At 53.6% G+C, this 113,385-nt stretch overlaps 1 protein-coding gene across 9 annotated transcripts; it reads left to right on the top strand.

The window, feature by feature from the left end:
- The first annotated feature begins 40,790 nt into the window (after positions 1–40,790).
- Positions 40,791–110,888, top strand: SFSWAP (splicing factor SWAP). Of its 9 annotated transcripts, XM_064578183.1 has the most exons (19): positions 41,031–41,168; positions 43,093–43,229; positions 43,641–43,763; positions 44,393–44,524; positions 48,682–48,767; positions 54,474–54,699; positions 55,810–55,916; positions 56,313–56,445; positions 73,057–73,270; positions 74,514–74,645; positions 75,340–75,433; positions 76,284–76,452; positions 82,763–82,993; positions 83,999–84,189; positions 93,252–93,517; positions 99,753–99,878; positions 109,108–109,272; positions 110,273–110,345; positions 110,556–110,888. In XM_064578183.1, the coding sequence occupies exons 3-19, from the start codon at positions 43,742–43,744 to the stop codon at positions 110,619–110,621; spliced, it is 2,433 nt and encodes an 810-aa protein (XP_064434253.1). In that variant the 5' UTR covers positions 41,031–41,168; positions 43,093–43,229; positions 43,641–43,741; the 3' UTR covers positions 110,622–110,888. The 9 variants fall into 9 exon arrangements, 7 of the variants coding, with proteins under 7 accessions (XP_064434251.1, XP_045743815.2, XP_054366558.2 ...); XM_045887859.3 differs by lacking the exon at positions 43,093–43,229 and having other exon boundaries at positions 40,793–41,168; positions 43,641–43,810; XM_054510583.2 differs by lacking the exon at positions 43,093–43,229 and having other exon boundaries at positions 41,027–41,168.
- Positions 110,889–113,385: the final 2,497 nt, after the last annotated feature.

Genomic DNA, 113,385 nt, shown 5'->3' with positions numbered 1-113,385 from the left:
CCCAAGGTCACTCTCCGTCCTCCGCGGGGCTCATCCCACAGGCACCTTCCTCGAGCAGGAGTGCTCGGAGCCCTGCCCCGGGCTTCAGACACGCGGGGCCCCGAGGTCCCCGCCAGGGTGATGGGAGCCCGAAGCCTCCGCAGACCTGCTTCCCCTCCCACGGCCTTCCCGCGGTGGGGCCTCATCCCTCCCGGGGCCGGGGGCGGGGGGCGGGGGCGAGGAAACCTGTATAGACAGCAGCCGCATCACCCGAATGCCTGATGGAAATTTGCCTGATGGAAATTCGGAATTCCAGGCCCCGCCCAGAGCTACACACCCAAATCTGTGTTGTAAGAAAACCCGGAGGGCTGACGCATCCAGAGCATGAGGCTGGCGCATGCCTGGTCCCTCCACGGCCCATGCGGGGCTTTAGATGCCCCTTCGCGCCCCTAAACCTGTGAGGGAGGATCCTGCAGCCCAGGAGGGTGGATCTCTCCCTCGGCAGCAGCCCCGGGACAGACAGCTGGGGGCTGAGGATCCTGCTGGGTCCATGTCACAGTTGTGTGCCCGTACAGATGGCGTCACGGGCAGGCAGAGGAGATGAACACAACTGGGGCTTCCTGGGCCAGCCCCCCAGGAAGCCCGTCCCGGTGGGAGATGCTCACCTCTGCCTCCGGGAAATCAGGATGCCTCAGCACCACTTCCATTAGGCAAGAGCTCAGGACAGCCTGATTTTACCAGAATCCAGGCCCTTCTGACCCCCTCTTATTGGGCACAGCTGGTCTTCCTGCTAATTGTGTTCTGAGAAATTCTCAGGAAGGAATGAGGCCATCCCACTGAGGTTCCCAGATACCTAATCCCATTGGTGAGGACATGAGGGCGGGTGTGTGGCTGCAGAAATGATCCTTCATTTGTCTTTCAAGTTAACTCCTGAGCCCCTTACTGAAGGTGATTTCAGGCAGCATCACATTGCTCTGTCTTTTCCAGCTCAATGAATCTACATCAACCAGCAGTTCAGCCTTTCTAGAATCTTCCCTGACTTTCCCATTTAAGGATTTTCATAACTGGCTCCTACCCTGCCTCTCTGTTTTTTGTTTTCCTCCCCCTCCTCTGGATTTCTTTTGGGAGAAATGGCCATTCTCCCTGGACACAGCCCAGAGGTACTTTTCTTCATGTTCTCACTCCAAGCCAGGAGGTGGGCAGGTGGCTCAGGCTGTCACTCAGTCACATTACAGTTCATGAAATGTTAATTTTTAGCATGGATAACTTCAAGCCATTTTCAAATCAACCTTTCCTGGCAATGAATAAATGTGATTTGCTCCCACAAAGACACCCACAGACTCTAAATCTGGTGTCTTCGACACTGAGTGGTGACAGATTTGGCAGAAAAGATATATTTAATCATAAATACCTCTGTGGCTTCGTTTTTTTAAACTGATGGACTGAGCTGCCTCCCTTCTTCCCTCTCCCATACACTCACAAACTGAACTACCTGCTGAACATTGACCCCCTCCGCGCATGCCCACCACACAGCAGACCGTCCCACGCCGCAGAGGAAAACAGCTTGATCCAGAGGAGGAACCTCTGCTCACAGGCCAACCGGGGTCATGGTCACTGTCACACAAGGACATGATGCTACCTGCGTGTTTGGGAGGTAAATGACATCAGACATGAGGGACCCAGAACATTCTGCAGTCACCAGCACTCCAGATGGGTAGCAGGAATGTTCCAGAATAACAGCTGCAGAACCTGAGCTGCCACTCAGTCTCCAGACACCGTGTTGGTGCTGAGCCATCACCTGCACCCAGACCCTGGGCTGGCACTTCTTAGATGCTTCCCTCTCACAAGGGACATGATAGAGGAGCCTCAGACCTTTTTCTAGAGTGAGGCCCCGGGGACTGGGCTCAGTCAGGTCACTACCCGAGCGGCCCCCTATGTGGACCTACCTGAGCCTTCCCAGGCCTGGTTCCACCCCTCCCCCCATAGCCTGGGAGGCCGCACCAGTCACAGCAACTCAAAAACATCTTTCTGATGGAAGGATCTGGTTGGAGCCTGGGCAGCAGCTCCCCACAAGCCTGGAGAAGACATCATGCAGAGGGACTCCTCACGGGGACACGGAGGCAGAACATGTGTGGGGGGAGAGCTGAGCCCTGGAGAAGTGGAGGACAAGACCGCCACCCCGCCAGGGGCCCATTCTATCCTGTGTCCTGACCTGACAGGCCAGTGAGGAAGCAGCCATGGACTACAGGAGGAGCCCTGGACACCCCAGGAATGCTCAGCACAAGTGGGAGGCGAATACTGTTCCATGTGATCCCCTGCATGCCTCTCCACACAGCCCACAAGGGCCCCAGGACCCCACGTTCACTGGGTTACCCTTTTCCAAGGAAATCCACGAGCAGCCCTCCCCTGCGGCGCCGGAAGGGTGGCACCCTGGGTCGTGCTTGAAGCGCCTTTGCTCATGAATTCCTCCAGCTGCACTCTGGGGGTCTCCCCGTGGCCACCTCCATGCTTAGACAGGGAGCCAGCTGAAAACAACTATTAGCCTCTGAAACCGTGGCAGGGTGTGTGTGTGTGTGTGTGTGTGTGTGTGTGTGTGTGTGAGTCAGAGACCGTCATCTGGCCTCTTCCCTCTCCATGAAGCCCCCCAGACTGGGTGGACAGCAGGGACATTAGGAGGGAGACCGGGAGGCATTCTTCCAGCACAGCCAGGGAGGAATGAAGACGCAGCTCCATCACTCGCCGCCCTCTCCTTCCTTCCCTTGTGGAGTGCCCATGGAGGACAGCCTCCAGGACGAGCCCCTGTTTCCAACACAAATGGGCCCTTGAAGGGAGCACACCCTGGACACTCGTCTCAGCCCTCGAGTCCTGCATACGCTGGGCAGACCATCCCCGCTCAGGGGCTCGGATGTCAAGTGGTGGGACAAGAAAACCCCATGTCTGACCCGCTAAATGAGCATCATAGCTCTAAAACAGGAAACCCAGAGATTCCCCAAGATTGAACAGAGTCACATGTGTGCCATATGTGAGTGGTGGACAGGTGGGCAGCGTGGGGAAACTGAGGACACGCCTGCGTGCTGCGCTCACCATTCACCCCAGGCTGCGTCGGGACCAGAGGTGCCCTCCTTCAAGGTGTCAATCAGATCATCCGAGGACACCCCCAAGGCCTGATGCAGGCCCTCCACCCGCCTCCCCTGTCCAAATGCTGCCGGAACCCCCTCCTGCCCGGGCCCTTCCAGGCTCATGAGGCCCCTTTGAGCTGGACGTGGCTGGACTCTGGTCTGTCCCTTCGAGGGACACGTCCTGACCACACGATGTAGACGCCCATGTGATGCCGGCATGAGCTTGTTTTTATCTTCAGGTGACAGCCCAACCCCTCCACCCCACACCTGCCTCTTCCCTGCACCTGCAGCTGAGCGTGGCCGGAGGTCAGCACGCGCCACGGCCACCCCGGGACCAGGGTCAGAGATGCCCGCGGGAACGTGGGGCTCGCACAACTCTGAAAACGAGCTTCCCCGACCTTCCACTGCCCGTGTGGATTCTGGGACCCTCCAGAGGGAGCTGCATTCACAACTGCGTCCATCCCACATCCTCTGTCCTGAGGACTTGGGACCCTCCGCTGGAGCTCCCGGTCCGCACGTGAGCCGGCGCCGTGGGGGAGGACACTGCTGGGACGTCACACGGGGGCTGCCATCAGAACAGCCCGCCTCTACCTGCAGCCGAGAGCGTTTTCAAGTCCTCCCCCGCGTGGCACCGAGTCCTGAAGTTCTCGGCGGAAAAGGCGCCAACAGGGCCCGACGGGACCCCTCGTGCAGCGCGGACCTAACCCCAGGAGGCGGAGGAAGGCAGGGCGTGGAGGTGAGGGCGGCTGCGAGCTCACTCTTGTCTTGGGGCATGACCGCCCCGGGGACATCCGCATCCCTGGAGGTGCTGTAAATCTTTCATGGCGACCTCTGCTGCTGCTCCCCGTCCCCAAAATAAACCCCCGGACCATCCTGAAGGTATGCGACCTGTCATTTCACGCACAGGTAGCCGCTCCACCTCCTGCTCCCGGTGGTGCTGGGGTCACTGGGATGGGGCCAGGGGACACCGTGAGGGGACCTGCCAGCCGGAGAGAAGCCCTTGGTGTTCTCCACAGGGACAGACGGGGAGACCTTACCCACCCTCACCCGGCCCCGCCCCCTCTTAGGTGGCCCACCCCCTCATTTGGCCCCGCCTCCTTTCCTGGTGACCCCTGCCCCACCTCAAGTCACAGGGCCCGTCCACTCCAGTTTCTGCTTCTCCCGATGGTGCCGCCCAGCGACCTGCGTGTCCCTGCCCTGTCCACAGTCCCCTGCTCAGGCCCACCCCACTGTGACCCCAGAGCTCTTCTCCACCCCTCCTACACCAGAGCCTAAATCCCCAGGAAGTCCCCGTCCCAACTCACCATCACCCATGTGGATTTCCAGGTAAATTTTAGAATCAGCTTATCTATTTCTGCAGAAAGGCAGCTGGAAGTTTGATAGGCATTGCATTGAATTCGTAGATTGCTTTGGGGATTGTTGCCATCTTAACAATAGTAGGTTCCAGAACAAGGCAGCCTTCTCTCTCTGGATACTAATAGCAGAAGGAATGTTCCGGCAGCAGTGATACGGCCCTCTTACAATAAAGAATGGGCCTTTTGGGAGGCCCAGGGATTCATTTCCAGGAGAGAGTCCTTTGTGCAGATGGCTAGGCATCTGGCTCTGAAGAATCTATAAATTAAGGGAAACTTTGGGATTTAAAATAAACACAGACCTGATCCACCCTCCTCATATTCCCCAATCGCTCCTGCACTTTTCTCCATACAGACAATCCGGTCGACAGGGTACTTACGGGTGCAGAATCCTTGACCAGAAACTAATAACCAGGAGGGAATGGAGTGCAGAGAGGTGATGGGGGTGGGTTTCCACACTAATGGGATGGCTTGAATAGGGATAGTATCCAATGGGGCGGAGGCCCATCAGAATGGAGCAAGGCCACTCAGGTCATCTCTCAAGAACTCAACACAGACAGGACAGTATGTCCAGCTGAGCTGTCCTTGTACCACAATCCTGTTGGTCCCTCCACCCCAAGAAGGTGGGTCAGGAGACACAGGTACCCGGAGGGTACCTTGAGAAGTCAAGACCAGCCCCACTTCTGCCTGCAGGACTGGACACCCTCTCTGAGCCAGGGTTGCCTCCTGGGACAGGCGCCCATGGGTAGGAGCCTCAGAGACCACAGGCAGCCTCAAGGCTTCAAAGTCAGCGTCTGTCCTCCTCTGACTGGGGTTTACTCTAGGACTAGCTGATACTTACAGCCCCAGAGAGTGATGTAGCTGTGTCTGAAAGACCTGACCGTGTAAGTTGGGGGGGCGGTAATATTTAATAGCCAATGGATGCTTATTGTAAAAGATAATTAGTTCTCACTGTTCATTATGTGTCTCATCCTTGAGATTTGGGGAAGATCATCATTTTAGTTACATATAGTATGGGTTTCCTGAAGACCTTAAGGCTCTGTTTTGAAGGTTAGCGTCTGGGGACAACTTCACAGCGTTGCTTGCTGGGCCCTGGATGTACTGGGCTCCTTGTCTGGCTCTGGGTAAAGAACAGAACGGGAAGGGACCCTGGGGAGCGTCCCTCGCGCCCTGAGCTGCTCCCAGGCTGATGTGGGGCTCAGGCCCCGATGCATGCCCCTTCTGGAGGGGGCGTATTCAGCCATTCGTCAGGAGCAAGCGCCTCTAGCCGGTCTCAGACCACGTGGGTGGGGACCTCCCCATCCACGGGCAGATCACATGACCAGGCCCCAGCCAATCAGCGCCCTGCCCCCCGCAGGTGACTGGCTCAGACACAGGGGTGTGATTCCCTCAGGGCCAATCAGCTGCGGAGACACTTCGCCACAGGGTTCCTGATTCTTCCGCTCCCTCTGCCTCTCCAGCCTCATCCCTGCTCCCCATCCTTTCCTCCTGCTCCCTCGACCCTCATCTTGGTGAGGCCGCCACCGCCCCCACAGCATCGGAGCCCCCAGCCCCTCCCCACACGCACTTCAGCACAGCGACCATCCAGTTCGGGGAGCACAGCCCCCAGCCTGATGACCCACGCGCGGCCATGCCCTCCCCTCCTACCGAGCTCTGTTGTGCGGAAGACAAGAAATGCGCTGCCCAGGCCTTGCCACAAGCCAAGATCTCAGCTGGGTGCTGTTGGCAGTGCGGAGTGTGTGGAACGTGTTGTGAGGCCCTGGAGACTGAGCCGCCTCTGGGGAGAGAGGAGGGGACCGTGGGAACAGTCCCTCCATAGCTCACAACCCATTGGTCAGAGCGGGTCACGTGGCACAGCCATCTGCTGGAGCCCGAAGCCCGTGGTCCTGGCGTGAGGACTGGCACCTCGGGCCCAGTGGTTTGCTATGGTCAGTGTCCAGCCACCCCCGGCCTCCTGGACCTTCCTGTAGAGGGGCGAGGTTGGAACAGGACACCAGCCGCATCCCCCAGCCCCCCACTGCTGCAGCCTGGCTCCTGGTCCTGCACCCCCTACCCGTCATGGCTCTCGGGTTCCCTTTGAATTTCCATCCCAGCAGTTAGAGCCCGGGGCCATGACCTTCTGCTTTCTCCTAAGTGGCAGATGAAATTCCCTGATGACCCTGCAAGTGTACATTGCAATCTATCTGCCCTCGCAGAGGGAATTCCAGGCTATGCTCACCTGGGCCTCCATCAGCTCTCCCAGCTCCAGTCAGGCTCTGAACACCTGGGAGATTATGGGAGGGCAGGGAGGGGTAGGCTCTGCTGGGGCCCAGGAGTAGGAGGCAGGAAAGGAGCGGGGAGAGCCCTGGAAGACCTCGCAGATTCTCTGAGATGGTGGGGGGGAGCCCTGGGAGGCCACCTGAGGGGGGAGTGATCCCCTACTCTCCTCAGGAGATGTGAGTTCATGCCCCAGCATCCACAGCACTCTCATTCCGCAAGTAAGGAAACTGAGGCACGGAAGTTAAATATCCTTCCTGTGGGCCCCCAGCAAATGGGCAGAGTCAGGATTTGAGCCAGGGACAGCTGCTTCAGGGGTTCCTACCCTCCCACTCCCCATGTGCGCTCACAGACTAAACGGGGGGCCACTCAGAATGGAATGCAGAGGAGGGGGTGGTAGGGAGATTCTCTGCAGGAGGGGGTGGGGGGAGGAGCGACAGAGCTGCCACCTTGCAGGTTGTCTGTCCTCATCTGGGTGGCTGCACAACTCCCTTCCTTGTGTGTAAGGAAGCCTCGCTCTTCAGACATTCCCTGTGAGGGTGCGGGAGGGTCACATGGAGACGCTGAAATTACGTACAGGGAATGCTCCTCAGTAGCACATGTGCCCATGGCTGCATTTTGGACAGCACATTATGCAGAGTAGGTGGAGGCTCTGGGGAGTCTGAGCGGGGAGGGCTCGGGGTGACAGATGCCGGGAAGGGACCCCAGGCTGCGCCAGGGCGAGGGGGGCGGCTGCTGCAGGCGTCTGTGTAGAAGCAGGAGCCCGTGGACCTCCGGCAGGATCCCAGGTAGGGCATGAGAGAACTCCACGGTAAGATTATGATTATCTTAATTGGGTGAGTGATCAAATTTAATTTCTTATTTTAATGATGTATTAACTTCTGAATCATCTAGGACAGTAAGTAGACCTCCCTGATGGAGACTTCCCTAATGATCGATAGCCGCCTGTGACTGAGGAGCCAGCAGCAAGGATGGGAGGGACGTCGTGAGAGGCATCATTTCATCTCATCTCCGTGTAAATAATTCAGGGCCGGGGCGGGGTTTGCCCAATGGCGTGCCTATCTCTGTCTCTGCGGGAGACAGAGATGAAGCAGAAAAGCAGGGGCCAGGAGGAGACGAGCAGGAACCATAAGGTCCTACTCTCCAAGCTGGGTGCAGACCGAGCCACGCCCCTCTGACCATCCTGGCAGGACTGGGTGATCTCTGTAAATAGTCGGGCCCGCATAGATCTGGGAATGCGTTCACCCCACCTCCCCCTTGCTGAGCTGGGTGGATGCATTTAAGGCATTTCACTGTTTGTGCTATTATACAAATCTTGGCAGACTCATTAGCTATGGGGGATTCTAGGTGGTTTTGTTTTCAAAAGGAGTCAAACAAAATAAGTATATATTATGCTTGGCCCATGGCTAACTTTCTAATTAAAATAGACTGCAGTGGTATCATCAAACAAAAGCAAATAAATAGATCAATAAATATGCATGTGCACATGTGTTCAGAGAGGGAAAGTGGGAGCTGAGATGAGACCCAACAGAGTGATTGCCAGCCAGGAAATGAGCACGGGGCTGAGGGTACAGGTCCCAGTGGCTGTGAGGATGCAGGAAGTGGAGCTAGGCTAATATTCCTGCCATGGTCCCCAGAAGGGCAGTGAACAGGGAAAGACGTCTTGAGTCTTGTAAGGAGGCAGGTGTGTGTTTGTCTCAGGAATTCTCTGCCCCACGTTGGGAGGTAATGTTTCCTCCTCCTCTGTCCTTTTCAGGTCACAATGGCTCCATGCACATTTAGGTCCATGTGCTGGGCCCTGTAGCCTGCCTAGGAGGTGACCAGCAAGGGAGGGGGCAGCGACCCTGCAGAAATCTGCCCACATGACCTCAGCCAAGGTGTGCCTGGGGTAATCGGGGACGAGCCACACAGAGTGTATGGTACATGAGGTTCGGCCGCTCCTTCCTCCCCCAGAAGCCTCTCTATCCTCCCAGCTCTCTCAAAAGTTCCTGTCAGGGGCGCCTGGGTGGCTCAGTCGTTAAGCATCTGCCTTCGGCTCAGGTCATGATCCCAGAGTCCTGAGATCGAGCCCCGCATCTGGCTCCCTGCTCCGCGGGAAGCCTGCTTCTCCCTCTCCCACTCCCCCTGCTTGTGTTCCCTCTCTCACTATGTCTCTATCTTTCAAATGAATAAATAAAATCTTTAAAAAAAAAAAAGTTCCTGTCAGTCACCTGCAGATTTCATTCCTGTGTCCCTGTCATGTCCCCAGATGAAATCTTCCTCAGCAGCTCCCTCCAAGATGGAGTAGCTTCCTGGGCCATGTTGGGGGCATTTGGTCTTGTCCAGGGTGCTGAAAGCCACTGGGAGACCAGGGTGACCCACGGGGAACACATGTTGGGGACACAGTGGCAGAACCAGATGTCATTTTAGGGATTCCTCCATGCCCTAAATCCAACAGGAAAGAGCTTGAAAGTATGCAATGGAGGGGCACCTGGGTGGCTCAGGTCATGGTCCTGGGGTCCTGGAATCAAGTCCCATGTCGGGCTCCCTGTTCCATGGGGAGCCTGCTTCTCCCTCTGCCTGTCGCTCTCCCTGCTTGTGCGTGCTCGCCGTCCCTCCCTCTACCTCTCTCTGACAAATAAATAAATAAATAAAATCTTTTTTTAAATCTTAAAAAAATAAGTATGTGACATAGAGATTTTCTGACTAAAAAGATGCTTCTGAGCTGAAGCCTGGGGACATAATGCCTTTATCCTGAATGTCCTCAGAGACAGTACATATTTGGAGACACAGAGCGTTTCCAGATTTGCTCACAGGTCTGCAGATTGTAAGATCGATGGTAGGGGAAGTAACTTTAATGCGATTATCAATTGCATTATGATCCTCATCATTACACTGTGCTAGGCATCAGGGGCTGGTAAAGACAGGTAAGGTGAGGTGTTTGAATCTGGAGGGTTATAGATAATAAGGAGTCAACCTTCAATATAGGATATGAAAGATGAGGTAACATGTATTTCAATGCTGTCACCATCTAGCTGGTAAATTTAAGAAGTAACTGGTCTTGTCAGGAACTGGCTTTCTGAGGCTCACCTGTCTAGGCAGAATTTGGGGTTAACAAGTGTTAGCAGGACACCTTCATGTTAGGCATAGTTTCCTATGACTATCCCACTTCTCCACGAAGTTGACTCTAAGACTTACTTCTGTTACTGGGGCTTTGGAGGAGGGTCATCCGTGAGCAGTATAAACCTCAAGGAAATGAGGAAACTGTGTTAGTACTCAGTAGCAACCATGTTTCTCTGTGTGTGTCTCTGTCTCTGACTGTCTGTTTGTCTCTGTCTCTGTCCCTCTCTTGGTCTGTCTGTCACACGCATGCAATCTTCTCTTTCTTTCTGTGTGTAAATTTTGATATCCTCTACCTCACATCGGCTCTTCCCCATGGACCCCAGCCACTGACTTCTGTAGAGACTCATTCTTCCAACATAATGCCTGGATATGTAATAGGTAACATCCTTCCCTCTGATTGGAGTTCAGAGCTCTCCATGTGACCCAGTGGGTGTCAGCAGCCCCGCTCTAGGCAATTACCATGGTGAGGAAAAGGAGTCTATTGAGAAGGTTGAAATACCATGGGTAGGAGAAGCATCTTCCAGAATGAAGTGATGTGGAGTCTTACTGTTCCAGGGACGCTGGACGATAAACAGGAGCTGCGTGAGTGAGGCATTACTGAGCGCCCGCACGGGCCCCTGTCCCAGCACTTCTGTGTGAGATGCTGCTTTGTTCTTAAAACACCATTGCAAAGTGCCTCAGTTTTACAAGTGATTCATATTCAGAGAGAGAAAGTTAATTTTCCATGCTGATTCACCTGCTAGGCGGTGGGACTAAGATTCCCATCCAGCTCTTATTTTTAGTGCCGTCTGCCTGCCGAGCTGCCAGTGACAACAAGCACGGTTATTAAACTTCTGCTTTTAATGGTCTTCCTGGGACACTTGCAAGTTGTTCTTCTCCATGATGGCATTTCCTGATTGCACTCAAAGGTCTCCCTTAACATTTTTCATCTGCTTTTGCATGTGCATTGATGGCTTGCTTGAAATCCTTTCCATGTTTTCACGGGCTGCAGAGGAGTAAACAGTGTCAACCGCCTTTAACGAACAGTGTATGTTTCTGTCACCAGGAGATGCACAGCGTGGGACTCCTGACCTTTGGGAGGAAAGATGAGCGCACACACACACACACACACACATGCGCACACATGTGTGCACATGCACACTCAGACATGCATGCCTGTGCACACGCATACTTACACACATGTATGGACACATGCACAACCACCCACACATGCACACCCATGCACACATGTGCGCTCACATGCATACTCACACAATACACGCCCATACATACACAGCACAAACTCGTGCATGCCTGCCCATACACACATGTGCACACACATGCACTCTCACCATCAACTTGGAGGAGGCACCTCAGTACCTGGTTCCCCTTCCTTCTGAACATACATCTTCCGTCCCCATGTCCCGTGCCGCCTGGGCTCGGGCACTATTTCTTCCCGGAGGAAAGGAGCTGGTACACTCCTACACACGGAGCTGGACATGCCGCCTGCTTCATTAAGGAGCCCGAACAAGTCAGTGCTTAGCTCAAGGAAATGGCGCTCTAATAGCCGAAGGCTACTAGATATATGAAAACAAGGTAATATTGGTCAGGAACCAGGTCTTCCTCTGCCCAGTACCACCTACACTGGGAATGCTGGTGTGCCCTATCTAGGGTTGGTCCTGCGTCCCTGATGATCTTAAAAGCAGCATGACATCCATGTGCATCATGTGAATGAGGAGGAAATCCAAGTCCTGCTAGCCCCCAGCTTTCCAGGACCGGGGGAGGCCACTGCTGAGTTGAGTGAGGGCTGCGGCACCATCCATCCATCCGTCCGTCCATCCATCCATCCTTCCATCATATTAATCAAGCCCCCACTATGTGCATGGAAATGCTCCGTCCTGGTGTGCAAACGAGGAAAAGAAGTGGAGATGTGATGGTCAGAAGAGGCCAGACTGCTGCAGGAACAACAGATGTTTGATTTATTCATCGCTCCTGTGACACGTCTGCCGGTCAACGCACGGGGGGCAGCCACCACGTCGAATGCTGCCAGCCGCCATGCCAGAAGGAAGGAGAGTCCTGGGAGTCCTGCACCAGCACTTAAATGCTTTGATTAGATATGACATGTGTCTTTCCATTCGAAACTCAGTGACCCCAACCAGTCACTGTCCCCACCCAGCCCCAGGAGAACTGCAGGTGCAGTCCTTCCGTGTTTACAGGAGGTGAGCCCCAGGCATAGCTGGCAAACGTCACCACTACGCCATCGGGGGGAAGTGGGCTCCTTCATCGTGGTGTCTCCCCTGTGCTTTCCGAGGCTTGCACCTCCCTGAGACCTGGAGCTTGGAGTTCCTTTTTCTGCCCATAGTTTGGTCCTCAGGCCCTCTCCATGGAGAATGGGACCTGCATTGCTACTTCCTTGTATGCACAGTCCTGTAAGGACCAGACACGAGTCCTTATTGATGATCTATACCTATGGGCCGCTCAGTGTGATGAAGGCTTTGGCAACGCCCGCCCCACGGTCGTGCGCTGTACAACTTGCCGAGATGCCCGTGAGTGACGTTCTTCCCCGGGGACGCAGGTGGTACCAGGTGAGTAGGATGAATGTACGGAAACGTCTTCCAATAACTGCGGACTTGCCTGAGGCAGGGAGCTCATCTGCAGTGAGAGACTTGAATGTGTAAACCTGAAGATTTTACAGGAATTACCTTAATTCAAGTCCGAATGCTTGGTTTCTTGTTTCTCTGGAACACTAGGTTGAAATGTGTCCCTCATGATTTCACAAAAGAGGAGGAAGGCTTGTGATTGAATATCATGGGACCACCCTTCTGTCCTAATTCTCTCCACTGTTTTGGTGGAGGTCTTTGGTCCTCAGGTTCAGCGTGGGGTCTCCTCCTGGGGGGGGACGGCAAAGGAGCTACTAAGCCATTACCTCTAGAAGATGTACTTTTCCTCTTGGCCACACAGTGGCCTCAGTCAATCTTGTACAGGATTAGGTATGTGAAAAGCACGAGCCACCTGAGTGAATTCTGTTTAGGGTTAATTATTTAATTTTATTCATAATGCCTAGTTACTTTCCATAAATGCCATCCGTGGTTCACACACCTCACTTCCTTCCACACTGTGCTGGCAAGAACCATGCTCCTGACAGGTGTATGCCCCATCTCCAAATCTCACTGGCCATGAGTCTTGGCCAAACCGTCTCACACCTCTTGAGACTCAGGGACCTCCTCTGTTCAGTGACATCATAACACTTGGCTTTCGGGGCTGAAACGAGGGTTAGAGAGGGTGTCAGCTGATCAGTGTTGGGCGGATTTCCATTTGTCTTCCCCGTGGCTCTGGCCTGAGAGTTATGGGGGCTGTAGAGGCTCAAAGGTAATCCAGGGCTTCTCTTTACTTAGTTTCCCCCAGAGATAAGCTGTTCTTTACCTTCTTTACTTTCCCAGAGTTAGGAACGTAGGTGGGATGCTTGGGCAGCAGCTCTGGTTGACTTTATTCCAACATCCTTTTAATCTGTTTAGGAATTGGATATATCATTTTTAAAACCTTTAGAGACACTGACCAAGAATACTAACCAGGGTCTTATAAACATGCAACATTCAGACAACTTGTAGAAACTCATTTTTTGTCATATTCATGAGAAGGATCAGAAGTGTCCCACTGGGGGCACCTGGGTGACTCAGTTGGTTAAGCGTCCAACTCTTGGTTTCGGCTCAGGTCATGATCTCAGGGTCATAAGATTGAGCCCTGCATCGGGCTCCAAGTTCAGCACAGAGTCTGCTCAAGATTCTCTTCCTTTCCTCCCTTCCTCCCCCTCTGCCCCTCTCCCCTCACGCTCTCTCTGTCTCTCTGTCTCTCTCTCTGAAATAAACAGATAGATAGATAAATAAAATACTTTTTTAAAAAAAGAAGAAGCTGGGTCCCACTGAAGTCAAGAACCTAGTAAAGATGCCTGATATCACTGTCATGAACAATATCGGATGGAGATTGTGGATAACACGAGACATGAAAAAAAATGTGTAAATATTGAAAAAAAGAGATATGATCATCCATATTTACAGAATGTATGATTATGTACACAGAAAACCCAATTAATCAACATCACAAATCCTTAGGACTTAAAGGAAAAATCAAAATACAAAAATAAAAGCTGTCTTCGTGACCAGCAGTAACTAGAAGATTCAACAGAAAAAGTAAGTTTCCCTTTACAATAGCAGCAAGACCTTTAAGGTACATGAGTAAGCCCGGCGAACATGTGAGATTTTACGAAGGTGCCTATAAAACAGCCCTGACAAAAGGAAGCTGACATTTGCTGTTTCTAAACAGAAAGATTCAAAATTTTATCGCTGACCATCCTTCCCGTTTTAATGCGCGTCTCCAGTGCAATGCCAATCAAAACCTCAACGCAAAGTTTCAGGGACGTTGACAAATGTATTCTAAAATTCATCTTGAAGAAAAAGTGCAAGAATAGTAAAGACAAGAACGGAAGACGAGAAGGAGAAAATGGTGATTCAAAACAAAGGCATTGTGTATAAAACAAGAGTGGACATCAGCAGAGCAGATAGATCAATAGAATATAAAGAAAAGTCCAGAAACAGAGACATTAGCATAAGTGAGGTTAATAGACAAGAAAGGAGGTATTTCGAATCCACAGGGGACTGATGGCAATAAATGGTGTGGAGATAGTAGTCTATTATTGTGGGAAAATAAAATAAAATTAATCTTCAACCTCACATCATTTCCAAAAGTAATTTAAAATAGATTTAAGACCTAAATATAAAACAAAACTATAAAAAAATTGGACAAAAATATAAGAAAATGTAACCTGGAGAGGCAAAAGACCTTGAACAAGAAAAAAAAAATGCAGAAAGTGACTCAACTTTAGGAAACACTGAGGCTTGCTGGAGGGGAGGTGGGCAGGGGACTGGGGTCACTGGGGGATGGGCATGAAGGAGGGCGCGTGATGGAATGAGCGCTGGGTGTTCTATGCAACTGATGAATCGCTGACCTCTACCTCTGAAACTAATAATACACTATATGTTAATTGAATTTTAAAAAAGTTTTAAATTCAGAAAGGTAAAATAAAGAACACATAAGCTTGACTACACCAAAATTTCACATTTCTGTATAACTGAAGATACAGCTAGGAGATTACCCACACACTAGGAGAAAACATTCACACAACACGTAAGGAGGGGTTCACATGTACAATGTGTAATCGCCTTCATATGGTAATCTGAGAAAGATAAGCAGCCCGGCAGAAACTCAGGAAAGGATATCAGCACACAATTCACGGGAAAGAAATTACAGACGGCCAACAAACATTTAAAATGGTTGACTCGGTGCAAATGTGGAAACAGGGCTCTTGTATTCTGTTGGTGAGAACTTCAAGGTTGAATAGCCCTTTGTGGAGAGCAACGTGTCTATTAGAACAGAAACCACAGATGCCCGGTGGTTCACCACTTCCTGTTCTCAGAATCGACCCTGGAGAAATGTTCACATGTGGGCGGGCAGAGGAGGTGGGATTTAGGGTATCCACAACAATGTTGACAGAACTAATGATAGCCTGGAGGGAAAAAACAGAATTAAGTGTCTTCCAGGGGTTAACTGCAAGATTCGGTTACATGATGACCCGTCCGGGTTGTTCTGGTTCACCCTATGGGATTGGATGGTCCTAATGGCTGTGGGTTGACCCCACTGTTTGTGGAATAGTGTGATCATAGGAGGATGGGCACGGGGGAAGCTGCCCCACCTCACTGTGATGGCCGGAGGCTGGATCCAGCTCAGTGAGTCCTTCCAAGTGGTTACAGCCGAGTGTGGACAGTTGAATCCCAGGACAGTATTGCGTGTCCTCCCCCGACTCAGCCAGAGCGGGGCAGCGGGCAGCCACCCGACACCCTTGTGTTTGCAGAGCACTGAGTCCTGTGGAATTAGCACTGAGGGTGCTCTGTCCCACTTCACTGGGGATTGGCCAACATTTGTGGGGATGAGTGGAGAAAGGTGAGGCATCCTGTTCAATGTGGCCCCGTCCTTCCCCGTATGGTCTGCATGCAGAAGGCATACAGTTCTCTGCCCAGAATGCCACAGGGGTCCTCTGCCCTCATGCTGGGGCTCAGCATTTTCATGTGCCCATGCTGGGACTCAGTTTCATGCCTCTCTGAAGTTTGAGGCAAAATTTGGAGAGGATTATAGGTTCCCCTCTCTGAGAACATTTGAAATTGTAACGAGCAGGCTTGGTGATGCACTGCATGTGTTTGATATCAACAGGAGAAATTGCCCCTTTTCTAAGCCAGCTCTTCGCTTTCATAACACATATCAGATCAATGTCTGGAAAACAGTCACCAGGCGACTCGGCAACCATCCTGGGTTGGGGGGTGTGCACCACAGGAAATGCTACACTACTTAGCTGATGGAACTGTACAGGTTTGTCCTCAGGGGTCAACCAGAAGGCTCTGCAGAGTGGCCCCTGGGTACTGATGAGTCATAGGACCAAATGGGAACCTCCCACGGGCCTCAGCAGGTGTCCCAGGGAAAGAACGCAGGGATATCTAGCGCCTAAAGTTTTGCTACTAAGACTGGGGTCTGTGGACCAGCAGCATCAGCTCACCAGGAACTTAGAAACACAGGCTCCATCCTCTTCCCTCCACATCTGCCCCTTCTGGGGATTAGAACCCCACTGGGATCAGGGCACATGGTTGACCAGAACAAAGACTCCATTTCCCAGCCTTCATTGCTGGTGACCATGTGACCAGTCCTGGACAATGTACTGTCAGCAGAGGTCATGGGAGTAACTTCCAGGTCATGCCCTGAAAGGATGGGGGTGAACCCTCCCTCCCATTCCTCCCCTCCACTGGCCACAAGAGGCTGGGTCAGCTTAGGGTCACCACTGCTCATTTTGGCCCAGGAAAACCAAAGGGCAAGGGGGATTTTGTGAGCTTTTGGAGCAATTTCATTGCTTTATCATGTGGTGATCACTGAGCTCCCTGTGGCTAGGCTTCTTCAGCTGTGAAATAGGGATGATGATGATAATGGTGGTGGTGATGGTGATGATGATGGTGATGGTGATGATGGTGATGGTGGTGATGATGGTGATGATGGTGATAGTGATGGTGGTGGTGGTGATGATGATGGTGATGGTGGTGATGGTGATGATGGTGATGGTGGTGATGGTGGTGGTGATGGTGGTGATGGTGGTGATGGTGGTGGTAATGGTGGTGATGGTGATGATGGTGATGATGGTGATGGTGGTGATGATGGTGATGGTGATGGTGGTGATGATGGTGATGGTGATGGTGGTGATGGTGGTGATGATGGTGATGGTGGTGACGATCATGGTGATGATGGTGGTGATGGTGATGGTGATGGTGGTGATGATGGTGATGACGGTGGTGGTGATGGTGGTGGTGATGGTGGTGACAATCATGGTGATGATGGTGATGATGGTGATGGTGGTGGTGGTGATGATGGTGATGGTGGTGATGATGATGGTGATGGTGATGGTGGTGATGATGGTGATGACGATGGTGATGATGGTGGTGATGATGGTGGTGGTGATGATGGTGATGATGATGATGGTGATGATGGTGATGTGATGATGATGATGGTGATGGTGGTGGTGATGGTGGTGGTGATGATGATGATGGTGATGGTGGTGATGATGGTGATGATGGTGATGATGGTGATGATGGTGATGCGGATGGTGGTGATGATGGTGGTGATGATGACGATGGTGATGATGGTGGTGGTGATGGTGGTGGTGATGGTGATGGGGATGATGGGATCTCTTGACAAGGACAGGAGGAGTTGTGATGGAGTCATGAGAGGGCATGGAGGATAAGGTGTGCCTACTATTACTACCATCATTATTATCATCTTACATGCTTGGTGACATGGAGCTTTCCCTCACCCAGCAGCTGTCCTTCTTGTCCTGGACACCTCTATATAAGACAGGAGCTGAGCCCCACCTCTTTTCCCAGCTTCTCCTCAACAGGAGTCCACCACAGGGGGCATGAACATCCCCTGGGCGAGGAGGAGACACTGGTGGATCCCTTGACCCAGAACCGAGGGCCCAACTGGCCCAGCATCCTGAGAAGACTCATTAATCTGCAATCTCTCTTTCCTGCACTAGGACCATGATCAGTGGCACTCGCATTGTACTTGGCTAAGGGCAGTCAGGAATTGACATCAGAAGACAGGCGATGGATCACTTTGTTAATGAGCCACTGATGTGCCACCTGCTAGGGCATTTCTGCGGGGGTCACAGGAGCTGCCACTGCAAGGGAAGTGGGGCTGGTGTCCGAGGCTCACGTCTACACTCCAACTACACCAGTGTGGATTGGGAGGGCAGAAAGGTCAGAGCCTGCTGATTATCAGGAAGGTGGGGCATCCTTTCTTGTGTTCAGTTGGACTTGGTGATCTTTTTCCACGAATGCCTGTTCCTGACGCCTGGGCACTTTTCCGTCAGGTGCTCGCTCTGCGTGGGGCTGGGCGTGGGGGCCCCGCAGACAGTGCACGCACCTCACCTTTGTCTGTTAAACACCAGACAGGCCTCCTCCTCGCCTGCCCTTTGTCTTTTCACTTCTCTGTGCCGATTCCGTGCAGTCTCCAGTTACCCCAAGGCTCTGAAATTAGCTTTCTCTCTGGACCTCCACTCTGCTCTCTCCAGCAACCAGTGGACGTTTCTCTGCCAAATTGAGTTCAGGACAAGGCTTTGTAAAACCAGACACCCAGCAGCAGAAAGAAAGTCTAAATGAAGTAATTTTCCTGGCAGAGGTTCCAATTTAACCCATTGCCCAGGAGATGGAGTCGAGCCGGAGGCACTTGCGAGCAGGCTGATTTTTGCCCAGAGGTCAGGGTGGGGTGCCCCATCACTGCCGGGGCCACAGGAGCTCTTTCCAGTGTGCGGGAGGGGCCGGAGGGGCGGAGCTTGGGGAAGTCTGAAGAATCCCCCGGGCACAGTGGGGGTGCTCTGCTCTGCAGCCAGAGATGCGGCATTCAGAGGGGGCCGCACAGAGGGTGCTGCTCTCCAGCGGGTGCCTCCGCCCCGAGCTGCCCTCCGCTGAGCCCCTGCGGTCGGGTCAGCGTCTGGGTCTGCAGGGACGCCATGCACACGGGGGGATCTTCCCTCCCCAGCCTGGGCCACCGTCTTGGTCAGAGGATGGCACATTCCTCCAGAGCCAGTGGTGACTAGTGAAGGCAGAGCATCAGTCCCGACCAGTGAGGGGACATCTGCTCCCCACTTGCCCAACAGCAAGCCCTTGACTGAGCAGCGGGGAACTGGGCTCCTGTCCCTGGCGACCCCATTCTTCAGAGGCCAGCTCTGCTGGCTGTGGTGGGGGTTCCTCCAGGTCGTTAGGGGAAAGCTCTGCAACTTGGGGCTGATTTGACCCCCAGGGAGGTGAAGGGGCCTGAGGATGGGGTCACTGGGGGCTCTTGGGACATGGGGTGGGAACATCTGGGGCCCTTCCAGGACCCACTCCTTGTGCCGAGGCTTTTGTGGGGCCCCAGGACTGCAGGCTGCAGACAGGGTTCCTGCAGGAGTTGGGGGAAGCTCTAGGGGTCCTCTGACCAGGCTGTCCCTCCCTCTGCCAATGACACCCCCCTCCCTGACAACTCTTTGAGCCAAGGGCAGTGCTGACCCCAGGTCTGTGGACGCAGGTGAGCAGAGCAGCTGGGAGGCTCTCAGTCCAGGATGGCACCTTCTTGCCCCACCCTCCGTCCTGGCTCTCCTGTCCCCACAATGGCATCTCAAGGACAAATAGGAATCATCACCAAGGTTATTCTCAGGAGGGGGCACCTTCCTCCACTTTCGTGCTAATCACACACTTTTCTGAAAACATTCATGAATTAAAACACTTTGACAAGCTGGAGTAATGCCCATGGTGCCCAGCGAATTAAAAAAGAAACAGGAAAAATGTATGCCTTATTTCATTCTGTGTCATAAAAATGAATGTGTTGCTCAGGTTCATAAATTTTGGGAAGGAATTTTTGTGAAAATATTGCGAGCTTCAGAAACGTTCTCTGCCCACACAGCTGGACACAAAATCACAGCCCTAGTCAGACCCGGAGAAAGCCCACTCGGCCCCTGGACACAGGGACCTGCACCCTGTGAACTGCGTGTCCTGATGGTCCCGGTGCTGGGACGCATGGAATCTGAGACGTTTCCCAGAACCCTGTAATGCCGGGAGGAGCTCATCCCTTCTGGGAGGAGCCAGAGCACAAACGGCAAGAAGGACTTGGGGTGTTGATGGATGACAAGAGGTATCACGCTCCAGAGGAGCCATCCAGAGGGGGACAGAGGTGGGGGGCTGCACAGTCTTCCCTGTGAGTCCTTCCCACCCCAGGCACATTCCAGGCCGGCCCCTGATTGCATGAGGCCCACCCATTAGGGAGGGCTACCTGCTTTACTGATTTCCACTGACATCACAGCCAGCCTCATCCAGAAACGCCCTCACAGAAACACTGACCACGTACCTGGGACCCGCAGCCCAGCTGGGCTGACACAAGAATTACCCACCAGGACCCTTGCTGGGGTTTGCATGGGCCACCATGTCCCATCTCTCTGCTGGGGAGCCCGTACCTGATGTGAAGCACGGACCGGGAGCCCAGAGGGATGCAGGGGGCAGGGCAGTGCCTGGCTCAGGGCGTGGGCAAAGCAACGTCCTGGCAGAGCCATGTTCTTGGGGGTCCGTGGGAGGTGCAGAGGTGAAACCACGCCCCCGAGACCTCTGCCCAGTGTAGACACGGGATGGAGCTCTCGGTGGGGAGCCATGTGGACATCTTCCCCTCTGGCAGCCCAGCAAGGGGCCCCTGTCCCGGTGCTGTTCTCTGGGCCCTGCTCTCAGCTCAGGGTGGGCTTTGGTCCGCGTCCATGCAAGCCCATGGGGCTCAGGTGTGAGCAGTGGGGGACTCATCCTCCCGCCACGAGGACGGCTCCTGGCCTGGGCAGGTGGCCCATCGGAGCCCATCGGACTCAGGCAACCTCCACACTGGACCTGGGGCCCCAGGCCAGCTCTCGTCCCTGCACACGAACCTGGGAGGCTGTGGGCATCGCTGCCCCCCACCGCCTCATCACCTCCAGGATTTTCTAAACTCATGACATTAGGACAAGTTAATTCTGTTTTCTTTTATGATGACAAAAATATGAGCTCGTTAAAGCCCATTACCAGGTTGGAATAGAGACAATGCCCCGTTGTGGGGGGAAAAGAGACAGTTTAGCATTTTCTATAATAAGCAAGCATACAAGCAAACATCACTGTAATTTAAGCATCACAACGTACCGACAGCATTTCCCACTGTTACTGTTCACAGAACAGGGAAAACATCCCCGAAACCGGCTGCGGATGGGACCCCTGCAGACTCTGCCTAAGAATTTACAACGTCATTATCACGATGGCTAACCCACACCATGGGGTACACGACGTGAGCACGACAGGCTTTATGCCCCACTCATTCCCATGCGATGTGCCCATGAAATAGAACCGGCCCCGTCTGCATAGCTTAATGATGTTGAAGTAGGTGTAATTAGTGAAGAAATGAGAAAGCCCTGCTTCCCGCCCCTCCCAGCCCATATCACCCCCACAGCAGCAATGATCTTAACAATTAAATCAGTAGCTCCGGAATACACTGAGAATAAAATCCAAACCCCTCCCCGTGACCTGTGAGTCAGGACACACCTCCTCTCCCACCTCCTGACATCCTCCTCCTCTACCCCCTCCTGCCACACTGGCCACTTGTGTCCCTGAGACACCTGTCTCTCTGCCTCGGGGCCTTTGCACGAGCGGTCCCCTCCCCCTGGAGTGCTCTTCCTGTCTGGGCACTGAGGACATTTGAGTTCGTGGCCCATCCTGAGTCTGCTGGAGGCCCAGACGTGCGGTGGCCCTGCTTAGGAGCTGTCTGAGGGGGGCAGAGCTGCCTGGAAGTGACATACCTGACTCTGTGTCATCCTGACAGGACCCCGCCCCCCCCACCCCCCCCCACTCCTCCCACGGCTGTGAGCCCAGGACGTGGCTCTGGGCAAATTACAAGTAGGCCCTTCCTCAGATATGTTACTGCCGTCTGCTGGGAAACCGTCCCTGTGAGGGCATAGCTCTAGGGTGACTGCTGGGAACTGTACTGCCAGACTTGGGCAGTGCACAACCTGGCCAACCGCACCTGGCAGCCCTGCCTCCTCCACCTCCTCTGCACTCCCTGAGTCTTCATTCTGACCCAGAACTCCAGCCGCCAGTTGACACTGGGTGTTTTATGAAGTAAATGTCTGTCTGGTCCCTGGAATAGAACCTCCAGGAGGGCTGGGGTTTGGTGGTTTAAGCGAAGGTCGAGCTTCCAGGGCATGAAACCATGGCTGGCACCAGGTAGGGATTGGACCAACATGGGTTGAAGAACCGAGGGAATGCTTTCTCCTTCCCCCCTTCCCCCGTGCCCCGTCGGAGGGTGGGGTCCCTGGTGCGTGAGCCGCCCCCGCCGGACCCAAGGCCCCCGGGCGCGGTCCGGGGAGACGCTGGGCAGGCTCTCGGTTTGGGGGCTCTGCGTCCGGGCGGTGCTCCCAGGTGCTCAGGGACACTCAAGCGCAGCCCGAGGAAAAGGAGCCGGATTCTCTCACCACGAACTGTTTGGACAACCGCACAGCCCCGAGGAGCTGCCCGTGGAAGTTCAAGCTCAGAAGACAGTCGCCGGCTTCCGCAGAGTCGAGTGTCCGCGGGGCCCGCTGGGTTTCCGAGCAGGCGTGGCCGGTTCTCCAGGAGCCGCAGGAGCGCGGATCGCACGTGCTGGGAGCAGGGCCTGAGCTGAATCCGCACCGGGGGCCCCGGGAGACTCGGAGCCTCTCGTCCTGCTAAGGTGCCCACAACCGCCAGGCAGGCGGGAGCCACGGAGGAGCGAACGCAGGGACCGAGGCCCCAGGAGCGCGCGGTCACGAGACTGGCAGGTGCAGGGCGGGAGGGGTGCCGCCTCGCGTGTGCGGGCCCGCGGGGTCCCCGTGTCACATCCTCTCTCTCCCTCCCGGTGCAAATGCCCCCTCCCGGCCCAGGACGCCCCTGCCCTCCCCGCCCACCTTCCCACGTCCCAGATCCTGGAACCCCATCTGCCGGGCCCACTTGGGTGGGTCCCCAGCCCCAGCCCCTCCTGTGACCAGGACACAGAGCACAGCGACTGCGCAGGCCTGGGGTCCCCTCGGATCCTGGCTGCAGGCGGGGGGGTGCAGAGTCTACCCCCTCCCACAGGCCCTGAGAGTCAGGTGGATGGGGCTTCTTCCAGGGACGGGGTGGGGGACAGGGAAGGGGGGGTCTCAGCAAATCAGGGGACGCCAGCTGACCCCCAGCTCCCAGGCCAGCAAACAGGTCTCTGAATGGGGACTGAGCTGCTCTGGGCCCCATGGCTGGCAGGAAGCCCAGCGGGTCCTCAGCGGGGCTGGCTGTCTGCCTGTCTGCCTGTCTGCCTGTCTGTCTGTCTGCCTGCCTGTTTGTCTGTCTGCCTCTCTGTCTGTCTGCCTGCCTGTCTGTCTTTCTGCCTGCCAGTCTGTCTGCCTGTCTGCCCGTCTGCCTGTCTGTCTGTCTGCCTGTCTGTCTGTCTGCCTGTCTGTCTCCCTGTTTGCCTGCCTCTCTGTCTGCCTGCCTGCCTGTCTGTGCCCATCTGCCCATCTGTCTGTCTGCCTGCCTGTCTGTCTGCCTGTCTGTCTGTCTGTCTGCCTGTCTTTCTGTCTGCCTGTCTGCCTGCCTCTCTGTCTGCCTGCCTCTCTGTCTGTCTGCCTGTCTTTCTGTCTGCCTGTCTGCCTGTCTGTCTGCCTGTCTGCCTGGCTGCCTGCCTGCCTGCCTGTCTGCCTATCTTTCTGTCTGCCTGTCTGCCTGTCTTTCTGTCTGCCTGTCTGCCTGCCTGCCTGTCTGCCTGTCTTTCTGTCTGCCTGTCTGCCTGTCTGCCTCTCTGCCTGCCTCTCTGCCTGCCTGCCTGCCTGCCTGTCTGTCTGTCTGCCCATCTGCCCATCTGTCTGTCTGCCTGCCTGTCTTCCTGTCTGTCTGCAGGGCCCCTGTCCTCACACCCTGGCTTCGTTGGGAGCAGCTGCTTCCCGCAGAGGTATCCGGGTCCTGGCCCCATCCTCTGTCCCAGCTGGGCCCCCACCCCGTTCTCTGGGGAGCAAGGCTGCGAGGGGACAGGGTCGGGTGGTCGGGCAGGAAAGGGTCCCAGTGGTGAAGGGGTTAGGAAGCCAGACCAGCAGGGAGCCCTGGGTGCCTGGGGGACGAGGCGCAGCCTGAGGACAGGGTAGGAAGGTGCATGCACGGAGGAGTTTCGGACCCTACAGCCCCCAGAGCAGCAGCTACATCAGTACTCACAGGGACTATGCCATCCGTCACCGAGGAGCGCGCCCATGTGTCCGCACCACCTCCCCGGCTCCACCCAGGTCGTCAGCCCGCCAGAGGACCGTGTCCACGGCGCAGGGGGGTAAACTGAGAGCCCAGCGGTGGCCTCATTGCCCCAGGTCCCAGGGCCGCCGACCTCGGAGCCTGGCCCTTCCGCTCCTCCTGCCCCAGAGCCGGGGTCCTGCCGCCTCTCCCGGAGCCCCCGGCCTGTGGGGGCCACGGGGCCACGGGCTCCAGCAGGGGTCCCGGCTTTCCCTCCCCCTGCCCCGAGGGCACAGGCGCAGACCCCGGGCCGCGGCTGGTGACGTGTCAGGGAATGTCAGGGAGCGCCTGTCCGCTCGCTGTCTGCAGGCTCGGGGTCACGCGGGAGCCAGCTGCAGCCTGATCCCCAGGCAGCAAATGACAGCAGGCTCAGGGCAGCAAAGCCAGGGCCTGCTGCGTCTGCCGCCCCAGGGATCTGGGCCCCGAGTGAGGGGACGGACAGAAGCTCCATCAGGAGTCTGCGTCCGCAGCCGCCACTCGGCCCCCGGTCCTCCTGCACCGAAAGCCTTCCTGTGTCCCTGGGGTCCCACAGAGACCAGACTCTCCACCTTCTCCCAGGGCGTGCGCTTGATGGATGCTGTTCCCGCGCTCGCTAGACAGACTCTCTCCTGGGCCAGTGGGAGTCTGAGGAGCCCAGAGAGGTCGTGCGGGGAGGGGGCGCAGCCGTGGACCCCGAGCGCCAGATGGTCTTCAGTGAAGGTCACTCTCCACAGTTGGCAGCCGAGATTTTCCTTTCCAGCACTCCCGTCCCTTCTGGTGATGGCCTTCCGTTTGGGGGCTGACCCCTCCCTGCTGTCAGTCCCTCTGGTCTGTGTAGGGCCCTTGCCTTTTCCTACATGTGAATTGTGTGACCTGGGTCACATAATAATGCACAGCATCCCTGGCCACTGCATATTTGGGGTTTGGGCATGCGACCTAATGTGGACCAATCAGAGTCCTACTGGGATGGTTGCAGGTGCTATTGGAGGAGTCAGTGGTCTTCCTTGAGCACCTGCGAGTTAGGAGGTCCTCCAGAGCTGGTGAGGTCATGGCGGGAGGGGACCCCGTGTGGGGCCTGAGCCTGAGGCCCATACAGAGGTGGGCGGAGCTAAGAGGGAGGGAGAGAAAGCTTCCTGATGGCACAGGGAGGGCGGGCCGGAACCCTAGATTCCTTCCTTCTGTGCAGCAAATGCCCTTCACACGCCCCAGGGAGCCGGCAGCGGACGCGCCGCCCGCCAAGTGCAGGCCATTACCCTCAGGATGGTGGCACTGCTCAGTCCGGCTGTGTTTCCGGCCCCGCGGCGGGAACGGGGTCACTGAGCGCGACTCCCCCAGCAGGTGTCATGTGTCAAAAACCATAGTTCCCAAACTTTCACACTTGGCGATTCGGAAATAATTGCCTGTGGACCCCACGATGGGTCAGAGCAGCGGGCGGAGCGCGGTCCGTGGGGGCGCGGCTCTGCAGACGCGCGGCCCCTTCCCGGCGGCCCACCTGTTGGCGGCCCACCTGTTGGAGGCAGCACTGCCCCTGCCCCTCCCCCCCCCCCCCCCCCCCGGGAAGGGCGGGCTCGCCGCGGGCCCAGCTCGGGGCAGGGCTGTAAGTGGCACGTCCTTCCCCGGGGGGGGGGGGGGGGGGTGTCTTCCCCGGGAGGATCCTGTACCACCTCCTCTGTCGCGCTGGTGATGACAAGAATGTAACCTGGAGCTCCCTGGGGGGAGGGGCGGGGACGACATCACAACCCGCAGCGGGGAGGGGACTGCGGTCCGTGCCCTCCCTGTAAGCTGATGCACCCCTGCTCTAGCTGGCCCGCGCCCGGTTCCGGCGCTTCCCAGCGAGCAGCCTGGACCGGCGCATCTGGGTTTGGTCACCTGCTGGGTTTCTGCGCGGAAACCGGAGACCGACGCGGGGACAGCTGGGTGAGAACACGAACAGGGGCAGTTAAGTCCTCTGCTTTAATGAAACACGGCGAGCCACAGCCCTTGACCGGGGTCATCTGGAAGGGGGTCTCCTCCCGCCCTGGAAAGGGGAGCACGGGAGACCCCGCCCACGGGTCCTCGCCGCCTGGTGAGCAAGGTTCACCTCCAGCGCACTTTAAATAGAGCTTGAAATGTGCCCAATTGGGGAAATATTTACACATGATCAAGGAAATGTCACAGAAAAATCTGTTCAATTGCAGAAAATGGCCCGGTCCTTGGCACTGACCCCAGAAGGCAGGAGGAGGGCCGGCCCAGAAGCTGTTAGAATCTCCATCCTGCTCCCAGGACAGGCTCTTCCTCCCCTGCCTCTCAAGTCCTGTCCTGGGGACGTGCTTCCTCCCATCTGCAGGGAGTCCCTGCCAAGTGAAGGCAGAGAGACGCGGTTTTGGAAGCCAGGGCCGCGACGCTGCACAGAGCACAGACAAGGTGGTGTTCCCAGGAAGGACCTGCCAGGTGAGGGCGGAGGAATGATCTGGGGACAGGCAGGGTATTTGGGGACAGGGAAGAGACACACCTCTAGGAGGAAGCCTTTCCCTCTACCTGTGCCCAGAGATGGGGCTGCTCAGGAAAAGGCTCTATGTTCTTCCCAAGACAGCTCCTCTCTGGGCATGCCGGTGACACCCAGGGCCAGCTTTGTGCCTGTGGAATTGTCCACAGCTCATGGTGAGCTAGCCAACCCCAACGCCCTGTGTCCGGAGACCATGAGGCAGCTTTCGCTGGGAGGCCCCTGTGGTTGGAGTGGGGAAGTTCCCTATCAACCCATTATTTTTGCATATTAGGTTATGTTTGGTTACTTCCTGCCCAAGTGCGGATCTCCCAGGACCCCAGGGTGGCCCCGGGGGCTGACATGACCAGAGGGCACAAGAGGAGAGGTGGGAGGTGGAGCCCAGAGCCCAGGAGGGAAGACAAGCCAGCTCTGCAGGGAGCTCCTGGGAGGGAGAGGGAGAGGTCCCAGTCCCAAATTCAGAGTGTGAGATCCAAGGCACATTTGATCTTCCATAAACTGACTTAACTTCCATTTTAGCCCCGTGCAGCCGTGGTATTCATGGGCCAGGGTCCTCTGTGCCCCATCCTCCCCCTGCATTGTCATGTGGCCTCACACAAACCCACTCACAGGGGACAGAGGAGGGCTTGGCCTCTGTCTCTCTGACCCTAACGTCACTGATGTGCCACTTCCCTCGAGGGACAGGAAGGAGGGACTGGGCATGCGTATCCATTGGTCCAGGAGGACAAGCAGCCGGGGCTCCTGGAGGAAGAGCTGATTCCAGGGCTGGGGTGGGAAACTCAGGTGAGTGGGGCGTATCTGGCAGAGCCAGAGAGGGCACGTCCCCAAGCCATCAAGATGCGCTCACCCCATTATTTTTGCATATTAGGTTATGTTTGGTTACTTCCTGCCCAAATTAAGTCTCATGGTTAAAAAGAGTACCAGGGGGACCCAGCGCAGGGACTTGGGCCAGAGTGTTCTGCTGGCCTCAGCAGAGCGTGTCTGAACACAAACACGCTTACACGCCTCCATGTGTACCTCCAAGTCCTTTTCTACAGATGGTAGCACACTTCTGGACATTTCATAAACATCTCGAGGGTCCTTCCACGTCGTGAGGCTGCAGCGCCCTCGCTGTGGGGAGACAGCAGAGGCCCGATGCACAGACGCCCCGCAATTCAGGTGGTTCCCTATCAACAGACGTTTATTTCAGCCTTTTGTTACAACAAATAAGCCTACAGTGAATGTCCTTGTGCAGACGTCCTTGTGCACATTAGAGCATCATTTGTAGTGCATGCTGGAATGCTCTGAGAATATTGTACAATAATTTACTTAATGGAGCGCTATTTTTAAACATTTAGATTGTCTCCAATTTTTCCACCATTATAAACAACACCGCTATGATCATAAATCTTGGCACACACCCCTGATTACTTCTCTGGGATGAACTTCTAGAAGGAAGGGCTGGAGCGCTTTCAACCTTCAAGCTGCCTCAAGCCCATTTTGCAAGGGCTGAGTCAGGGCCGCCCAGGCTGGTGGTGCGGGTTGTGCACTGCTCAGGATGCCCAGGAGGGGGCAGGAGGGGGCTGAGGAGGAGCCTGTGGTGCACTGGCCAGGTAGCTAGGTGTCCCCGGGAGCAGGTGACTTTCCCTAGTCTGCACAGAGGAGCTGTTGATGCTAGCAGGGCCCTGGCTGAGTTGTCGGAGGCAGAGTCTGAGGTCACAGAGGGCCCGACTGAGGCCACCCACCTCGGGCACCAGACAGACAGGGGCGGGGTCAGCTCCAAGGACTGTCCAGTCTCCTTCCGGTGACTCCGTGCATCGTCCAGGGTGAGAGGCAGTGTCATCGCTCCGGTCACTGTCCCCTGGACTGTCCACCACCAGCAGGAACGGAGTCCCCCACCGGTCACCAGCTGACCGACGCCCGTCTGGTCCTCAGTGGATGCTGTCCCCTCAGTGCTCTGGTCCCCGGGCTCAGGAGCAGCCCTGTCCCCTGGGGGCCAGGCCCGAGCTTGGGAGAGAGGCCCCCCCACCCCGGCTGACCCCGCGGCTCCGGCACCTCTGCCCCGGGGGCGGGCGAGCCATGGTCCGGGATCCCCCCGCTGACGCTTCACCGCGAAGCCGGGCCCACGGTAGTGATGGTGGTCACCGCGGAGCAGGGCCTGGCGGTGGAGACGGGCTTTGGGCAGGGTCTCTTCGCGGATGATGCTCCAGACCCAGGGGCTGCTCCACAGAGACAGAGAGAGAGACAGACAGAGAGAAACGTAGAGAGACCAAGGGATAGAGAGACAGAGACAGAGGGAGGGAGAGACAGAGAGACAGGGAGAGAGAGGGATAGAGACAGAGAGACAGAGAGAGAGAGACACACAGAGACAGAGACAGACAGGGAGAGAGAGACAGAGACACAGATGGAGAGACAGAAATTGAGAGACAAACACAGAGAGACAGAGACACGGATTGAGAAGGCAGAGACAGAGAAAGAGAAACAGAGACACAGAGACAGAAAGAAAGAGAGACACAGAAATAGAGAGTGGGAGAGAGAGAAAGAGACACAGAGACAGACAGACAGACAGACAGAGATGGGGAGAGAAACAGAGACAGATGGGGCGTCTGGGTGGCTCAGTCGTTAAGCATCTGCCTTCGGCTCAGGTCAGGATCCCAGGGTCCTGGGATCGAGTCCCACATCGGGCTCCCTGCTCAGCGGGAAGCCTGCTTCTCCCTCTGCCACTCCCCCTGCTTGTGTTCCCTCTCTCACTGTGTCTCTCTCTGTCAAATAAATAAATAAAATCTTAAAAAAAAAAAAAAAACAGAGACAGAGGAACACAGATGGAGAGACAGAGACCAAGAGACACAGATAGAGAGACACAGACACAGAGACACAAAGACAGACACAGAGATAGGGACAGAGAAAGAGACAGAGACACAGACTGAGCTGGAGAAGCGAGAGACAGAGAAAGAGACACAGAGACAAATGGAGAGACAGAGACACAGATGGAGAGACAGAGAGACACAGATGGAGAGACAGAGACTGAGAGAGACAGAGATGCAGATGGAGAGGCGGCAGACAGACAAGACAGAGCAGACGGCATCAGGACTGTCTTCAGGAGGCTCGGGGTGGACCTGGCAGGACCCCTGCCCTCTGGTCCCAGGAGGTGGGGTCTGGGCAGGCAGATGATCCTGTGTTTTTGAATTTCCCTCCTCTGCACGGAGACAGGGAACCACAGCCGGAGAGCAGGGAGGAGCAGGGAGGGAGGGGAAGCAGCTCTGGTGACACGAAGGCCTTGGACCAAGTGAGGGCATCCGACCCTCTGAGAGGCCAGAGTGAGCAGAGCTGGGGGGCAGGTGCTTGGGATGCAGTCCCCTGCCCCCCACCAACCCCCAGCCCTCACTCCCCGCGCAGTGTCCCAGGGGCTTTGAGCTGTCACAGTGGTTGGAGCGCATGAAGACCTGCCATGTGCCTCCAGCAGGTGGTAAACAGGCACTGCCCCAGGCCCCAGAAGTCCCTGCAGCTGACCTCTCCTAGGCTCCCCCACAGACCCCTTAGGACCAGTGCTAAGGGGTAAGGCCCAGCAATGCTGGGGGGCGGGGGGCAAGTAGAACTGTGTCCATGGGGACAGCTGCCCCTCAGCCCAGAACAGTGTCTCCAGGCCAGAGCCGTGGCCCAAAGGTCTAGGTAATCCTATTTAAGATAAGTTTCCAAATATTTAAATACTGCTTCCGATTAAAAAAAAAAAATCCTCTATGGACTTTGATCCATCCCCGACTGAATACAAAATTCAGAGAGAGAATTTACAGATAGACATCTTTCCTCCAAAATCCACCTATGTCCATGCCCACAAAATCCTGCAGACCTACCTCAGGCTTGTCAGGTCCCTGAATGCACTAATTTTCACTTATTTACACGTAGGGTACCGGCGGATTCTGGGTGGGCTAGGTGGAGCCTGGGCATTCAGGGACATTGGCCAGGGAGTGCTCAGGTGGGTTTTGTCCCAGTAAAACCCCACTTGCTCAGACGACCCTAATGACCCTAACGCAGGACTTGCTCACAGGGAGGCGGGCAGAGCAGGGGCCAGCCGTCATTTCTATGCTAATCAGCTTCCTGCAGCTTGATGGTCTTGGCCCTGCCAGGCCCGCCCCCCCCTCCAGCACTGGACCCCTGCACGCCCTCGGCAGTCAGATTTCCTGATTCAGCCCACCCCCACTGCCTCTGCCTGCGCCCTGGCTGAGTGCCATCACACATGTGCCTCACCGTCTCTCAGGCAGGAGGACAATGGTCCTCAGTGCCATCGGCCCGCGGTGGGGGGTAGGACACCCCTCTTCCCGTGGAGTGCATCCCTGTGAGGGTGCCTTTCTCGGTGCACGCCCAGGGACAGGGAGAGGGGCTGGTGCTCGGGCTTTCCCTGGGGTCTCTCTGCCAGAGCCCCAGGTTTGAAATGCTGTTCTGAGGGTTCAGCCCCTTTGAAGAGCATTCAGAGCAGAGACTGCAAAGTACTGGCCTGAGGGAAAGGTGCTTTGGGGTCTGCTTTTTCCAACTTAAAAAAAAGGTGGGGGGGGAGTCACATAAAAACCAGACTTTCAGCTTCCCCGCCCCCAGCCCCTGGGCGTGGGGACAAGGGTCCTCTTCGAGAGGAAGGCACCCTCCAGTCCCAAACCCCCATTCCAGCACTGAGTGACCTCATGTGCATCACACGCCTGGCCCCTGTAAGCACCTGAGTTTAATACCCTTGATTTAGAGGAAAAGATAATTTTCAGGACTCTTAAATCAGGTTGTTTGAGGAAGATGTAAGGACATTGAGCTAGTCGACAGCTGGGTTGCCAAAACCTTACCTGCTCCTGGTGGAAGGAAATCATTCGAGTGTTGGGCTCGGTGTTTCGGAGAAAGAAAACATTTCACTGCTTTATTTCTGTCCCTGATTTGGAGAAGAGTTTTGGGCGCAGTGCAGGCTCGTTTGAGGATGCCCCTGAACAAGGGCACCTTGAGCCCACCCTTTCCACTTGGTCCTTTCCAGGCTCATTTGACAGACAGCAAAGGTAACCTGGCCCAGTGGAAACTCCTCGGTGCTATCACACCTGTCTACAAATTACCACTGAGTCCTCACACAGGGACACGGTCCCATGTGCCGCCAGAGTAAATTCCCCAGCCACACCTGAGGCCAGATGCTTTCTGCAACAGTGCTGAGCAGAGTCAGCACCAAGCAGATGTTCGCCGGGGCATCTCTACACCAACTGTCCGTCTCACCCCATCCCCGGTCCCGGTTTCCAACCTCCACCCTCGCCTGTGTTGCCACAGCTCGAAGACCGTGTCGGCCGCCCTGATCAGCAACAGGGTCACCTCAGTGCAGCTCCCAACATGTCGCTGGGAAATGCCCGATGACAGAACAGCCTGGTCCAGAACACCCATGCATTCCCCGCACAGGCAAATACCAGTGTAATCTGCGCACCGAAAGGCAGGCGTAAGCCTGGTCATAGCAGCGCTATCTGTAAAACCCCCAAAATGAAAACCACTCAGATGCCCATACACAGTATATCCGACTGAGAAATGATGCTATTATCACAATCAGGTGTTATTCAGCAGGGAGAATGAATAAACTGGAAAAGAACCTGATACGGATGACTCGCAAATATAATATTATAACGAACAAGACACCGGATACTATATAATTCCATTTATCTAACATATGAAACAGGCAAAATTTATCTACCGTGATAAAAATCAGGGGGGTAGTTAACTTTAAGAAGGAAACCAATCAGTATATCCTGATATATGGAAAATACCATAATTTTTAAAAGATTTTAGTAGATACTTCACCAGAGAATATACCTGAATGGCTAATAAGCCCATGAAAAGATGCTCAGGGGGCACCTGGGTGGCTCAGTCAGTTAAGCGTCTGCCTTCGGCTCAGGTCATGATCCCGGGGTCCTGGGATCGAGCCCCGCATCGGGCTCCCTGCTCGGCGGGAAGCCTGCTTCTCCCTCTGCCCCTCCCCCCACTCACTCTCTCTCCTGCTCGCTCTCTCTCGTAAATACATGAAATTAAAAAAAAAAAAAAGATGCTCAGCATCATTAGTCACTAGGGAAATACAAATCCAAACCACAGTGGGATACACACCCACTAAAATGGCTCAAACCAACAGGACCGACCACCCCGTGTGCTGTAGGAACACATGATGGTACAGCCATTTGCAAAACAGTTCAGCAGTTCCTCAAAAAGTTAAATATGGGGTCACCACCACCTGCATTAATTTCCTGAGGCTGCTGTAACGAATGACCACTAACTCAGTGGCTTAAGGCAACACAAATGTATCATCTTGTCGTCCTGGAGACCGGAAGTCTGAAATGAGTCTTCAAGGGGCTGCAGTCTGGGTGTGGGCAGGGCTGGTTCCATGGGAGCCCTGGGGGCGGGGGGAGAATGCTTTTCGCCACTCACCTTCTAGAGGTCCTGCTTGCATATTCCCGTGGTCTGCTCCCCTGACGTGGCCACTCCCGCCTCCCGCTTATAAAGACCCTTGTGATCACATTGAGCCCCCCTGGATAATCCAGGCTCCCCATCTCTGGGCCCTCAACTTCATCACATCTGCAAAGCCCCCTCGGCCGTCTGAGGCCGCGTCCACAGTGCACGTGTGTGTGCTGATACACTCCACGTCTAACGGGAAAGATGCGGCCAGAGTTCAAGACAACAGAAGACACAGGGCAGCGCGGTCGGACGTCGACTGACCGCACAAAGGTAGCCACGCTCCAGCTTCTGAAGTCCCATGGGCACCCTAGGCCCAGGTAACGTCTGACCCCAAATTCGTCATAACGGCTCAACTGAAACGCTGGTTCACAAATGGTGCCCCAGAGTTCACCCCGAATACAACAGCAACTGGTGAGTGAAAGGATGACCGGGAACAATTTGGTGAGGAGTGAAATGCGTAGGCTCCTATCTTTAGACGGCGAATCCGTGCGGTCAGTAAATGCAGGCGACCAAAGCCTCGGGCATGACATGGCTGAGCCGCACAAGGCCCAAGAGCCACCTGCCCGTCATGCACCTGAGCCAAGCGCCCGCCCGAGCGGGAAAGAAGATGCTTCCCAAAATGCTTCCCCACAACAGCCCAGAGGCTCTCGCTCTGGAAGCAGAGATCCAAGACGAAGGGACAGATTGGGGATGACCCAGGCCAGAGCAGGGGGACATGACAGACTGTCTTGCTTACTTGGGGTTTTACTTTTGCGGCTGTATTAGCAAACAGTACTGGTGGAACAGAAACGGGAAAGGAGAGCTGTGTGTTTGGAGGTCGGGTGTTGTTACTGTTCTCGTTTTGGAAGAGTGCTTTCCTTCCTGAGCTCAAACTTCTGGAAATGACCCGGTGGGAAGACGGAGAGCCGGCCGTCAGGGGCAGAGCGTGTGATCTGTCCTTTGTCTTTACCACAAAACCTCACCAGGTGACGCACACGCTATGGTCTTCGGCACAACCCTTCGGACTCGGCCACAGTACTGGCTTGAAGGAGGCGAGCCTGGGTCACACCACGACCGGGACGCCTGTCGCGGACATGACGGCAGAGGCGGGTAGACAGACGGATGGAAAACGTCCTCCTAAGAAAGCCCTCCCTCAGCTGTGTTCCACCTGCTCCAAGCCTCCCAGAGACGGGGACCACGAGCTCCTCACCGCCAGCACCGAGCACGGCAGCCTCGGCCACAGGCAGGACGGCCACCGCCGCCATGGCCAGGAGCACAGGCTCAGGGGAGGCCCCCGCCATCTGCGGCCTCGGGCGGGCTCAGCGGCCACACACAGCACCTTCTTCAGGAAGAGGCTGCTCGAAAACAAAGTTCAACTCGCCAAATCGTCAAGGTCTTCCCGGCTTTATTCTGCGCTTCATGACTCAGGCAGCGTCCACCCAGCAGATAGGCAGGAGCTCGGAGGAGCGGCACGGAGGACCTTCACAGGCAGAGGGAGCAGGAACAAGGCCGTTACACCACACATTACACCACACCACTCGGGGCGCCTGGCGCGCTCGGTCGGCTGAGCGTCCGGCCTGGTCTCGGCTCGGGTCACGATCCCGGGGTCGTGGGATCGAGCCCCACGTTGGGCTCTGTGCTCCGTGCTGAGTCTGCCTCTGTCCTACCCGCTCATCCTCTCACTCCCTCTAAAATAAATAAATAAAGTTAAAAACAATAAAAATAAAAAGTGGGTTGGTTGTTGCGACGTTACTTCCCTCCAGGGGAAGGCAGGGGTCTGGCAGACAGATGACCCGACCAGTGCTGACCAGGGAGGTCCTGACTGACCGGCTGAAGATTCCCTTTCTGGGAGATCCGAAACTGCCATTGTCTTGGTTTGGTTTCATGAGGCGTAGCACACGTGACTCCACCCGAGGCCGTTGCCTTCTTTGTAACAGGGCCTCATAAGGACTAAGTGGGTGACACACGTGCTCCAGGGGGGCGGGGGGGCTACCCGTCCTCACATCGTTGCTGCCCTGGGCTCAGTGTCACAGAGGGCTCAGCCCCCCGCTTCTGCCTGCTCCAGCCAGTGGGGTCACCACGCGGCCGTCGGAGGGCGGGAGGAGGGGACAGGCCGCTGTATTTCTCTGCTCGGTGTTGGAAGCACATCCCGCATCAGGGGCAGCTTCTGGTCCCAGTCTCCAGCTCCAGGAGGGGCCCCATCCTGGCTCTGCTGTCCCCACTGCCGACCTGTTTCTCCCGTGGCTCATGGCGGGGGCTCTGGCCTGCCCAGCCACCTAGCTATTTGCAGCTCTCCCCCTAGGACTTCATCATTTGCTCAGGTTACTAACTTCCCTCTGTTTTCCAGATCGAAACCTGACTGACAAAGTGCTCAATAATAGGAGCTACTATTTGTAAACTAAGCACTTTCAGATTCACAGTATTTGATGCCCATTTGCAGTAATTGTATGTTTACATGGCTCCCCCTCCCACTTGATTACACATTGAGTGGGAATAATGTTTATAAAACGCAGTTGTCTCGGCTGGTCGGGCCTCCCAATACCCGTTCTTTTTTAGTAAGAGAATCTTCCCTTTATTCAAGGAGACAACGTATCTCACTAAAAACACAGTGCTCCACTCGGTCTGGCTCGTGGAGGCTGCCCTGTCATTTGCCACTGAACAAAATTCCCAACGGACAAGGAGTCATTTTTGTTGCCCTTGGGATACAAACCTGTTTTCTACCACCCAGGGGTTCAGTCCTGCAAGACGTACTCAAGTGCCTGACACACAGTAGGTGCTCAGGCAAGAGGCGATGACTGATTCGCTTTTCATCACCCTGAACCCAAACTGGGACCCAATGCCCATCACCCTGACTTATTGCATTATTCATAGGAACTCTTACAAGTGTATAAAGATCAGATCCCATTTAGTTGAAAAGAACACAAATGCAAGAAAATGGGCTGACCTGGAAATCTAGACATATGGACCCATTTCCTGTGACTATTTCCTTCCAGGCCTCTGCCCACTGTGGGTGATGTTAGGACAGAGGCATTTCCTCTCTGGCCTCCCCAAAACTGGCTGAGACTAGTTAGCATGCGGGGCGGACTCCACCTCCAATGAGTAACCGGAGATCTAGAGCTCTAGCTTGACTGGGCGGAGCCAACGCCCTCCTGTCACCTCATCACCTCGGCCTAAACCCCGCCCTCCCTGTGAGAGGCCCGCTGAGGCCCCAGCCACACTACTATGTGGGAACAAAGCTGGCGTGGGCCAGCAACCACGTCCAGTCACAGAGTAGAAAGGCGTCTTCCAGAGGACACCAAGCAGCTTCCAAATGTTTACCATGAGCCACCATAAGAAATATGGTTGTGTGTGGGTGCAGCTGAACTTAAAATATCAGAAAGTAGTAACAACTTACAGCTGAGATGTCCTTTTTACTTTTTAAAGCCATTAGAGAAAAAGGCACTTGACAGTTTTGATCACCCACGTAGCAACGCGCCCCCCTCCAGCTCGGCAAAGCAAATGCAGTGTCCTGGGGTGACCCTCTGCCTCCCCCCCTCCCAGGTCATCCATTAACACTGCTTTGCTTCTTTTTAATCTTACCACCCACACATGCACCCCTACACACTACAGGTGAATTTCACCTGTTTGCATTTTATGAGTGGAATCATGAGAGCAACTCAAACACTGCACGTTTCTATCCTGCTTCCTTTGCTCAAAATTGTTTGCGAGATGCTTCGCTGCTCTTGCTTACAGCTGTGGCCCGTTTCCTTGTATTATACCCCATCACGTATTATCAACATACTGCAGTTGACTTATCCATTCTATTACTGATGGACACGGGTTCTTTCTAGCGTGGGGCCGCTCGACTAACGACGCCATGAACATTTGTGTCCAGGTCTCCTGCCGCGCTCGGGCCCGCATCAGGGTGTCGCGGACAAGTGGAATTGCTGGTGACGGGATATACTGAACTTCACTAGATATTCTACTGACAAACAGCTTTCCAGTGGTTGTAGCAATAAACAAACTAAAGAAACAAATAAACAGAATAAAAATTAAACCAAACAGTGGTTTTACCAATTTACACTCGGCTAGCAGCTTATGAAGGTGTACATTGCCCCCCATCCTTACCCACTCTTACTCATGTTGGGACTTACATCTCTGGGGTCCAAATGGTATCCCATTTGTATTTCCCTTATAGAGATTAAACTCCTTTCCACATGTTTATTGTCATTTACATTTCCTTTTTTATAAAAAGTCTGTTAATCTTTCACCATTATTTTTTTTTAAGAGAACGCACGCACCAGTGGGTGGGGGGCAGAGGGAGAGAGAGAATCTCAAGCAGACACCCCGCTGAGCACAGAGCCTGACATGGGGCTACATCCCACGACCCTGAGATCATGACATGAGCCCAAACCAAGACTCAGACACTTAACAGACAGAGTCACCCAGGTGCTCCTCACCCATTTTTTAATTAATTTTTCTTATTGATTCGTACAAGCTCCTTACATATTCTGCACTTCTGTCAACTGTATGTCTTCTCCCACTCCCAACAACAAAAAGTCCCAAACAAAATGTTAGCAAATCAAACCCAGCAATGTATATATGGAATAAAATATCATGACCAAGTTGAGATGATCTGAAACATTCAAGGTTACTTTAACACTAGAAAATCAGTGTAATCCACTTATTAGATTAAAAGAGAAAAATCAAATAATCATCTCAGTGCAAAAAGGGCATTTGATAAAATTCTACTTCCTTTCATTAAAACACACACACACGCACAAACCTAACAAACTAGGAATACAAGGGAACGTTCTTCTGATAAAGGGTAGTCTCCAAGAACCTCCACCCTGAGCCACACTCAACAGTGGAGGTGGGAAAACCTTCACGCTGAGACCGGGAACAGGTGAGGGTGCGCAGGACGCCCGTGTGTCCTCCGTCAGAGCAGAGGCGCTCAGGCTATGAGGCGAGAGAATGGAAGAACGACTGGACAGAATGAGGGTAGGCCTGGGAAGAAGCAAAGCGGCATCACTCACAGACCATATGATTGTCCAGGTCAGAAATTCAAACCAATCTACAGATAAAGAACAAGAAATAATGAAGCTGAGCAAGGCAGCCGAACACAAAATCAGTGTTTAAAGACTGTCTTCCCAGCAACAAACAACTTGCAAGTGGGACTTAAAAGGGATCATGATGGCATCAAAAAGTGAAATATCTAGGAATATATCTAACATGCTTAAGATCCTATGGAGAAAACTAGTAAACGTTGAGAGACTTTTTAATCGATGTATGCCTAGCAGATTGGAGGAGTAAACATTGAGAAGGTGCCAACTCTCCCCAGGCAATCCCAGCACCCACGTTTGAAGGTTTCTGGGAAGAACTGGACGAGCTAATTCTAAGATTCACTTGGAAATACAGAGAACCAATCGAGAGACTTTTTCCTCGTGTTTTCATGCTGGTTATGAGCCTCTACACTGACTTCATCGGCAGGGGTGGACTGCAGCCCTCAGTTCAAACACCACCGAGCCAGTTCAACACCTGACCCCCCTCCCCCCCACACACACGCTTCAGGGCTTTTGTTTGAAAACACACTCAGGGCGGAATGGACATCCTTGTGTATCAGCTCTAAGATCTCCAGCAGCTTTCTGAGGGACCGAGTCCTGTCCTGTCCCTACTTTACAGGGAAGAGAGGCTCAGAAAGGACAGAACTCAAAGTTCCAGTGGAACTGAAGTCAGGGTTAGGAGTGCAACCCAGGTCTTCAAAAATCCCATGCCAGGCTGAAAAAGCCACCTGCACAGGGTCTGAAGGCTTCCGGATTCCCCTTGGAGTCAAAGGAGCAGAGGAGTTTGGCTGGGAGCGTTGGGCCTTACCCAGCTCCCTGAACTCCAGGAGAAGCTCGAAGGGACCCAGCATCCCAACAGACCTGCAGGTGCCTGGAGCATCAGGTGGGACTTACGGAGCAACTGAGAGCGCTACAGTACGCCCCCTCGGTGGGAGCAAGGCAGGCTTGTAGAGCCAGATCGGACAATGGCTCGGTCATGTTCATTCTATAGACAGAAATCCATACTTGGCGGACTGTGTGCTAGGCGCTAGCCCAGGCACTGGGGATGCTCAGGTGAACCCACAAAAACCCCGCTCTCCTGAAGCGAACACTGGGGAGAGCTATATACAGATGTGACGTGAGGTGGTAGTGAGTACTCCAAAGGCAGATCGGCCCCAGGAAGGGCGGACCAGTGCGGGAAATTCGACCTGGTGTGCACACCTTCAGCCAGGCTGAGAAGGGGCCAGAGTTGAGACCTGGATGCGGAGCCTGGCCCAGAAAAAGCCAGAAGAGTGGCACAGCCAAAGAAATCACAGAGCAAAGTCCCTGAGGTAGAAACTGCTCGTGGCTTAATTTTTAAAACCCTACTACCCTTCATATACATTACCTTATCTCAACCTTACAGCAGAAAGAGCTGTACTTTATGGACAAGGGATGGGCTGGAGGGAAGAACATCTACTTCACGGGCAGTTCGGGCCCAGCGCCAAGAGAGCTCTGGGCCCCAAGGCAGTGCTTCTGCACTCCAGCCGCTGGGCGGTCTGGCCGGAAACTCTAGACTGGACCACAAGGTGCCCTCTCCTACAGAAAACACAGGTGGGAAAACCGAGGCCCCGGGGGAACCTACTCGAGCAGCAGTCACCCCACATCCAGGTGGCTGGTCTCCCAGAACCGGGCCCCCTACATCAACCTCGACTACTTTATTCCCACACGAGTCCCAGGAACCTGAAGCCTGGTTATGGCGAGGGGCTTCACAACTTACTGAGCCCTTCGGTTTCTGCTATGGAAACCTTCCCAGGTAGACGGGATGAGGGTCACGATCCCCAGGACCCAGAAGTTACCAGGGCCTCAGAAACCTGAAGCGACTGCCCTGGAAAGGGCAGGGCCTGACCCCCAAACCCCTAGCCCCCCAGCCCCCAGCCTCTAGGCTCAGAGCTCCCCGGCCCCCCGGCCCCCAGCCTCAAAGCTCCCCCGCCCCCCAGCCCCCAGCCTCAGGGCCCCCCGGCCCCCAGCCTCTAGGCTCAGAGCTCCCCCGGCCCCCCGGCCCCCAGCCTCTAGGCTCAGAGCTCCCCCGGCCCCTCGGCCCCCAGGCTCTGAGCTCCCCCGGCCCCCAGCCTCAGGGCCCCCCGGCCCCCAGCCTCTAGGCTCAGAGCTCCCCGGCTCCCCGGCCCCCAGCCTCAGAGCTCCCCCGGCCTCCCGGCCCCCAGCCTCAGGGCCCCCCGGCCCCCAGGCTCAGAGCCCCCCCAGCCCCCAGCCTCAGGGCCCCCCGGTCCCCCGGCCCCCAGCCTCTAGGCTCAGAGCTCCCCCGCCCCTCGGCCCCTCGGGGCCCCAGACCTCCGCCCCAAGAGCTCCCCAGCCCCAGAACCCCCTGGCCCACCAGGCCCCAGCCCCCGACCCCGACCCCCCAGTCCTCGGCCCGGACCCCGGCCGGGGCAGCGAAGACCGGGAGACCTCGCACGGGCGCGGGGAGGAGCCGCCCCAGCGAGCCGCGCACTCGGCCGGCCCGATGCAGGTAGCGCGCAATCCGGCGCCGCGCTTTCGCCACTGCTCTGGACAACCGTCCGAGAAAGCGAAGCTACACACGCCCTGTCCTCTGATTACGTCAGCTCCTCCCGGGCGAGGCCTCCGAACGCAGAAGGCTAGAGCCAAAACACTTCGGGGCGCCTCGAGCGGCCCAAAGAGTAGCGAATCTGCCGCCTCCGCTCGCCGGAAGTAGGGCCGCCCCTCGCCGGAAGTTGCGCTTCCGCCATTTTGTTGCCCGCCATGGCGGCCGTGTCGAGTTTGGGGCCGGGACGCGGCGCTTTTGACTGAGGGGGTAGGCCGGGCGGAGGCGTCGGGGACACCCGCGCGGCGCAGAAGAGGACCGGCCTGGACGCCGGGGACGCTGTCATGTACGGCGCGAGCGGAGGCCGTGCCAAAGCCGAGAGGAAAAGCGGCGCCAAAGAGGAGGCCGGGCCCGGCGGTGCCGGCGGTGGGGGAAACCGAGCGGAGCTGCTGGTCTTCGGCTATGCGTGCAAGCTGTTCCGGGACGACGAGCGGGCTCTGGCCCAGGAGCAGGGACAGCACCTCATCCCCTGGATGGGGGACCACAAGATCCTCATCGACAGGTCGGTTCCTCCCCCACCCGCCGGGCCTCCCTTCCCTCGCCCGCCTGATCTCGTCTCGTGTTGACTTGATGGCCAGGACTAGGAGGGGTTTTGTGGGGCCAGCGGGATCGGGGGCCCCTGCTCTGCCCTTACGCCCCCCGGCCCTGGAGGGAGGGGGACGGTGAAACCTGCCCTGAGGCGCCGGCTGGGGCTGGGGCCGCCGCGTCGCCGGAGGGATCGTCGCTGCCCCCGCGGCCCCTCGCGACCCCTCACGCCGGTCGCTGGCTCCAGGTGGCCGGTCCGCCTCTCCCGACCGGCGTTCCCGGGGGGTCGCGCGCTGCCCCCCTGCCCGCGGCGGTCCCGCAGCTCGGCGTGCTGGGCGGGCACCCCGAGACATCGCACGCTGAGGCCGCGCTCTTAGAAAACCTTTGGACCCCGAGAGTTAGCCCTGGAAGCCGTGTGCCCCGCGCCCTCCTGGTGGAGCGCCCCCACTTTGCGGCTGACATTTTGACCCCGGCAGAATCCGATTCAGACCCAGGCTGAATTTGCCCGTCAGTCGGAAGCCGGTTGGCCTGGGCAGACGCTGGCTCTGCTCCTAGAGGCGGTGCTCTTAGGGCTGGTTTCACGGTCCCCCGAAACCTAAGGGTGGAACTGGGATGCAGATGTGTTTCTTTTCAAGTCAAACCCGCTTTGGGTAATCGCCCTGGGGGTGTTCAGCCGCTTTGGGCAGAGGGGTCCGGGGGGCGGATTTCTAAAGGTGTTCGGTTTGAAAAGGACAGCATTACATGCTGTAGGTTGTTTGCTCCCGTGCCCTCCCGTATCTTCAGGCCCCTTTCCTTCTCCTTGGGGTCCTTGTTTGTTGCTCTGGTTTGTTTTTTTTTTGCCGGTTTGGCAACTCTGCTTCTGGGGCCCGGACTGAAAAGCTAACGATGACCAGCCATTTAACTGTGGAATAGTGTCTCCGAGTGAAGGAAGCCCGTCGTTTGATTAAAGCTGGATTCTGCAAAGCCCTGGGACATGACTGTAGGGATGACCTGTGAGCTGGCCAGAATGGACACATTCATGACCAAATAGGCCTTTTCCATCCCTGACGTTGCCGTTTGGAGTTAGAGCTAGAGAACAGTGACTCTGGAAGGGAGGGTTGCCAGAGCAGGTCTGGACCTGACGCTCCATGCTCTGCTCAAACGTGCTGTGCCTTTAAACCGTAGTTTCTATCAATCGATGTTGCCTGAGTTGTCAGGCAGCTTGCTTCTCCAAAGTGTTCCTTGTGATATTTATTATTAAAGTTCGGTAAGCGATGAAGTCTGAGCTCTTTACGCAGTTTTCCATATCATTCTGTACATGATTGGAGTGAGGTCTTCCAAAACTAATGGGGAGCAAACGCTACGCATGTACATGTATAATATTTTCAAATAATGATCTACATTTGTAAGTTAAGGAGGTTTACATCAAAAATAATTTTGAAATTTAATAAAGTGCAATAACTTGGCTCCTCTGGAATTTTGGCCTTTTTTCTTGTAAATGTCTTTTTTATTTAAGTAATTTTTGGTCCTCATTACAAAAGTCAGCATTAAAAAGTCAGGCAGACTTTTGTTTGTCTCTCTTTGTCTTTGCAAGCCTAAATCTGAGTGTTTCTAAATCACTCATTTATTATTTGATATTGCACATCGACAGCAGCTTCACTGAATCTTTATGTTAAAAGTATAGCAAAAAGTGCCTTTATTTCTAATTTGGCTAAAGTGCCTATTGGTCCATGCACGTAAACATGGATGTGTCTTAACGTATGTGATTTCCTGGGGGTATAAAGTTTAGAAGAAGATATTTATACTGCACCTGCTAATAGTTTTGCTCTGTTTCCAGTGAACCTCCTTAAACTGCACGTATATGTCACTGTTCCTATGTATGTGTGTCTCTCTATCACATAACCCAGCACTTATTTCCTCAGCCAAGTGGCTAGGGGGCGAGCCTAGCCAAGATTTTACCTCCAATGGACGCAAGTTTCTTTGGTGAAGATCTCTCCTGAGAGTTCGGGACTAGCAGAAAGAAGCGAGGAAATTTCGACCGTTGGGTTCTTACGGATAGGTATTTATGTATTCGGTTTGTGTGAATGTAAGCTATATTTGACTTTTCAGAAAAAAAATTTTTTTATTTTTATTTTTTTTTGCAAATGGCATTGAATGGTTGAGCAAACCATAAACGGTAAGCACTGCTAGTGAAGTGAGCACCATTTATGCTATTAAAGGGTTGTTTACCTTTAATTACAACTTTTGTCATATTATACAAAGGAATTTAGACTTTGTTACAGTAACTTGAGTTTTTAAAAGTAGGTGAGCTATGACTAGCCAAATTAAATATAAATCTGAGAAGATTTTTTATGTTTGTTTTAATATTTTTATTTCTTTGTTTTAATCGGTAAGTATGTATATAAAACATCACACACAAACCAACCTAGACATTAACTTCTTTCCATTGACCAGAGTGTTCATATTACAGATATGATGGGCGCGGTCACCTGCATGACCTTTCTGAGTACGATGCTGAGTATTCCACATGGAACCGAGATTACCAGCTCTCTGAAGAGGAGGCACGAATAGATGCCCTGTGTGATGAAGAGAGGTATTTAGCCTTGCATACGGACTTGCTTGAGGAGGAGGCAAGGCAAGGTACTGCTCAAGAAAAACTTACTTAAGCAACAAACTTTTTAAAATTTTTTAAGTATTTAAAATTTACTCCCATTCATTTTTTTATACTCACTCTTTCTGATATTATCTTGACAGTACCCAGTGGATTGGAAAAACAGGAGTCTTTGCGTTCTGAGAGGACCTCAGGATAGTTTATATATAGAGCCACAAAGAATTTTCCCAGCTTTTGAGGGCAGACTGGGATTTGAAAAAACAAAAACCAAACTCTTTAACTGTTCTTCTTTAACAGTATCGTATAAACTAAAATTGATGTTCTTGTCTTTGCCTTAACAATCTTTAATACAGTTCTTAATCCCCAAATTTCTCAGCAGGAAGAAATTTTCCACAAAAGACGTGTGTTCTGCTAACTGTGGTAAACATGTACTGGCAAGAGAGTCCATGTTATTAGATGTGAGGTGTGAATTTGTAAAAACACGTTTGCCTCAAAAAGAGGTTGAAAAAAGTGTGTTGTATGCTTTACTGATAGCTACAACTTTAGAAATATGTAAGATTTTTCTCAGTAAGTTTCCATTTTTGTTAATAAAATTCTCATTTTTATTCAAGAGGAAGAATACAAGCGATTGAGTGAAGCGCTGGCGGAGGATGGGAGCTATAACGCGGTGGGATTCACTTACGGCAGTGACTATTACGACCCGTCGGAGCCGACAGAGGAGGAGGAGCCCTCCAAACAGAGAGGTGAGGGGGGGCTGCCAGCGTGACACGCGGCTGGCGGCATCCCGCACACGTAGCAGCACGGCCTTCACGGTAGGGGCGTGGACGCTGAGTAACGGGAACCTCACCGTGACACAGACAGCGTTAGCGGAACTCCGTCTTAGGGTAGAACAAACTAGGAACGAGAAAATGGAGCGTTCCTGGAGGTGGAAACTGAATGCAGGCCCTTGTCTGCATTGGATCTAGATGCCTTCCACGTATTTCTCTTTGACTCGGGTAACTGGAATTACTCACTCTGGATCTTTGTTTCTTAAGTGATGGTACATGAGTTGATACACGTGGTGATTTGTTCTCACGGGCGAGTGTCACCTTACAGGATAGGCGTTAACTACCCTCGTGTGAACCTCCTGCTTCACATCTCCCCACAGCTAAAATAATGACAAGGCTCAGCAGGACGCCTGTGAAGTCACTTGCTGATCAACAGAGACGAGCCTGAGACCTCCCAGTTAGACTTGGTAGGACCCACAACACACACACCCGTGCGGTGTTGTGCAGTAATGTTTATATAAAATGGGAGATTTTAAGATCATACTCTTCTGGTTTAACTCTAGGAATTTTCAATATAAAAAAGTAGTGCCCCCAAAATATCTGGACTCGCGAGTGCAGGAACAGATATCCTCAGTCACTTTGGTAAGCCCTAGAGCACAGTTATTACAGCCTTGCATAGTAATCAGATGTTAACTATCAATAACGATAACACGAACTGGAAACTTCAAGGCTAGATCAGTATGTTCAGGACATTCTGTTTAAGGGGACGGAGAACTGTATGGGGCACCCGGCTGGCTCAGTCGTAGAGTATGTGACTCTCAGTCTCGGGGTCGTGAGTGCTAGCTCCACGTTGGGTGTGGAGCTTACTTTAAATAAATAAATAAAAATATTAAAGGGAAGGAGAACTCTAACTTTAGAAACTACACGAATGTTTAATGAAGTAGAATCACATCAGATAGGGATTTCGTTTCAGAGCTGACAGTTATTTGGGACTTAATTGGTTTCTCCTTCAGTTACAAACCTCCTGACAAGTCTGTAGTGGTTATGTCAGCTTGATGTTACAACGTGGTCCGCCCGGCCTGGTGCGGCCGCGTGGGGATCTCCTGCCCCCTTCATGGGCGGGGGTCGCCTTGACGGGATGTAGGGTGTCTTGCACAGGTGCTTCCTTGTTGCCCTTCCCCTCATCCTGCTCTTTACCTCGTGGGCAGCAGTCACTGTTGTCCAGCTGTGTCCTAGGGGCTTGCGAAGACTTTCTGCGAAGACTGTTCCGCTAAAGCCTCGTTACGGCGTTTCACGCCTTCAGAAGTTAGGACTAGTGGAGATGTTCTTGCAGGTCCAAGAAGTAAGCACTCATTCCTTTATCCACAGTGAGTTACTTCTGTTAGGGTTCTGGATAGTTGAGATTCTGTTGGTTTGTCCCCGAACTGCGTACATTATGTCTGCTTTAAATACGTCGTATTTTTGATCAGAAGGAAGGAGTACATACTATATAACTTCATACATGAGAATGGAAGTTTGTAAAGGCCCAATGTCTTTTGCAAGATCAAGAGGGACAACTTTGGAAAAATCCATAATATGAATTTCTTAACATTCTCGATTAGGGATCAGCCTCCTGCCACCACCGGCCCAACCACAGGTTGGTCTGAAGTTTCATGGGCGCTCAGCCACCCAGGCTTGTGGCAGCCTTTGTGGCTCAGTGGCAGAGTCGAGCAGTTGGCCCGCAGGCCGCGTGTGGCCAGAAATGCTTACCATCGGGCAACGTCCAGAAAGTTGCCGACCCCTGTTACGCGTGTCGGATATTGTCTCTGTGTAATTAAACTCCTTTACAATTACTGAATTTTAAGAATTTCAATGTGATTTAGTTTCTCTTCGAAGTTTTAGTGTGCTTTCTCTTTAAGTTCTCTTTTACTATTTTATAAATTTTTTTTATTTCTGTAATCACATTCTCAGGACTTTGCCTTATATGCTGATTACGTTTTTTTAAGATACGTTTATTTGAGAGAGAGTGCTAGAGCACGCACGTCCGGGAGGGGCCTAGGGACAGGAAGAATCTGCAGCAGACTCCTCGCTGAGCGTGGAGCCCAGTGCGGGGCCAGATCCCAGGACCTGAGGTCTGACCTGAGCTGAAATGAAGAGCCAGCGCTCAACCGACTAAGCCACACAGGCGCCCTGCGGATTAATTTTTTTAATGAAAGTCGGGCCCATGTGAAACTTACATCTTGGCTTTTTGTGCTTCGCTGATGCTAATGTAGGTAAAATGCCACTTGGTAGAATTCAGGTTGGTACCCAGTGCCACTGACAGGGAGGTTTTACTTCAGTGTTGCATTACTTAAAAAAAAAAAAAAAAAAAGGCTTTTTTGGTTTTCCAGTGCCATCAACGGGTTTAAATAATCCTTGATTTTCAAAGTTGCCATATTGTCCTGGCCTTTTGGAGCATTTTAAGCTTCATGCTGTGAGCGTCTTTGCGTCTTTGTGTCTGTGCGTCACCCCCTGTTCCTTCCACATGGAAGATTCTCATGATTTTCCTGTGGGTTTTTTTTTATCATTATTAAAGATCTTTTTTATGAAAAAAGAGGATTTGAATTTATTTGAATCTGAGTATTGTGATGGTTGTATTTTGTTCTGTGCTACTAAAGCTATTTTTCTGCAAATTAAGATGTGTGTAAGGACAGAGCAGCTCTGTGTAACCTCCGTGTTCCAAACAGCTCTTGATTTGGGCTCCTTTACTTCATGAGCAGTGGCACACGACGGCAAGGCTGTTTAAGAGAAAAATTTCCATCATTTTGTCATGTTAGGGAGACAGAGTAAACGTTGTACTTTGATAAGCACACCTTTGGCACCGTGCCCAAGGAGACTGTGAGATTTGAAGGTGCTACTTGACCTGTTGCAGACCAGGGTGTCCGGTGTCCTCCAGCCGCGCTGGGCCGTTTGGTCCCTGCTGCTGGGCAGGGGAGCTGCTGATCACAGGAAGCTGTCAGGCCCGAGTGAGTCTCTGGTTCTTGGGGGAGAATAAGGGTACGTAAGTAGAAACAGGCGGGACGGTGTTAAATAATTCTTACTTAGGAATTTGTAATCCACCTGGATCTCCTCAGACTAGAATACCCAGGTTTTTAGGTACGATGAAACCTGCTTACAGTTCCTCCTCGGCTTTGTAGAAGAATTAGGTTTGATAGAAAACATTCAAAATTGTTCATATCATCAGGAAACCACATGTGGTGGAAACATTGGCTTTGATGAAGATTTCATGTTTACTTAATGTTATTTTTTTGGACAGAAAACCTAGTAGGTATTAAAATCCTTTGTAATGTTAGCTTTGATAAGTTTTCTGTTAGGTTTTTGTACATTTCACTATGTCCTTTTTTTAAAAAGATTTTTATTTATTTGAGAGAGAGAGAGCATGAGGGGGGAGGGCTAGAGGGAGAAGCAGACGCCCCACTGAGCAGGGAGCCCAATGCGGGACTCAGTCCTGAGACTTAAGGATCATGACCCGAGCCAAAGGCAGTTGCCCAACCAACTGAGCCACCCAGGTGCCCTCACTGTGTTCTTTTAAGTAGGTGATCACCTGAGTGATTGCAAGGTACGCAGGTACCTTCTGATTCAGGAAATTTGTGACACTCAGTGGACAGAGCTGTTTGTAGATGGAAATGGGAAAGTCAGGGAGGTCATTTGCGTGGGTGGAGAAGTCTTGGCAGTTACACTTTAGGGCTTTACGACTCGGTGGTGAAATCATCCCGCCGTCTGGGCATTGAATACCTGTGTTGTGCCTGCCTCCCTGGGGTTCCTGCAGAAAGAGCTCGGACGGGGTCCTAGTGCCAGTTAAACACACACACACATCACAGAGCTGGGAGCGGTCTGAGTGCCCGCTAAGCAGGGCGCGTTATGGGGAGACGCCCACTGCCAGGTCTCCAGGAGAGGTCAGTGCCCAGCAGCCTCCTCTGGGGGGTTGGTAACATAACCCGACTGGTGCATGCTGGAGCGGAAGAGGAGACGGGAAGGTGTTTCTAGAGGTGGTGATGGGAAGGTGAAGAACCAGGGAACGCCACTCGCGGCGGTCCCCCCACTGTTGCTTACTGTTGGTGGCCGCCTTCCTTCCTGGTCATTGTTCTGAAGTTTTATATTTTCTTTTTATACAGAAAAAAATGAGGCTGAAAACATAGAGGAAAACGAGGAGCCTTTCATTGCCCCTCTGGGGCTGAACGTGCCGCCTGACGTGGAGCTGGTACGTGTGCTTCGTGTTCACGATACTGCCCATTGTTATCAGCGTGGGTTGGGAGCACCGGGTAGCCTGGCGTAGCCATGACGGCCCTGTAAGTTCGTAATACTTTCTACTCATCTGTGAGTTCATGGAGCCAAAACCACACCCCACCTGTTCTCCTCCAAAGAAAAAGGGAGGAATTCCAGCAGAATCCCTAGACCAGAGCATCAGAGATTTGAGGAGCTGGCTCTCGGAGGTCACAGAGTTGAGCCCCCACGTTTACCAGCATGGAGAAACCGAGTCAGTGAGCGGTGAGGGAGCTGCTGGTACCCTGTTAGCCACGTTTAGACATAAGAACAGTCTCAATCGTGGCAGCGTGGCTTGCAGGGAAGTGGCTTTGTCCTGGCTTTGGCGGGCACTTAAGGGAAATGTCTTTACCTTACCTTGCTGCTCTTGCACCCGGGCTTCCTGTCCCTTGTGATGAAGGCCCGGTGGCATCTCCAGGCCGCCTGGCACTCAGGAGGAAAACCTGGGTGGGACTCCTCTTGGCCTGAGTGCTCTGCAGCTCGAGCCTGGCAGAGCTGAGTGGTTCACCCTCCCTTCACGCCGCTATTCCAGCTGCATCTTGTGAGGTTCAGGCTGAGCTGCAGTGGGTGTCCCTGGGGGCCTCCTGCGCTCCCAGCGCTGTCCTGGAATGCCGACAGCCCCGTACACCAGCTTCTGTGCCCGTCCTCCTTCCACAGGAGGAGAAGACCGTGGCCGTGCGGGTGGTGGGCCGGAGCGGTTGGAGCGTTGCATGTGCACGCTCGGCGGGGAGGGGTGGAAATTGGTGCTCGGTGTGGTTTTTCCTGACTGGATTTCTAGCGCCGTGGACACAGGTGTCCTAGGTTCTTCTTGTGCCCTGGGTTCTGAGCCTCTGGGTGCACAGGGGGCCAAACTGTTCGTGGAAGGTTCTGGCCCCTGTTTTCATGTGTCGATGGCAGGCGGCAGAGCCTCCACCCCGTCCCTTACTGCATTTACACACTCACACCCTCTCCTTCCTTCGCTTTCTCAGTGTTTGTGCAAGTAGGAGTAAAAATGTGGATTTTGCTGAGTGGAATTACTGCTTATGTTTGCTTCCCCGTTTCCAGCATTCATTTAAAGCTGAAAGTGTCATTTGAACGTTTGATGTTCTAAGACTTGTGTTAATATGCTTTCTGTGTATTGTTCTGGATTATCTTCGTACTTGTTCTGGAACGTGCTATTTATTCTACGTGAAAGACCCATTAAAAATGGGTTGCTCCCGGGACGCCTGGGTGGCTCAGTCGATTAAGCGTCTCCCTTCAGCTCAGGTCATGATCCCAGAGTCCTGGGATCGAGTCCCACATCGGGCTCCCTGCTCTGCGGGGAGCCTGCTTCTCCCTCTGACTCTGCCTCTCTCTCTCTCTCTATCTTTCATGAATAAATAAATAAAATCTTTAAAAAAAAAAACGGGTTGCTCCCTTACCTATGTTTAATGCTGAAAGCTTTTATTTAAGGTTGACTATGTGGAATTTTATTTATTTTCATGTGAAAAATTATTTTTAAACTATTATGCAAATATAAACGTGGAAGTATAATAGATTTTATTGTGTTGTTTACTTTTTTTAAAAATATTTAATGGCTGTGTATTCTCAGCCAGAGTAAGCATCACTAAGCTATTTAATGGTCTGCCGGAGCTAAAAATAGTCGATAACCGTTGGAGAGCAGAATAGTAATTTGCTTTCTTTTTTTTTTTTTTAAAGATTTTATTTATTTATTCATGAGAGACAGAGAGAGAGAGAGAGAGAGAAGCAGAGGGAGAAGCAGGCTCCCAAGGAGCAGGGAGCCCGATGCGGGACTCGATCCCAGGACACTGGGATCGTGACCTGAGCCGAAGGCAGACGCTTAACTGTCTGAGCCACACAGGCGCCCTAGTAATTTGCTTTCTTAATGTTAAAGAGTTTCTTGTGATATTGTAGAGCGGCCTCTTGAGTAGGAAATGGTTTGATTCTGTGGAAACCGTGTCTGAATGCTGTCGGGGCGCTGCCGGACAGGGTTCCCTGCGTCCTGGTGTCAGGAGTTGGGGGCAGCAGTTCGTGGTCTGCAACTCGCACTGCAATGTCCCTGGGGGGTGGGGTGTGAAACGGGGTGCTTGCAGCGGGACTTGCGGTCTGTAGGTTGGGGGGGCATGCTGCCTCCATGCGGCAGGGCTGCCCCCACTCGGTAAAGAAAGCAGGCACTCAAGGGCGCCTGGGTGGCTCAGCCGTTAAGCGTCTGCCTTCGGCTCAGGTCATGGTCCCAGGGTCCTGGGATGGAGCCCCACGTCGCTTCTCCCTCTCCACTCCCCCTGCTTGTGTTCCCTCTCTCGCTGTGTCTCTGTCAAATAAATAAAATCTTGAAAAAAAAAAGAAAGGCACTCAAGGGTTCTTGAGTGTAAACTGGGCTTTTGGATTAGAGTCTAATGATTATAGGGTCTGTGGGGTTTGTGTGAAGAGTAAGGAGTAGTTAGAAGTCGTGGCCCTCGGGGAGGCAGATGTTGGCAGGTAGTCGAGACGGGCCGAGGCTGGTGCTGTCCTTGACAACGCCACGGTGGCCCTCCTGGCTCCATAGCCCACGGGCCCCCTAAAGTGACCTCACAGTTTTGTTTTAGCTTTTCATAGTGATTCTGTGTGTTTTCTTGTGTTTCTCCCTGGATATGTGGCCTGGTGCCATTTGTCCCAACGTTGTGTTTTCAGCCACCTGTCCCCTTCTCGGGGACCTGGCTGCCCGTCTTGGTCACCTCCTGAGCTCTGCACGCGCCCGGTCCCGGTTCTGGGTGTGCCCTGCTCTGTGCCTGCTTGTGTGGGGTCGTGTTGGTGCCCCACGCCTGGCACACACCTGGAGCACGGCTGGGAAAGTGGAGGGCGCATCCCTGGGGTCAGCCCCAGGGACTGGGAGTGCCGCTGCCCCACAGACCCCAGTAGAAGTTATTGCTAAGGGAAGCACGATCCTTTGAACACACTTTATGAACCAGAGGACGAGCAGGGAAGGGTTCAGTGTGGGATCGCCATGGTGCGCGGCATTTCTGTCCCTTGGAGTAGGAACACCGCGGTGACGTGTGCCGACCGCGTGCTGTGTACCAGGCACCACACGCCGTGAGTGGCTCCCGTCCCCAGGCCTCACAGCACCAGGGCGTGGGGAGCAGATGCCCTTGTCAGCCCGAGTGCGCAGGGCACCTGGAGGTCTAGGGAGGCCAGAGCAGCTGCCGCAAGGGAGGCACGTGAGGGTCAGGCCTGCAGCCCCGGGCCCGGCTCCAGAGCTCTGCGCCTCGGACTGAGGCCCCACTGATTGTTCGGATTAGAGTGTTATTGTCATCATAATTCAGGGGTTCTGTTGCCATGGGATGGGGATGGGAAGCATCCTGTGGCGTTCTTGCCTTTTCTTTGGGATTTTAAGCACCGTTCACGTGTGGCGAGCGTGCCCCATGTGGGCCGTGCATGCGTGTTCTCCAGGTACCTTGTCTCCCAACCTCTCTTTCCTTGCAGAATGTAGATCGCACGTATCACTAGATCCCATTGTAGCACCAGGATTTTGAATTTTATTTTGAAGTCCCTTCCCACCCCCTAAGATTTTAAAAATATTATCCTGTTTCCTACCGTTGCATTTATAGTTTTTTGGATTTTTTTTACAGTTGAATTGTGACTTGATGTGATATTTATTTTGGGCTGTGAGTGAAGTGGGCATTTAATTTTTCCTCCCCTGATCGTAGCAGAGGAGAGGGCCAGCCCAGCTGCTACGGGGGCTCCTCACTTTTCACTCTGCCTTCCATTCCCGTGCCACCCCGTCCTGGTCCCCCTGCTTCGGGTCTGAGCTCCAGCATTTTCCAGAGCTCTTAGGAGACCTGACACTGGCGTGAGCTTTCTCACCTCATATACTATTCTACCATTTCCCACTGTCTACCGTGCAGTTTTTAGAGCTGTGTCAGTGTAATCTGGGAGGACTGAGGAAGCGTGAGCCTGCCTTCTTGGGCTCAGTCACTTTCTTAAACCAAAGGTTTCCCCACGTGAGACAAGTATTTCCCCTTTTATCATCAGTTTTTGTAACACCTCATATATGTATATATGTCCTTGAAATCCCACTATATAGTAGGGATACTCGTGGTATTAAATAGAAAAAGATCGATGTAAAAATAGTGTGATAAAGAGAGCAAAGATTTTCCACACCAGGTGTTGGTATGTTATCCACTTGCTCTGGGAGCAGGTCCAGAAGTATGCTCACCACGTGCTCTGTTTCTCACCACGCTTTGTGGCCACTGTCTTTTTACCATGATGTCGCATCATAAATAGGCCTCCTTTTAGGAGATTTTAAAACAGCAGGTTAGTTTGGTCAGCAGAAAATGCCTCTCCATGGAGGCGATTGTAGCTTCCTTTCAAGGTCACTGTTCTGAATTCACTGTTGATGATCGACATGTGCGTGGAACACAAAGATTAATCATGCTGTTCACCCAAGCCATTGAAAATCTGCCTCAGGATCCATACTCCAGGCACAGTAGACCTTTGACATGGAATCTAGTTTATTTTGGAATCAATAAATAACTTCAATTGTAGGTACTTATCCTGTTTAAGTGTGAAGGACTTCAAAGTATTAGTTCAGGAATTAAATTTAAGAGTTAAGGCATTTATGTTTTATGAAGGATGTGGTTCTGGAATTACAGAAAGCATCTTGAATAGTTAACTGCCCATTTTTAATGAATAATTTCCCACATTATTTGCATGTAATTTCCAAGTGTTAATCTCTTCGTTATTATTAAAAGTATTTTTGGAGTATGGCTTTCAGCATCTGGTCTGACGAGCTCCATTTGTGGGTGGGAAATGCCAAGCGTGTCATGTAGTAGAAGTAACAGCAGCGCTGGCAGGGTCTGGTTCCTAGTAGTAACCTCCTCACTTGGAGGCAGCAAGATGGTGCACTCTGTCCCTGTGGGTAAGACCCTCCCTGTTCTGGCCAGACCACACCCACGTGCTGTGGAGACGAGTTAGGTACAGGAGCAGGAGAGAGCATGGGGCTTTCCTCACATCTCCAAAAAGGCTGTTTCCCAAGCTATGAAATCTAGCCCCAGCTAAGAAGGAAAGAAGAGTGATGTGTAGACACTTGAGAAACTTGGTGAACGTGTACCCCCTCCCTAGAAACGTGCATATGTACATAACTTGCATACAGCTTCTGAGGGTTCACAGCCTCCAGCCCCATCACAGAACCTGGTTACTGTGGAGGTACAGTGACTTGGTGTAAAAAAGATTGCCTCGAGTCAGTTCTGCCCAAAGCTGGAGTGGCCTGCCTCGGTCCGTGAGTTTTCTCCCCGTGAAATACTGCAGAATCCAGAAATAGACCAAAGTGTCTTGGAACCAGGGCTGTTCAAACTGGGCTCTTCCGACTGAAGTGTCTCTCTCTCTTTTTTTTTTTTTTAAGATTTTATTAGAGAGAGAGAAAGCTCAAGTCAGGAGGAACAGAGGGAGAGGGACAGACTCCCCGCTGAGCACAGAGCCCAACATGGGGCTCAGTCTCATGACCCTGAGATCATAACCTGAGCCAAAATCAGGAGTCGGCCACTTAACTGAGCCATCCAGGTGCCCCTTGAAATGTCTCTTATTTCATATAATTGACAGTAAAACCAGTTTTTTTGTGTGTGTTTTAAGTCATGTGGCCAGTGAAAAAAGAGGAAAAATTGATCACGTGAATATGTATGTTTTTTCATAGCCACCAACAGCTAAAATGCATGCTATCATTGAGCGCACAGCCAATTTCGTGTGCAAACAGGGAGCACAGTTTGAAATAATGCTGAAAGCCAAGCAGGCCCGAAACTCTCAATTCGACTTTCTACGCTTTGATCACTACCTCAACCCCTACTACAAATTCATCCAGAAAGCCATGAAAGAAGGACGCTATACGGTGCTGGCGGAAAACAGAAACGAAGAGAAAAAGAGTATGTGAGACTGTGTGGACGCGGGGTCTGTGCTGGGCGGCCTCTGGGAGGGGATAAGCCTGCACGGCAGTATTTCCGGAATGTTTATGCTGTCACTAAGGCATGCTGATTAGATGGGGTAAAGCGCTTCTTGAGTAGATCTTGGAAATACACTAGATTCTTTTTTTTTTTCTTTTTTTTTTAAAGATTTTATTTATTTATTTGACAGAGAGAGAGACAACAAGAGAAAGAACACAAGCAGGGGGAGTGGGAGAGGGAGAAGCAGGCTTCCCGCCGAGCAGGGAGCCTAACGCGGGACTTGAGCCCAGGGATCATGACCTGAGCCGAAGGCAGACGCTCAACGACTGAGCCCCCCAGGCGCCCCAGAAATATACTAGATTCTTAATTAGTATTTACATAGATAGTGAAATGTAATTAAATATTGATTCTATCAGAACATAATCATCTGGTTTGGAAATTTTTCCTCTCGTTTTGGCTGTTTCACGTTTCCTGGAGAAAAGAGCAAATCTGCTTCCTGGGGTGGTCCCAGCCGTGCGCACAGAAATGGAGCGGTCAGCTTTACTCCCTTTTTTTATTCATCTCTACCATGATCTGTTGTTTTTATTAAATACCTAAATTGGGAATTCTTTCCACAAAGCCCAGTTAACTCTTTTGAAAAATGTGCAGGGACAGCAGTCTGTACATGTCTGCCATTGAATTTTTTCTCTTGAGCTGAAACACGATTTTCAGAATCATTTGTACAAACCTTGCTTACAGATCTCATTTTCTCCACAGTTTTTTAAAGTATCGGTTGCCGTTGTTCTACCTTTCATCAGTCAGGATTTTTGCCTTTTTTCTAGAAAATTAAAACGCGGTGGCTCCAGCCTAGTGAGCTCTGGACGGCCGTGCTGGCTGGGCCCGCGGCGCTCGCCTATCTCTGTCCCCTGCTTTCCACTGAGCAGTTGGGCAGTGGCGCTCCAGGGGCTGTTCCCCAGAGGCGCTCTCCAGCAGATAACTGCCGCTCGGTTACCAGCAGCCCTGTCTCCGTCTGCTGCTGCGTGCTCCCATCACGTACCTGTGCCCTGCCTCTCTGCACACACCCGAATCTTGAAACACGCTCTTGCCTTCCAGAGTCGGGGGTCAGCTCTGATGATGACGACGACGAAGGAGATGGGAGTTACCTGCACCCGTCTCTCTTTGCTTCCAAGAAGTGTGACCGCCTGGAGGAGCTGATGAAGGTTCTGATCTTCTGTATTTTTTATACTATAACAAAACTGCTGCTAGTCTAGTTTTGGGAAATCATGAAGCAGCCATTTCTTTTGTATCTTATCATCATCAAAGTCTGTTTTGCATTTTCATTGTTTGATTGGTGGCTCACTCTTATCGGTGGCAGTACAGTCCTGCCCACCCCTCCTTCCTTTCCCAAGTGGTTACTAGAGGATGGAAGCCATCTGTCCCCTCGCTTCCTCTGGGGCTCACGCATGGCCACAGTCAGGCCCTCTGTGTGTGCATGCCGAGGGTTTCCTGAAGCACGTCCGCCGAGCCCTTAAGTTGAGCCTTCTTTGGCCACAAAAGAGTCCTCCATGACTCAGGGTCCGGGAAATGGTGTGATCATGCATCCTCTCTGTCTGCAGCCTCTGAAGGTGGTGGACCCGGATCACCCCCTTGCCGTGCTGGTCCGTAAAGCCCAGGCCGACAGCCCCGCCCCCACCCCCCCCGCAGCAGATGGCACCGTGCAGCCCTCCCAGGTCGAGTACACCGCTGACTGTGAGTACCTCACTGTGCGCCTCCCGGCCTGCAGCCCACGTCTGGTGGAGGTGCTGGGAGGACTCAGTCACTCGGGTCTTAATGGTTAGCCATCCTCGGCACGTGGCCTCATCCTGTTGTGTGTCACCTAATGTTGACGAATGGCTGCTCCGTGTCCAGCATCAGCTCTGCCTTCCAGGAAGGATGAACAGAAGGGTAGGGGAGGAAAGCAGGTGCTCGGGGACTTTGCCCTTCTTTGAAGACCCCTGCTTCCCCCCGGCAAGAAGCCGTGCCTGGTGCCTCCCTTTGACCCGCACAGACAGGACGGTGTTGCATGGTCTCCCGGCCAGCAGGGGGGTCTGGAGTCCCAACAGGCCGCAGCCCTAACCGAAGTCGAAGCTCTGTTACGAAGCCCAAGGAGCGCAGACGCTGGTGGGCTTGCATTGTCTGCATGGTTGCTTTCCTGCAAAGGACACAGCTCAAGCTAGCGTGCGATGTGCGCCCTAGAGTCCCAGCTAGTTACAGTTCCCACCTGTTCGGGCTCCTTGCTAGCCTTTTGTCTTTTTAATTACCAGAAAATTATTAATGGAAGGCAAATCATGAGGTTCTATTCAAGTAATCATTTGAAAGTATTTGACCTCGGTCTCATTATCCGATCTTTTTAAAATTGCTCAGAAGTTCAGTGTTGAATAAGAGCAGAGGCTTTAGGATGGCTGCAGGGATTTGTTGTCCTTCACCTGCAGATCCGATCAGATGATCCATCCATAAAGCTCGTCGCCATTAGAGGGTGGAAGATCAGCGGAGATAATTCTCTTTTAAGACATAGGCTGCTCATTATTCGAGTGTCTGTCAGAAAGAGTAGCCAGGCCCCTCTGCGCCCCTCTCCCGGTGTGGCCCGTGGCAGCGTGTGACTCTGACATGCCGAAGTAACGTTTGCAGACTTTACAAGTCAGTGACTTGAGGGAATCCTGAAAAAGCTTCTTAAAGGACCTGGGGTTTGCAGTGCTCATGGCGGGGAGTGCTGTGTGGACAGCAGGGCCACACCGGTGAACGGGAGTCGGAGTGACCAGTAGAAATTGGCTGAGTAGAACGTCCCTCGGCTTCCTTGTTTTCCTTTTTCAGCCCTGTCATTGGATTTCTCCAAGTTAAACACCTTGTCCGTGTGCATCCACTAGATCCTGAAGCTATTGAACTGTCTTGCACGGAAGAGGAGAGGAAATTCGGGGGCAGGGTCACCATCACCCGATCATTCGCTCTGTTTATCATGGAGCTTGTATCGTTAAGCATCGAGGGCGGTGGCGGGCGGCGTGTCTGCAGCCCCCACGGCACTGGGGGGCGGGGGGGACGCCTGGCGTGCAGCAGGTCCAGTGTCTGCTCTGTGACTCAGGCTCCCTGCGGGCTCCCAGAGCCCCATTGATGGCGGTCCCTCGTTGGGCAAACAGCAGGTGCACCAGGTGTAACTCCCCGCCTGGACCGTGCCCACCTTCCCCCGGAAGTGCTCCGGCGGGGGGCGCCAGTTAGTGACCACGGCGCCTCCCAGAGTGTGAGCGTGACAGGCCGTCTGGGACTCGAGCCTGGTGTTACTGCCTCACAGCTCAGCTGTCTAAGCCAACAGAGATGAGAGAGTCCGTGCTGACAGGACCCGGGGCTGCTTACGCAGGGACCGCGGCTGTGCCAGAGGCAGGGACCAGGGTCCAGGTTATCCGGAGAAGCAAGAAATCTAAATTTAGGTGAAATATCTCAATTTACAAATGTCGGCAATGAGTTCATATTTTGTAAAAATACAAGGCAGTCCAAGAAAACAGTGGGCAAGTAGGTGCTGCTTGTAGGCATCCCTCTGCATCCAGTCTCCACTGTGCCTGTGGAAGGGGTCATGGGCGTGGGGGCAGTGGGCTGTCCCAGTGCTTCTCAGGAGACTGCTCAGCAGTGGTCAGTGCTGCCTAGAGGCTGGGGAGGTGGGCTGTGAGGTGTCCAGATTGCATGTAGCACCCTCGTTACCAGAAGCGAGAGCCGGTTCGTTGACATGGGGAGGACAGAAGCTGGACTGCAGTGGGGCGGGAAGCAGACAGGGTGTGGAAATGGACGCCTGAGCATGGGCCCTCTGAAGCTGGGCTGTGCAGAGGGAGAGGGGCCGTGCCTGGTGGGGAGCGAGTGTCCCGTGAGAGCCCCCCCGACAGCACCCGCCTCAGGGTCGCCACAGCAACCTCTTTCCGGGGTCTAAGGCTCGTGGGGTGAGGCAGGAGGCCTGGACAGTTAGACACACTGATCCAGTTTCTAGGAGGAGCCCTGGGCTTGAACTTGCCCAGTGCAAATACATGTGAGCACCTGTATTCAGGTTTTCAAAGATGTTTGTTTTCATCTGCGGGTAGATTCTGTGGTTACCTTTGGAAAAAAAAAAACAAAACCAAGAATATGGAAAATTTGAAAAGGAGGCACAGTGAGTCCTATCAGGTAGTAAGTGAAATGTTACAAGGGAAGACCTGTCGGGGCCTGAGGAGGTGGTGGTTTAAGCAAAGTCTGGGCTAAGAACAGACCTAGAAGTGGTACCGGCGGACCTGAAACATCTCGTACCGTGGACACGAGGTGTGCCATCGGCCAGTCGCGTGGGACTGCCCCCTCCGTTCCGGACGCTGTGCGGTGACCGGCCCCAGAGCAGAGTTTGGGTGGCGATCTGTGACTTGACAGCTCTCCGCCCAGTTCTCCCTGGTTCTGCACGGTCTTGTAAGCAGTTGGTCCTCCACCGATTTGCATAAATTCTAATTAAATGTGTAATTACAGTAGTTTCACTGGAAAAAACTGTTCCAGAGGAGAGCTGTGCCGTTCAAGCAAACAGGCCCAGCGAGCTGGAGAGGAGCCTCATGGCCCTGGCGTGCAGCGCACCAGGCTGGCAGCTTGCCCAGCACGCACAGCAGGGCCGCCGTCAGAGGGCGCGCGGACGAGAGCCCCGAGACGCACGACCGGAGCGGGTGGGGAAGGCACTGGGCAGCCTGCGGGGAGGGGAGTCCCCAGGGACGAGCCCTGTCTTTCACCCAGCAGCCTGGCGGCTTCCAGGTGGAGGTGCCGCGTGGACAGCTCAGCAAAGTGAGGAGACTTGGGCCGGTGAGGAATTCTGTCCTTTAAGCTGACAGATGACATTGGATTGCGCTAGTAGAAAAAGTAAAATTACAGAGGAAGCAGAAGCGTTTAACACACTCCAACAGCTTTTATAGTCAAATAGGGGGAAAAAGTGCAGCAGAAACACAGGCCGCAGCGTAATTCAGAAAGGTAAACGTGGCTGCGCAGTTTTCGTAAAGGCTTCCCCTCGCGGCTCCCCCGAGTGGCGTTGTACCTGCTGGCTTCAGAGCCCGAGGCCTGGACGGTGCGAGTCAGGGTCGCCCTTGCGCCAGACCGCAGCACACGCGTGCAGGATACAGGACCGCGGCGGTCGACAGGCCCGCCCTGGCCGGCACGCAAGAACACGAGAATTGCAAATCTTGGGTACAGTCAAGGCTTCTGGGCTGTTGAAAATGTCATTTCACGTTAACAAGCTTGAGTTCCTTTATAACGATAGAGATTGAAGAGGAGCCACTCCGGCGGGACCTGCGGTGCGATTTCCGTCCGTGCCGCGGGCGGAGGTGACAAGGGCGCGTGTGCAGGCGCGCTGGCCGCGTCCGTCAGACCTGAGGGTGCACGTGCCTGCAGTCCACACCCGCAGCTACAGGAGTACTCAGCACGAGCCAGATTTCTAGTGCTGGGGGGAGACCGAGATGCCCTGCGTGCCCTCGGGAGAGGACAAGGGGACAGCTGGCTGTGTGCAGGGGTGGGGCCGGGTGCGGAGGAGCAGGTGTAGGAGGAGGCCCTCAAGTCAGATTCAGACTCGGGGGGAAGCATCTCCCAACGGGTCAGGTGAGAGATGACCTGCGGAGTGGGGCTCCGCGGGGGGCCGCTCCGTCGCCGCGTGTCTGTGCCTCTTGGACCGTGGAGGTGACTGTCCCCTTCCCAGAAAAGCGCAAGAGGGATGGCATGTCTCTGTGAAACTGCTGCAGGGTCCTGAGGGAGCTCTGGCAGGCCTGTGACGTTAACACGCAGTTTCAAGACCATCTGTCTGCTCCCCGCCGGAGCCTGGCGCCGCTGGGGCTCGTCAGAGCCAGGGTTACCCAGCCTTTCCCACTCTTTCTATTAGTGCGTGGTTAGGGATCACCTCGGGCCATTCCTTGTGATTGACTTCTTGCTGATGAGAGATTTTCCTGGATAGAGGCAGCCTCCGAAGAAAAGCGTCTGTTTTTATTTTGAAAGAATTTTTTTAAAAGATCCTTAAATACAGATGTGTAAAACTAACAATTTCTTCCTTTTATTAGCTTGACAGTGATTTTCTGTTACTTGGTTGTTTCCTGCTATTTAGTTGTAAATCTTCGTCGAAGAGGGTCATAAATACAGTTAATTATGCAGGAAACAGTAATACTGAAAGAAGTACTGTTCACTGGTATAGCAGGCAGGTTTTTAAAACTAAAACACCAACCCAGTTTTTTTAAATGTTTCTTTCTATAAATAGCTGAAGTGAAATTAAACCGTACCGTGTGGCTAGACTAGATTATTTTCTTGCTTCTGCTGTTTTTTTTTTAAGTGTGATTTTGCTGCTGTTGTTCATGGCATTTCTTTTTTTCTGCAAAATCATGATCTTGAAGTGCTTTACTTACTTTCTAAACCCTTTTTTTAAAAAATTCCTTTATTGTAAGTGAAGAGAAATAGAAGCAAGAAAGTAAAAATAGTACCCAAGATTCCACCGCCCAGAAATAGACATTTTTATCCTGAGGGGAGCATCCCTGATGCAGTGGGAAACCCTGACAGAAGTGGGGGGAGGGCGGGAAGCTCCCGGCTGGGGATACAAAGATGGGCTTTGTGCGGAACAGGGATTAGAAAGTTGGACGTACAGATAGAAATATTGTGTTAAAGCGGAAGTAAGCTTTTTTAATTTTATTCCAATTTAACAGAAGAACCTATAATCAAAAATCAAAGTAAAGTAATTGCTGATCTTCAGATCAAAGTTTCTTCCATACCTCAATTCAGTTTCGGAGATTAGGAGAACACTAAAGAGATTGAGATTGTAGATTTTTTTAAAGCTCTGTTTTTATCTTAGATGTCATTAATTAACTGTGAAACTGGAAGAAATTAAAATACTCCTAAAATCCCTTACTCCCCCGCCCCAACTCCTGATTTTAGGAAGCAGTCTGTTTGTGTTGTGAGAGTGTGAGTAATCCTGATGGTGTGCCTGTAGCCCACACCCCCTGGTCGGGTTGGCCTCTGTTGAGGGTTAGGTTTTCCCTGGGGCGCCTCTGTGCGTTCAAGTCTCATGGACCCCTGTCCCGAGGGTTCTGTTCACGCATTCTCGCATGCTTGAGAAGTGCCCCCCCTCCCACCCTTGTGCAGACAGGAGAGCTTGTCTGGATGTAAAGTTCTTGGGGAGTATCTTCCTTCTCCGAGATCTTTGTAAGCTAGCGTCCAGCCCGGGCCTTCCTACGGCAGAGAAGCCAGTCGTGTGGGGTTGTTAGCGGCTTGGTTCTCACTCATTGCTCCTGGACGCCGTTCTCAGAGCTCGGTCACATCAGCGACCCCTGGGGGGGGGGGGACGCGGGGGGGCGGTGCTGGTGCTCACTGGCTGGCCACCTGGTGGGCAATCCCCTCCCTCCCCTCCCGTTGCCCTGGAGCGTGTCCTGCCCCGTCTCAGACACTCGGTTCTCCATCCTCCATCCTGGAGGCTGTTTTCTGTCGTGTGTCTCTCTTTTTTAACATTAAAATTTTAATGGTAAAATTTTTTAACACCGGGTCGTCTGGAGGTCTCTTTACTTTTTCTCTTCCAGTTGTTGGCTTCTCTGCTTAAAAGAAATCAGTTTTCTTCTTTTGGATCATCTTTTTCTTCTGTGTGTATCATTTTCTCTTTTTTGTTTTAATCTGTTTCTCTTTCACCTTCAGCGTGTGGGTCTGGCCATCTCTGTCCATCTCCTTCTGCGTCATTGACTGGTTTTCTCAGTCATACCTGTTCTGTCTGTTGCAGGGTTTTTTTTTTAAGAGATTTTATTTATTTATTTGAGAGAGAGACAGGGGGGAAGGGCAGAGGGAGAGGGAGAAGCAGACTCCCCACGGAGCAGGGAGCCCGATGGGACTCGATCCCAGGACCCTGGGATTATGACCTGAGCTGAAGGCAGACGCTTCACCCACTGAGCCACTCAGGCGCCCCTGTCTGAGTTTAAAACGTGCTGGTTCTGTAAAGGTGTGGCTTGGGGCCTCTGTTCTCTCGGTGCAGCAGCGGGATGTGCAGACTTGCTGTGAACGTCCCGCCGTCACTTTTCAGGTCCTGTGCCGCAGGTCCCGACATCCCTGGCAGGGCCCTGCTCTTGCAGCTGCTCGGCAAGCACAGACAGGAGGCCGCGAGGGGGCGTGGCCGGGCCCAGCCGACCGGGCTTCAGGGGCGCCCAGACTGGAATGTCATAGAACATTTGTGTCATGAAGTGTTCTGTTTTGTTTCTGACCACTGAAACATGTAAAAACCGTCGCGAGCTCTCCCGGGCTGCACAGGAGGCGGCAAGCCCAGTTAGGACCCAGCTTAGCTCGGCCCCGGTCCGGCTCAGGGGTTGCTTTCTTTCCTTTCCTTTGTGCTCCGTGGAATTCTTCTCTCACCAGATTCATCTGTGGCTCTGAAAACTCCGTGCTTGCTTGCATTCTGTTTTCATGCAGGCCGCGGTGGTCGCTGCTCAGCTCTGGTGGCCCGCAGAGCTCTGTGCCCTTTCCTGGTTGTCTCCCGCTCATGCCGGCGGATCTGTCCAGACTTTTTGTCTGATGCCGTAGGCCCTTCCTCCCTGACACTGTCCCAGCCACGTCTGAGATCCTTTGTCTTCCTTTCCAAGTGCAGCCTTCTCTGGAAAGCCCATTCTGGGCTCTCCTGTGAGATCCTGAAAATGCCCCCGAGCAGGTCTCGGAGCCGCCGAGCCCCCAGTCAGCAGGCCCTCCCCATGTGTCTGCAGGCGTTTCCACCCTGCGGTTCAGGTTGCACACTTGAGCCGCTCCCTTTCTTCACCCAGAACTCTCTGGAACCTGTTTTTATGTAACAGGCCTCCAAACCTAATACAGTATTGAAAACTCAAAACTTTTCACATGAGGGTCACTGATGAAGACTTTAAGTAATGGGTAGAGACAGGCCTTTCTAGAAGGTTTTATTTGCCAGAAAGAGAGCGATTGCTTTTAAACACTGGCCTGAAGTCCCTGGGTCCCGTATTCATAGGGTTAAAACTGATTGGTTTGAGTGGTTTTCCAGCTTTACAGACGACATTTTTTTTTTTTAAAGATTTTATTTATTTATTTGACAGAGAGAGACACAGTGAGAGAGGGAACACAAGCAGGGGGAGTGGGAGAGGGAGAAGCAGGCTTCCCGCAGAGCAGGGAGCCCGATGTGGGACTCGATCCCAGGACCCTGGGATCATGACCTGAGCTGAAGGCAGTCGCTTAACCAACTGAGCCACCCAGGCGCCCCACAGACGACATTCTTCATCATCGCAGAAGCTGTTCAGATATTCCTAGTCTAAGGCTTTGGTGACCGAGACAAGTCTCCTTTCGTTTGGGGAATTTTTTTTTTAAGGTTTTTATTTATTTGAGATATAGACAGAGGTAGCGAGAGATATAGAGCACAAGTGGAGCAGAGAGAGAAGCAGATTCCAGGCTGAGCAGGGAGCCCAACGCGGGACTCGATCCCAGGACCCTGGGATCATGACCTGAGCTGAAGGCAGATGCTTACCCAACTGAACCACCCAGGCACCCCTCATTTGGGGAATTTTTTTAACACCGGGTCGTCTGGAGGTCATAAGGGACTAAAAAGGTGACTGGGATGCACTTTGTGGTAACAAGTATTAAGTTTGAACATATTCAGACACTGTGTGATGATCCAAGTGATAAATGCTTTCAAGTATTTAGGGAGTAAGGCAGGGCGTAATACTCTTTTATGTAAAAACTGTCAACTTAGTTGAATCACTATGTTGCACACCTGAAATTAATGTACTTTATATGTCAACTAAGCTAAAAAAAGGCTGCTTTAAAAACACAGGTGTGGACTTAGCATTGTAGGGGTTATTGGTTGGCTTGACTGTGGTTTCCCTGCAATACAAGACTGTATTATGGAGAGCCAGCAGATGAGTACCCTGCGTGCAGCAAACGGGTCACAGGGGCCCTTCAGGAACTCGTGGAAATGGTCCAAATCCACCAGGCAAAGCTGGAAGTCTTGGGGACGGGGTAAGCAGACCGTCCAGTGGATGAGAGAAATGCAGAACTCGGTAATCCTAGAGATCACTATTGGATCGTGTTGTTGGTGCCTGGTGTTTGAACTCCCATAATTTGACTTCTGGGGTAAAGGTCTTCAGTGTGAAGAGAGCATAACTTTTTAAACTGTGGGCAGAGGAAAATTCTCCAGTCGAGTAGACTGCTGATGAGATTAATAACTGTGTTCAGGATCTGAATCTTTAGGTGCTAATAAAACCTTTATTAAGGTTTCTTTTCAACAGAATAGGTAGTCTCGTAGAGTTTTATGTTACATAGTGAAATCACCATGAAAATTACTTATTCTGACGCCGGTCTGTCAGCTGTTAACTACACGGGAGGAGCCACTCGGGCCTCGGTCCTGCTATGCGCACCCCCCGGGGTGTGTGCAGTAACTTCTTTTGGCCGGTGGCTCCCTCCACCCCCCCCCACCCCCTGGAGTCTAGCTTTAGCTTGAATGTGAAATAGGGGTAAAGGAACCTCACTTGTGATTTAGGAAATTATCTACAGTGTTGTACGTTCTGTGTGTTTATTGGTTGACTGTGAACCTAAGTCAGAGATCAGAACCCCAAGTGTTTGGGAATATGCATATCATCCTCTCCATAGAATCCACCCGTGTCTCAGAAACCCCTGAACGTGTGGTCACACAATAGAAGGGAGTATGGGAAAACCCAAATAATGGTGGGAGTGAGGACAGATGGTACTCCTGTGACTTTTCCATATGTTTGAAAATAGTTTTGAAGGGTGCCTGGGTGGCTCAGTCGTTAAGCATCTGCCTTCGGCTCAGGTCATGATCCCAGAGTCCTGGGATCGAGCCCCACATCGGTCTCCCTGCTCGGCGGGGAGCCTGCTTCTCCCTCTCCCACTCCCCCCTGCTTGTGTTCCCTCTCTCACAGTCTCTCTCTCTCTGTCAAATAAATAAATAAAATCTTAAAAAAAAAAGAAAACACTTTTGAAGTTATTAACTGCTGAGGTTAGAAGAGCGTTTCTAAAAGCTCTTGAGAAAAGTGTGACTTTTGGAAAACAAACAAGCGTTCCAGTTTGTGGAGGGGAGGGAGGTGTAGCTAGGGTGAACGGAAGCTGCTAGGTGGGCGGCCTGCAGGTATTTTTATTATACTTGGAATTTCATCAATTAAAAAATGTGGGGGGGGCGCCTGGGTGGCTCAGTTGGTTAAGCAACTGCCTTCGGCTCAGGTCATGATCCTGGAGTCCCGGGATCGAGTCCCGCATCGGACTCCCTGCTCAGCGGGGAGTCTGCTTCTCCCTCTGATCCTCCCCCTCTCATGCTCTCTGTCTCCCATTCTCTCTCTCAGATAAATAAATAAAAAAAAATCTTTAAAAAAAAAAAATGTGTGGGAATTTATTTTTTCTTATTCTTTGAGTATATCATGCCCCCAATTTTGCCTCTTGGTCCACAAAGAGTAATGTATTTATTGTCTGACTCTTTGTAGGAAACATTTGCCAACCATGCTCTATCCCAGAATTAGCGAGAGACCTTACTTGAATATAAATGTCTTCATTTTACTGACTTCTTTTTATATGAAAGCTCTATAGACTTTAAAGTTATAGCAAAGACCAATTTTGGTAAAATCCTGCTCTTAAGTATGTCGTTGTTTGTGTTCTTAGGAAATGTTCCCACATCCTGTTGGTACAGATCTGTGTCTGCATCCCCGACCTCCCTGCCTTCTTGCCGTCACCGCTGGGCTGGGCAGCGGAGGTCTTGAACTGCAGCATCTGCAGCACGACCCCCGATTTCCCCTCACACCCCCAGTTCAGGCCAGAGCAGCGGGCGCCATGTGAGTCTTCTCGTCTCTCACACCCATGTGTAATCACGCTATACGTCCTTGGGGACCTCGTTCAGGATCTGTCCCAAATCTGGCACTCCTCGCCAGGTCCACTTGTGGTCTCAGCCGCTGACTGTCAGCCTCCTCGGTCCTGGTGCTGCCTTCCTGCAGCCCAGTATGATCCCGAAGTTGAACCCCATGTCATCATGTCTCTACTCAGAACCTCCTTGTGGTTACCCATCCCATTGAGATTCCAGAAACTCGCCTCCACTGCCCCCCAGTGTGCTCTTCCTGTTCCTGAAGTGTGCTAAGTGGGATCTGACCGCAGGGCCTTTGCACTGGCTCCTCCTTGGCGGGAAACACTGTCCCTCTCAGGTCAGACCTCCCCTGGCTTTGCTGACGGTCCTCCCCAGTTCATGCCCTTCTCACAGGGTTTCACGTTCGCTTGGCCATTCTCAGTGTCTGGTTTACTTCATACCCTCACTTGCTGTATAGAAGCGGCAGGAGGACAGGACTGGTCTGTCATGGATACTGCGGGGCCTCCAGCCCCTAGACGCCTCGCTCCTACAAGGACGTATTTATTAATAGTGGCTGGACGGACACACGCAGTAACACATTGAGGAGGAGCGGGAATGATGCTGTTTCCCCGGCATTCAGGGGGCACTGGAGGGTCAGATACTCGTCATCTCTTTGATGGTAATTAGGATACTTTAAAAATTACTTGAGTCCGAGTAATACACTTTCAAGTAATGTAATAAATGCTTTTTATGAGAAGTATTGGTCGAACCCCCATTCCCCCCACACACACACATTGTTTCACAGTATTTCCTTTTAACCATTTGTCTTTGAGTTCTTGATGGTTACCCTCTAAGTCACGGGTCTGTAGCGCTGTTTTGGGATTTATCTGCCCTGGGTTGAATTCTCTGTTGTCTTCCTGCTGTGATGGATGATAATTGAGCTCACTGGTGCTCTCTCACACCCCAAATTTTACTTCTTACCTTAAGTGTTTCATCTCTGCTTTGGCTACTTTGTAACTTTAACTGATACACTTAAATCTCTACTTTATCATCAAAATTCAAAAGAGAACGATACAGAAATGGCTTATCAGCCTCCTGCCCTGACTCTCCGTAAGTCTGGGGCCTGTCTTTACGCCCTGCGCCCTGCGTTAGAGTAGCCCCAGCTGTTGGGTGCTGTAGGCAGTCACCCAGACAGAGCTGCCGTGACCTCCAGCCCGGCGTCTGCAGGGCGGCTGGGGTGGGCCGCCTCCCCAGCACATCGTCGTTCAGACGCCTTGGTCACCTGCGGGCACGGTAGGCATGGCGCGTGCTCCGGTGCGCGTTCTGGTGACGTTCACAGCTGTGTTTGCTGAGCCCCTTCGCCCCTGAACCCGCGTGAAGTGGCTGCGCTCTCAGCCTGCAGCCCAGTGTTTTCCAGGCTCTCGCCGATGCCCTGGGTTACTGCCTGAGCTTCCTCTGGTGTGTGTGATGTTTACTTCTGTACTTGGTTTAGCACGCGCTCCAGTGGGGTACGCAGGAGCACACACGTTTTAGGGTGCCCTGATTCTGCTCTCGCATATGGTAAGTGGTTTGGACAGGCCTAGAATTGTGCGTTGAATACTGCCCCTCGGGCGTTGGAAGTTCTGGGCCACCCTTTTCTAGTGGCCCTTACTGCTGCAGAGAAGCCTACCGCCATTGCACGTCTCATCCTCGTGCGTGTAACTTGTAGTCACTGAGCAGATTTGGCACTGTGTTCGCACTGTGCTGGGAATAGCAGCGAACAAGGTTCCTTCTGTCGTGGAAAATCATGGAACGGAGAGCCCGAGAGGAAGTCACCGTGCCGGTGGACATCGTTGGGGAGGCCCTCCAAGCCAGAGGCCCGAGGAGAGCGGAACCGGGGAGTGGTGGGACAGAGGGCAGGGAACGTGGCCTGAGCCCTGGGTGGGAAGAGATAGGAGGGTTTCCGGGGGCAGGGGGGTTGCTATTCTGTTTGGTCCAGGCAGTGCTTCTGGAGCTTTAGAGCAGGGGTCTGGGAGGAAGCGTGTAGTGCAGCTGACCCACCCACAGGCACGGCATGGCCGTGGGGAGGAGGCAGGGATCCTGATCTGAACTCAACCCGAGTGAATTGTTTATGAGACATCCCAGTGGGGGTGTGGAGTGGGCAGTTAATGTGCAAGTTCAGCTCAGAGCTGAAGGTAGGAATTCTGGAATCATCAAGCACAAAGAGGATTTAAAGCCATTAAACTTGCTAGGAAGGTCCCTGGGGTGCATGGGGAGGACCGTCTGCAGGTCCAGGGGAGGCCAAGCTGCTCACCTGGGCTTGGACAGGGCGGGGCGGCGGGGGGTGTGGGGGTGGGCGCGGTGAAGTGCAGGCCCAAGGGCTGTGTCATGGCCGCCGCTTACAGCCGCTCCACTGGTCGTACTCCATCGTCCAGATGTCTTGTATGGGTAAAATAGATTGGTTCCGGGCGCCTGGGTGGCTCAGTCGGTTAAGCGTCTGCCTTCGGCTCAGGTCATGATCCCAGCGTCCTGGGATCGAGTCCCGCATCGGGCTCCCTGCTCGGCGGGGAGTCTGCTTCTCCCTCTGACCCTCCCCCCTCTCATGTGCTCTCTCTCATTCTCTCTCTCTCAAATAAATAAATAAAATCTTTAAAAAAAAAAAAATAGATTGGTTCCACAGCACTCAGTAAAGGCATTTTCATTCTCAATACAGAGCCATGTTGTCTTCCCCGAACTGCTGCTTACACAGAAGGGATTGCTCACCAGCCCCCTCATCTCCCAGAACCCTTTTGACACCAGGATTCTCTTCCGGGAGTTAAGTTTATATGAGATTAAGACCACATAAGATATCAGTAAATTGGCTCTGATTTTTGCAGGAAGGCAGTTGAGTAGAAGGGCTTTGGAAGGAAATCAGGGGTGTTGATCTGCCCCCGTGTTACGTGGTTCTGTCCATCTCTAAGCAGCTGCAGTCTGGGAAGGAAGTGCTCCCGAATGTGCCTTACGCTCTGAAGGAGCTGGATTCTTTTCGTAACAGCTCCGTCTGCCTTTAGGAAACGTAGGTGGCGTTGAGACGTCTTTCTTGGATTCATCTGGAGTAGGATTGGTGGTGCTCATGATGCTAGTAATGCCATCGACATTCAATGTCCTGTGAAACCCACTCGCCTCTCAGACCTTCAGCCTAAAATGTGGAGGACAGCGAGGCTACTGAGGTGTGTTAGGTTGCGGACGTCCAGTGGTAGAGACAGCGGTAGGAGCCCTCTGGGAGCTGCACCCCGTCATGACAACGGGACGGTGAGCTCAAGGGAGCTCGGCCTTGGAGCACCAGACACCGTATGTCCTGTCTGCGGTCTGGTCCAGGGAGTCTCAAAACTCGGTGTTCGTGAGAATCTCTGAGTTGGGGCGGGGGGGTGTATACAAAGAAGTGTGCACTCTGACGGCCGTTTTAAAGGGCCTGTGACGTCAGGCTCACGGCCTCAGAGATAAAAGGGGGAGTCCGTGTGCCCGCGTACCTTAGCACGAGGTGTCAGGAAAGGCTCCCGGGCCTTGCTGTTGGCTGGTGTCGCTGGCTTCACTCATTAAATGCTGGGCAGGTGCCTGCCATCCGCTGGGGGCTGTGGGGGCTGCCCGCCGCTGCTCTTCGGACGTGGAGCCCTCAGACCTGGCGGTGCCCCGGGCAAGCAGGGCCCCCTCGAGTCGGCCTGGGATGGGGGAGGTGCCGGCGGTCAGACTTTGGGAGCTGGGGGGGCGCGTCACGCGGAGGACACTGCAGGATGTGCCGGCGTCAGAAGTGAGGGAGTGAGGCGCTCTTCTTGGGAGTGGGACCCAGAGGTGGTGCGACAGGCAAGGCGTGGGGGTCGGGCTGCCGTTCACCGCCACTGTCATACCCCGGGCTCCAGAGTTGGGGACCCTCTCCCTGAAGGCTTTTCATCCCTGGCAGTCCTCAAAGTGAGGCTCCAGCTGAAAGGGGACTTGTTAAACCTGCCGTGACGCCTGCATCCCACAGTGGGAGGCCTGCCAGCCAGCGAGCCACCCCACACCTCACTAGACAGCGATGTTGGGTGGCTGTCAGCATTATTTTTAGATAAATGGAGTTTGTCAAATTCCAGTGCACGTTTGCAAAGTGTGGTGAAGACTCTGCTGGAAGGCTCACCACGTGTATGGCGAGAGGGTAGAGCGGACCGCCTGCACACGTCTTTTGGGGACGCCGGCTCAGCGCCTCTGCCCCAGCTTGACCCCCTGCTGCGGTCCCGGGGCAGCCCAGGCCGAGGGCGCGTTCAGGTTTGGGCGGGCTCTCATTTTCCCACCTGAAGACAGAGCCGCCTCTTTTTGTGAGCTCTGCTGTGGTCTGAGAGTTTCTGCTTTATCTTAGCCAGTGTCTTCACATGTCCTGAGGGTGGATTCCCGAGTTAATCTGCCAGTGTGCCAGGAGCGCTGTTTTTAACACTGTTTCGATTTAACATGATGGACAGTTCAGGAAAGTCCTGTGGACTGATGGTTAATCTGCGTACAAGTACTTCAAAGGGATGGTGCTCAGTTCTGAAAACCGTTTATTGACTTCTGTTGCACGAAGGCTGCGTTACACTGCGATTGCCCAACCTACGCTGTTGGTCCAAACTTGTGAACTGTTTCTATTTTTATTAAAGTTTTTTTTTTTTTTAAGATTTTATTTATTTATTTGAGAGAGAGAGAATGAGAGAGAACATGAGAGGGGGGAGGGTCAGAGGGAGAAGCAGACTCCCTGCTGAGCAGGGAGCCCGATGCGGGACTCGATCCGGGGACTCCAGGATCATGACCTGAGCCGAAGGCAGTCGCTTAACCAACTGAGCCACCCAGGCGCCCCAACTGTTTCTATTTTTATGAGTTCACATGGCTCACTGGTCGTGGCTATGATTTAAAATGCACTTTGACTTGTTTTCAGGCAGCAGGCTGACTGTCCAGGACAGGAGTGGGTGTCTGTCCTTCCAATGAGATGTGACACTCTGGACGAGACAGTAAATGTGTCCTGTCCCCTCTCCTGGAGACCCTGGGCTACACACGGGTGTTCTCCGAGGCAGGTCAGGGTTATGCTCTGTTCTCGCTGATGCCACATTGTCTCCTTCTCCGTGGGGTGGTTCTGCCTGGGGGCTGAGAAGAGGGACCCCGGTAGCCTGACCGCCTGAAGGCGAGTGGGTGGGAACTATAATTCCATTCTCGCAAGGATGGCGTTGGATTTGACAGAGGCTTAGGTTTGTGTGCAATCGCCTGGCTTGGTTAGGAAAAGCTTCCATTGGAACCGCCGCATCTCTCCGTCTGTCTGATGAACACTGTGTGCTCCGTGCTGGGTTACAGAGTGAACGTGCCTTTCCTGCCATCCCTGCTTGCCCCGGCCTCCAGCCGGCGGTCTTGGCTGGGCCCCGCCTTCCTGCAGAGATGTGATTGAGAACGCTGGGCAGGGATCATGCCACCAGGATCTGGGGCCAGTGTCTATGAAAGCTCAGGGTGTTGTTGTGAATGTGTAACTGCGGTCAGTGCGTGACATCAAGAGAGGACAAGCTGGGAGCTCACACTCTCGGTGAACAAAGAGTGAGCCGTTAGCAGCTGTGGGTGGGCCTGCAGCCAGTCATCTGTGCTTCGTTCCAGCCTCGGGAAGGGCTGGGGCCTAGCTGTGCAAGTTGCCGTCCTGCTGCGTTTCCCTGCATAGCACACGTCACTGGGAACCAGGGTTACGGTGAAGCACCCGCTCTTCATATATGTTCTTGTTAAAAGTGAATTAATTGAAAATCAAAATAAAAAAAAATTTTTTTAAGTTTTTTTTAATTTGAGAGGGAGAGTCTAAGAGAGCACAAGCAGGGGAAACGGCAGGCAGGGGAGAAGCAGGCTTCCCGACGAGCAGGGAGCCCGACGCGGGGCTCCATCCCAGGACCCTGGGATCATGACCTGAGCCGAAGGCAGACGCTTCACCCGCTGAGCCACCCAGGCGCCCTCAAAATAAAGCTCTTTAACTGGAAAGATCTTTTCACCGTTCTCCAACGAGAAGGAAATTAAATCCCAATGCAGTCGGAACCATTTGCATATCCACAACAGGATTAGAAATAAAATTCTTAATTGGATCATTGAATCTTACACGATCTCGCTGGTTTTAAGTATTTTTCCAAAAAAACAAGAAGGATGAATGAGCGTATAGGACTTTATTTACTGGAACGGTGGGCTGCCCTGCGGGCACTTGCATGTGTGCCGGACTGTGTAGGAGGCTGTCGTGAGTCGCTGTCCGTGGACAGCAGAGCTGCGTCCATGGGGATGAGGTAGGCACGCGGCTGTGCGTCCGGGGGGTGGGGGGTGGCGGTTACAGCAAACGGCTTTGTAGACGCATGTCACGCGAGGGAAGGACGCCAGCGCCCAGCCGTGCACGCTCATTGAGAGCGGACTTCTCATCGGCGTGTTTGCTGCCCCTTCGCGGTCCATTGTCCCCGGTGTGTCCCCACATTGCCCGCTTCCTCCAGATCAGCTGTCCCATGGGCAGCCTTCCTCGAATCAGAAACCTCTAGAAAGGGTGTGGTCGCCGATGGAGTGACGCTGCACGTGTCTTTCCGCAGCGACCGTGGCCGCCGTGTACTACAGCTACTACATGCTGCCCGACGGCACCTACTGCCTGGCGCCCCCCCCGCCGGGGGTCGACGTGGCCGCCTACTACAGCACCCTGCCTGCTGGGGGGGCCACCGCCGCCCCGCCACCCCCCGGGACCACGCCCCCACCCCCCCCAACCACAGCAGAGACCAGTAGCGGGGTGACCGCCACCCTCACCACAAGGTACGCCCACTTCTGCCCGTCGGCACGCACTTCTTTGCTCTCGGGCTGGGGTCTTTGGTCTGGCTCTCCAGCAGGGTCTCTGTCGCCTGAGGGTTTAAGTGTCCAAATACTGAAGTTACGGGCTGATAGCACAAATCGTCATGACGTGAACACTTAGAAAATTGATTCCCAGTCAGCACCCCACATCACTTCCAGCTCCTGCATCCTCAGCGCCCCACTCCCCATAACCCCCGCATCCTCAGTGCCCCACTCCCCATAACCCCCGCATCCTCAGCACCCCACTCCCCCATAAACCTTGCATCCTCAGTGCCCCATAACCCCTGCATTCTCAGCACCCCACTACTCCATAACCCCTGCATCCTCAGCACCCCAATACCCCATAAACCCTGCATCCTCAGCACCCTACTCCCCCATGACCCCTGCATCCTCAGCACCCCACAGTCCCCATAACCCCTGCATCCTTAGCACCCACACCACCCTGACCCCCCACATCTGGGCTTTCTGATGTTCTGACATCTCAGTTGGGCAGTTCTTCGTAAAGTCAGGGGGAAGTGAAGCTGCAGTTATTTCCAAGAAATGCAGGATTTTATGAAGTCGATGGAAGTGACTCCCAGAAGCTGTAGGCAAATGGGGGCTGGCTGCCAGACCAGCTGAGCATTGAACAAAAGTGACAGTGGGGCAGAGATTGGGCCCCAACACCTGTCTTACACCAACATCTGGGGTCTGCAGAGTGGGCGAGTGCTCTGTGGGCGCTTTGTCAGGAGCGCTGGGTGCCTGCAGTTGAAATTTGACAGAACACTTGGGTGTTTCTGCAAAATGACCTTTCTGACCGTGCTGAGAAAGGGGACACAAAACGAGGATGTTGAAGTGCACGTCCTCTGTTTTAATGTGAAAAAGAATCAACGCATGACTTATTCTTGGTTGCTTCTAAGAATTGGCTTATCACTGGAGGGAAACGTTAGGGGAAAAAATAAACCTGTTTTTATGGTTTTAGTTCTTACTTTCCATAAAACCCCATTTTTACCATTGGCAAGGATATTTTAGTCCATTTTCAAGGAGCTGACTTGGATTAATTGTTCGTGGTTGAAGGTGTGCTCAGATAGTCTCCGTGTGTGTGTGTGTGTCACTGCGTGTGGGTGTGGCCCAGGACGCTCAGAGCCCCCCACAGCGCGCCGCGCTGGTCCACCAGCTGGTGGTTTTGGGGGCCCCTGCACTGGGAGCGTGACGGAGCTCTCCTCTGCAGTGCACTTGCTCCCGTGGCGGCCATCATCCCCCCGCCCCCCGACATTCAGCCCGTGATCGACAAGCTGGCAGAATACGTGGCTCGCAACGGCCTCAAGTTTGAGACCAGCGTCCGTGCCAAGAACGACCAGAGGTGAGGAATGGAACGGGGGGGATGGATACGGGTGTGTGGGGCGTTTCACTTAGCTTGGTTTTAGTCTAGCTACCTAATTCCTTTCTTTAACGTTTTTAATCCTCGTGTGTTTACGTAAATACGTCTTATAATCACCTTGCTGAATTACTTAGAGTTGTGTGGTGGGTTTTTTGTTTGTTTTGTTTTTAAGAATGCTGAAGCTTACCTAAAACAGGGCTGGAGTTGCTGCTTTTCAAGAATCTGCCATTTAGGGGGTGGGGATGAGGATGAAGGAGGGCACCTGTCCTGGGGAGCACCGGGGGGTGTATGGAGGTGCTCAGTCAGTACACCGCGCACCTGAAACGAGTATCAGACTGTTCGTTAACCAAATGAAGTGAAAATAAAAACTAGAAAAATATATATGCCAGGTAGAAAAATACAAGTTTAAAAAAAAGATACGTGTTTATAAAGAAACACGAAACAAAGAACCAGGGAAAAGAGTCTGCCATTTAATCAAATAATGTTCCATGCCTCGGGTGTGAGCCAGCCAGCAAGAGGTTGCGCTTGCGTGTGATTCTGTGACCACGCACGGCTGTCGGGGTAACTGGTTCGAGTGGTCGTTGGAGAGCATGTGGGACAGCGGCTGCTCGCAGCGAGCCGTCTGTAGGAGCCCCGTGTGTCCGCGCAGCTGACCCGTCCTCGTCTCTGCTCCTAGGTTCGAGTTCCTGCAGCCCTGGCACCAGTATAACGCCTACTACGAGTTCAAGAAGCAGTTCTTCCTCCAGAAGGAAGGGGGCGACAGGGCACAGGTACTGGGGGGCCGGGGAGACCCGGAGCCTCTGTGTTGGCTGGGGCACAGGTGCAGGAATACTGGTACTTACTCCCAGGACGCAGCAGAGGGCTCCTGGCTGTACTCTGTCTGCGAGGGCCTGCACCTTTCAGAGTGGAAACCTGTGTTTGGGATCCTTGGAAGACTTTGACCCCTGTGCAAACTTCACTGATGATCAGCATGTTCTGAACAGAGAATCCTGTCTCTTGAAGCCTTTGATGTTTTGGTTGGCTGTTGTTTTTAACAGCTTTTGGTGGAGGCCCTGTTCCCTGTTTCTTTTGCACTAACATACCCGTCCGTATGTAGAATGGGAGCGTGGTGCTCATGGCCAGTGCTGCCCGTGGTGGGGCCTTTATCCTGGGGGCGGCCGGCCGCCGTGCAGCGTCCCGCTGTGGGACTCGCACGCCTGCTGGATGCCGCTCCTCCTGTCCTTGTAACGCTTCTCCTGCAGCGCTCCCCCGGTTACATGGGTGCCTGTTTGGTTCAAACCTATTTTGTAGATGATGTAGGCCTTGCTTCTTATCAGTGGCGTTCTTCAGACTTGTATCTGTAACTGCTCAGACCGATAAAAATGACTCCTGTGCAGCCGACGGGCATGATCTGATATTTTGGAAGGGTTCTCAGGCATCTGTGTCCAAAGAAAAGGAGGTGTGCGTCGGCCCCCGAGACAGCATTACAGCTTTTAGAGGCATTCTGTCCTTCCAGAGGGAGAACCTCCTTGCGCTCCCCCTCTGCTGTGTTGTGTCAGGAGGTGGCAAGTCTGTCTGTCTGTCTGTGGCAAACCCTGGGTGGCTCTGATGGCGCCGTTGACCGTCACGTTCAATCTCTAGGCTGTGTCAGCACCAGAAGAGGCTCCTGCAGAATCTGCTCCCGAAAAGCCGAGTGACGGTGGGGAGGAGGGTGTGTGTGAAGACTCGGCCGACGCAGCGAGAGGCGGCCCCACGGGGAAGAAGGAGGCGTCATCCAGTAAGACTGTAGCAGACGGGAAGCTGGTCAAAGGTAGGCCGCTGCCAGTCCCGCCCTTGCAGACGTCAGGTCAGGTCGGGGGTGTGGGGGGCCATCACCTCTGGGAGGTTGCTGTCCTAAAGCTCCCCTGCCTCGCAATCTTTCCTCATTTGGAGTGTGGGGCCATTGGGATAGGAGCTCATCTGAGGTACAGCTTTGTCTCGTGGTCTGTTCTAGCAAGTTTAACGGAAATGTTCAGCACGTGTCCCGGGTGTTTGGCTCCTTCTTGGACTCCAGCAGGCACACTCGCGTACGGACTCTGGCACCAATGAGATTAGTTGTCTGTGTGTCCTGAGGCCCTCTCCCGGGCACTCCTCCACTCCTTGCACCTTGTCACCATTTATGTTCTTAGAACGACTTTCTTCTGTTCAGGCAGGCCTACACAGAAAGCGTCGATATACTAAAAAGGGCGGGACGGGGGGCTGGCACAGGTCAGTGTGGGTGAGACGTAGGAAGCTGCAGTGAGTCCCACGTGGCAGGGACGGGAGGGACTTGGTGGAGTACCAGGCACCCCACACAGAGCCACAGTCCCAGGCAGAGGCCAGAGCTGCATGCAGGTGCACACAGGAGGCGTGGTCAGAGTGGTGGCTGGGTCCTGGGGGGCGCGGCTTGCAGAGCAGCCACAATCAGCTCGTGGGGCGCTGGGACTTCGGTCGTCGCAGGTGCCAGATCAGAGAAATGACTGCATCCAGGTGGTGACTGTGAGGACACCCAGCAGAGAGTCACCTGGAGCTGTTGGTGGGGCTGGTGCCGGACACAGAGCTGCAGAGAGTCGGGGGAGGGCGAGCTGCTGGGGCAGAGGTGCTTTGCATCGAGCTGCCTTGTTGGATAGGGTGGTGATCTGGAGTAACCAGCCCGGCGCAGGTGGGTGACTGACCGGGGAAACTCAGTCGAGCCTCTCATTCCAGGAGTTACCTAAGCACACCTGCTGAATCTCACCCTTCCCAGCCACCTGCAGACTCTCATCGAAATGACAAAGGAACATAATAAGTGGAGAATAAAATCAGTTGTTGCTGCAGAAGCGGGGGGAGGTATTTACTATCTGTGTTTCAGAAGGACAGGCCAGCCCGCCTGGAATTTAGTTCATAGAGAAGAGAGGGACACTTTGGGGCTCGGTGGCAGTGACCCCCAGGCCATGGCAGCCTCTGCCAACCAGAGAGCGGGCGGGTGGGAGGCCAGAGCAGCCGGGGGCAGCAGGTGGCTTGCCACGATCGTCAGGCAGTGGGGCAGCTGGGACCACACGGCCCACCCCCCTCCTGCTGCGCTCGGAGCCGTCTCACAGAGCCCGGCCCGCGCCTGTGACGGTCCGGTGTGGAGCCGCAGAGTGCCTGGGTGCCAGGGAGGCATCGTGACTGAGCGCAGCACGTGGTGCCGCTGCTCAGCGCACATCTGCAGGGGTTGCCTAGGAACAAGCTCCATACGGTGAAATACACTGAAAGCCTGAAAATCACCCCGGGTGCAAAGATGGGCTGCAGATTGTTTTCAGGTCTCCAAGGGAGGAGGTGGAGGTGCAGGAAAGCATCCAAGAGAGAAAAACGGGCAGGTTGTGCCCCGGGCGGAGGAAAGGCAGATTGGCACGTCAGACCCACATCTGCAGCAATAAATGCCAGGTAATTAAGGTGTGTCTGGAATTCTGAATGAAAAGTATTCTGGATGTTTCTGGGCACAAAGACACTTTCAGACGCGTCAAGACTCCAAAATAATGAGTCAAAGAAATCTTTTTCTTTTTTTTTAAGATACCATTTTTAAGTAATCTTTACACCCAACATGCAGCTTAAACTCACAACCCTGAGATCAAGAGTCGCTCGCTCCGCTGGCTGAGCCGGCCAGGCACCCCCAATGGGAATATTTCTTGTCAAAAAATTGTCAAATACAGCAAAATTGTCAAACAAAAATTTACATAGCTTTTGTATGCTCAATGTTGGTAAAGAAAACCTGTGACAAGCATTCGGCTCAAGAACCTAGAACGTTGGAGCGCCTGGGTGGTTTAGTCAGCTAAGCGTCTGCCTCCAGCTCAGGTCATGATCTCAGGGTCCTGGGATCGAGCCCCATGTCGGGCTCCCTGCTCCGCGGGGAACCTGCTTCTCCCGCTCTCTACTGTTCTCCCTGCTTGTGTTCCCTCTCTCGCTGTGACAAATAAAATATTAAAAAGAAGAAGAAGAAGAACCTAGAAAGCATAAAACGCATCTGAGGAACGCAGGAGAGGGGGAACAGTACATGTCAGAGCCGGAACCAGCGAGGATGTAGGAAAAGGCCAGTGAAGCATATTGTTGTGCAGGCGGATAGGATACACAGCATACGGTGGGTGAAGAAAATCAGATTTTCAGAGTGCGCAGGAATAATACATATAACCCTAAATTTGAATGAATTTGAAAATAACTGAAAAAATTGGGAAAGTGTAAGTTGCCACTGTCGTGTCAAGAAGAGGTAGTGTGATGGACGTGACGGACGTATAGGTCTGGAAGAACTTAGGGGACACGCACGGGTTCGGCCAAGTCCAGGCCACTGGAAGTACTGCGTTGGGTCAGGTTTGCTCCCACAGGAAAGAGGAGCCTGTGCCACCCAAGGCCCGTGGGAGTGCGGGGCGGCCCAGGGCCCGGCAGCAGGTCCCCAGCAGGCACCGGCGTGTCGTGCAGTGTGGACGGCGAAGCTTCTTCAGTGCAAAAGTAACTCACGTCGGCAAGCCCGGCCCCCCGTTACAGAGAACAAACGAATACGACTTCAGCCTCACATCTGACAACAATAGTTCCAGGCAGATTATATATTTAAATGAAAAAAAAAAATCATAAAGCAGCACCTGCTTGGCGCATCGCCAACTCGATTTCAGCTCCAGTCGTGATCTCGGGGTCCTGGGATCCGGCCCTGCGTCGGGCTCCGCGCTGAGGTCACAGCCTGCTTGTCCCGCCGCCTCAGCTCCTGCACACATACACTCTCTCTTTAAAATAAAATCTTTTTTTAAAAAAGAACCATGAAGATGGAAGAAAGTAAAGGTAATTTCTTCTTTATGATCTAAGAGTTGGAATAGACTTTCTAAAAATTGAAGCCCTAAATCCTAAGGAAAGATTAGGAGGTCTGACGGGGACAGGCCCTGAACGAAGTTCAGTGACAGACGGCTCACACGGCAAGAGGAGAAGCGGAGTTGTGCGCACTGTGGGAAGAGCTCAGCGCCCGCTGAGAAAAGACAGTGCGGCAGAGGGTAGTGGGCCGAGGACACGGGCAGATCACTCACAAAAGAAGACAAGTAGCTGGTCAGTAAATAAATTTTTAAAGTGTATCTTCATTAACAAAATGCTGTTTTTTGCCTCCCAAATCAGTCAAGTTGAACACAGCGCTCAGCGAGGGAGAGGCTCCGGGCGGCGGGGACGCGAGCTGTCTTTGCAGGCGTGCAAGGGCGCGGCCCCTAGAAGACCAGCCTCCCCGCGGACAGCTCGCGCTCCGACACCTGCGGGCCGGCCCGGCAACCCGGCCGGGTGCTCACCGCAGGCCCGTAGGCTCTTAGAAGTAAACCCTCGGCGGTGGTCGTGGGAAACTGAAATAAACTGGAGCGTCCAGAACAAGAGACAATACTCCGGTTTTTAAAAATGATCTCTGCTGACCCGGAAACATGGCACGGCGCTGCAGGAGCAGGTCCTAATGCTCTGGCGTGGCCCCGTTCACGTGTGTGCGGGCGGCTCCTCCTCACGTCTACGCTACGGCTGGTCTTCCGTTTTGTCCGCCGGCGGCTTCAGAGTTTTCCGTAGAGAACGTGGTTACTTCTGAAGGCCAACAGTAACGAGCCTGTTCCCTTATCCATGGAGTCGCATCTGCTGCGGAAAATGGAGGCCTGGGCACTGTGGGCGCCTCCACATGCACTGACTGCCGCTCGGGCCTGGCTCCCAGCCGCCTTGGCCCCACGCCCTGCAGCCCAGGGTGAGCAGGCTGTGGACACAGGATACGAAACCTGCAGAGGTGTGGAGGGGGGCGGAGAGAGGCCAGGCTGGCGTCCGTGAGCTGAGGCTGGAGGAGGCGGAAGCGGGGGAAGGGAGGCAGAGGCCGGGGAAGGGAGGCTGGCAGCGGTGGGCCGCGCGGACGGAGGCCCGGCAGACGGAGGCCCTGCAGATGGAGGCGGGGCCGGAGCCGGGGCGCATCCTTGCTGCAGGGGATCCAGGGTAGGTTCCCTCACACGAAGGCAGGTTTCCCGTCCTCCGCTCTCTGGCTCAGCTCGCTGGAGAAGTGACTACCTCGGTTCCCCGTCTGTGAGCAGGGAGGCCAGCAGCACCCCTGACAAGGCTGCGCATTAGCGAGGTGAGGCCCGCGGGCTGTCACGGTGCTCCCTTCCGTTACTAAATTATTAGCTTTAGCGTCTGCGTCAAGTAACTGTGCTCTTTGGCCTCGTTTCACACGCGTAAATGCCAAGTGTCCTTACAAATGTTGTGTTAGCACAGAAAGTGTTCCGGAAGCTTTTATTTTAAAATATGACATTTGTTGATGGCTGGTTTTTCTGTTTGGAGGAAGAGATGGTTTAAGAATCATTAAAGTTATCTTGAGATAGAATACTGTAGCCCCAAGTCTGTGAGCAATTTTGATTAACATTTAAGTGATTTTTTTGCCTTTTAAGTTCAGTTGAGCCTGTGTTTGTTAGAGATCATATTACCATAGGCAGTAAAGGGTTAATATTAAACTTGTTTTTCTCAGAAAATTTCAGGGTGTACAGACGCAGCATGCTGTGATGAGCACACCACCCCGCTCCCCCTGCCGCCCGCCCCACAGTCCCCAACATTGTAGCATTTCAGCCATAGATGATGTAGCGTGCCTGCAGACAATGGACTGTGTAACGCACGCACAGGACAGTGGTTACCGTGGACTCTCCTAACAGACCGTGTTTGTGACCCCTGTGTGGCCTCTGGGCGGGGTCTGTTGTACACGGGGGCGCAGGCGGTGCGACGCTGACTTTCCGCTTGACTTACCAACTGTGCTTTTCCCAGCACTGAGCATCTGGGCGTGCTCTGGCTCGAGGTGATTGTAGGCAAAAGGTGGTTATGTTTCAGAGATCTGGGGTACTTACGTACTTCCAGCTTGCGTGGCTGTGGAGCCGCAAAATGCTGATCGTGGGACCCTGAGGGGCCAGCTGGGCCACCCCTCCCCGTGTGCAGTCACCGACAGACATGCCCCTTCTGCTGGAACCTGCCGGGTTTCTTACGGAAAATGTCGAGCACATCCAAAAGCAGCATACCTACCCAGAACGCCCTTCCTGCGTTCTCAGAGTTCGCTGGTGTGCACTGCACTGTAAAATTTCCCTTTGCTGTGGTTTACTTGGATGTCTTTCATTAAATGATAATTCATGGTTTTTAAAAGGGAAGTACCTTAGTACAGTCGATTAGGTGTCGTTAAGAACCACCTTTACCCGGGGCGCCTGGGTGGCTCAGTTGGTTAAGCGACTGCCTTCGGCTCAGGTCATGATCCTGGAGTCCCGGGATCGAGTCCCGCATCGGGCTCCCTGCTCGGCGGGGAGCCTGCTTCTCCCTCTAACCCTCCCCCCTCTCATGTACTCTCTCTCTCTCTCATTCTCGCTCTCTCAAATAAATAAATAAATCTTTAAAAAAAAAAAAAAAAAAAAAAAAGAACCACCTTTACCCTAGTGTCCAAGAGAGCAGCGGACTCTTGAGTGCGTGCTGAGTGGATGGGGGGGTACGGGGAAGAAGATTATTTCCTTTTGGGCCTTTGTATTTCTCGTAAGTTAAAATTCTCAAATATTCTTGGGGAGAACACGGAACCACCTAAGATTTTGTGACAGCAGTGGTCTGACATGATGCCTCGCATGAAGTAGGTGCCTGTTACGATGTTTGCTGAGTAAGGGACTGGGCCCAGTAACCTTCGCTTTGTAAGAAGAGGCTACTTTATAGGGTTGGGATTTTTTTAGAAATATCTTTTTATAGTGGAGTCGCATCATATGCCTGTTTGACCTTTGCAAATTCAGCCATATGCTGAGCCCAGAAAAAGAAGGAAAACCCCAAGGAGAATTGACCCTTTACAAACGCAGCAACCCTGACTCACCCTTAGTGCCTGCGTCCCTGGTGAGGCGTGCATGGGGTCCCCCCCGTGAGCCAGCCCAGCCTCCCTGCGTGCAGCGTGCGTTTCAACAGCCCCTTCTGAAAACACAGGCGCAGGCCGCTGCCCCTAGGATCTCCCTCTGCGTAAGATGTGGCTCCACTCGGGACGCTGCCCCGCCAGCCGATGCTCATGTGGATGGTGGGGCCTGTGAGGGTTTCTGCTCTGTGCTTCCAGGTACCTAAAAATGTATCACCATTTTCACTTTTCTCAATAGCTTCATTTGCTCCAATAAGCTTTGCAATCAAGGCCAAAGAAAATGATCTACTTCCCCTGGAAAAAAATCGTGTTAAGCTAGATGATGACAGTGATGATGATGAAGAAGGCAAAGAAGGCCAAGAAAGTTCTAGTAGTGCTACAAACACTAACCCGGCAGTTACCCCACCCTGTGTAGTTGTTGAGGAGAAGCGGCCTCAACTTACCCAGGAGGAGCTAGAAGCGAAGCAAGGTTTGTCATTATGTTTTCAACTTCTTGAGAGAAAAAGTACATAAACACAAGGTTAACCTACTAAGCCCACAGTGCAGACTGCCCACTGGGACCTCCAGTCTTTGGACACCAGAACCAAGGGGCTTCGGTGGGGGTGTCGAGCATGCGGGCACTGCTCTTCACTAAGCATCAGACGCAGGACCCCCGGCAGCTTGTTTGTTTCTAGAGTCTGCCCACAGTGCTTTCATGGGGGGCGGGGGGCCTTTGCGCTCTGACCACCGCCTTGGGGCGAATGCTCAGCCTGTGTTCCCGGCTCAGGTCCTGTACCAAACAAGGAGATGCCCTTCTGTGAGGCGGTCTGCCTGCAGAGCCTTCAGACCCTTCAAGGTGACGCAGGCCCAGGTTGGGTCCTGGCCAGGCCGCCGGCTGCCCCCAACACCACCAGCACCCCCCAGTCTCCCACCCCTCCTCCAGAACACACTGCGTTCTGCACTAAAGTAGTTGCATTAGCAGCTTCTGTGTGTTCTCCCCGGGTTTGTATGCTGCTTTTCTGTATATGCACGCACGGATGAAGCAACATTTGTAGAAGGATGGGTTACTCAGACCTGGCCTCGTGCATAGTTGCTCTCAGCAGGCTCGGCTCCGCACGTGAGTCTGAATCCGCACCGACTGCCGTAACTGAGCAATGCGTCGGATCATTTGGAGTAAACCTTGTAATGCAGCATCCCTTGCTGGGGATGAGTGCCATTCTCAGGTTTCCATGATTCCAGCTCTCCCTGCTGTGGAATCCCATCAACCTTCTGACTTTGATTCTGAAGGTGAACTATTAGAAATACTAATAATACGCATTTTGAACTAATTCTCTAAAAATTCAATTTGATTTGTTTATCCTGAAATTTGGGTCACATTTTAGAACAACTGCACTGTATTTCGTGGCCCTTTTTCTGCCTGTGAAAATTAAGATAGCAAGGTGTTTATAAAATACCACGTGTTCTAAACATCGCTGTCTTTTGTTTATTCCTTAAGCAAAGCAAAAGCTGGAGGACCGACTTGCAGCTGCTGCCAGAGAGAAGCTGGCCCAGGCGTCTAAGGAATCGAAGGAGAAACAGCTTCAAGCAGAACGTAAAAGGAAAGCAGCTTTATTTTTGCAAACCTTAAAAAATCCTCTGCCAGAAGCAGAAGTCGGAAAAGTTGAGGAAAATCCTTTCAGCGTGGAGGTAAGTTAAAGTCCACATCCGCGTTCCGTGTAGAAGCGGGTGAGTGTGGGTCTCCTGCCCCAAGGGGGCCCAGGAGAGTGTGGTCAAAACCATCAAAGCACCCGAGGCAGGTGCCAGGTGCGGTCTCAGAGACTTGGACCTTTAACCCCGGGCCGGGAACCTCTGCTCCCAAGAGCGCATGAGGCCACTGGGGGCTTTCCCGGGAGGGACGTGCATCCACCTGGGGACACACTTGGCCAGAGCACTGACGGCTTGGGTCCATGTCAACACCAGTACTTGAATTCCGTGACCAGCCCTCTGCACGTTTGCTCCCCTGCCCCGGGCTTGGGACAGGGCTTCTCCACTGTCCCCAGCCTGTCTTGTAGTGGCCTTCCCCAGTGATGGAGAAGGCGCCCCGTGCTCTTGATCACGTGGACATCTCTGAGAGTCTAGGGCTGTGACTCGAAACGGGTTTGGGCTGCACGTACCTGCGGGGTGTCTATCTTTCCCGAGGAAAACCTCACCCTGAGTTCCGGGCTCCCGCCTCCTGCTGCCGGCCAAGCCCACCGTCTCCCGTCAGGAGCCGGTCTGGGGCTCAGTCAGGGAGAAGCAGAGGCCGACATGCCTCCCCTGGGATGGTTGCGGCTCGGAGTGGGCTGTGTGCGTGGCCTGCATTGTTCTGAGGCCGTGTGCACGTGGAGTGGACGGTGTAGCTCGTGGACATCTGCATACGGAGCTGTTTTAGCCGGTGATGTTACGTCGTCATATCTGTATTTCCTGACAGCGTCGTGTTTGAGTGGAAACTTGGTCGCGGCCGGAATTATTCATCGTTGATTCGCAGTTTCCCCCAGTCTGCTGTGTTGCCTCCTCACAGCTACCAGAATCCTCTCCCTGTAAATACAAGATAGGCTTCAACTTGGGCTTTTTTCCTGTTTATCCACGGGTGGCGTCTCCCACGTTTCTTGTTTTCAAGCACGTGTTCTGAATCTGTCATACGTACGTAGAAATGAGTGTTGGTGCTTCTTGTTTAAATCACTGAGTCAATCTTCTTGCACATCTAGTGGAGGGATTGTAATTCTTAAGCTATTTCAACAAAAACATGATGGTAGTAGCAGATGGTAATAATGTCTTTAATTGCTTTGAAACAAAAATCCTTTAATTACGTTGGCAGTTGTCATAAAGGAGATTCAGTTGGGAAGTATTTTAGCCTAAAGCAGCTTCCGGAGACAGGTCAGCCTGCCTTCGTGGGCCGTGCTGTGCACACTCCACTCACAGGTGCTGACACACCCGTCCCCCCGCCCTGCCCACCCGGGTGTGGGGGCTCGGGAGCTGCTGGGGTGTGGCCCCCCAGCCTGTGTGAGCCGCCTGTGCAGGGCAGTGTAGGGACGCCCCTCAGAAGGCCTGGCTCAAAACCTGGCTGGAGCTTGTGACAGCTCATCTGCTTTGACTTTGATTAACAGCGGTGCGTGCGCTTGACGCAGACCGTCCACGTGCAGGGGAGAGGCGCGGACGAGGAGGAAGCAGGCCTCCCTACTCGTGTGTTCCTGTTTCACAATTCCTATGGAGTCCTTATTTATTTCAGTTTTTATCGTGTGAAATAAACATATATACAACTTGTCACCTTAACCCTTTCTGAGCACACCGTTCAGCAGCACTGAGCACTGAGCATCACGTGCCGCCGTCACCACCCTCCACCCCCAGGGCCTTGTCATCTTCCTGAGTGAGACTCTGCCCCATGAACCACTGGCCGGGGGGCCCCTGGAGCCCACGCCGTCCGTGGCCATCGGCCTGGCTGCTCTCAGGGCCTCGTGGAGGTGGAGTATTGGTTCTTCCGGGACCAGCCTATGTCACCTGTCACAATGTCGTTTTTTAAGCTGAATCATACCCCATGGTATGTGAATACTGCGTTTTAGTTCTTGTGTATTCTCAAGGGAAAACAACCTATTTCCATGTGTAGATTGAAATATCACGCTCCTAGGCCCACGCCCGGTGCGTTACTGTGGCATGTCGGGCTTTTCGCCTCCGGAAGAGCTCTTCCCTGTGCCCGTCAACACTCGTGCTTAGGGAGTACTTATTGGACGAGGGACTGCTACTAGCCCTAAGGTTGACCCAGTCTACGGCGGACGTGCAGGCCGCCCCCGGGTCTTAGCGCTATAACCCTGCTCCTGGGTCTCGTGCACTACTTCAGTGTGTGGAGCCATGGGGTGAATCCCTGACTGTAGAAATGCTTTTTAAATTTCAGGCACTGCTAAGTGAGCCCTTAACACGATTGTGGCCATTTTTGTCTCTCTCTGGGGGTATGAAAATACCCCTGCCGGAGCCGGCTACCACCAGCCCCTGACTCGTCAGTCTGACAGGTGGAAAGATGACATCTCTTTGCTTCGCTTACGGGTTTTAAGTGTCCTGATACAGGGTGACTTTTTATGGGCTGCATGGCGTCCTGGTCCCCCCTCATGTCTTCCTGGCTGCCGACCTCTTTTGTGATGGCTCTTTGTGACCAGTTTCGCCGATGGTTTTCCTCTTTGTCCACCATGGCCTGCCCGACTTGGAATTACTTCGGTTTGACGAGCATAGAGCTGGACACGGTGCAAGTCACCAAATCCCTCACCTTTCCACTCACTGCAAAGGCCACCTGCAGTACACAGCACGTTCCACGTGCACCTCGCCCCCTCTGTCGGCCCCTCCGACCTGCGTGTCAGGAGAGGGGTCTTCTGTAATTGGGTACAACCTCACGTCACATCGTGGGGCGTGTTTGTCGACGTGGACAGGTACGGACAGTACGTTGTTGAGCAGTCTGTAAGATACAGAAAAGCGTGTCCATAAGTAGTACTCAGAAATCTGCGTACACGTCTCATTTTGGGGTATGTTCTTGATTCAAAATGAAGAGAAAGCAATGGTCTTAAAGTTGAGCCCGTTTGCGTTATCACGTGATCGTTTGCACGGTAACAGCACCTTTCAGGACCGCCTGTAGAGAGCAGCAGTTCAGGTTAGTGACCCTGCCAAGTTTGTGGGCCCAGCAAGAGTTTGCAAGGAGATGAGAACAAAAATCAGCCTGTGTTTGTTGAGCCTCTGTTGTATTCAAGGCACCAAGACACTTTGGAAGATGAACGAGGAGCCTGTTTCTTACCCAGTGACCACACAGTTGCATGTGACCACCAGGACCGTCCTGCAGCATGCAGGGCAGCCGAGAAGACGAGCACGTGGATGATGCCTGGGCCTCCGGGAGGCAGGCTTCAGGAACCTTGGTCATGCTGGGACATGACCACATAGGGAGGGCCCTCCAGCGCGAAAGACCCCCACACGGTGGAGGTGGGCGCCACCCCAGCGATGAGCACCGCCCCCGAGGGTCTGCAGGAGAAGGCACGGTTGGGGTGGCAGTGCCGCAGCTGCCTGCTGGAATCAGAGGGCACGCTGACGAGGAGGGGCAGCTCCACGGGAACACAGTGGCCACTGTGTCGGGTGGGAGGGCGTGAGGACATAGATGACCGGGTGAGGCAGTGGCTGGCACCCACGCAGTAGGACATGCAGAGAAAAGCTTGGGCGCTCAGCTCCAGAGGTGCCGTGCGGGACCTGGACCGACAGGCAGTAAGCAGAGATTCCAACGTGCGGGTTGTTGTTTTTTTTTTTTAAGATTTTATTTACTTACTTGACAGAGAGAGACCGTGAGAGAGGGAACACAAGCAGGGGGAGAGGGAGAGGGAGAAGCAGGCTTCCTGCTGAGCAGGGAGCCTGATGCGGGGCTCGATCCCAGGACCCTGGGACCATGACCTGAGCTGGAGGCAGATGCTTAACACTGAGCCACCCGGGTGTCCCTGAACGTGCAGTTTCACAGGATGTGTTTCAGAGTCTGAAATGTCAAACTCATAGTAAAATCTTGAGGTTTATGCATAATTATCCCATTTTTATAGTTGATGTAGTGTTATTTCACAAATGAGATTGTTTTAAAGTACATGTTCATCTGCTTCTGAGCAATTCATTTTCTCACAGCAGGACGTAATAGTTGTTAATTTTGTGCTAATTTGTTGGCAGATACTTCCTTGTGATCGAAGGACTGACTAGTGTCATCTCCCAGTGTCCCTAAACTGGGGGCAGTAAGTTTTTAAATACTGTCATAATTTTCCCAAAGTTCCTCCTTGAATTCTCCCCAACGCCACTCAGACCAACCCGTGTCCCCTCCTCCTCCCATGGTGGTTTGTGCTTTGGTCATTTTTGCTGGAATATTAGTATTCCAGCCCAGAAGGGCAGTTCTGCTAGTTTGGTGCTGGTCAGCGTGCACACCCATGGCCATGCCTCCCTCAGGCGTTTCCATCAGCCTCTTGTTGATCTCGGGCGCAGAGGGCTCTGCCAGGCGCCTTCAGAAACCAGAGTGGGGAGGTGGGGAGCCGCAGGCAAGATTTGTCTTCCAGGTCACTTGTACGTGCCATTAAAGTTAGCGAGGCAGTGGAGACTCTGGTTAAGCCAGAAATAGCATTTATGGGCAAAGGTGTTTTCAGGGTATGCACTGTTCAATATGGTAGCCACTAGCCACCCATGGTCATTTAAATTTAACTTAAGAAAGATTAAATCGGGGTGCCTGGGTGGCCTAGCCAGTGAAGCGTCTGCCTTCAGCTCAGGTCATGATCTCGGCCCTGTGTCGGGCTCCCTGCTCAGCGGGGGGTCTGCTGCTCCCTCTGCTCCTGCCCCTCCCCCTGCTCGTGCTCTCTTTCTCTCTCTCTCTCTAATAAATAATAAAACTTTTTTTAAAAATTAAAGAAAATTCGGGCGCCTGGGTGGCTCAGTCGTTAAGCGTCTGCCTTCGGCTCAGGTCATGATCCCAGGGTCCTGGGATCGAGTCCCACATCGGGCTCCCTGCTCGGCGGGAAGCCTGCTTCTTGCTCTCCCACTCCCCCTGCTTGTGTTCCTACTCTCGCTATCTATCTCTCTGTCAAATAAATCAATAAAATCTTAAAAAAAAAAAAAAAATTAAAGAAAATTCAAAATTCAGGTCCTTAGTCATAGTGGCCACATTTCAGGTGTCCCGGAGCCACATGTGGCCAATAGCTAACTGCCGTGGATGGGCAGTAGGAACAGAACACTCCCATCGTTGCAGCAAAGTACAGAGTCAATAGCTAGTTGGGTACTGAGTTTATTTTCTAATGGTTTGAAAGTCCGGCTTGCTGTACCAGTCAGGCTTTGCATGGGTCAGAAACCGACCCCACTGCCCCCACGTGGCTTAAGCAAAACCAGTAGAGAGTGGGGCTCCTGTTCTGCGCTATGAGGGTGGTGCAGCCCACTCGGGGCTCGGAAGGTGTCTCAAGGATCCATCTCCAGGCACCGTGTCCCCTGGCCGGCTGCATCCTCAGCCCCTGACTCACCTCATCGCCCACTCAGACCTAAATCCTGGACAGCTTGACTAGGCTCGTGTGCTTCTCCCTCGGCACGACGACCAGGGAGGTGGACTGTTCTGGTCTGTCTCCTGCTTAGGTAGAGTGAGCTGCCTCTGGAATTCATGGATTGAGGGGCGGAAAGGGCCGTTGCCCTCACAGGCAGGATTTGCACGAGTAGGGGGCAGGTGTCCACCGCACTCGTCCAGACATCTTGCTTACATTTGCCTGAAACGGTTTTATGGCCCACGTCATTATTGTGCGGCCACGAGAAACTTCCCTCGGTGTTCCTTGAATTTCCCCATCCTGTCTCGCTGTGTAGCAGGAATCCCTCCAGGGTAGTTGGAGAGGCCGGTGATGCACACCTGTCCCTTAGCGAGTGAGAGAGCACCCCTGCGAGGCCTTGGGGCACCCTGCCCTTGTGTTTGTGTGGCCAGAGCCCCGGGCCTGCGCCTGGAACTCCCGAAGCACATCTTCCCCTCCGCCGTCCTGGCCGTGCAGAACAGGCATGGCCTGGAAATCTCCAGGTGGTGCGTCTTTGAGCTTGGTGCCGACACTTGCTCACAGGCGGAGGCATAGCCTGCATGAGGGTCGTGACCGAGCCTGCCCTTCCCCTGCCCTGGCATGGTGACTGGGCTGTGGGAGGGTCCGATGTCTCTGCCTTCCCGAGTGCACGGAGCTGCTCAGCTTCAGACGTGACGGGGGCGGCGCCCTGGGACTAGCTGTTGGGTCACAGTGACTGAGCTGGTGGTATTTGTTACCCTTTATTGTTTTGTTCTCGAGTCTAATTGCTGGATTTTTAAATATTCTCTTGCTACTCATAAGCTGAGGTCATCACAATGAATCATCTTAAGTCAGTCAGGGAAAGGTCCCTACAGTTGCTGATTTTCACTTTAATTCTGAACGATAATCATTTTATTAGAATAAATAAGTGACTCGATTACAAGTTCTATTTTGAAAATGTTGGTTTGATTACCTGTTTCTTCAAGTGGAGCCAGGGTGAGGTGTCGCTAACAACGGGCAGTAGTTGGAATAAAGGCAGAGAGACAGTACGAGGTTCAGAGATGGAGTCCCCAGGTTGGCAGTAAAAGGGTAAATAGAAGCGCAGCCTGTGAGCCACCGCACGCCCTCCGTGTCTCAGGCTGGCGTGCAGCCTTTCCCGGTGCCCGATGGCCCGGGTGCCGTGTGCGCCCCCTCGGAGTGCCTCGGGGTGTCACTGGTGAGTGCCGCGGGTCTGTCCCATGTGGAGGGACAGAGGGAGAGTCTGAGAGGGACAGCAGCCCTGGGATTCTCTGCACTCAACCCGGAGCAGACCTCTGGGCAGGGTGGAGGGTCCATCTGGGTTTCCCGGGGAGTCTCGGGCCTGGGCTCAGGAAGGACCTGGGGCGGCTCGGCTGTCCTCCCTCCACTGGGGGCTCCGACGCTCACTCGGCTTCCACGTGGGCCCCGGGCCCCGTCAGGGGGGTCGCGTGCTGGCTTCCTTCCCAGCTTCCGTCTCACCTTTCTTGCAATATGTGTCCCTAATTTCTTGGGAGTTTTCAAAGCTGCCCCAAGCTGACTTTCCTGCCGCACAGCGTGGAGTTCCCCCTCAGTCGGCACACCAGGGCTGTGCCCACGGCATGAGGCGGGGCTGGGCGGCCTCCCCTTCTCCGGCCTCTAGCGCCTTGGAGCCTCCTGCGCTCGGTCAGAGTGCCGTGTATGGTGTGTGCGCCCGGACAAGTCTTGCCCAGTGCCATAGCTGAAGTGGCTGTTCCCAGACATCGCAGGTGGGTTCTTGTCTGGGGTTGAGATGGGCGCCCTGAGCCAGTTTAGGCCGACCCTTAGAGATGAGCTCGCAGCGCTGCCGCCGTGGAGGCTGGGGAGGGAGGACGAGGTCTCTGCCCTCCTCCTGCCGGCTCCCGTACTGAGTTACTGCGGGGGGAGAACCCTCTTGGGACACGGCGCTCTGGGAGCAGGGCGTGGTGTTCTTGAGCATCTCGGCCCTGCTGCCTTGCACACATGCCCCCTTGGGCCTCTGCTCACGGGAGAGCAGGTGGGAGAGAGCGCCGTGAACGTCAACGGCAGGGGGCAGGGACACGGCCGAGGGGTGAGCGAGGCTTTAGCAGGAAGCACTGTCCCCTTGTCCAGTGGGCCTTGTCCACGTGGACCACAGGGACCCGAGAAGAGGACGGGAGCAGTTGCAGGATTCCGCAGCCCTGCCCTGCAGGTGCACCCATCCCTTAGGCTCAGCACCTGACTCCCTTCATCCCGAGTGTCCCAGCTGAGTCCTTGGAGGCCCATGATGCCGAGTGCAGAGTCGCGGTGCATCTCGCGGTCTGTGTGGTCATTTAGAGCGAATTGAGGAGTGACCTTTCTCGGGGACAAAGGCAGGTAGCCCGTGGGCTGGGATTCAGGTTCAGGTTTGGGTGGGTTTGGGGTTTGTTTTGTTTTTGTGAACTCATTTCTTTTTTTTACACTGTGACGTGGACAATGTCAGTGTCAGCGGACATGGGATTGCTGCCTCGTTTTTAAAGGCTGAGCGCTGTTTCACTGTCCGGCGCGCCACGTGGAACCAGTGCCCCCGAGGGTCGTTTGGGTGGTGTCCAGGTCGTAGTCGGTCCATAGGGGTGTGCTGTGGGGCCTTGGTGTGCAGCGTGCACACTCGGGTGAATGCTCTTCAGAAGAAATTGCTAGAACTGCCATTGCTCTGGATGATGCTCATAGCTGATGGGCCCCCCGTCTCTGGGTCCGCATGCTGGCCTTCCCGCCGTGGGGATGCAGAGGACGTCCCTCTGTGTCTGTGTCAGGTGGATGAAGGGGTTTATGGTGGACAGTGTGTTGAGAGCAGGACTGTGCTGGATCAGCACGTGCAGACTGGCTTGTGCCCGCAGGCTGCCTGGGTAAGGGTTGCTGTGCAAGCCGTGTTTTCCCGTGTTCCTGAGCGCACAGCACCATGCGTGGGAGGTCCGCGGCACGGTCACTGAGGTATGTTGTGAAGGGATGGCCACAGTGGGTTTAGTTAACATCTGTCAACTCACACAGATACAGGAAGGAAAGAAGGAAGGTTTTTTCTTTTGACAGAGTTCTTAAAATCAAAGAGGACCTCTTTTAGTTCAGGTCTTGTTTAAAAATTATCTTCAGATTGGTGTAGAGATTCCTAACAGCCCATTCCTGGAGGTTGGAGCATTTCTCTGTCAATGGAAAGTCACAATTATTTATGAAGGAGCAAGCGCGGCTCTTTTCCTAATACGGTGTCCTTGCCACCGTGTTCCCTGGACGAGGTCAAGCCCCGCCAGCTGCTGAACAAGCCCCGTCTGGGGAAATGGTCTCGTATACTCCTGGCATCTGCAGAGCCGTCACTTCTCTGGAGACACCAGGGTGAGCTTTTACTTTCTTTTTTTTTTTTTTATATGACAGAGAGAGACACAGCGAGAGAGGGAACACAAGCAGGGGGAGTGGAGGAGGGAGAAGCAGGCTTCCTGCAGAGCAGGGAGCCCGATGCGGGGCTCGATCCCAGGACCCTGGGATCATGACCTAAGCCGAAGGCAGACGCTTAACCATCTGAGCCACCCAGGCGCCCCTGGGGCGAGATTTTAGAGCTATAGAAAGAGACGTGGTCCTTTCTAAGGGGTGTTGGTGCATTAAATGGTGTGAGGGCCCCAAAGTTGAAATTCTGTGTATGTGCATTTTGAAATGTCCTATTTTCACTCTTAACATCCCGATGTTTGCTTCCGTCCCCAGGAAGCCAGTACTGTGTCCTGTGTGCTACCGGCCGGAGGCAGACCTTTGCCAGCTTCAGACGTTAAACCCCCAGAAGGGCCCTCCAGCAAAAGTAAAGACCCACCAAGGGAAGAAGAGAAGGAGAGGAAGAAGAAAAAGCACAAAAAGCGGTCTCGCACAAGGTCGCGCTCCCCCAAGTACCACTCATCCTCCAAATCCAGGCCCAGGTCCCACTCGAAAGCAAAGCACTGTCTCCCCAGTGCCTATCGGACGGCGCGGCGCTCCAGGTACGTGTGTGGGGCACCCGAAGCACGGGGCTGCGGTGGGTGCTGGGTCCTCCTTCCCCAGAGTGGCAGGGCGAGCGCAGACCTGGTGAGCACTCCCCCACGGGTGCAGCTGGCAAACCCCATGACGCTTTCAGGTTGTCTTTGAGTTTAATTTCTAAAGCTCATCCGCTGTGGCCCTGTTTTTGGAAAATAGGTTTATATAAACTTTAACAGGTCTGTTCAATGTGTAAAACGTACAGGGTGGGTGTCTTGTTTGTGGGCCTTTCCCTGCTAATTCCTTTTGCCCGTGTGCGTGTTGTGATGGGGGCTCCGCGCAGCCCCTCCTGCACCGCGGCCAGGCAAGCAGCGCCTGTTTCTTCCCTCCATCGATTTGCGCTTATGACCTCCCGTAAGAGGCGCTCTTAACCGCCGGGTTTGAGAAAAAGGATGAAGATCTCAGGCCACAGATACAAACACGGCCCTTAAAGGGTCACAGAATTCACTGCTCAGTGAAGCAGTTTTAAGTAACTGGCTTGCAGGAGGTTTGGAAAGCAGACCTCTGGTTTTAAAACCTGCGTCATACCTTGCGACCTGTTTCTAAGTGTTGAGTGCACTCTGCTTGCTTTCTCTTTGGCACAACGCTTGGACCCCTAGGATCTCGTTTTTTTCCTCTGTAATTGATGCTGGTTCTCCCTTCCCTGGGAAAGTGTACATGCCCTGCACTTCCTCTGTTTAAAACACATTCGCCTCTCCGAATATGTCCTAAAAACAACACGCTTTCCCTGTTTTTACCCAGACCAGATCTCAAAGGCTTGACGAGTATTTACACTTGTCAACAGTGAAATTGGATATTCTCCACATAAATACATTTGATCCTTGGCTGTCTGCAGTTCTGATCGTTCTTTAGAAGCTCCATCGCTAATGTATTAACATAACATAATTAAAAAGTTCCATCGTGAGATGCACACACAACGTATACACACACGCAGGTACCCAGACACACACCCACACACTTGCTGTTTTTTAATTAAATGAACAGCTTTGCTGATAGAACTTCAATTTTTGGAAGCTCCCAGGAATTTGTATGTAAATCTCAAAACGTTTTGAAGTTTCTTTTTTGAGAGAGTTTCTTACCATATTGTATAGTGGACATAAGTCCCGTGGGCCCACACCAGCCCTCTGAGCAATAACATGCCCGGTAAATTCTGGCCGATTGTCCTTCACCACACGGCTTTAACAAGACAGACCGTGATTCACTCCTACTCCCTAGTCTGGGGGACTGGCAACGATGAGAGCTCCTCGCGTCTTCAGTGTGAGCTGTGAGTTCTGCTCTGACGTCGAGTGTTGAGCAGGTACGGCATGAAGTGTAGCCCACCCCCAGCTGTGAGGAGGGTGATGCGCCAGCCACGCACGTCCCCCCAGCCTGTTCTCTGCACAGCTGAGTGCTCGTCTTGACACTTAGAATTTTAAGATTCTAGGTTTTATGTGCTTTTTATTGACTGTAATAGAGTAAGTCATTTTATGTTATTTTAGTACTTGTTTTAAGGTTTTATTTATTTGAGAGAGAGAGCGAGCGAGCACAAGTGGGGGAGCGGCAGAGGGAGAGGGAGAAGCAGGCTCCCCGCAGCGCAAGGAGCCCGATGTGGGACTAGATCCCAGGACCCTGGGACCATGACCTGAGACACTTAACTGACTGAGTCACCCAGGTGCCCCCATTCTAATACTTTTTAAATAATTGGTATTTGTTTTTGTTTTTTGAGAGAGGGAGAGGAGGGGCAGAGGGAGAAGGAAAGAGAATCCCAAACAGGCTCCACACCCAGCACAGAGCCCGACGCGGGGCTCCATCTCACAACCCCCAGACCATGACCCAAGCTGACCAAGCCACCCAGGCACCCCTAAGTAATTGTTGTAGAAAAGATTTAGAGTTACATACTTTATATCTGAATATATTTTGTATTTTTCTGTATATTCAGTGCTGACAAGTGCAAGAAGCAAAATCCTAATCCTTAGTGTGTAACCTTGAGTTACAAAAAAAAAATTAAGTTAAAGATTTTCTGCATTTGAGTCTGCGATGGCAGGCTGCCAGCTTCACCTTAATTTGACCTACAGTGAAAGTTACCTGTGACCCGAGCTGAGTTTTCCTGACTCTCAAACTGTTTCAATCCCGGTGGCTGAGTATCTCCATGATGCTTTGGGCTCACTGTAGGTACGGGGCTAAGTTCTCAGTTCCCTGAAGCAGCCACGTTCTCCGGTTTCTGGTTTTGCAGTTCACGTAGGATATTGAGGTAAAGTGCAGCTTCGTTATAAAATATTAAAAATTACATCGTAACACAAAACCTTCAAAGTGTTTGGTATTCCATGATGTTTGCCTTGGAAAATCGTATGTGATGACAACGCTTTTTGAAGCCAGACCCGCCCCCCACCAAGCTCGGGGCCTGGGGCTGAGAGGAGGGGCCAGCTGTCCCGGGGCCCAGGGCCGCTCAGAGGAGCAGGTGGCTCCTGCCGGTCGCCAGGGGCGTCCTGCCTCGGTTCCCGGCTGAGAACGGCATGTGGGCTTCATTTGCGAATGCTGCGTGTTTCCGCGGGCGGCTGCCCCTGCTTTCTCAGTCCAGGTGCTGCCAGCACTGATAACTCCAGGGGCCCCGGTGGGTTTACACCAGGAGAGGTTGGTGTTCTCAGTAATTGAATTCGGATGTGTGAAAAATACTCCAGTTTTAACCAAATCCTGAAGTTGCTAAAGACACTGTCATCATTTTTCCTTGACTGTCTTTTCAGATAGCATTACCCTTTACAGTAACGCCTACAAAGGACCTATCAGACTTGTTTCTTGGGCCTGATGCACAACTTAATCGATTGTCTTAAAAAAGACTCCTGCCAACTCCAAGTAAAATGCACATTTGTCAATATTTGTAGCATTCTGTGGTTGAAATGTATTTTCTTTTACATATTAAATTACTGAAGTGCTTTGTAAATGTACAAAGTTAGGGTTAGAAGGCCCTTTCCTAGCAGAAGTGATCTCTGTGTGAACATAAGGGACGTTCGCATGTCTGCCGTCCTAGTACCCAGTCCGTCCGAGGTGTAGGTGACTCTGGGTCTCCAGAGGCGACCCGGTCATAGAAAAATCTTTAGTTTCGGAAATCGGTATATTGCTTCTTAGAAAGCACAGTGGTTACCACATAGTGCTAGGTGTGTTTTAAATCAACATTAAAGTGTAAGACTTTCTTTCTCTGTTTTTTAGTTTTTTTAGGTTTTGTTTTTATGTTTTTTAGAGGATTTATTTCTTTATTAGAGTGCAGACGGCTGGGGGTTGGGGGGTGGGGGGCAGAGGGAGAGAAACTCAAGCAAACTCTGCACTCAGCACAGAGCCCAGTGCAGGGCTCGATCCCACAACCCTGAGGTCAGGACCTGAGCTGAAATCAGGAGTCGGAGGCCCAACCGACTGAGCCACCCAGACACCCCTCTCTGTGTTTTCTGTTTATGCCTCACCAGGTTCTCGCCGTAAATGGAACAAAGTAGTACTCAGGCCATTCCTGTATCACCTAAAAATTCAGCTTTAGTGGTTAGGTCTTTTTAAAATCTTAAGAGACTCTAAAGCTTGAACTTAAGTTTACTTTAAGAACGTTGGAGATCACCTTTGGTGTTTATTCCATCGGCTTGTTGGTGTTTAAGGGATGTCCGTGGGGGAGAGATTCCAGGTAGAACTCTGTGTCCCCCATTTTACAGTATTGTAAAAGCATTGGGGGCAGTGTCTACACAGTCCCCAGCTCCCTCGAGACTTCTGCTTGGTAAGGAACTGGGGATTAGAATGACATTTTCTAAGTCATAGTTAACATTCAAAAACAGCTTAAGCCTGGGGTGCCTGGGTGGCTCAGTCGTTAAGCGTCTGCCTTCAGCTCAGGTCATGATCCCAGGGTCCTGGGATCGAGCCCCGCATTGGGCTCCCTGCTCCGCGGGAAGCCTGCTTCTCCCTCTCCCAATCCCCCTGCTTGTGTTCCCTCTCTCACTGTGTCTCTCTCTGTCAAATAAACAAAGTCTTTAAAATAAAGAAAACAACAACAAAAAAACAGCTTAAGCTGGCAAAATTGGGGTAATGATGGTCATTCGTACAGTCTCGTCATCCTGCGTAGGATTCCCTAGATGTGACACTCAGTGCTTAGCGTGCGGGTGAGGGCCAGCTGTTCTGTTCTGTGGAGCCGATGCCCGCAGGCTGTCCCCATCCGCAGCTGGGCGGGCGGAGACACCGTGGGACAGCTGCCCCCCCCCCCCCCAGCAGCGCCAGAGTGTGGTCGGCAACAGGAGCTCTTGGCAACAGGCAGCGATGGAGGAAATGGGGCGGGGCCAGTGGTTAACTGTTGGAGGAAAGAAGTTTTTTGCAAACAGCACTGTCATTCAAATAAAAAGGCTCATTCTGCCTTTATTTGGAAGCAAACCGTTATTTATGAGGATTCGAGAAAAAGTATCTGAGTCGCATCATACAGATGATTTGCTTATAAAATGGAACTCCTGTTTCTCACGTGTGTTGTCCTAGCAATATTAACCACCTGGTTAACAGAATAAAAGCATTAGTGCTTCTTTAATTAAAATAAAACCTAAGTATTATCTGACAAAGCTCACTGCCCCCAGTACTGAGTGGGCTGCTTTCCCAGATGACCTCACATGTCCTGGGGGGCGGCCACCTCCCCTCAGACCTCCAGCAGTCGCTGCAAAGTGGTATCGGATCAGAGTTAGGGATTTGCAGGCACTAGAACTAACCCACGTTTCCTGATTATCGAGTGGATTGTTCTCCGTGTAAGCATTCCACGGGTGGTGTAGAGGTGATTACGCAGAGCTTTCTCCGGGGCTCTGATCCCACCCCGACCGGCATCCCGAGTTCTCAGTGTGAAGTGCGTGCCTCTGTGTCACATGCCCAGCCCCCCCGGGGCTCCTGAGCCCAGAGCGCAGCAGGGCCGCTCGCTGGGGCGGGAGCACAGACCTCAGCAGCTGTCAGCAGCTTCTCCCACCGACAGAGTTGACTCCCAGAGCTCTTTGGAGGGAAAACTCGGTAAAATGTCAAGGTGTCCGATTGATCTCACCCTTGTAATTTGTTACCTAAATCTTGGGAAAGGTCTGGAAAAAAACCTGTCAACACCATTTTGTAAGCCAGGACACAGTGGTGCTGGAGAAGACTAAGCCAATGACGGTTTACCTGGAGCAGGTTCATTCCGCGGCCAGTCTTTCTCAGGAATGACGCAGGGTTTTCTCTGTGACGCAGGAGTGGGGAATGTGATGATAAGCTGATGTTTGGAACAACAGTGTGTGTCACTTGGGGGTTTATTGTAATTAAAATGATTCAGTGTTACAGAATTTTTTATGGCAAAATCAGATTGCTCTTTATATTATTTTTGAAGGGGTTGTCATAGAAGCAGAATGAAAAGAAATTGGCTTTTTGTCCAGATTTTTGCTTACTCTGTGTCTTCCTGAAATAGTAATTTCACTGAATGAACAAAAAAGAATGCTAAAGCCATCATTTTAAGACCCTCCTTGGAGGGCCTTGACCCCCGGTGGGTGAGGGTCTGGGATTGGTATCACTCTGAGCACTGGCCACCTCGAGTGGACCAGACCACTACATGGATAGAGCGAGTGTCTCTCCAGGAACATGAGAAGGAAGAATAAAATATTTTAACAGATGGTTTGAATCCAGAGAATCTCCTCAACTAGATTATCATGCTCTGAATTGAACTGCTGTGGCCAGTTCATTGTTCACACCGAGAGGCCATATGATGGGTGTGCACGAGAGAGGCTACGAGGTCCTGGCTCTGATTAATCTGCTTTCTTCCTGTTGCCAGTATTCAGAACAAATAGAAACAACGCACTTGAATGTCAGCGCTTTTCCGTGTGTAATTTTGATCGAGATGTCCGTGAGCTGAAAATGGTTGAGGACAGTAAAATGCAGAGGCAAAAGGAAGGACGAGAAACCACAGGCCTGAGTTAGCCGTCAGTCACCTGGTCAGCCCTAGCATCAGGGAGAGTTGGTGCTGCGGACCGGTTGGGCCAGCCTGACGGCTGCTCTGGACTGGGAGCAGTCTCTATCTCTGCCTCGGTGTCTGGATTCAGTTCTGTGTCAGAGTAGTAAGGCCCGGGGCGGGGGGGTGGGCCTCCAGAGGGACAGAGGTGACACCTGCCAGGCACGCACAGACCAGGCGGAGGCCCGTCACTGCCTCAGCGTAGACGTGCTCACCTGCCGGCCACACAGACTAAAATGCCTCTTTTCCTCCAGGTCGCGATCCCGGTCCCCTCGGAGAAGAGCACACTCTCCCGAGAGACGGAGGGAAGAAAGGAGTGTCCCCACGGCCTACCGGATGAGTAACAGCCCGGGCGTCAGCAGGAAGCGGACCCGGTCCAGGTAGGCGTTGGAGTCCGTAGACACAGTCCGTGCTAGCAGGGAACGTGAACGTTTATGTGGACGGCTGGGGACAAGCAGGGGGGCCGTCCCTCCCAGACACTCAGCCCTCAGCAGCTCCTTCGTCACTCCTGGAACTGACAGCAGAGGGAGCTCCGTGTCCCTGGGGTTGGGGTGGCATCGGGCAGTTCCCAGCACCAGCCCCCGAGTCTAGCTACCCTCCCGGACCCACACACACAGGTGAAAGGAAATGAGAAGTTGGAGTCCCGATGAATGCCTGCCACCCCCCAGGTAGCAGGTGCTGTGGGCGGGGCCTCGTGGCAGAGAGAGCACCATCCTCTGCCCCCTTGACACCCATCATGGTCGCGGAGAGCTAGAGAGACCAGCTCCCGGGTCCATTACGGGAGGCCTCTCAGCCCCGACAGCCGGCCCCCAGGCCTCCTTCCCAGCCAGCCAGCGTCCTCAGCTCCTCCAGGGAGAGAGCACCAAGGCACCACACTAAAAATCCTGGCACCCCGCCCCCGTGACGGGGCACGTCTGGGCCATCTGGGGCCTGCTGGCACGCCCGCCGGGAGTGTGGTGGTGGACGGGGCCGCTGGCCGGTGTTTCCATCTTGGCCACAGGGCACTATCTGGGAATCGTCCTGTCCTGCATGGGTGGTGCCACCTGATGGCTTCACATCACTTAGCTTCTTTGTTTCCATTCTCCCCAAAAGGGAGGGGCTCTCGTTTTTTGTGTCCTTGCATGGGAGTTAGCCCGAGCTCCTGGCTCTGGTAGGCGGGCGAGGAGCGTCGTTCTCCCGGAGACAGACGTGCCCGGAGGAGGCGGGTGCGGTTATACGTGTCTTTGTTTGGGTTTCGTAACTGCTGCTGAGCGTGTGTGAGTTGGGATGCTCGGGCTTCCCGAGCCTCCGAGATGACACACCTGAACAACAGGTGTCAGGAGCCCAGCCGTCCCCGGGTCCTGCCTGTCTGCAGAAGATGTGGGGCGAGCTGCCTCAGGTGCCCCTCCCGGTGGGGCTCGTAGTGGCAGCAGCTCTGGAAAGACGTTGCTAACGGGGAAATGTGCCTGCAATCTGGCGAGATCACTGGTAAAATGTGATCCTTCCCGGAAAGCAGCAGAGTCCACAAAGGAGCTATAAAGCCGGCAGAGCCAACAGATGTGCTCGCTGGGCAGGCTGACCACGTGCTCGAGGCCTGGGCCCTGGGCCCGCATGAGGCGCCCCCCGCTGGGCCGGGCCAGCGTGATGGAGATCTGAGTCCACGTCACGTTGTATTTCTTGAGCAAGTCATTATTTAACATTTGAAATTCATCGTCACCTCCACTGTATGTAAAGGGCATGGTCTAAAATTAATTCTTGTAACAAAAGATCTCTCCCCACAGAAGCTTTCTTGCTCTGCCCTCAGATTAACCTTTGCATGAAAGGAACCGTCTCCGGAGAAGGTGGTGGTTATATTAGGAATCGTGAGAACTTGTGTGATCGCTGGAGCTTTAATGAGTCGAACGAAGCAAGTGAAAGCTCAGCCGACCGCACTCCTGCCTGAGCGGGTGGGACCGCCCCATGCGCCTGACCCTGGGCATTGGGAGGCGGTGCTCGGTCCAGGGCGCCAGGAGAGGGCCCGTGTGTAGTCGCTGGTGCAAGCGTGCAAACCCAGCAGTCACACCGCGTCCCCTGTAGCCCTCCACGCAGAGCAGGGGTGAGGCTGCTGTGTTCACATAGCGGCAGGCGGCCAGTTCTCCCACCAGAGTTGAAGGCTCGTTTCTACAGGCTGAGTGCCCCTTTCACGGACTTCTTTTGAAATTGTTTTAGTTTACTAGACAGTTTTACACCTACTTCTGAAAACAGTACAGGGAGCATGCATATGCCTGTAAGTGCCGGCTCGATTCAGCAGGGTCACCACATTTCCATCTTGCTGTCTGTCCTTCCCCTCCCTCCCTCTGCCCTGCCCTTGCCTGTGGGTTCCATGGCTTGCACTTGTCTTACCGCATGCACGTGGCTGGCTGGGTTCGTGTGAAACATTCTGGCAGGAGCACTACACAGGTGATGTGTCCCATCGTCAGTGACGCGCGCCCCACACGGGTCATCGGGCGGTGGCGCCATGACGCAGTGCGTACGTCCATTGGCCTAGCATCCACTGATGCTGAATTGGTTCTCACATCGGTGATGGCAGAATGGCGGCTTCCAAATTCTGTTTTTTCTTCTCTAAAGAAGACCTGTCCCCTTTGTTCTGGTATATGAATCCATCGCCGGTATTATTCTGATGGTGACATCCGTCCCACACTTGGCCCTGTTGTTCTTGAAGCACTTTGTTGCTTTTTGGCCCCAAATATTCCAGGCTTTGCTCTCCCTGTCCCAGCGCTGGGGTCAGCTATTTGTCCAAGGAACCTTGGTTCCTTTTACTGAGCTTTTGGAGATCAAGATACGGTTACGTTGAACATTTTTCTAAAGAGCAGAATCTCTGCGAATGTTTGGCCACATCGTACCACAGCGCACCTCAGCAGGATGCCCCAGTCTTTTGTTACAGTAAGTAGGACGTGATTCGTTGGGGTGGTTTGCCGTCGAACTCCTTTTGCTTAGCGCTGTGCCAGGCACATCCGTGAGTGCCGAGTGAATGGATGGGAACGTGCCGCCGTTACAAACTCTTACAGGCTAAGTGTTACCCGTTCACAGTGGACTTCGTCAGTGAAGTACGAATGTCTTCATTCCCTGGGGCAGCCACTAAAAAGAAAAAGGAGCTAAGAGCCAAGAGAGGACATAAGGCAGAACCTTAAAAATGCTTTATTAATTGAAAAGAAAGCAGAGGGGCACCTGGGTGGCTCAGTCGGTTAAGTGTTTGCCTTCGGCTCAGGTCATGATCCCGAGGTTCTGGGATCGAGCCCCACATCAGGCTCCCTGCTCGGCAAGGGCCCTGCTTCTCCCTCTCCCTCTCCTGCTACCCCTGCTTGTGCTGTCTCTGACAAATAAATAAAATAGTAAGAAGAAGAAATAAATAAATAAAATACTTGGGACAGGCACACAACCAGACCACACGGAAATAGAAACTACACAGCCACCGCGCTAGTTCGATCACTGTGCTGTTGTGGAAGGCTCCAGAAGTCCCAGAAGACTAGATGGTGCAGAGTATGTTCCCTTGCCACGTGGCAGCAAGTCTAAAAATCTGTAAAAAGATATCTGGAAAATCTCCACATATTGGGAAGTTAATACATTTTTAAATTACTCATAGGTCAAAGACAAAATCACAAGGGAAAGTAGAAAATATTTTTAGATGAATGACAGTGAAAATGTAACAGCGAAATCTGTGTGCTAGTTTGCCTAGAAGGAAGTTAGTAGCTTTAAATGTTTGTATCAGTGAAGAAGAAAGATCTAAAAATAATGATCTAATCTTCTGTCTTTAGAAAAAGAACGAATTAAACCCAAAGTAGGTAGAAGCAAGGAAATAATAAAGGTAAGATCAGAAATCAAGAAAATAGAAAACACAATAATCTTAAAATTTGTATGGAACAAAAGATCCCAATTAGTCGTAACAGTCCAGAAAAAAAAAAACCAAAGCTGGCGGCATCACAATTCCGGACTTCAAGCTCTATTACAAAGCTGCCATCATCAAGACAGTCTGGTACTGGCACAAAAACAGACACATAGATCAGTGGAACAGAACAGAGAGCCCAGAAATGGACCCTCAACTTTAGGGTCAACTAATCTTTGACAAAGCAGGAAAGAATGTCCAACGGAAAAAAGACAGTCTCCTCAACAAATGGTATTGGGAAAATTGGATAGCCACATGCAGAAGAATGAAACTGGACCATTTCCTTACACCACACACAAAAATAGACTCCAAATGGGTGAAAGACCTCAGTGTGAGACAGGAATCCATCCAAATCCTAGAGGAGAACACAGGCAGCAACCTCTGAGACCTCGGCCACAGCAACTTCTGGCTGGACGTGTCTCCAAAGACAAGGGAAACAACAAAGGCAAAAAGGAACTACTGGGACTTCATCAAGATAAAAAGCTTTTGCACAGCAAAGGAGTCTACAAAACTAAAAGGCAATTGACAGAATGGGAGAAGATATTTGCAAATGTCCTATCAGGTAAAGGGCTAGTATCCAAAATCTATAAAGAACTTAACCAACTGAACACCCAAAGAACAAATAATCCAATTTAAAAATGGGCATAAGAGGGCGCCTGGGTGGCTCAGTTGGTTAAGCGACTGCCTTCGGCTCAGGTCATGATCCTGGAGTCCCGGGATCGAATCCCGCGTCAGGCTCCGTGCTCGGCGGGGAGTCTGCTTCTCCCTCTGCCCCTCCCCCCTCTCATGTGCTCTCTCTCTCTCATTCTCTCTGTCTCAAATAAATAAATAAAATCTTTAAAAAAAAAAAAACAAAAAAAGAGGGTGCCTGGGTGGCTCAGTTGGTTGAGCGACTGCCTTCGGCTCAGGTCATGATCCTGGAGTCCTGGGATCGAGTCCCGCATCGGGCTCCCTGCTCAGCAGGGGGTGTGCTTCTCCCTCTGCCCTCTTCCCTCTCGTGCTCTCTGTCTCTCATTCTCTCTCTCTCAAATAAATAAATAAAATCTTTAAAAATAAATAAATAAGTAAAATAAAATAAAAATGGGCATAAGGTATGCCAGGGTGGCTCAGTCGGTTAAGCATCTGACTCTTGATCTCAGCTCAGGTCTTCCTCTGAGGGTCATGAGTTCAAGCCAAATCAAAACCTCAATGAGATACCTCCTCACACCAGTCAGAATGGCAAAAATGAACAAGTCAGAAAATGACAGATGTTGGCGGGGATGTGGAGAAAGGGGAACCCTCCTACACTATTCGTGGGAATGCAAGCTGGTGCAGCCACTCTGGAAAACAGTATGGAGGTTCCTCAAAATGTTAAATATAGAACAAACCTACAATCAGGTCATCTCACTACTGGGTATTTACCCAAAGAAAAAATACTGTTTGGAAAAGACACATGCACCCCCATATTTATTCAGCACTATTTACAACAGCCAAACTGGAAACAGCCCCGTCCATCGATTGATAAAAGGATAAAGAAGATGTGTTATATATACAACAGAATACTACGCAGCCATCAAAAAGGAGTGAAATCTTGCCATTTGCAACGATATGGTTGGAACTAAAGGGTATTGTGCTAAGTGAAATAAGTTAGTCAGAAAAAGACAAATACTATAGGATTTTACTCATATGTGGACTTGTAGAAACAAAACAGACCCACAAATACAGAGAACAAACTGGTGGCTGCCGCCAGGGCCCAGGAGATGATGGACTGAAGGCGTCCTGGAGATGAAAGGCCCAGCGTAGGGAGTCCAGTCAGAGGTGTGGGTGACAGACGGCAGCATCTCACTCGTGCAGTCACCCTGGTGGCCAGAAACTAGTATGACACTGAGTGTTGTCTGTACTTCGGTTTTTTTTAAAAAGGGGGGGAGGAAAATAGACTAACAATAAACTAAAAGATGGTTTTTTGAAAATGATCAAAAATCGATGTCTTCATTTAGATTGATCAAGAATGAGGGGCGCCTGGGTGGCTCAGTCGTTAAGCGTCTGCTTCGGCTCAGGTCATGATCCCAGGGTCCTGGGATGGAGCCCCGCATTGGGCTCCCTGCTCCGCGGGAAGCCTGCTTCTCCCTCTCCCACTCCCCCTGCTTGTGTTCCCTCTCTCGCTGTGTCTCTCTCTGTCAAATAAATAAAATCTTAAATAATAAAAAAAAAAAAAGAATGAAAGAGCCTACAGATGTTAAAAGGAGAATAAAATCTTTTTCTAATTAGGTTGACAACTTGGGTGAAATGGACAAATTCCTGAAAGATACAAGTGACCACACGGTCAGCAGAAGAAATAGAAAATCTAAATAACCGCGTCTGCCAAAGCATTTCTGTATCATTTAAAACCACCGAACTCCAGGCCCAGATGGCTTCCATCATTAAGTTCTAACAAACATTCAGGGGAGAAGAGAGACCAGTTTGGGCTCCGTGGCAGTGGCTCCCGAAGAGCACGTGGGCTGGCGGGCACGGCCACGTCGGGAGGGGTGTGCGCACGGGCACGGGGCGCGTGTGGTGTTCACAAACCGAAACGCTGAAGAACACAGCTGCAAAGACGCTAGAGCGCGCCCTGCGATCTGCACCCAGCAGGGTAGTGTGAGGAGACGCGTCCCGACAAGCGGCTCTGTGTCAGGACTGCGAGGTTCGTTAACGTCCACCAGCGACCCTTGTAATTCACTGTTTTCACAGAGTAAACGAGGGAAGTCCTAGGACATCCCAGCAGATGCAGAAGAGCTGTTGGCCACGCTCGTCAACCGTTCACTAAAAAGAAAACAGGGAGACACGGAGCCCTGAGCTAAGGGAATGGAAGGAAGCGTCTGGCGGTGATGGGGGCACACTCGCCGCCCCCAGGACCAGCAGCCGGGTGGCCCAGACAGCAGGGCGAGAACAGGGGAGAGGCATAAAGACTGGAAAGGAAGCGTTTCCTTCTGCATTCCAGCCTGGAACAGTTGGGAAGGTGACGTGCGACCATATCCAAGTAACAAGCTACTTACGGGGAAACGACTTCTCTACACTGAAAGCCACAAACATTTCCGAGAAGAGTTCTAAGAACCGTAAGAACACATAGAGCCCGTGTTTGTGGATGGGGGAGCAGTGTCCCTCAGGTTCCTTCTCCCTGAAGTGACCTGTCCATGCAGCACCGCCCCAGCAGGACTCCACAGGTGTTTTGTAGAAATGGGCGATCGGGAACTCTCGTCTATGTGGAAACATGGAGGACCTGGAGTAGCCACAACGGTCTCGCAGAAGAATAGGGTTGGAGGCCGCTTCCTGCCAATTCCAGACTCACAGGGAACCGCCGGGTAAGACCGTGAGCGGACGCCCTAAAATGGCAGGGTTGCCAAGAAGCTCGGGGAGGAGAGCTTTGCAGCGAAACCCGCTCCAGCAGCTGGCTGTCCAAGCGGAAGAAAGTGGCCTGTTCCACAGGCCACAGCTTAACTCGGAGGGTCACAGACTGCGGCTGAAGGTCCCACGGATGTGGAAACCCCACCAGGAGGGAGGAGAGTGGTGAGCGTGAGCTTGCTGACCTTCACTCAGTCACGGCGAAGAGCGTGAACAGTCGGACCGCACGCCGGGAACCCTCGCCGTGTCTCTGACAAGGGCCTATGTCGATTCCAGACAGAAACCACACGGCTGCGGAGCGAGTGGGTGACTCGAAAGTTCACGAAGCGGTCCACAGACGTAGCCCGCGGATACGGCCCCGAAGAGCAGCCGAGCGCACTAGCCCCTGCCGGGTTCAGCACAGGTTGGCCGCAGTGGGGCTGGCGATGGGGGCTGCAGGGGACTGGGAACAGCGGGGCAGCTTCCTGTGACGCCGAGCACCAGCGCCGCCACCCCACGGTCCGTCTCCGTTCACCCACCGGGAACATTTGTCCACAGAAGCACCTGATCTGTTGTCGCAATGGACAACGCACACGCCTGTTCCCGGGAGAGAGCACAGACGTGCTGGCAGGTTGCACACGCGAATGCTTCGGCAGCAGAAAGCCAACTGGGGACACGGCTCGGCGTGGACGAGTGATGGGAGCGTGGCACTGTGTGATTCTGCCTCCGTGAAGCTTTCATCGATGGGGCAGAAATCAGAGCCGTGGTTACCTGTGACCGTGGGGAAGGGGGTCCGCATGACCGGAGGCAGCAGGGACGGAACTTTCTAGAAAGGTGGTGTTCCTGATGAGAGGAGTGGGGGTGTCACGGTGTCAACACTTGTCATCATGCGTCCGACAGCACTTAAAACCGTCCTGTTTCTCTGGATGTGAGGTGCACCTCGCTTGTTTTTAGAGGAACGAATCCCTTAATTCCTGAAGCGAACGCCGAGGCAGGCTTGTCGTGTGACGTGGCTGTATTCAGACGGAACCTGACGCGTAGCCGGGAGGGCTCCTGCGTTCACGGGGGCAGCCACAGACTGGCCGGACTTGCACGGCTGTCCCGTGCTGCGGAATAGTTGTGTATCTTTGCTGCTGCTTCTGGAATTAGCATGTGTTTACAGACCTAAGACTGCACCCAGCTCCTGCAGTTTAGAAACCAGAGGTGTGGCGCGGTTTCCACGTCTGTGTGTCCAGCACTGGGAGCAGCGTCTGCGTTTATGGACCTCTTCTTCTCCGTGCCGGCCAAGCGGAAGCTGCCGGGCTGCGCCCCGCGGGCCGGCCTTTGTGAACACGGCGGAGTCGGGGTGCTGCAAGCCGTGCCCCGCTGGAGTGTCCCGTGGCTTCATCGGGGCGCACATGTGCCTTTGTGCAAGAGCACCGTGGGGAGCCCCGAGGGCAGGGCGAGCAGGCGTATGGACAGGCCGTGGGTGTCCCCAGGTGCGGAAGGGTCTGTCTCGGAGGCGCCGAGCGGAGGGGGCTGTGCGGGGCTGGCCCTGGACGTCTAACTCCGTGAAGACATGCAGGCTCCCGCCGTTGTGAGGCCCCGTCACCCACAGGACCCACATGGGCACCTGTGACGGTCTCAGGACGGCACTGACCACACACAGACCCTACAGCAAGTACTCGGTCGCCCATCAGTCACCCATCCGTCATGTGTGATGGGGCACAGTTTCCAAAAAGCAGGGGACCGTCATGTTTGGAGGAAGCAGAGGGGCCACGAGCAGGGAGGCCCGGCGCCAGTCTGGACCACACGTCACTCTTATCTCCTGTATATGTTCTCTTTTTTTCTTAAATGTTCTTTGGGGGGTCACAGGAGGGTCACAGGGCAGGGCATGCGCTGGAGCTTCGCGTGCTGGGGCGTGGGGGGCGGGCTGGGGTCTGGAAGGGAGTGTGGGCAGTCAGCCGCTGGGCGAGCGGGACGGGCTCTGCAGTCCCAGGAAGTGTAGGTCAGGGGCCTGGAGCTGTTGTGTGCGCGGCCCTCGGCTGATGCTCCCCATCTCTTGCTTAGAGTCCTCGTCACGTCTGTGGACACGGAGTGGACAGCACTTGGTTACTCTCCTTAGGTTTTTTAAATGCAGGTAAAGTGCTGACCGTGTTTCAAACCCCATAGGCCTCCTGAGACGGGGGACAGGCCTCCTACGGGGGGGTGGCCTGCCTTCACTCGTGTGACTTTGCCGCGTCTGTCAGTTGTGAGCTAAATAAACCGTGCATGGCTTTTAGAAGGAGTTAGCACAACGGGCGGCCGAACCCACCAGCTGTCCCTTGGAAAACACTCGAAACTCCTCCTTCCAGAGCCTGCCGTATCTTTGTCTGAAACCACTTTCCTTGCAGAAGCCCCCACGAGAAGAAGAAGAAGAGGCGCTCACGGTCACGGACCGAGTCCAAGGCCGGGTCCCAGTCGGCATCCCCGAGCAAGCAGGCCACACGCCGGCACACGGCCCACTCGGCCAGCATCTCTCCCGTGGAGAGTCGGGGCTCCAGCCAGGAGCGCTCCAGGTACGCGCCCCCTGAGCCTGGCCTGGGCGTGCCCGCCCCCACGTGCTCCCCGTGTGCCACTGGGCAGAACTGGGCTCTGGCCCCAGGCCCCGGCTCCAGGCAGCGGGACTCCCCGAACAGCCGGTCCTCTCGGTGTTGGTCCCTGGAGTGGGCTGGCCCCCTCCCCGGATGCTGACCAGAGGACTCCCCACTGTCTGACCCACTGGGAAATGGTGCCTTCGTTGACGGCAGCCGTCCTGAAACCACTGACATGGTGCCTTTGTCCTCGGTGAGGGCGTCTGGGCGGCATGGCCCCAGCTGCAGGGCCCGGCGTGATCGCGGGGAAGGCAGGCAAGGGGGTCAGTCACCGCTCAGCCAGGCCACAGGACGCAGGGGTCGAACCAGCACCGCCTGACGGAGCAGGCCAGGTGACATCCAAGTCCACAGCTGACTGTCACGTGAGCAGCCTGGCCGGTGCCAGCGATGTACGCGTCCCCGTTGCCCGGGGCTGTCAGGAAGCATTTGCCAGGTTCCCCTGCTGCTCACCCGCCCAGACCTGGGCGGGGGTTCGGAGCGAGGCTGCCTCGCTGTCGGTTACGGACCCGCTGCCTTCATCAGTGTGGGTCAGGGGTTCGGGTTCGTAAGCAGCAGGCGCACAGCTCCCAGAGGGGGGTCAGAACCTAAGCCATGGCTTCTTTGAGGGCACAGGTAGGTAGTGCGTGTGGCGGCCTCGGAGGCCAGAGTCCGGCACGCGGCCCTCCGCGGGGTGGCGGCTCCGTGCGGCGCCAGCCTTCTGCAGCTTCTGTCCCGTCCTCGTCTTCACTACGTGTGGCTCCCAGGGTGTTCACGGGAAAACACTCTCTGAGTCAGGCTGCACCTTATAAAATATTTCAGATTCTGTAACGTGAAATGTGAAAGCAAAGTGTATATTTATAATGATCTCTTTTTTAAAGACACTAGGAACAAATTCGACAATGCGTCTCAGTATTTTTAAGCCTGTGACCTCTCTCTGTTCACTCAGGGGAGTTTCTCAGGAAAAAGACGGCCAGATCTCCTCAGCAATTGTCTCCTCCGTGCAGAGCAAAATAACTCAGGTAAAGCGCCCCCTCCCCCCGCCTCCAGGGGGCCGGCTTTCCCTCGGGGTCCCCATCTCGGCCCCGCCGGTGGGCCCTGACCCTGGAGGGCTGCGGGGTCCCCACGGCGGGCCTTCCCGCCGACACGTTCATGGGGCACTCCCGTACCCGCGGTCCGCGTGCTGGGTCTGAGCAGGAAGCCATAGGGACCCCGTGCGTCTCTCCATGCAGGATCTCATGGCCAAAGTGAGGGCGATGCTCGCCGCTTCCAAGAACATGCAGACCAGTGCCTCCTGAGACGCGGGCGTCGTGCTGGCCCAGCGCCCGGCTGTGGGGCCGGAGAGCCAAGCAGGTCCCGCGTGCACAGACCCATCCAACGCCGTCCACATTCTCCCCCAGGGACGCCCCTGGGCAGTTGGTGGTTTTTGTAAATTAATTTTTGATGACATTTTCAGTTTAAGATTTTTGACCAGCAGTCTCTTACCTGTATATTTGTAAATAATATCATGTTTCTGTGAAAATGTATTATCAAATAAAATGGGAGGAAAACACCTTTTCTAGCTAGCGACTGTGGGGCGGTTTTTTCCTTGTTTGGCTTGTGTGTTTTCACCATTTGTCGTCTGTCCTGGGACTCCCGGGCCACTGTGGGCGCCGGCAAGCTGCGTCGCACGGGAGAGGCTGTTCCTGGTCTGGGTCTTAGTCCGACCACCATACGTACGGACTTGCCGCCCGGTGACGTCCGAGGTTCGGATTGGTGCTCCCGCACGGCACCGCTCACGCACACTCCCCGCCGTGCCCGCGGCCCAGTCCCTGTGGCCCAGTCCGCCCGCTTCCCCGGAGCTCCTTCTGCCCCGGGTGGCAGGGAGGGGCGGGCGGCGGGTCGTTGGGGGGCCCCCAGCGGGTGGGGCAGGGGTGCAGAGCAGAGGAAGGCGTCCCCGCCCACCGCACACTGGTCAGCCTCACGCGGCGCTCCCTGCTTCGTCTTCCGTGCCTTCCGGACGCACCGCGGTGGCTCGCGGGCCCGTCTCCTCTCATCGGTCATATCGGTGCCCCCGTCGGAATGCACCTGGATTCAGCCTGCGGCCTGACGGCAGCTTTCCCTGCAGAGCGCGTCCCCGGCTGTGCAGGGACAGGTCGCAGCTTTGAGTTTGATGGGCGCACCTGCTGTCCGGAAGGCTCCTCCCCAACCCCGGCGGCGCCCTTGCGCGCCCGCCCCAGGGCGGTGTGACCTCAGACACTTGGCTCTGCTGCGTCATCTCTTAATTAGGGGTGAGACGAGCAGCTTCTCTTAGATGGAAGCGTCCGTGTGTATCTTCTTCTGCCGAGCAGACTCTGTCCCTTGGCCGGCCGTTACTCTCGAGCGTCTTACTGGGTCCCGGCGCTCTGAATGTTCCGGTGAGCCCTTTCCACACGATTTATTTTTAAATAATTTTCTTCCAATTTGTCCCTTGTCTTTGGTTGCAGGTTTTTATGTGCAGACGTTGCTTTTGTAGATAGCTTGCCCTGGGCAGGCCCGTGCGAGCCGCCGGCAAACCTGCTTTGTCCCTCGTTGCTTGTTCACGTTCGGCGGTGTCGTTTCCCCCTAAAGGAGGCAGAGACGAGTGTGGCGGGGGGGGAGTCGCCAGGGCCAATGCAGCAGGACAGCCGTGGCGCTCAGCGTGGGGCGCGTGTCCCCGGCAGTGCCTGCGTCGGACCCCGTGGGACGCGGCGTCTGGGAGCGCGGCAGGGCCGCCTCACGCCCGGGGTACCACAGCTTTGCACAGACGCGAGCAGGCGCGCCCCGGAGAGCCCACCCAGGCAGGCACGTGCCGTGGGGACGCGCGGGGGACTCTGCGTCCGGGCCGCGCACCACGCCTCCTCTGGACGCGCAGACGGAGCAGGACGCACGCGGGGCACCTGCCCCGCCCCTGCTGAGCTCCCACACCCGCACTTGCTGCAGCGGGAATACGGGGACATGGGCTTGGCGCAGGCCGTGCGGTGCGCGTTTCTGCGCTGGAGCCGCCCAGGCTGCGGCGACAGGAGAGGCCCCGGGGGTAACCACACCCCCTGTGCCCTCCCGGTCTGGGCCCCCGGCCACACACCGTCCTCGGAAGACGCTGCCGTCAGCGTTGGGTCGAGTTCTCCCCCTTAAAAAGGTTCTCTCCTAATGAATTTGCAGTGTTTTTACTGGATTATTTTTCAGGCTCTTAAAATGGGCCAATAAAATTGTTCTCCAAAACTTCTTCCCACCTGTTTGCGGTCGGCGATCGTGCCCGGGTGGCACATTCTCCCCACGACCTGTGTCCGGCCGTCACACTTGTGGCCCGACTCCCAGAACCAGACGGAGCTGCGGAGGGTGCCCTGCACCGAGCTCGCGGGCGGGCGGCGGCCCCGGGCAGCTCCAGCAACGTTGGGGTGTCTGCATGAGCGGTCGGTTCACTCGTGCACCGTCCCGCACCCTTTCCACACACACGGGCGACGGGCTCTCGGCTGCCCCCCACAGCCGTCCCCACGCACGAGGTGGCCCGTCGCCCACCAGCTTCCTCAGTCGGCGGTTACCGTGTGACTTGGGGCTATTCCGTGTCTGTACACGAACATCCCCTTTGTTGTCTTCTCAGTAAACGTTGTGGAACAGCTGTAGACCCACATACAAACGAGGACCACGGTACCCAAGTGCTCTGCCGTCAGGGCCTGGCCCCAGCGTGGCCCGCGCGGCACGATTTGCGGGCCAGAGTTGGCGTGTATGAGGAACTGAAGTCCACGGTGTCTTCAGACTGCCTTCCTTCCTACCCGTGCCCGCCTGCGGCATCCTCAGCCCTGTGGGGTCAAGGTGGGGCAGGTCCTCCCGCAAGGGGCCCCGAGCACCAGACACCAGCCCCGGCCGCCCAGCCCTGCAGGCCGCACGTGGCAGCTCCCTGGGACAGACGGGGGCTGGCGGGCCCACGGAGCCCACGAGCAGCAGCCCTTCTCGGGCTTTTCCAACCGTCAGGATTCAAGCTCTGGCCCAGGCTTTCAGTGGACGTGGCGCAGCGGGGCCCCCAGCGGGAGCAGACAGAACCAGTGGGGACAGGCCACCCCCACA

Source organism: Mirounga angustirostris, unplaced genomic scaffold (genome assembly GCF_029215605.1).
Source record: "Mirounga angustirostris isolate CCGP_5_RB_7025 unplaced genomic scaffold, mMirAng1.0.hap1 SCAF_14, whole genome shotgun sequence".
In the NCBI taxonomy this organism is placed as follows: Eukaryota; Metazoa; Chordata; class Mammalia; order Carnivora; family Phocidae; genus Mirounga; species Mirounga angustirostris.
The sequence above is the reverse complement of the archived record's forward strand: the minus strand, read 5'-3'. Positions and strand labels throughout refer to the sequence as shown.

Excerpts from the sequence above, each read along its gene's own strand:
- SFSWAP (XM_045887859.3), top strand. The coding sequence starts at position 40,951 with ATGTACGGCGCGAGCGGAGGCCGTGCCAAAGCCGAGAGGAAAAGCGGC. Across the intron at positions 41,169-43,640 it reads CACAAGATCCTCATCGACAG|ATATGATGGGCGCGGTCACC; the intron begins GTCGGTTCCTCC and ends TTCATATTACAG. Across the intron at positions 56,446-73,056 it reads GGTCGAGTACACCGCTGACT|CGACCGTGGCCGCCGTGTAC; the intron begins GTGAGTACCTCA and ends GTCTTTCCGCAG.